The 126,249-nt window shown below is 43.4% G+C and overlaps 1 protein-coding gene and 1 pseudogene across 1 annotated transcript; one reads left to right on the top strand and one right to left on the bottom strand.

Moving 5' to 3' along the window:
* Positions 1–23,786: 23,786 nt before the first annotated feature.
* On the bottom strand, positions 23,787–115,793 carry LOC131268819 (ionotropic receptor 25a-like; annotated as a pseudogene).
* A 1,286-nt stretch (positions 115,794–117,079) lies between these two features.
* LOC131268818 (ionotropic receptor 25a-like) lies at positions 117,080–120,591 on the top strand. The gene is made up of 4 exons (XM_058271098.1): positions 117,080–117,084; positions 119,434–119,559; positions 119,639–119,694; positions 119,925–120,591. The coding sequence occupies exons 1-4, from the start codon at positions 117,080–117,082 to the stop codon at positions 120,557–120,559; spliced, it is 822 nt and encodes a 273-aa protein (XP_058127081.1). The 3' UTR covers positions 120,560–120,591.
* Positions 120,592–126,249: the final 5,658 nt, after the last annotated feature.

The following is a 126,249-nucleotide window of genomic DNA, read 5'->3' as shown; positions in this document are numbered from 1 at the left end:
CCTGCTGGAACCGGCGGGCCCGCTGTTCCCGGTCTCTCTGTGGTTGCAGATGTTTCGCCGTCTTCTCCGGACACGTCTTTTTCATCGTTTTGAAAAAAAGGGAAATACATACGGAAAACTAAATCAAACAAAACCGGGTTTGGGAAAAAGGAAAAACCGAGTGCGTGGTGTGCGCACTGCTCAGTCTACGCCTGTCTTTACGCAGCATCCGGCGCGGGGGGGAAGGGGCCAGGGAAAGGGGCAAGGTAACTGTATCGCCGTTGCTGGAGTTTATTATTGCAACATTCTGTTATTTTTTCTATTCCCGTCTCGTATGGCGCAGGGGAAACTCCGAGTCAGAGGCCGAGGGCAGCATACATGTTAGGCCCGCCCGGCCGTTGTTGTTTTGATTCATAAACTGAAAGCGCTGCTCCGTCCGGAGTCTGGTTCCGTACGCGCAGTTCCGATCGTTTGACCTGATTCGATCACTTCTTCCCCTCCCCGGCCCCGAAACGCGCTGAGAACTCGCCTCCCGAAGGAAGATCGGGCATTGGGGAAAACATCGGAGACCAAACAAAGCCAACAGCGACTACTCCACATGTACGTGCGAATTCTAAAACAGGCGCGGTTATTTATGTTCTAATTACAGTAAGTCAGCTGATGTGGACACTTTCTGTCCTCTGAACTTGTTATTCACATCCATTATTACTGCCCGCTGGCAAATGCCATTGTGTCAGTTTGACGTTTCGGATGAAGGGCAAGATTTAGGCAACCGCAATACACCGATCAATGGACTTTAATTACACCTTTGGCACCCAAGAACAGGCAACTTTAACTACTGGGGGGGGGGGTCCCCGAGCTCACAAGAGTCCTCGAACTTCCAAGGCCCAAGTGCGTAAGATGTGTACCTCAACAAATATTTTGTAGAATTCCTCAACATTCTTTACTGAATGACAGGTTGGAATGGAGTCATTCTTACAATAAAAGGTAGTTTTACTGTGTCCTATAGATTCGGATGTTCGGAGTTGTCAAACCAATACAGTCGAGGTGAAGCTTTGTTTGCAAAACACCTGAAGTAGAAAGCAATTGGATAAATGGTCTAGAAGCCGCAAGAAGCTACAGTGTTAATAGTTTCTTTCAGCTTAAATCGACACGAAATAAGTACGAAGTGATCTGGTTCTGTGAAGTGCATGAAACTTGCATAGCATACTTGCATGCAACATGAGATTGTACAACTTGTAAGCGCACTTTGCTAAATTTTATATATTATAGATAGATATAGAAGATAGAAGATAGAATAGATTAGCAACTGAGTCTCTGAAAAACTGAGTTTGCAGCTGCTTAGTTTGCTTACCCTTTGATCCGCCACCGTTCTCATCCTAATAACTGTCGTGTTCACCACGAACTTCACTAGAATCACTCAAATTGATATCGGTTGTTGTGCATGGTTACGAATGTTTAGTTTGGCGTTGTTAGATATCTATTAGCTATAGGAAAACAGTCTTCGATTTTCGCCGCAGATTTTCTCCAATTGGTTTTTGTTTTTTTTGCGACTCGGGCGGAAAAATCAACACCCCTTTGCCAGTAATCCGATAAGCACCGGTACCGCGACGAGTGTTCAGGTCAGGATGACGCTGATGATGATTATTATTATTGCAAATCGTCGCAATCCCGGAACGCGGCTTCAAAAGATGCAGACTGCGTGTGCCGCCTCCTGCCGGGGTTGGGGACGACGAGACTGCGGGAAAAACATTCCGAAGGCCTCCGTTTCCCGTGGCCCGCTGCCGCATTGATGCAGTTATTAGACGCGTTCGTTTTACTGCCGGCCAACTATCGTTATTATTATTATGGTTGCACCGAGGACTCGGACGCGCTGCGGCATCAAAGCTGCCTGCTCGGATGCTGAGTGCGTGTTTGGGTTGTTTTGTTTCAACCCCGCGAGCGGCTTTCCAGTGAGATTAATAATAATGATTAAAGTAGCAACCATTAGAAAACGTTGCGTGGTGGGCGGCAACGCACTCTCCCCTCCACCCCATTCCATCGGCCGGCCAGGAAGCGACGTGGACGTTCAAGGTGCTTGCGGCGAAAGGAAAAAACAACTCGAAGGAAACACACTCACATCCAAAACGACGGGTGGGAGTATGGGAAACATATCGCCCGATAAGCGTGTCATGGCGTTTCGAATCCCCGAAGAAGTGTTCGTGACACAACCGGTTGTGGGGGATGGTAAATGAAGGCCAGGGGGTGGGGGGGGGAGATGGGTTTGTCCGCTGGAAAAGGGGTTTTTGAGTTTCGATTCTTCTTTCTCGTCGCCTTCTTGGACTGTGCTGCTTTTCTTCCCTTGCGCATTCCGTGGTCCCGCGAGTGAAGCCATTTTGATTGCTGGCGATGACCAGCCGCGGTTTTTAGTTAGCTACACCATATACACAAAACGGTGTGTACTTGTGTTTGCGCCCAAGCAGTGCATCAGTGTTGACTGCCCGGATGATGATTAATCACAAACAAACGAAAGGGAGCAGAAAGAAAAAACCATCCAGTTGTTAATGAAACGAAACAAAACAAAAACATATACGCGGAAAACAAAATTGTTGGTGGAATATGAGATGCAACCGGATAATCGATGGATCGCTCATCCGGAAGATGTCAAAGGCAAAAACCAAGGTCCTAGAACAGCAATACCACATATTTAATATGAAATTAGAAATGAAAGTAATGAAAAGAAACATATCTTATCCTTATACTAAAGCGTATAGCATTAGAAAAGTCAAAAGAATTATTTTTCTTATGTTCTAAACTCTTGTGAAAATATGACAAACTTTTATCATTTAAATTGAATTTTCCTGCACACAGTGAAACAATCGATTACTTCATCGTGTTGCTAGTTTTATCCTGGAGGAAACAATTTTGATATTGTGAGCAGAGTTGGATTCAGAGCACCAAAAACATACACACGACATTCACGATAGTGTTTTTCATCTTACTATTTATAAAATTTCGATTAATATCAAATCACTAAACGCAATCAAATTTAAATTTATCTACAATTTACCTCAATGTTGTTTTAGTCAAATGTTTTCTTATTTGGCTTAGTTAACGAGTTATTTGTTACCTTTAGGATTCATTTTAACCTCAATTAATACTCGAGAAAGCGACGTTTTCTTCCCCATAACTAAAATATGATAGTTCAGTTGCATTATTCTCACATTTTCTTATTCTGGTTTTTACTTTAGATCTTTTAGGTTCCGTTCTTACGACCAGCAAGTCGCACTTTGTGTGTGACAGTTCGCCTTGAATCACTTAATACTACTCCTAAACGTTTTACATTAATCAGCATCCACGCTGTTTTACTTCCCGACTGTGAACAGGTTTTATTTACGTTAGTGTTACTTATTTATTTATTTAACACCTATTTAAGGGAAAGTTTAGTGATAAGCTGTTCTTCTAAAATTGGTGGCACGGTCACATGAATCGGTGGACTTGATACGCTCGCTCTAAAGCTGATAAACCACACACAGACTCGTTGCTCTTGGAATTTCCTAGTCTAGGGGGTCGGGTCAGACACTTGCACCTTGATATGATTTCCTTTTTTATAGTAACATATTTTAAATAGTGTTGGTTCATTAACTATTGTAAGACAGTATGTGTTCGTTACCTATTGTAAGTGATGTATTCCAAACACCATATTGTGTGATGTATGTCACGATGCACAGTGCCTCTGAGTTCGTGCTTTTAGTTTGACAATACGCGTCCAGGTTCGGCAAGATCATGCCACATGTCGCTTGCTGGTCGATCGTTTCCACGATAATATACATTTTAAAAAAGCCGCTCCGAAGCAAACAAACAGATCAATATAAGTAAAATAAATATAAACGTTTCCATTGCCGCACGGTGGTATGTTTATCTGCATATCTGGCGAATAACTCCATGCAGGCAAAGATGAAAATAGAGTGAAAAAGGGTAACCAAACCGGGAGTTTTCTTCTAACCGTTTGACTAGAGTGTTGTTTTTTTGGCAAAACGAGATTAAACAAAATATGCCTTCGGCGCCGGACGCCGACGCTCAACGCCGTTGAAGAGGATGAGGCAGATATGTAAACCTCTCGAATGACCCAGTGTGGCATAAATTAGGAAAACGGTATTCTAACGAAATGAAAACAAAAAAAAAAACACCGAAACCAGCAATATGTTGGGAAGCGAAGCAGGCTCGTCGGTAACGCACCTAAAGCAGCATGTGGAAGAAAATCCCTGAGCGACAAACGGGGAAAAACATTTGGCCAACAAATGTTTCGGCTCCGGGGCCCTACCGGTAGCGTCGCCTAACACGCCTTCCTTCTGCCGACTCGGAAGAAGGTGCGAAGCAGTCCGGCACGCCAAATGCGGATCGATTCCGAGGCTGAGTGCCTGCCAGGATCCACTTCCTGCACCCTGCGGCGAACGGTGCTCCGAGCAATCGTGCTCGTCTTGCTGTTGCAGGAGACCGGGCAGAGGCAAAGGCGTCACACGATTATGACTCATAAGATCTTCCCTAGAAGTGACAGAGAGAGACGTTTTGTTTTGTTGCCAATTATTAACGAATGCTGCTCCCTTTGCTTTCTTTGTCCATGGTCGCCATCGAACATAAATTAACGGGGAAGTTAAACACTCGAGCGCGCTGGAGCAAAACCTGTATGTTCATGCTAAGCTAATGTTACTACATATGGATGTAGCAAATACAACTGCAGCAATGGAGGATGTTTCTATTACATAATCAAGTACGGAAGAAATATGTTCGATTACGTTATTAATGAATCCTACATGAAATTGACCTTAAAGAAGAGAATTCAAGGAACAAACGAAATGAAACAGATATCGTCAAAATCATATGTGTTTCGCATGATAACAGCAAGAAAAGTACACTGATTTGTTGAGAATGTTATTGAACCTTGAATGACTCTTTTGCATCGAAAAACAAATCATGAAAGTTTGAATGGGAGAATCATGAATCGCAAAGATTCACGAAGAATTCTCTCTGTTTTCTTTGCTCGTTTTCGATTAAAGGCGATTTTATTTCACGTATATTTGTATTGTGTAACTTCATCTTAAAAGTTCCGTTTTTTAAAGTTATTAAAAATTCTGTGTTCAATGTTTATATGAATATCTTAATTGTTTGTGTAGTTCACTGGAAATTTCTCTGTTTTACTAATTGTTTCGTTTTGTTTTCACACAGCTGGTGGTATGGTATTTGTTACCAGATGTTTGGTTGTTGTTATATTTCTCTAACTTCCACCAGTTAATAGCAGTTATACACTTTATTGTTATGATGGTTATGACTCTTTATCATGCTACCACAGTTTGTTTTCCAAGTGCGTGTTTGGTGCCACACTTTACTGTGCTGGGTGTGAGTACCACACGACCCAACACTTGTAAGTAATTGTTAAACAATTGTTAGCAGTAATGCTAATAGTTATTAGTAATTGTTTTACAAGATCAATTTTACGGGAAGAAGTCGTCTTCCTAAACCCTAAAGACGCCGTAATGTACGAATGACGTTCCAATATCTGATGCTTTGCCTACTCTCCTCAATAAAATTACCCTATAACTCCCGTAGTACTCTTTTTGTTGTATGATGTGATCATTTTCTCAAAAATACCTTCGAAGTGTCCGAACGGGCGATAAAAACCACAACCACAGGGCACCGTCCATGGCTGAGTAGAAGAAAGCAGTTTACCAACCATTCCGACGTACGAGGAACCAGCTCTGATTCACGCTACCCGCTTATCGTTGCGCGGTGTAAGGCCGCCTCCATATGTGTATGTCAGGTCTGCGCACCTCCGCCTCCTCCACGTTGATCCACCGTAGGTCTCGCTCCGGTCACTCATGTCGCCAACGGAGGGCTGCAGATGACGAACGATTTACCAGCCCCGGTGGTCGGTCCTCGTAGGCAGTGTGTTTGCGCGGCTCCGCTATCAGCACCGGCAGAACACAACAGCGCAGCTCAAACCTTTCGCACTACATGCCCCGTTGTACACATGCACACAAACACACGGGCGTGCGCACACACACATACACACACATGCACACACAGCATCACTTCCTGAGAGCATCCACACGCAGTCGAGCCGTCACACTGGCACTCTGATAAGCGGGATCAATCCACCAAGTCGCAGAAATACCCAAGTTAAATTGAAAAAAAAGAATGTGAACGAAAAAGCGATAGAGAGAGAGAGACAGGGGTACGTAGAGTTAAGGAAGAAAAAATTAGTCCTGATAAGGCTTTCCTCTAGCATACCACATCATCAGCCCTTCTCCCTTAGGCACAACTCCTTTAGGTATTTACGTTCTTTCCGCTCCGATCTTTCGACAGCTCTTTGCACATGACCCCATCAGATTTAGCCTTACGGAGGCATCACTTCCGGTTCCCCGATTCATTCAAGTAGAAAGGGAAGCTCTGATTCGAAGGTAAAGATCACAGCTAGTTGGGCCTTCCATTACCTAAGACGACTCCCATGGCGAAACCCATGCATGCCATATCACCAAATGTCGCTTGCAGGGTGGAGTTTGGAGTTCAGATAGTATCAAACGATTGTTATCAATTTCGTTAGTTCGGAGTTCGGCGAGATCAAATTTCTGTGATTCCTTCTAGGGCATACATCATTCCTTGTCGTCGACTCAGGTGGTATCTTTGAACAAGATACAGAGTCCCAAAGTAAAAACGGCCATCAATTCCTCTAGGTCCTAGATGGACTAGGAACAGTGATGTCATTGCATCTGGCGATCAACCATTTGGGAGAAACCGATAAGAATTTTCGGCTGCAAATCTAGTTGATTAGGTTGTATGCATCAATGCCTTCATTGGGAATAACTTACACGGAATTGCCACCGTAAAGGGAAGGTTGTTTTCTTTCCTGCGCTCCTCTGCTATCTGCCTTTCGTGGTGCAGAACATGTACTGGACCACACGTGACGTAAATTTCGTAGAAAATGACGAACTGACAAATACGTCAACACAAAGAGCGAAGCGAACAACGGTTAGGATTAAGCTGCTTGTGGGAGTGCGGTAGGACGAGGCGCCACTGGGGCGTGTCCGAGACATTGGAAAAGCAGGCTAGGGTGGGGAGGGAGGAGGGGGGCTTAGCCTTTCAGAAAAGCAGCGTGAGACCGGACTTGCTATCCACGTAGGGGAGAGGTTAGCAAGATGTAATGTGGGTAAAATGCACCTTCATATTATCAGCTGAGTTAAGCCATCTAAAAAACATTAAGTAGTAAAATATATTATTGGTATGTCTTATTTATGTATCATATGTGGATTACTCTGCTCTACAATAAGAATTGTAAGATGAACCATGAAATGTATGAGGTAACATTTGAGGTCATCATGATTGTTGGAACATCAAACGTCAGGATCTCAGCTTTTGCGACGCTGTCCCGTACAAAAGGTAAACAATACTTTGAAAAAAGCAAAATGGCCGCGTTGAGAAAACTGACAGGTACCGTCGACAAATCGCGAAACCCATAATTGATTGCAACATAAAACATCTTGTTTGGAGTAGAAAAGGACATTTAACTAACTTTCTAAACATAATCTACTTTATCACGATTATAGCTCTGCGTTTTACGTCATTATTTGAGCTATTTTATACCAAATTTTCTTTTTTTTCATATGACGCTCTCAAAAATATGTGTTTTGATAACAACTTATGAGTTTTCTGGTCGTTTTACTAGTTTTTGCTAGTGGCAGAGAAGTTAAAGTGTCGGTCTCGGCATACGTTTTTCGTGCATTGTTCTTCAAATTAATCCTCCAACTATTTCACAGCTTCACGGTTTTACTGTCATACTCTTCGAGGACTCTATCAAAAAGTATACGAGAAAGTCGCCGGACGTTGACCGAGTTTTGAAAATCGATCTATAAAAGTTTTGGGTATTTTGCGTGTATGAGCTGCGAGAATGTTTCCGCTTCATGGGGCATTTTGCTTCACATATCCTTACACCAAGTGAAAAGGTTTAGTAAGCCCCCAATGGGAGTTGTATACGCTAACGGAGAAGCAGAAGAAGTGGCGGCATAATAAACCTTTTTCTCTTGCAGAATGCTGGCTGACCTCAGATTCTGCGTTTCCCGCACAAAAACAAAAAAAAACACTGACTAACTGGGTAGCTTCAGTGGCTACCAGTTGAAGCCAAACCAATGTACACCGAATATGTCACCGAGTCCCAGGATCTCGGTTTTGTTCGTGGCTATAAAGATGAACCACGTCAAGCGAGAGTGTAACGTACGCCCCTCGCGGAGATGTGTACTGGAACGTGGTCCGACACTTCCCAAACACACACACACACACAACCTCTCATATACACCACAATCCTCATCCATCCTCCCCCGCTCCCCCTCCGTCGATCGTATCGTATCGCGGTAAATTAGTTTTAATTGAATTTAATTTGCGTCAGCCACGGTACGGTTCGCCCTGGCCCTGGTGTCAGTCCTCGCCTGCTGCTGGCGGTGAATAATGCTGGTGGTGTGTGGGTCTCCTCGGTTCCTCGGTGCCTGACCACATCCAGCCGGGATACGTGTACAATGTTTCCACGTTTGCGCCAATGGTCACCGGCGACGCTGTCAATGGCCACACTGAAGGGTTTTTTGTTTTGCCCCGGCCCTTCACCATATGTGCTGTCCTGTTCGCTCTGCCCTGTTTAGGTTCCCCATCGGTCTGTCTCTCAATTAAACACCTCCATTATTTTGCGGTCCCCCGGCATCCCGGGCTAAGCCCGGGCGGAAGTGGAGGACCCTAGCGATGGGAAGCCTTCGTCGCCTTATTGGATTGGCGGTGGTATGCTCGGGGGTGCTTGTGGGGGGACCGGGGAAGCTCAACGACGTCGATGACGCAAACACGCAACTCGATATGCTTTCACGCGCGCATACATCAACACACACACACCCACAAGCGGTGGGATTTGCCCCCGATGAGGTGTGCTTATTCGTGATTCGCAAACGGAGAAACCGCAACATTGAAGTTTACTTTGCTTTCAGGCGGGATTTTTTGTCTTTGTCACCGCGAGAAAACTTGAACAGTTTTATGGGTGAAGGCAACGTGAAACAAAACATTATGCATGACCATAACAACACACGAAACCAACACAGATTTGGAGTTATAAATTCTTTTCCTTGGTGAATCTGTAGGTTGCTTGAGGTTTGGATTGTCTGTGGTTTAAGTTTTTCGCTTCGTACTGAAGCTTGATAGATGTTATACGACTTTAGCACCAACATTTAAGCAGTTTAATTTATTTTACTGAAGCTTGATAGACGTTATACAACCTTAGCACCAAAATTTAAGAAGTTTAATTTATTTTATCTAATTCATCTTTCACGCAAGATAACTGTTCCAGCACTGGTAAAAAACATTTGTAAGTTAGTGCTTGCTTTAAGTGCTGTAGTTAAAAATTAAAAATATAAATAATTCAATCAAACACAAATGTGAATGGCAAGGCGAACTCCCCCCAGTGTTAACCATTGGATAACTTTATGATTTGAAAGTCGAGACGCTATTTGGCTTCTGTTGTCAGTTTTGTAAACCTGCGAATGATTTACGTAAACAATATTGCCTCCTTTGCGCGTGTGTGTGTGGTGTTCGTGTTTTTTTTTATCATTTGTTCTTCAGCTGGAGCGATCACTGGATCAACCAACTGGTAACGCACACAGATGGCCATCCAACGTTCAGCATCGATCGCAAGGGACGCCCCCCGGAACCGGGTGGCATGTGCAGGGGGGGATGTATTGGAGGGAGCGGTTACCTTGTGTATCGCGGTGCTGACACACATTCCCCCGCGAACGGCACAATCATCGAGCTCAATTCAGGCCACGATCGGTTAGTCGAAATGGGCGCTAATCTGTGTGTGTGTGTGTGTGCGCAACTCGAGGGTCAGACGGGATTGTTCCGCTCGGTGGTGTGAGATTGTGGCGATAGTGCAACTCTTAAGTCCTGTCGCCAGCATTGTACAAAACACCGAAGAAATACAACCCAACAAACATGGAGTTAATCAGGTACAAGTCGCAGAAAGCGATCCTTGTTGAAGAAAAACAATGGAGAAGTACTATAATATTGCGATACTTATTCGGTATTCTCGTTTCCTATGTCTAGAAATGAAAGTGTTTCCTTCTGTTCTGCAGTACTAGTTATAGTAACACTCTATTAAACCAAATGTGTCGTTCTTATACTGTTTTAGAAGGAATTTGGGTTTTCAATAGAGGAACAGTAGAAAATTAAACATAAATATTGTTTGCAGATATTTTTGAATTGTTTTTCCCTTATTGGTCTTGATAGACTGGCTACAGTTTTTTTCTGTTCTTTCGTCAAGAATTCCATGGGCAATTATTGTCAAATAAGGACCATACACTATCAAATCCAATAAATTATTTCAGGTATGAGCTTAGAGAATTAGAATCAAAAACCTGAAAAACAAACAAGGAAAGATGATAAACATCGACAGGAGGTTGATGTTTGTCTATTTGTCTATTTCTTTCACTTCAGTGATAGGCATGATGATGTGCTCACCTCGAAGGTTTTTATTAAGTTTTGTTCAATTCCAAGTTCCATACACTGTGATCATTTTTTGTATCTTGTTTCATATATTTTCTTGATTTGTCAAAGTGGGCACTTTATGTTGTCACTTCTGAAGCACATATTCTTATTTTTGTCTTGCGGTTTAACTATTTTTCACAAATCGTTTAAAGAATATGTGAAATAATATATAAACATTTTTTTACTCTTTATTTACTTCGATTTGAACAAAAGTTCGAACAAAAATTATAAAAAAGAAACTAAAAGGTGGACATTTAATCATGCCGGTTATTAGTTTGCTTATTTACTCAACACGATGCTAAAATAATTCTTCAAATAAACGTAACTTACACTTTTTTGGTTTGAACTAACATCTGATGCTTGGAATTTTACGGAGTTTACTCCAGACATATTTAATTGAATCTCGTTCAAAATTTCAAATTGGCTTTTCTTTGGCTTTGGCATGACGTTACAAGCTTCTCGCATTATTACGCTTCCTTAATTGAATAGAATAATGTACTTTTTTGTTTCCTAACCGAGCGAGACGCTGCGGCCGAACATTTTTGGAACATGTGGGAAAAAGGGACTGGTTGGGATTTTCCCTTACACAGCCCCGTGACGCGCGCGCGCGCTGTACGCATTCACGAGCAAATTAAAAAGTCATCCATTTGAAAGTTAAGCCTGTCCGATCCGGCGGTCCTTTCGGCGTTTTGCACCTTCGCTTTCATCAGACCCCTTTAAACACTGTTTCCATCCTTGGTGCACCGGGCGCGTGCCAGAGCCCAGGGTGAGGGGTTACCTTTCACCCTCCGAACACACACACACACACATACACACATTCCCACCGATGACGCAATAGGGACCGTTTTCGTTGAAGGGATGCATGCAAATTGGCGAACATCGTCCCTAATCTAGTATATGGGTCCATTGCTCTATAGCCCTATAGCTGTCCACAGTGATCGTCTGTGTATGGACGTGTGTCCTTCGAGCGTGTTCGTGTGCGAAGCGACGGGACAAACGGGGCCAGATTGCACCTTTATCTACGGACACCGTGAATTCTACCCTTCGTTGACGGACAACCGATAAGGGTTGAGTCTAGTGGTGTACCTTATTAATCTTACGACGAGATTCATTCATATGAGCGGATTCGATCCAATCATAATACTCCAATGAATCATCACCAAAAATTCATGTATCTGCTTTGTGTAACTTGTGTTGCTTAAACATGCACGGTGGGAAATTGTATGTAGAATTAGGACACGTTGGAAATAGATACCCACCATGCAAGGCTCTAGAGCAAAAAAAATCGACGTTAAAGATTCATAAGTAGTTGATGATTCATGAATCGTTTGCGATCCATAAACTACTGTTGTTTTAAAAATCAACAGAGCTTCATGATTCGTAACCGGACATGAGTTTATCGTCAAATTGTAATGAATTATAATTGTTACAATTAAGATAATTTTATATTGTTCTGAACTTCAATGTTAGCGGCACATCTCTAGCTGAACCCCCTTCAAGGGGTTTTGAACGGATTTGCCAGGCGTTGTTAGGGCAGAGATAGGTTGGAAGGTAGGTAGGGAAAAAAGTGCATCTGTGCCACTAGAAGGAATAGACCGGCTGCGTGTATGTGTGTGTGTGTGTGTGTGAGATACAGGGCACGGAGAGCGCAGAGTGAGGAGCGGAACGCGTGGCGTCGGCCAAAAAACCGCGATTCACGGCCAGAATTGTAAGGTGATTTATTTGACCGGCCGCTCCCTGACACCCCTCTCGATCTACCCCTAAAATCTCATCGGAGGACGGTGACTTGCACTCACCCTGGTCGTAGAGTTGAGTAGTAAGAAGGATACGATGGCTCGAAGCTGAGAAAACAAGAAAACATATCACACGTCATATACAAACGGCATAAGTGTGACATTAGCTATATGCAAATTGATATAATTTTTCCCAAAATGTCCAGTTTCTATAAGATACTTGATTTTTACAATTTTCATTAATAATATTGGTAAATTAGTTCGCCTAAAAAGTAAAAATCTGCCTAATTTGCTATTATCAATACGGAAACTGATTGCGCAACATGGACTACCAAAAATAATACAATAAAAAGTTGAAAACGTCCCTTCAATGAATGTCCAGTTGCTATAAGACCACTTGTATAATAAGATACGATTCTATAAGATTCAATTGGATTGAAAAGGCATTATCCCAAACTAATGTGCTTAATTTTAGAGTTTGATAATTGTAAATATCCTTTTCAAACAGTTTAATCATTTGAATAGTTCGATTTTGGCATACATTGAATGGAGTGAACTAGCAAACAAGGTTCAAAGATTGTCCAACGTGTCTGAATATTTGACAAAAATTGCTGCCATGGTATAAATAAGTTGTTGGAACACAAGGTTTTCGTTTAAAATTGCTTAATTCGGTACGGAACGTGTTACACGTGAGGAATTAAATTCGGCCATCCGGTCACCGGCGTGCACCACTGTGCGCGGATCGGTGCGCGGCCTCGCATCAGGTTCGTTGTTCTTCCGGTTTGCTCTTTCGCAAAGGTTTCATCCTCTTCAAACGGCCCGGGCACGCATCATCGTCAACCGTTCGTCGGCGCGTGGCCGCGCGAGGATTTCAATCACAATCTCATCCGTTTCCGCTTTTACGGGGTGACTTTTCCATCGTTCGCATGGTTGGGGTAGCGGAAGGTGCGTCTAAGTCTTACCTCACCTACCGAGGGGTTGGGAGAACGAACATGCATACATCGACACACACACAAAACGCACGCACATACTCTCGGCCGAACAAAAGGTAACAAATTCGGCGTGCAAACGGTCGCACCGGGGCAGAAGGAGGGTTTAAATTGACGATAAATCGCACAGTTGTCACGTCGAAGGGTCGCTATATTCCCCTCCGCATACCGAGCCGTGGTGTGGAAGGTGTGTGAGAAAGCGCGATTCGAGGCCGTGCATCTCTTTGCATCTCCCGCACGGCCATAGTGCGACCGGGGGTTGTCATTGTAACCGTTTAGCGCGAGCGCCCGGGCATTTGTAGCCCGGAGTGTGAAAAACCGTCGAACGCACACTTTACGTCGTTGGCTTTCCCCGTACGAGGTTTTCCACCCTTGGAAGCGGTGCCAACGGTGGCAAGGTGAACTCGTCCTGCAGTTGGCCGGGCCACTCCAGGGCAGGATAATGATCCATTTTCTCCCTTTTGCCCACGTTCCCCCTTCACCTGGCGGCGGTGGTGGTGGTGGTGGCGGCGGCGGAGGGCTGTTGCAAGCGCGTGGCTTGGCTTTGGTCGGCTGCTGCCTATTGTTCGCTCGCCTTGATCGTATTACACGCCAGAACTCGGCACAGTACGAAAATGGCATCGGGGAGGGGTGGGAGAAAATGCGCCCGAGGCAAAGGGGTGGTCTTTCTCACGTTTGAGTGCAAGTTTTTTTGACGAACGGTTTTCCCCCGAAACAGGCGGCAGCGAAGGTTTGCTACTTTCTTTTATCGAGAAAGTGCTACATATGAGGAATCGGTTGAATTCGTTCAACAGGAGGTTGTATTCGATGTAAGCAACACGTGAAAAGAACGTTCGTCTCAACAACGAGAATGCAACGAATATGCAAACGCTTATTTTCAGCATTCGTTAAAAAACATGTCTTCTATCTATCTATCTATATAAAATTTAGCAAAGTGCGCTTACAAGTTGTACAATATCATGTTGCATGCAAGTATGCTATGCAAGTATCATGCCTTTCACAGAACCAGATCACTTCGTACTTATTTTGTGTCGATTTAAGCTGAATGAAACGTGTAACTTTTTGGGAGAAGATGCAAAGGTCAATGAGAAGCTCATATTTTAGTTTTGTTTTTTGAGTATTTTGGTTGAGGAGTGTGGAAATATACCGATTATCAAAATCGCTTGCACATTTCGAAACATATAAATAATCGTCAGTATGTTTGAAACTTCGTCTATCACTACTACTTTAGAGAAAGGGTCATTTCCGTTTAGAAACAACCGAAAAGTTATTGAAGAAGTAATATAGCAGAGAAAAAAATGAATTTGTTTTTCAATTTTGTACAATAGAATGGAAAAATATGTTTAAAAACGCTTTTTTAATACGATAAACATATATGCGAAGGTAGTATAATACACTATGACGCGACAAAAATCGTTTACAAAATAGAAAAAAAACACAAACAAGCATAAATAAAGTAAAAGAAAGCAGCGTCCTTGAAGGAAGCGCAAAAATCTTTTCGAAATTAATCGACTCGAGCGCCCAACTCCGGGAAAATAAATTAAGACGAAGAAGGCAAGAGCAACTATTCGCGTATTCGGCTTACTTTATGTGGCAGACCAAGCGTCGTTTACAGGATTTCCATTCAATTTTCCTCTCCCCCAAACTACTTCGCTTGTCTTCTTCACATCCTTTTCGTCGTTCGGCGGAAAACGCGTTCGCGTTCAACGCGGCTTTAAATGTGTTTACAATATATTGCTCGCCTAATCTCGGAACTCGGAGACCGTTTGCGGTGGCCGCCCCGTGCCCCTTCCACCACCCACTGTGTCATCCATCGGCGACACCGTCACCTGTGAAAACACCGTCCGGTTTCGTTTGGTTGTGTGTGTCGTTTCGGCCCAGTTTTAGATTACCGTTCCAGCGTTGGAAGGCTTTCCCTCTGCTCACGGTGAGGAGGTTAGTTCTCAAGCACGCACTGCTCTCAAGTGTCGGTTGAGGGAAGACACACCATACACACATGCACACCGGGAAAACGGGGCACCGATTGGGAAAATGCGAACAGATGATATTTATGGACCGAATTGGGCCCCTGCTGTCGAAGTTCATAGCTTTTCAACTCCCATCGCGCCAGCCCTAGTGCGCTTTCCTCACCATCTCTTTCACACATACACACCTTCAGCAGGGCGCAGAGGAGGTAGTGGGACGCGACTCGGCATTTTCAGCTGATCGGATTGGAAAAAAGCGAATGGAAGGGTGCTACCTTTTTTCCCGCTGTTAAATTGCGCCAAATGGCTCTCGGTTCTTCGAACCTGTCTTCCGACCCCCTCCCCCCCCTGGCAGACCTCTGCCCGTCAGGTTTTTCGTCCGAATGTCCTTAGAATTTTAAAACCCTCCGCACCCGGCCGGTTTTCCCGCTTTCCCCCACCGACTCCTATAGTAACCTCCATTACGGTCAGTGCAAAGTAATTGTTTCCGATTGTTGTTCCCTTCGTGATTCGCCCGACCCCACACCCCTCCCAGGGCGCCCCTCGTTTCGGGGTTTTCCCGACTTTCCCTTCGCTGCGTGGAAACCTTTTTCCATTCAAATTGAATCGTAAAGTTTTACGCTGCGGTGGAAATAAATTCAACTGCCTCTCTAGGTCGGTGAGGAAAAGGAGAAAGTTAACTTTGAATAATTCCTCTACGAGAGATTCTGTACCGCTGAAATATTTGTCAGCACTCGATGAACAAATTATGATGTGTCAATTTTATTTTTGTTTAAACATTTTGTTTGGGATTGATTTTCGTTCTACTCTTGATATAATACAAATTTAAAAACAAATATACCAGGTTTAAAGTTATTACAAACATCTTAAAGATACAATTCAAATTTAATTTTTTCAAAGAAATTTCAACAAACACACTTTTTAGCATCGTACGTCGATGTAAGTAAGGGATCCTTTACCAATTTATTCTTTCAATAGAACGGCAAAAGTAAAAACCGCTTCATTTTGTTATCAAAGCTACGATTGCTTGGCTGTAAAATAGTTTATGTAACAACATTTTTCACTCAATGTCAAAAAAATACTTTGACATGTGAAAGTGTCAAACTGAAGCACTATGTAGCAATATTCCAGCGAATATTGAAAAGCGACAATCAGAAAACCAATAATGTTAAATTTTCGTATAAAACATAGATTGTGATGCTTTCTTTTAAGAATGCAAAGAAATGTTAAACACAAGTTCCGTAGTTTGACTATTTTTGTTTAATGTAGTTTTTAGTAGATAAAACCCGTTTAACCCGAATAAACCGCGGAACAGCGTGATTTGGCTTCAATGTAAATTTCATAAATCTATTGCCAAAACGCATCATGATGCGGATCGTATATGAGCCATTACAGTTTCTTAAGGGCTTTCTCCAAGGTTGTCGTAAGAGGTCCTGCTTTATTGTTTCGAATGGTATTCGAAAACTGGCATGCCAAAAACGGTCTTGGAAGTCGCTTCCAATCCCTTTGAATCAACAGAAGAGAGAGGCAGGGGTAGAAACAAATGAAGTAAAAACAGTATCTGGCGTAGCGTTCGTGATAGCAAAAGGGGTGGGAAAATTGCCCCGGCGGAAAGGGGGAGGCACGATTTACGGTGGTCAATAACGGGCAGTAAATTCGTTTATCTCTGGCCACAGCGCGCAAGTGGCAGTTCATTCCCATTTCGGGAAAAGTGGGTCCTGTTTTAATTTCGATCCTGCCAAACAGCCGAAGGAATTATCCTTAAACTACCCGGCGCGCGAGTGCAGTTGGCGGAGGCGAATGGGTGGGAAACGATTTTATCGCCATTTGTGTCGCCGACAATTAAATCGTCCCGAACTCTGCCCCCAAACTTGAAATAACCCTTTAGTGGACGCTGTATCCAAACATGCATCGAGCAAATAAGAAAAATGGTCCAAAATGTCCAAAATGTAAAATTTCAATGTAATGTTGTACTTACTAAATATGTTTGAAGTGATGTACACAATTGAAAATAAAAATATATGTTGTTAAAAGTCGTTAATAACTTAAAAAAACTAATTCGAAATTTGGTAAAATTATCTGCCTTTCAAAAGTGTTTAGCAACCAAGTTGTTGGTTCGAAAAAGTGATGGAAGAAGAGTGACTTGCATGGGGTGACCTGTAGCCATCAACAATATTAGAAGAGTTTTGTCTTCTGTATTTTAAATTGATGTGAATGATTGGTATTAGACACTTATTTGTTTTGCTATTTTTAACAGTTTTCTATCTTAGTAATAGAATCCAACAAATGAGCAGTCACACTAAAACCTACCAAAATTAATTGAGACAAAATATTGGAACTATTGAAACAATTATTCTAAAGCAATTGACAAAAGCGAACAAGAAAAGATTTCAATTGCAAAGATAGACTAATAGCTTATCTATTGAAGTGAAGAAGCAACAGGTTTTGTTATGTCATATTTTTGTTTCGTTTCGTCTCATTTTGATTATAATGCACACATATTCCACTCATTTTTTTTCTTTAATAATATGTTTCATTTCGTTCGATTACAGAAATAATAAGAACTATGGAATGTTAAAAAATGTAGTTAGAAAAGTTGAATCGAAAACTATTAGATTCTAGTGCTAAGGGTTAAGAACGCATTCGACTGCCCTCTCCAGGATGAGCCAGCAATATCTGCAACAGCAACAGCACATGAAGGGGATCAGATTTTACTTCTTAGCCCCCCCCCCCCCCCCCCCCCCCTTCTCATTTCCTCGGAAAATGCCCTGCCCTCCCTGCCAGCGTCCTCTTTCCGTAAGCAAAGGGTTTTCAAAACGATAAACAAGAGCAATGTAATTGCACACTGCACGCCGCCTGGCGTTCCGTGCTTTTACGATGTGCGTGTTGTTGTGTGTGTGTGTGTCGATGTGTGTGGCACAAACCGCCCTATAACCGTCATCGCTAATGACGCCCGCTATTATGAGCACTTGATTCCGGCGCGTGCATTTCCACTTTCTTCAGACTTTGGGTGCCAGCGGACAACATAATCGTCGTTGCCAACTGGCCAGCCACGCACACACACACAGGATGGTTAGCAAAAACACATGCTAGGAAGGACAGGAAGCAAAAAGAAAACAACAAAATAGAACAAAAACCACTGGAAATGGGACAACGATTCAAATAAAACGACATTCAAACGGACTCGATTGCGGCTTCCGGGAAGACGTGGGATCTTGGGATATCTTTTGGCACACACACACACACATAGACACACATATCACCAACGGTAACGCAACATACTCGCTAATGGGCTCCAATAAATGCTCTCAAAGGGAATAAATAGTTTTTCATTACCGTTCAAAAAGGCACTCGAGTGCACCCTTTCCGCTTTCCACACGAGGGTGGGGGAGGGGGTGTTGGGTGGTTGGGATATTATCACACGGTGGGGCTGGGTTTTTCATACCACCAATTTTTTTTTTCCGTTGTGCTCTGGAAATGCAATTGATGTGCTTTTAGTTGCTCAGCAGGGGATGGTGGTGGGGTCAGCAAAGGGGGAAGGGGGGAAAAACTGAGTAGGGGAGGGTGGGAAAAATGACAACAATTCTCTGCCCAAAAGTCCCGCTTTGCTGCCGGCGAAACATACTACCGCGCCATGCATTTGAAATAGCATCGAGAAGAAAATGATTGTTTTTCTTTTCGATTAAGCCTGAGGGAGGGGGTGGGTGAGGGATGTGAGGGTTGTATTAGCTCGTAAAAGAAGTTCTAGCATCTTAAGGAGCCGCCAGCGGAGGGGGGGAGGGTACAGAGACGGAAGGGTGTCATAATTTTCGGTCCGGAGACGGATGAAGGATATAATAAAATAGATTTTTATCGCACTCCAGCTACAACCGAATCTCCAACCCCCTCCCTCACTCAGGCAGGGCGGGGGTTGGGTGGATGAAGTAGGTAATCGGGGGGAAAAAATTATTTTGACACATGGCTGGGCCGGGCATTCATTTTTGGCCGATGGCTACTTGCAGCTACATCCATACAAAGACGCGGCTTTGTTTCTTGGCCTTTGTATACGAGTTTTTCCACCGTTTTTCATGTCTTATTATCGCGCCGCCTCCGCCCCACCATCATCATCCTTCCATCGTCCAGCCTCCTCCTTCCAAAACTTCGGACAGAACGAATAACGAATCCTTTGGCGTCCGGAAATCACGCGTTCGCTTCCGCGAACCTCTCGCACCTCTCTCTATCCCGTTGCCTTTTCCCACCCCTTTCCGCCCCCACCACTTGCGAACTATGATGACGACATTGCCGGTACGGTTGGGCATCGTCGGCCTTCGGCTTTTCCTCATTCGAGTCCCGCGCTGGGACTATTAAAATAATGATTTATTTTAATACGTTTATATGGTACAGTGCGTTTTTCTTTTGCATTCGGGCCCATCTCCAAATGATGCCGGGAGGGGAAGGAGGGTGTGGGGGGGGGGGGGGTCTTTGGTATATCTGCCGTCGGGAGATTTAACGGAAAAAAGGGGCCGTCTCGATGTCGATGCCAAAAGTTTGAAACTGAGAGAAGTCCGCCGGACATGGACACCCTTCGGTTGGAGCAAAAGGCAGAAATGAACTGTTTCATTTTCCCCCACCACCACCACCACCATCATCACTGTAATTTTGAATATCTTTTCTCTTGCCCGGGCCTCCCCCGCCTTCCTTCCTACTGCACTTGGAAAATGGACAGCAGTTTTGCTTTTGCCAGCAGCATATTTCTGATTTACGAGAACGGAGTCGTTATATTTGTCGCCCGCAATTGATAGTCTCTTCTTGTTTGCACTTCACGAATCGGGTTTGACGCGATTCCGAGGCAATGTCCGACATCTTTTTCTCCCGGTATCAACACTTTGAAGCCTCCTCCTGATGAGTTCAGTTTCAGTTTGTTTTATTTGTATTTTAGTGATTTCTCGGTACTGGATACATATCCTCAACTCGACATTTTACATTTATATCGATGATCAGTGATCATATTGACAAGTTAAATTTGATGAGAAAGTTAATTAAGGGAAAAAAATGAAAAAAAAACCTGCAATCGTTTTTGGTTTATAACCCTTACCTTAACCTAATAAAAAACAAAAAAGGACATGCACAACTTACTAGTATAATAAACAAATAACGATAATAACAATGATCAACAACTAATCTACGGACTACAACACGCATTTAGCGATTGTTGAACAATGATTTCAATAAGTAATTCTGACTTGTTTGGCATTTCCTCTTATACTTGTTACTTAGTTTTTTAGTGTAACAACTTTTTTTTTTCATTGAGGTTTTCCAATATGAGTATGTTTTTGAGGCATTTATCTTGGATCTTCTGTTCTGTTCTGTCTTCTGTAACAACAGTTTGTTACATAAGTTTAAACTCGACTTCCTATTTACAAAGCAATGGAGTGATTTAATCGTTTTCTCACAAATTTTTTGGTTGGACGTGTTGTTTTGAAGGTTAACCTTTTGTCCAGGCAGATCCCAAGGTATTTGATTTCATTGTTTCAATGAATTTCGGTATCGTTAATGGTGATATTGCGATGTGATGTAGCCTCAAGAGCCTCAAGAGGGGTCTAATCGTACTTCATTCACACACCGGCGTATAGCAGAATTAAGTTTCATGCTTTTTTACAATGGCTAATCATATTTGACATTTAACTTCTTAAAGAAGCGATAGAATCTGTTGGAACCGCTGTAATGTATCGGTCCAACGAAGCTGTCAGAACGGAAACGTCGCCGCGATGGCGATGTTTTGGAAATATATAAAAAGGATCGAAGGATGCGCCTTCGTCCTCTTAGTAAAAACGTAAGCGAGAAAGCCAGACAATTTTTTGGCTATTGCGATTACAATAAAAAGGTGTTTTCACAAAGGCAAGAAAAGCTGGACATTTTATATTCTCGCTCCGCGTAGAGGCCGTTAAAGATTGTCTTTAACAGAATCATTTATTACCCTCTTTTAAAAATAAAGTAATTATTTACCCAATTTCTCGAGACCTATTAAGGTTACCCTCGAAAGAAACATAAGAAATTTTAATACTACTATGCAGATGGACTGTTTTTCCTCTACAATTAAAAGCAAATATTTGTGCTATTGTAACAACGAGACGAAGGTGTTGAGCAAAGGTCATATAATCTTTTGGTGCAGCTACAATACAAGTCAATTTTTATGGCGCCCTCAGCAACTTTTGTGCTACCTCCTGCGAGGATCCCGGAAAGGATAGCGCCAGCAGCATGCGGTCGGAAGATACCTCGGAAGTAAACCTTAAATAGTCGGCAGTGGATAGTCAAGAAGGCATCGGAAGGCAGACGAGCCTACCCGAAGGTCTCTGGGAAAATCCCCCAGAGGTAGGAAGGAGGTCGGTTCGGGATGAAACGTTGCTCACATGTGTTGGATCTATATGCAAATGAAACACGGGTCGTTGCCTGTTGCCTGTTACCTTTTTGCTTGGTCGTCTGTTGTTTTCTTTTCTGGAACAAATTCCGTTTCCAAGCGAACGTCTTTTTGCCGTAAGCAGATGGCGTTCCAAGTACCTGGCGCTTGAGAAGCGGTAATGAAACGCAAACCATTTGGTCGAAGATCATCCGGTTTTCCGGAACTGTGTGCTTCGCTCTCTCTCTCTCTGCATTTCAGTCTTCAGTGACACCATGGGGGTTTTACATGTGTTTCCATTCACAGTTTTTTTTATGTCGAAGGAGAAAAGAATGTAACAAGATAACACCAGAGTAGGTAAAGCCTGTCTAAACACGTATTTGACATTCGTACTGATCGGACATTTGCCAAAAAACGGGCGTTAATTTTGTTCAATCGTAAGAGGAAGTAACCTTGTTGAAGGCGTAGACAACCCTGCATTCTCCCACCAAGATATGAGAAGCAGCTCGCCCGAACTTTAAACCTCGATTACGCGAAGACGTGCGTATCGCTTGTACCCTTTCTTTACTTTCTCTATTCTTTCCTCATATTCCTTAGTGCTGGCCCCCCCGCCAACACACACACACACACGCCGGCGACGCCGTCAGAACGCCAACGGCTGGAAGCGCCCCGTGTACGACGAAATCTGTTTGCAAGATGTTTTGTTTTTCTTTCATTTCAGTTTCCTCATAATTAGATTTTTCACCTCCCACTTGGTGTAACCGGAAGAAAGAAAGCCCCTGAAGAAATATGACGGAACGACAATCTCTCGACCAAGCGATTGTTAGCTTCGGGTTTGGGGTTTTGCATGCAAAAGGACCAATTTGCCTTTGCCTTAACCTTTTTAAAGCCATCGGAGATGGTTCTGTTCGGAGGACTTGGCACGAAGGGAACAGAGAGATAAAAAGCGATCGCTTCCCGGAGCCTATGGCAAGCGACTTTTGGCTTGCGCACCGTGCACAGTAGGGCATGTGAGGGGGTTTCGATTGGTGATTTTGACAGTTGATCGAACGTTTATTGATGACGCATTAATTAAATGGTAAAATAACCATGGAATAAACGACAAAAATGTTTATCAAAATTATATATTTTAAATGAACGATAGGTAGCAACGTACTACGGAGCCGGAATCTTCAAAGCTTAATGAATCTTTCGAAACCTTAATGAATCTTCATGAATCTTTCATGGATCTGTCACGAATCTCCCCGATTCTTTCATAGGCGTCGACAATGGGACCAAAAAAAAGGGGTCCCTCAACCCATTTTTGACTGGTGACTTTTAATCAGTTGGTGTGTCTTTAGGATTCATGAATCTCTCAACGACAGATTCATGAATCCCTTACAAGGCAGAGATTCATTCAGATTCATGAATCTGAATCAGATTTACACAACTCTCCTCTTTTCCTTATGTATACGTGGTTGGTCAGTCCTCTCGTACAGGGGAGGAAAGGAAGGAAGTGCTTTGCGATGGAAGAGCGTTGAGGTAAAATACATAAGGGGTCCTTTAATTTTAGCTTCATTTATTAAAGATTCGATTTACGCTTATCCATCAAAATTGTCCCCATAAATCTCCAGCCCCGGGCGCACTGTGCACCCTATAAAAATCTGCGATTGGAAGTTTCTTTTGGTTGATTGCAACGTAAAGAGTTGACTAGCTGGTAAAATGGGAGAAGGGAGTGAGCTCGGCGGGGAAAAGACAAACACGGCTCGAAGAAAATTGCGCATCTCGGGTTGATTATTATTATTACTTCCGACAGTATTTTACCACGGCACTTCGCGGAAAAGAGTGTCTGATGTACTTTTTCGTAGTTTCAGGTTCGGGTGCTGAAGAAGAACGGACCGATACCTACCAGAGACATTGGTAGGGGGGGACTAAGGGGAAAGGAGAAAGTGTGTGTTAGGTGAGGATTCAAATTTTCCTACCACCTCTCCTCCTCCGAATGGAAAAAGCAGTGAGTTGCTGGCCGCGGTTAGTAAAGGGACGGTTTTGTTTGTTATTTATTTCCTCCACTCCAGCGTAGAACGCTTTCTAATCCTTTCGGCAGACCCAGACCCTCCTTAACCAGCTCATCCATCGTCTCGGGGCCGTAATGTAATTAGCTCGACAAATGTATTCACTTTTCACGTCGCGCTGATTTGGCACCCGCTTGTGCGCGCGCGCTTTACCAAACGTCACCACGTCCACCGGCCGAAGGGTCTGGAAGTAGATAAATATTGAGAAAAAAGAAATTAAACAATAACAAAAGCACGAAGAGTTGCGAAGAAAGCGAACGAAAGGATAAAAAAAAGAACGACCACCTGCGGGCCCCCCCACTCGCGCACTAGGCGGCACTCAATTAGTCATTAGTTGGTTTATAGAAATGCAAATTTCGCCCGAAACAAGATTGTATTCCAGCCACGAGCTGCTCAGTTTTGTACCCAGTGCACGATTGTGTGCCGATCATAAAGAGTTCAGGTTTTTTTTAATCATCCCTTTTGCCTTAGAAAAAATATTGCTTCATTTATAACTTTTCGTTTCATACTGCTTTCTTGGTTTTCAGTATTTTTTTTAAAATTTGTCCTCGGCTTTTGCTGCTCGGATTTATTTTTTATTTTACAATTTGTTGTGTTTTTTTTTGTTCGATTTGTTAATTATTTTGTAAACAGAAAATTTGATTTGCTTTTCAAAAAACTTTTTTAACCTTTTTTAAAGTCTCGTAATCTAGTTGTTCCAGTTTCTCTAAAATAAAATTAAACCGGTAATTATTCACGTCATTTACATTATTGGTCCATTTATGATCTTGATTCATACAACACATTGTTTATGAAGAAGCTTTTGTTTTCGTTTTTTTTTTTTGAGAAAGTAGTGAGATGGGGCCTTTTCATCATAGCCTAACTATTGATTAGACTTCAGTTCGCTACAAGTTCGTTCAACAAACCTATTGAACATTGTTCATATTTGTTAAAGCAGTGTCAGTTGATTTTCCACTTTGCGGTCTTATTGACAACTGTTGTTGTATAAAGCGATCTTGAGTTTTGTCAGGTTAGGAATCATTTAAGAATTGTTCTATATTTATCTGAAGTTTGTTTGTGCATGTTTGGGTACTACAGCTCCAATTGATACTGAAAATGGATAATACTGGAGATGGGAACATGCTTTATAGCTACAATTTGTTGTTCGGAATAAATTCGGGCTTCCTATAAATGAGTTTGTCTAACCGTTCATTGGGGTCATCACGATTTTCCGTCGGGATCTGTCAGTTTTGTAGATGCTGTCCTAAACTAAAAGGAAACAACATTAAAAAAAAAAGCTGAAAATGGCTAGCGGTGTTGTTTCGCTTCCGCGCAGAGACTAGACGCGTAAGTGGCGTCGTTTTGGATCTGCTTTTTCAGCAATCCAAGAGGACTTTGGACAGGTTACACGCATAGTTTCCATGTTTCTTGTTGTTTTGAGTGTTCTCTTTGAGAGTCGTGTTATTAAGAAGCGTAGTGTGCCATTCTTCGCCACTGAATAAGATAAATTTGAAGCAAAAATGTTGGATCTTCCGAGTAGCCTCTGACCATATGGGAATATATCCAACTGTGTTCCAGTGCTGAGTGTGACAGACCCCTTCTGGCTTAAATATGAACCCTGATCCGGTACACCTTCACTGACTCGCCCGCGTGTGTGTTTGTAAACCTCGATAATATTCACAACCCGCTTTACCACCATGATGCCTGCAGGCTGTCGTCAGAGATATTCGCCAATCGGTGGTACCTACGTGGGAAGGGTATTTCATGCTACCCTCACGCATCCGTTCCCCGTGTCCTATTACAGATATTTGCTTAGTTTTGCTTCCGTTTTTTGTACGGTGTATAGTTCAGCACCAACCGTCGCCTAACGGCGGAAACAAGGCGTCAGGTTTTGCTGTTCAGTTTATTCCTTCCTTCCTAAACCCACGGATGGCTCTCAGGTTGAAGCAGGGGGTCGCTGCGACTAGCTCGGCGCGTGCGCCCAACAACAATACCGTGCGTAATTGAACTAATCCCCGTGCTTTCCCTCCGCGTCTAGCGAACGCTTTTCCCGTGTTCCACACCTTGGCTGGAAGCGCGTTTTTGTTTTTTTTAAAGGGAAATATTTCCCGAGCGCAATCCCGACTCCGGTTCGCATCATCACCCTAAATCACCAGCATCACCACTGCCGTGTGTCACGTGCGGGCCTAGTGGATTGATAAGTTCCCACCAGCGGGGAGGAAGGAAGGAATGGAAGGTTGTTTTGTGCTTCGGTTTAAACAAACAACCATTAAATGTCCCTTCGACGAATCTATTTGACAATTCCTTTCCAAATGCATTCTTTGCATTTTCAATCATACCTGAGAAGATGATCAAACCTGTCAAAAATAATGGTTATGTTAAAAAAAATCGCTACAAAAACAAATGTCATTTTGAAACATATTCTAGCGTGCCTGAAGATAGTACACATTACTTGTTGGACGCTTACTATGTTCTGTAGAAAGAATATTTTGTACGTTCCATAAACTTTTCGTTCCGGAAACAATTCGGATTATATGTTCCAATTCATCTAATCTTGTTCATTCAATATTCCATTGGGTTTTCTTTGCGAACACCGTACCGCGAGTAAAAGTTCACCCTGATCGGTGGTCCCTTAATGTTGTGAGTGTATGCGTATGCTTTTTCCCCCGATAGCATATAAAGCCAGCGCAACGTTCTCACGTCATGCGTCACAGGACGTGTACCCGCATCGATGTGCCCTGCCAGATTAAAGGGCCCAGCATGTGACGATGTGTGCGTGTTTAGGGAAGACTCAGAGGGAGATACAAAGAAAGAGAGAGAGAGAGACGAGCTACCATTAAAAACGTAGCGATAGATCGGCAACTCTCTGGGACGGTGCATAACGTATAAATAAAGGTCCGGTGCACTTAAGCGCGTATGCTCGTTGCTGGCGTTTGCAGGCTAAACCTGGAGGGCGCTTGTTGTAGGGCAAAAAGGTAGCACACATAACTGCAGCCCACTTATGGCCAGATGTGATTGAGTAAAACAGTTATATCTGGAGGTTAAAAAAAAATAATAAGACATATTGCTCTGATGGAGGAGCACCGGGGTATACTATATGTATAAAGAACAAGTAACAAGCAAATAAGTTTATTTGACAACGAACAAATATCTTCGAGGTACGCATAGACGTATTACAAATGGTAAAGTAGCGAAAGTGCAATAAATCGGGACAATTCAGGATTATGGAGCAAACTACAAAATCAAACAGTAGATATAAATACAAATACAAACAGTAGATACGCTTTATTAGTTATAATCACATAAAAGCGTATGTGTTTCAAAGTTTCCGTTTTCATTTCGTTAATAAAAAAGGAGATGAAATTGTAGTACTTCTTACGCTCAAACATTAACTTGTATACTGTTTTGATTAGATTCGTGATGTGAAATGTTTCTCTTAGTATTGTTTAAATTTAAAAAAAACATTCACATTGTTCAGTTCTGCGCTGCTGTAGAAAATAAACTTATTGCTTAATTCAATCACAGCAAACATTTTCGTACAATTATTCAATCTAATACTGTATTTGACCAGGAGAGGTGGTATCCCTTAACAAACCAATATACCCAAGAGGTATAATACATAAAAAAACAAACAAAAACACAAACACGAACACATAAAACACATTCCAAACCAAGCAAACAGTTACGAGCGTATGAAAAAAAAGTATCAAGGCTACCAAGTCGTAAGCAGATTCGATTCGGTTAGTGATATTGCTCCCACGTCCAACACGGGAAATTGGGAAAATCCCTTTTCGCAAAAAAAAGGTATGCGAACGGGGCAAAAATGGTGAAAGAGGTAAACCGAGGGCGATTCACGGAGTAAAACCGACCACCGTTACTTTTTTTCCCGTTTATACTTGAGTGAGTGAGTGAGGGATGACGGGAGGGTGGTGGTGGCTCGATGGGAGGGGGGGGGGGGAGGATAATAGTATCAGGCAATCTTTTTCCTTCCAGCCACGCAAGGGACGATTCACCGGTGAGCCGCAGAACACGCGAGTGAATGAGATTTTAATGCGTCGAATATTAGAATCCGTTCTGCCGGATGGGAAATGCGGGTGAAAATGCGCACGAAGGAGGATGGGACGGATGGAAAAGGATCAGTGGCGGCAGGAGTAAAGCAGGAGCCGCATTTGTCAAGTGACTTTTTCACACGAGAAGCCGCAGCCGCAGGATCGTTCCCGGTTTTGCGCAGGGGTCGGAATTTTCCCCGACTTTTCCCGGGGTCTTTTCTAAGTCAGCTTTTTGGTGGACGTGTGTTATTTGTGTGCCCCAACTATTGACATTCTTCATAGAGATGAGGGTGGAGGGGGGGCGACATTCCTCCAATGGAAAATTTGACCCAAGGGAACGGAACTGGATTTGCGGATCCGCTTTTCCCGGGGAAGGAGGGGAAGCGCTTGGAATTAATGGGAAAACAATGGATTGACTAATCGACACACGGCTTTTGTGTGTTTTTTTTTCTCTCCCTTCGGTGAGGATATCGCCACAGATGAGCAGCAGCAAAATTTTCCGCCCAGCGAAAAACAGGCAGTGTGTTGCTTCGGTCGCCGTTAACGCCGTCAAAGCATAGCGCTTACCTCTCTCCACCTCCTCGCTTCGTGTGAGGGAAATTTGATTTTCATTTATTTTTGTTCGGCCGGACTAGGAGAGGGTTTTGGTTTTTCCTAGCCGTGGTAGAGAATTGCTTTTGATTTTGTTATTCCAAACTCAGTGGGGATGCTGGTGTTGTTACAATTTGCGACGGAGTGTGCCAGATATATTTATATCGGACGTCAAAGGTATTTCCCAGCTAGATAACAGAATAAATGAAAAAAAAAGCACGTATTAAAGATCAACACACAAGCAAAGTTCCATGCACGTCCAAAAGACATCGATCATTATCGATATGGGTTATTTTATACGTTTCTGTTAGTACTGATTCCCAATGGTTCAAGAAGATAAAAAGAACAAAAAAGTGATATTCAAAAAGTACTGGGTGGTACTCTGAAAGAATGTTTTAAATGGTAATTACTTTCGTAAGCAGAGAATACGAGAAAATACGTAAAAACCATCGTTAACGAAAGAGTAAAGAAAGAGACAAACCGTCTTTGATACAACTAGAGTAACAATTCTTGTTTATTTACAAAATTTTAAGAAATGGATAATACTAATAACATAATGCTAAGATTGAAGCTTTCATGTCTAAGACCTGCGATGTAAATATAAGGTCATTCATCGCTTTCTTATTAGTTTTATTGTTACATTTTAATCTTATATTTACAGTTTTGTTTTGTACACATGCATCCTAGCCATTTTATTAAGTACTTCTCATTTCTTCAGCACTTCTAGATGTTATGTTGCGTTTTCATAGCAACGTTGAACGCTCTCCATTTTCTGTTCTTCCTATTCTTTCTTCCCTTATTCTAAAAGGGCTTCTCGGTCATCAACACTCTCGTGCAAGGCATGTGTGTGCGACAATGTGACGGCGCGTTTGATGAAGTACGCGCGCTCAATTGCAATGCCAAGCGTGCTTTGGCCCCGAGGATGATGAATTGCAGGCAAAAAAGGAAGCTTGAGTAGGCGCCAGACCGTACGCTTATCCTTGGTCGCGTAGTTTTCACAATTTTGGCATATTTCTTGATCTTATTGGTCTGGGTATGACTTGTCAGGAAAAACAATCATTCGGAAAATTGTAAAATGGGCTTCGTTTTTCATTCCTCTTTAATGACCTTGTCCTTGTATTGCTTGGGTAAGGTACTCGGGCAAGTACCCACACAAACAACTATGACTATCATTTCTTTTTCTTTTCTTGGATGAGAAAGGCAGCAGATTTAGCCAGACCACACAACAGCAACGTTTATTTTGCCAAGCCATTGCGTTCCTTCATTGTTTTTCCTTCTTTTAGCCTTTCATTACTTGTTTGCACCTATTTGCACCTCACGTGAACTATGACAATGTAAAGGACGTGAGAAAATCTCCCTTCGTGGATGGTGTGCGCCCACATTGCAAAGGATCACAGCACAAGTGAGAAAAAAAGAGAACGAAGCACGCGAGATGGCAGGAAAACAGTTTTCCCGAACCACCTTCCAACCATTCGTGGTCCGCGCCCTGTTTTTTGTTAGGGATATTAGGGCGAAGGAGTCTTAATTGAATAATGATCATCGTCGTCATCACCGACAATTTCATCTTATGAAGCACTTCGGGAAGGCAGAAAGAAGCGTACCACTGAGAACAATACCGATGTTGCGGAAGGGGAAGGCTTTGAAAAAAAACCCAGAATGCTACAGTGTCGTGCAAAACAAACATGGATTTTAGTAAAAAATGGCATTAAAATAAAAAGAAGTAAACAAATAAATATTGCAAATAAAATATAACGCAACATTAACTCGTAAGATATAAAAAAACTCATTAATGAACTCATTAAAAACTCATTTAATGATGTTTTTTTTATGTATGGGTGAAAAGCATTTCATTTTTCTCATGTTTTACATCATAAACCAAGAAAAACTAATCCATACCAAAAACAAAATAATGTGAACCATTATCTCAAAAGGAAAAATCTCTGAACAGGTTAATAATTGAAGAAGTCAAGTTCAAAGAATAAGGATTTTTTTTATTCTACGTAACAAATGTCTAATATTCTGCGAAAAACAAATAACACATTGAAAATATGTTTTTTGCTGATTGATGTCCTATAGTATTTTAATATTAAATCTCAAATAGTTTAGCGCTTGATTCATTGCTGAACGACCACGGTTGCCTATCTCTCGCACAACACTGTATAGGTTCGTTGTAGCACAATAGCTTGTTGAAGGTATGTTGAATTGGGTACGGGGGTCCCCAATTAAGAACCAGGAGGAGGAAAAAATATACTCATCCGGAAAAAAGGGGATCAACCGTGCGACAGTTGTGGTCGAAAAATGCTGGTCGAGAAGCTGCTGCTCCTGGACCTGAAATCGACCCGCACCTGAAGGCTGTAGCCTCACTCACTCACCATCAATTCGTGGAGGGAGTGGACCCGGACCCGGTTGTACACTTTTCACACATCCACACCGAGGGGGAGGGCAACATTGGGAGGAAAAAAAACCTGAACCGAACGAAAGGAAACTTGGTACCTCCGGGCAGATTCGCGCGGATAATGCGGGCCAACGACAAGCTCGGTGACTTTGTGTCTGTGTGTGTGTGTGCTCTGGCGGCAAGAAAGGAGAAAAAAAGGTAAATTAAATTGGTCCAAATTAAGTGCCAGCAGCAGCAGCAGCATCTCCAAACGGTACGGTACGTGTACGGCCGAGAGTCGTCTCACTAACGAAACGAAACTAAATTGAGTACCCAGGCCCATTAAGAGCGTCCGTTTAGGAGCAGGAGGGTGAGCAGTTGGTAATGGATGGAGGTGTTAGCAATGGTCCAGGACCCGCCGTAAGCCGGAGGATCTCTGGCATGATGCGGGACGTTGTGTCGCCCGCCGCGGTTTCGGTTAGGACTCTGTGTGCTTCGGTGTGTTATGTTGGAGTCAGCAGGAGGCCCGTATAGGCTCTGGTCTCTGCCTCGGTTGCCGACGTGTGACGAGTGAGAGACACGTTGAATCATTAGAAGGAGGCACGGGCTTTCTCAAATACGCTCAATTGATTTCAATTGGATTGGAACAGGGGCGATATAAAGTTTCTTTAATATTTTATTTTCTTCTGCGTTTGCCTCAACGCTAGCTGGAACGCCACGGGAAAGCCTCCTCCGGCGCATCGGATGGGTGATGGCACTATACATTTGATAAAAGGTGCCGATGGGTGGCCGACGACGGGGAATTAAACCCAAATGATCACCCAGTTTTTTTATTCGTACGCAATTGCCTTTTGAGAACCGGCATGTGGGAATTCTGGAGGATCTGAGAGGATTCTACATCTCATCCATGCTGATGATAGTTCGTGGTCGATCATCAAGAGTGAATACATCTTTGAGTCTGTTATTATTTGCATCAACACTACTGATTAAACTGTTTCCGAAAGTTGTGGAATTAAACCGCACCTTATCCGGTTGAAGGTATCATTCGATGTTGTGTTACAATTCTTTGTCCTTTGGGCTTTTCCAGCATTCCCTTTTTAAAGAATCAAAGTCCTTAGAATAGTTCAGAATTAATGGACGTATTTATTACAAGTCGCTGTTCACTATTTTTCTGTATTTCTATTTATTCTTGTATTTCTTGTTCACTAAACTGTTCTGGTGATTCAATTCTAACAACTTTCAACCGTTTGAACGTTTTTATTCTTAACACTAGATTTAAGGAAAGGAGGGTGCTATAAACTAGTAGTATAAAATGTTCTTGCATGAGTTTTGTTTTCGAGAAATTCCATCAAGGAAGTTTAAAACAAGCCAAATTAGCAACTATTAGATCGTTTATTTAGTTAGATATCTCTTTATACAAGTGTTATAAATTTAATCTGGTTTCAATGGCCCTTAAAAATGGATTGCCGAGTTGTTAGTTCTTTATTTGACATACGTACGTTCAGTTTCGCTTTATTTACTCACTGTCTTAAAAGAGATTGTCATTACTATAGATGTTTTGTTTACTAAATCTTTTCAGTCAGTCATTTCTTTCTTGTTGGGGGGGGTGATTTTAATATCCGCTTTTCTCATCAATATTTAAAACTACACTTCGGTCTCCGTTTCAATACTGTTATTTCGCACTTCAACAATATTATGTTTTATTTGTTGATTTCATTCCTGATTGTTTAATGTTAGGGGGTGGCGGCTTTTTCGATGGCGGAAAGATGCTGGCTTCCAATTAACACTGGCAGCCGGAAGAGGTTTGATTTACTATTGCAAAACTACCCTTTTCCCCGTTCTTCCACCGCCTTGCGTCCAACCCCTTTCCCGCATCCGTATTTTCCCATTTTACTGTCGTCATTTAATTTCACGGAATCATTATTCCCATTCGTTTCGCGCTTACTTGTCCAGGACAAGTCGTCCCCCCCCCCCTCCCTCCCCACTACCATTCCTCCCGCAAGCATTTCGCGTAGCCGCGGTTTCGCTCGAGTTGGCACGAATATTTGTGTGCTTGCAAATTAAGACTCTAAATTACCTTCACAATTCATTTTAATGTACCCCAAGAACGATCCCGTTTCTCGTCCCATTTGGGACCCCCTTCCCTCGCCGCACTCATCACACATTTAAGGGTTGAAATTGGCTTTCTCCATCCAAACACTTAATCCACTCCGTAGCCCTTTCCGAAGCGCTCGGCTCGGACAAGTATGGTGCTTTCGTTTTTCCATGTTATTTTTCTCGATAGGTTGTTTCGTTTTGTTCCAGCGTATGTTTGTTTGTTTTTTTTTCGTCTCTTGTTTAGGTTTTTTACACTTGCGATGTACGATTTTTCTCTTCGTACACAGTTCCCCCCCCCCCCCCCCCCCCCCCTGCCCGGAGGCAAAAGTGGGCAAATTTGTACGCCTGAGCTTCCCGGCGGGTTGGGAAAGGAAGGAAATGTAGATGGTGGATTATGCCATAAAGATATCTTGTTTCCATACATTCTGAGTGCGAGTTTGTTTGCCCGTCCTCGGCCCACCCCCCACCTTGCCTTCCCGGTGCGAGCGGTTGCGATTAGAACTGAGTCGGGGGTAGGCCGTCGGAATGTCGTCGCGCTCGTGGATTGCTTGGCCTTCGTTCCGTTTCCGTGGGGGAGGGGGTGGGATAAAGAAAGGAAAAGTAAAGCAAAGGACGAAAACGCTTTGGGTGGATGGGTTTGACTAAGACTATTCAATTTGCTAAATGGAGCAACGGGCTCCTTTGATTACTGCACTCGATTACTGACTCTTGAGTTGTAATATTCCTCCGTTACCCTCTCCACTCCCTTTCTCCTGCTGCTCCAAGGGAGTTCACATGACTGAACGAGAAAACGTTTTTTTTACTCAGTTTCGTCTCGTGAAAAAAAAACAACACCCGAGCAAAGCAGTGAAAGTGCGCCATTACAAGCTGGGGGAGGTTACCGAGGGCAGAGCTGGGACCATCGGTGGTATATATGAATGTAAATTGTTTCCAATCACTTTCAACAACCATCAAGTTTTTATTCGGCCCGTCTTTGGCTTTGTTTTGTTTATTTTTGATTTTTCCTACAGTGTAGCACTGTTATTTGTATTCCCTCATTTCATTTCATTTGCATTTGCGCCTTGCTAGTTTGGATAGGATAGTTTTTTCCCTTTGGCGGGTAGAGAGACGGGAGCACCAATGAAATAGCACCAGACCATCCATATGCAAACGAAGGCCGGGCCCGAGGAGGCACTCGAACTACAAAACAAAGATGAAATAAAAACTATATAAAACAAAATTTTGTAAGACATGCTTTACTTGCTCCAAATGGACTGCAAAGGAAAAGATTTATTTGAACTTCACTACTGAGAACAACTGTAGTGCAAAACCAACCATAAGAATGAGAAAAAGTGCGCAAAAACTATCATCAAACTAGGGTTTATTCTAGAATCCTTTTTAATATGTCAATCAAATCGATAGTGGAATTGAAATATTATTTTTATTATGCTAACTATTGGATGTTATTAGATTTGATACACATTTTCCAGCTCACTGAAGTAATATTACATTTTACTGTAATCGCTTGACAGTTCGGTAAAACCATACAAGGCTTAATAAAAACCAAATAAAAAAATCGTGTGTCACGAAGACCTTCGGAATGGACCATTTTTCTTCCGTTGGGTGACCGTTTGTTTGGGGGTGGGAGTGAAACGAATATGTCGTAAAGGATTGCAGTGTGACCCCGTTTTCCACACCCTGCTACCCCTTTAATCCGCCTATTCCCACCCGCGTTATGGCCGTTTTATGCAAGCAACTGCGTACGCATACATTACAATTTCGTAAAGGATTTCTCCTACCGATGCCCTTTTCCGGTTGCGTCGTTCGCTTCGTCCCGATGAAACTAATACACTAAAACAATCAAGCATGAAACTAATAGTAAGTAATTTTCCTGCAGTTACAGGATTATCGTGCACACATACGCGCTCGCACACAACGTTCGCTGAGTTGCTCTCATGAATAAAAATGCCATTTCAGAGCGATTTCTATGGAAAGAGTACCGTTCAAGCTCTACCAGCGCAAAAGTAATCTTAAAAATCACAGAAGGAATAGAAAAAAAGGTAGTCTAAATAGATATCAAAACATAAATAAGGCATACCGTTTGAAGAAATGGTTGTTTTCTCAGTACGGTTCCAGATCATGGAGTTTTAGGAAAAGGGGATGAGAAGAAAATTAAAAGTAGGTCGCGTTAGTAATGAAGGAAGTTTAGTGACATGTTTATATGTGAAATGTGTCAAAAATATAGATAGCTATCGTTAGGTTTAAAGAACGTTGGATAAGTGTTTTATGTTTTCTATGTGTTTTCATTTGCCTGTTTTATTATTCTATGATATTTTATTTGTTTTTTTTTTATTATATTTGATTATTTATTTTAAAGATTGCCTTTCTGCACGAAACCAGTTTTTTTTTTAATGTAACATAATATGTTTCACCTTTCATCCAACGAAGGAGTTTCAAGTTGAATTGTGGTTCTGGTTACAATGTAACGAAATTGTAGGTGGCCTAGTTCTGAATGATTTGAGCGTTAAAGGTTAGACATTAAACAACAAATGATGCTACACACCAATTCCCCAACCCAGTATTTACGTTAAATGTACATCACACATAGCTTTCAAAGAACAATTAAGAGCTTGGATTGTCCCTTTTCGATAGTTGTCGCTCGCGAGGGCAGTTAACTTAACCCATCAATTTCGACATCCGATTCGTGAGTTCGATGTCCTACCGTCCACACTTATTCCGACCGATTGTCGCCCGTTGACAGATGAGCCTTCGCGCCGTTGGCGCGTGCTGCCTCGAAGCGGTAAATTGATTCGCCAAGCAAATCTGGGCTGGTAAAGAAAGGAAACAAAACTTACCCTGAAATGTGTAAACATGGCGTGCACCGTGCGAAAACCCGGCGACCATTGGCATTGGGGAAAAAAAATACAGGGGGAAGGAGTCCAGCACCGAGGGAGTCAAAGGTAATAACTGCTCTTATAGATTCATACAAACGCACATAAACACACGAATCGTACGAAGCGAATCGAAGAAACGAAACGAATCGGAACGCAACGCAAATCCATTCTTTCCGGCGTAGCTTCTTGCGTGTGCGGAAGTGCGTTGTGGGGGGTGGGTGGTGAGCGGTGGGAAGCTGATGAATCTTTCTTGCAAGGTTGGGGTGGGTGGGGGAAAAGGTTCAGCGATGGGCGATAGTGTGCGACTAGTGAGCTGACGCTGGGGGAAACGGTAGCAAAAAGGAAGCATGAGTCATGGATCTTCCATTTTTTTTTGCTTTGTTTTGCTTTGAGCTGTGTTTCCCGCCGTCCCACCCAACCCACGCCAAACGTTGGTTGTCGTTTTCCAGCCCCGTGCCCCGATTATGATAATAGTGAAACGACGCGAAAGCGGGGACGAAAAGACACATTTTATGGCAGTGACATAAACACTTCACAGGCGAATGAATTCATAAGACACGTTTGCTAAATTTTGGTTTGCCTTTTTTCTCGCGAGCTGCGATGCGCCACTACCAATACCGTCACCTTTCTGCCCCCCCCCCCCCCCCCTTCCACCTCTTCTACCGGTCCGTTCCGCGAGGATTACTTGGTGGCGCTCGTTGTTTCCGTTTCATCCTATGCTGCTCAATTTTCCTTCTGCACACCTTGGAAAAGTGGGGAAAAGTGGAAACTAGGATCGTCGGATGATTTTTCGGCACTTTATTGCACTTTTGCAGTGCACTTAAAATACAAACAACAAAGAACATTCACATTTTTGGACCCCGAACTGGTCGAACATTTTCCAATCGTTTCCGGTTCATATTTATGTATGAGTTTGTATGCGTGCTGCACGTATTAAGCATGCAATCATAGAGTTTAGGAATATAAAGCGTTGTTGGCGCTGGGAAGCAAGTGAAAACCGAGGGAAATCTGATTGGTTTTTCACGAACAACGTGTTTGATTTCACGATTGTTGCTAGGCTTTTGTTTTTGTTTTTCCTGCATGGTGGGTACGGTGTGATAATAATATAGGTGAAAACATTAAATATCGAAACAAACATTACAAAACATCCTTTGAAAAACATTACAAAACATCCTCATAATATTTTAGATAATTCATATTAAAATATGTGATGTAAATTGAATTGCAGCAAAAAATATGTTTATTTGCAGTTGGAAGCACATTTAGTTAAATTTCTTGACAAAGTATAGACTCTGTGATGGAAGTACGTAAATGATGCCTTGAAAAGATGGCTAGTAGTTGAGAGGATAGAGCATCGATTTGTTGAAACATTTACTTGAGTGTAAGTAATGAATGTTATGTCTTGCTTCACATTACCTTCGATATTTCTAGGCATAAAAACTATTAGAAACCATTATCTTCACTCTGACGGTTTCGATCTTGAATCAAAATTTCATCTCGCGTCGTTCAATATCTAGTTTATTCCTTTTTCTTTGAAGAATTTGGAATTTGTTTTACGTTGATTGTACGTAAAGTATTTTAAAAGCAATATTCGATTTAACGCTTTTACTTCCCATTTAACGCGTTTAATATATAAGTGGAGGAAAATTAATAAAACAGTCACGGAAAGTGTTGCCTACTCTTTAAAGGTTGAAAGTAAAGAAGAACAAGAATTCAGAAGGCAAAGGCAGGAAGGTTTTCAAAGAAGTTTTAGACGATAGGTGCCTACCTAGTCTCCTTCGGATTGTCGTAGCCTTGCTATAAGACGGTGTAGCTCGCTGCGAGACGTCGAGCATCGTTGCTGACTCCTGGCTATACCTGACACTTTGGATGACATACCGTTCCGTTCGATTTGGCCGGCGTTTGAGTTCGCCATTCGACCGAGCGGCCGAACCGGCGTGCGTGCGTGTTTGGGGGAGCGAGTAGGCGAATGCGCGGTGTGTGAGAGAGAGAGAGAGAAAGGGAAGAAACCTGCCGTAACGATGCGCGCGCGATAAGCGGTGGCGTGCGTCGGGCAGCCAATCAAACGCGGACTCGGGCGCTCCCTTTTCGGCGAGGTGAGCGCGCGGACACACCTGAACCGAATTTACACCGAACCGCGAGGTGTGTGTAAAGGGCCGCGCTTCGGCAAAGCGAGAAAGCGACGGCGAGAACAGCCCGACTAGTTCGCGTTCGCGTTTGCTCCACCCAGTTCATCGCGGATCAGGTGCATCGCGCCGCACACACGGCGCTGTTGGGTACGCGTATACCTTTACAGCGTTTCGATCCATGCAATGGAATGTTTCAATAGGTAGAGAGAACATTTTCATCGCACAGGGGATATTTTCAACCGGTTGAGAGAACTTTGCAAGCATATAAGGGAATGTGTCAGACAGCTAAGAGAATGAATACAGCTTTACAACCGCTTATATGATTGCAAAGTGATCTCAACCGGTTGACAATATTCCCTATACTTTTGAAATGTTCTCTCTACCTATTGAAACATTCCATTATATGGAACGATACCTTGTATGATGCCTGCAAGGCCCAGCGGCTCTACCGGCACCTTCGAAGCAGCTTCACCAAAGGTACACCTACAAGTGTACGCCGTGGAGCGAACTGAGCTGAGCGTGCTCGAGTGAGAAACTTGAAAGGCGAGTCAAGTAGTTGCTCCACGGTCCAGTTCTTCGACAAGGCAGATCGCCACTTGAACGATATACCAAAGGTACGGTCAGATGAGGATCGTCGGCGCTTGAACAATGTAATTTGGCAGTGGTTTCTTGCTTATGGTCGTATTTTTTTCCGATCTTCCTACCGCTAACTGACAGCTCCCACGAACCCGTCCCGTAGTAACGCCGTTACAGGCGAGACGGTTTTGCAGGCACGTTACAAGACTTGACAGCTGAATGTGTAAATAAACAGCCTCCACGTTCCATTCCATTCCGCCCGGGGTCCCGAGGAAGGATGTGTGCCGCGACTACCGATGCAGCAACAATGGTTGGTAGGTCAACCCGAGCGGATGAGTGACGGATCGGGAGCTCAATATTGGCGCCGTTCGATTTGCACACGGTGTTGGAGGCAAGAATGGCAGCTGCCCGCGTTGTTTGATTAGCACCACATATTTGTGTGCTTACAACATGCTGTTGAGGCAACTGCAAGCATCATCAGAGCTTGCTTCCAACAGTCTTGTTAGAATGTTGATAAACTAACAAAGTGGAAAGAATAAAACGCCTCATTTCTATCACGATGGAAGAAAATGCTGAAATGTTTGTAAGATGTTGTTCATTTAGGATCGCTTCACAGATAAAAGAAGGAGTCGCTACCTGTTGGACAAGGTCTCTAGCTAAACTATCAAATTATAGAATAAATATAGCCATAGGTTCCAAACGGATTTGATTGCTTTTTCAACTTCAGTTTATTACAATACAAGTAGAGTACAATTTGTATAAGTATTACATACTCTAGCTCCTCCACCTTCAAACATTGTAACAATATCAAACACGATCGACGAATGGTAGGGCCTTTTGGTAGTAATTTTTGATTTATTCGCTTTCGTACATTTCCAGCAGCACCGACTTGAAACATTGTCTTCAAGGGTACCGCTTGAGGGGGGGGTAGAAACGCCATCGACGCTGTTTTTGTCCAAAAACCCGTCCCGAGCAAATGACAGAATACAGATCGAAGCACGCAAGCCGCGGCCTACGATTATTACCCGAAAACTTTGTCAAAATTGAACGTTAAATGCGTTTTTATTGTCGGAACACTTGAAGCGTGGTTTTCAAACCGTTACAAAATAGCGGTTCCTTCTCGGTGCTGTGATCGTTCCTGAGCTGCGGGGAGGGGGGTTTTGCTTTATTTCCATAGCACATCAACATCGCCGCTTCTCTGCGTGCGTTTGGATTCCCACACGTTCGAAAGAACTCCAGCAAAAGTGGTCGAACGACGAATTAAAACTCCGGTCCAGCAAAGTGCCGATAGAACCGATCCCATATTCATCGCCGGAAGAGCAGAGCCCAGAGATCGTCGGGGTCGTTATCCGCACCCTGCATCCTCCTCCCCCCCCCCCCCCCCCCCCCTGATGGTGTGTCAAGTGCGTTTGTTCCGTGCAACACTGTAGCAACTTTGTAAGCAGCTGCCGAGAACGGCACGGAAAACAATCTGGGCGCATTATCGTTCGGGAACCTTTACCCTACGTCGCGCTCGGGGCCCATCAATAAGGTGTCACTTTCGGTCACCGCTTACCCCTTCCCCGCACCGACACAAACACACCCTTTTCCCTTGCGCCACACCACAAAACAAAGTAACCAACGCGATCGAGTGCAGCCATAAACCAAGAAACGCCAAAACGATCGCGTTCGATAGAGCAACCCATTTTTCCGGGCTCCGAAATGTTTGGCGGGTCTGTGTATGCACGTGTCGATGAACTGGAGGTTCCCTTTTCCCAACCTCCGCCACCTCCGAAAACCGAAAAGTGGGAAAGCAGTTGGAAAAACAAAGTGGCACAGGATCGGGATCGGACCCGAGCTTAGGAGCGGGTGAAAGCGGAGACCGGTGGGTGAGTGAGTAAATTAGAAAACCAGCAACCCCGGACCCCGGGGCCGCGACTACGGAGGTCCGAAAAATGGGGTTGGAGGCTGGGAAACAAATGAAAACTCAACCGTTTTTCTCCCGCGTTTTTCCTGTGCGGTTTTCGAGTGTGAGCCGCTAACGTGTCGCGCGATTACTTTCTCTTCCCTGTCGGGGCGTGAAACGGAGGCAGGAGGAAAAGGAAGCAGGAAGAGGAAAACGGAATCTTTTCTCCCCCGCATCCTTTCCCGCACGCCAACCGGGAAAGTGGAACGAATCGTGCGGTGCGTGAGAGTGTTTGACGAAACGCGGCACCGATTGTCACACTTTGCCACGGCATTTTGGGGGGTGTGCGGGGTAGGATGCAAGGGGTTATTAGTGTTGTGGCAATTGAAGTGGCATATGTTTTAATTCCGGTGGCGACAAACACTACGGCAAACCGTGGGGCAAACCGTGGGAATGAAAGTAGTTAACTTACCCACTCGGGTTTGAAGTAATAGTTATTAATAATTGGACGGGCATGCACACAGGCTCAGCGCGCTTCTCACGGCCTGAATTCACGGCCCAGCATTCTTTCCAGCTCCTCCCCTCCCCCCCACCTAGGCCTATCCAACATCACTTTGTCGCAATCGTAATGATATCCCCAGATGGAAATATGTTTATGGATATCGGCTTCGGAGACAAAGACATCAAAAAGCAGCTTCTAATCCATGTGGCGGTGTGTGTGTGTGTGTGTGTGTGTATGGTTTAATTCTTTCTTCTTTCTCTAGTCCACTAGTGTTTGCCTCTCCCAATCAACCCCCCCATTCCCCTACCAACCCCCGAAGTTTTTAACAACCTGCCACCGACGCACGTCTTTGGACGAAGGCACGAACCGCGGGGTTTATTGCACTGGAGTGGAAAAGGAGTTTGGAAGAAAAAAAAAGAAAACACCCAGCCACCCATCATCGTACGCTAGAGTCACATGTGGCACGCCAACGTCGGTGCGTGTGTGTCTGTGAGTGAGGTCAGAAGTAATGTAATCAGAATTTTAATTTCACCAACGCCAAAGCATGGGGGGCACAACACAGCGTAAGGCAACATGAGGCTGCTGGACACATTGCCTCTAGCCGCCACCCCGCCTGCCTTGGACCACCCGGAAAAGGTCCAAAAAAGGAACGAAACGGACACTTTTATATTCACAAATTCCTACGCCTGACGCCCCTCCTGTCAGGAGTCGGCTCAATTTTCCAATTTTCGCTACAGCGAGAAGCGGTGAAAGAGAGGGTTAGGAAAACCGGCCGTTTGAAGAGCGGGTTGCGGGAGGGTAGGGGGTAAATAATGAGAATTTTAATTTCCAACGCTGCTGACCAGAACGGGGTTTTCCCCGGGGGGGGCGGGGGGGGGGGGGAAGCATTGCAACAATTTAATCCAGTCGCATCCTTGCATACATAAGGTGGTGGCGGTGACCGACACGTGTAGGGGGGTGGGGGAGGGAACGGGTTGGTGTGGACATGGACGTGGTTCTAACTTTGTGAACCACATCTTAAGAAATTCGCTAAGAGTTTGGAATGGTTAATTCTTGATGAATATATTTCCTGAACACCAGCCGAAAAAAGGTTCTTTCTTGTGGCGGTATATGAGGCGTTCGGCCTGTGAAGGTCCCCTTCATATGAAGGAGCTGGTTGGAGGAAGACCGTTTGGGGAAGAAAGTGACCATTGGTATAACTAACCTTTTGGGTTTGGGTTTTATTTATTGTAACATATTGCATTTTTTATGGGCACCTTTTTTGTGATAGTCTAGAAGTTTGGGGATTCTCCGATAGTTTTAGGAGTCCTCTGATGATGGAACCTGGAAGGTTTGATGATGCGATGACTCCCATATGAATGGCGAATGCTCTGAGGGCAACAATAACATAGAGAGAATGTCATAGCGACATCAGATTTCACGGAGAGCTATCTCCATCCACATCCAACTCAAGAGACTCAAAATAGTCGAGTAATGTAAAAGCGACGATATCTCCAGAAGACGCCATCTTGTGTGATTGACTTAAGCCTTTGTTGTTTTGGGAACTGGGATGAGGTTAGGATCCTCCGAGCACCCTCAATCCTTTCACTGGAGTCCAGATTCAGGCCTATATAATGATGTTGTAAGACTAACATATATGTACCAAAGGCACAGAATGGGTTTGGGGGCGTCCAGAGGATCAATGCGACCTTTAGTTTGTCAAGGTGAGCTCCGAATAATACCAGATCTTTCAAGTTCTTTGCAAGAACTCTGGCCAAGAATTTAAAATTCGTTCCATCAGTGGTTGTTGTGTTGTCTTCAGGCGAAGTTTTGACCTCTTATGTGAAGAAGGACCATATAGGAGCCAATGTAACGACGATGGTTACAAGCTGTACGGCTGGCTCAAAGACTCTGGCTGGTGCCGATCGAATCTTCTGAGGGGTATAAACCCAGTTGTAATTGTGTGATAACATGCTGGAAAAGGGTTACGGTTCCTTGATTCACCCTCTCCTCCCCCTTGTCCCCTATTCTGTTCTGCCTGCAAACATCCTTTCCGGGTCCTTGGCGTCGCTAAACCGTGTCGAATTGGAAAAACCGAACCGTAAACCGATCCGATGACCGCTCGCCCATTCAGTGGGCAAAGCGGCAAAAGTCAAACGAAACAGACGCCCCGGTCCTTTCCTTTCCCCCCTCTCCTGCTAACCTCTTTCGTGTGGGTGGACCAACCCCAACGGCGGCTAAAGCCATCCGTAAGTGTTTGGAGATGTGCACTTGTGGGCTGTCGGTCAGTCGGATTCTGGTCAACTTTTGTCCAGCCAAAAGGCGGGGCAGGTTTTCCAACCCTACCTCCCCTACCCCCTTCTCCGCCCCACCATTTGGCTGAAAATTGATACCGGCTACGATAATAACGGATGTCGGAGTGACGAATAATATTGCCCGGGGTGACGAAGGAAATCGACATACTTGGCTAGCGCGGGGGGGCCAAACGCGGGTGGAAAGTGGTGCGGAACGAGCGCACTCGTGTCCTTTTGCGGAACGGCAACCAGCATTTTGAGGAAAAATAATTAAATTTTCCTTCGCTCGCCCTTTGGCCGAGGCGGGTGTCATAAGAGATTTTAAGATAACCGTTTCTTTTTTTTTTTTTTTGTTGCCGACCACATTCCTGAAGAAAATCGCTATCTGCATTTCCCTGCACCCTCACCTCTACCCTTTGCGAAGCCCACAAGGGGGAGTGTCCGGCGCATATGAACATCGGAGAGTTATATCGGACAATGAAATCCCTACTTTCCGCTCGCTTCCGCAAAGTGTCCAAGGCATAATCGGCTTAATGTGAAGACTTGCCTCCGATAGGTTTAAGACGAGCGTCCTTTTCGGGCATTGGCTTGAAATGCGGTACGTATGGGTGTGAGAGTTGAGAAACAATTACATTCATTTTGCTTTTCTTATACTTTTTTTCCTGCTGCCTTAAGGGCATTCCGTGCATCGGGAGGTTTAATGAATATAATTGAAGCAGATCCCGCTCTCGTGAATGTTTGGGTTACAGACTAATAAATTTGCTTATACAAAAGACAGAAACTCAATTGTTTAATGAATAAATAAATAAAAAATAAACAAATAAACGGAGAAAAGACATATCTTGTTTTTTCTTGACGGAAAAAAAGGAAAGGTTAGCGACTTCATCCATTGTTTCTGTCGAAAAAATCAAGTCTTACTAATTTCTTTTGTAAGTCTATAAGAAGTTTAAGCTTTCTCTTTTAAACAACCTTTATTTCAGTAAACTTGTCTATATAACACTACTTAGAGTTTTTAATCGAGTCTTTTCTTTCTAAAAAAAACATTTCAACCTTCAATTTTAACCAGCTGGGCGAGTTTTTATTCATCTTTGCGTGTGTAGTTTACTGAAAGTGTGCAAAATTGAACTTTCTAGGATGTATATCAGTTTGAATGTGACTCAAGAAGTCTAATATAAATATCTGTTATACACATTTCAATTGATGAAATTTAAGAATGCTACTAATAAAAGTATATTTATATTAAACTCTAGGGTCTTGGGGCAACTGGACACAGTGTTTATCTCTTCTACATGTTTCGTCGTCTACATACAACGTTATACTGATTTCCTTGGACCACTACTTTGTTTTGCTGTTCCTGTCTGTTTCGATTTTCGTTTATTTATTCTTCAACTATTATGCAGGAGAAGTCCTTCACACCCCCTCATCCGCTCCTTCAACACTCTGTTCCTTGGCATCCTTTACCAAATCCTTTCTTAATGTATCCTACACGCTGGTACACCGGGAAACGGACAGGCAAGCAAGAAGGATGAATATTTATTCGAAGTCCCTGCGGTTTTGACCCCTCGGGCTCCTCCCCAGCACACTTCGGTTACTGATGTCTAGCACTGTCCCTTCCCTGGCAAAGGCTATTGCTTTATTAAGAAATCAAAGAGGGAATACGGCGGCACGGGCCCGCAAGAAAATCCTTTCGCACGACTTCCTCATCCCTTTGAGAAGGCCGAAGGCTGGTTAAAATACACGAAAACTCTCAAGATTGGGCTTATTTTTTTCCCCTTTCGCTTCATTTCGGTGCTTGGTAGATATTTCACTTCCACACGGCAGCAAAAAGAAAATTGCAATGTTATGATGATGAGGATCGTTATTTCCACCGACCGTGGCGAGGGTGAAGGTGGCCGAGGAAATACGAACGGGGTGATGAAAAGGAGGACGAGTCCGTCTGCTCGGAAGTGGCAAAACAAATTAAATAATAAAATAATTTGAGCAACGTACAATTAAATTAGAACCTGGCCTCCTTCCGCCAGCCATCGCTTTCTCCTTTTCCGGTACAGTGTTTTTTTTCTCTTCCCAATTTCAAATAATACGACAAAAAAGCGCAAACCCCTTTCAACCAAAAGAAAGCAACTCATTATGGCGTGATGATGCTTTATCTGCTGCCAGCCAGCTCCTCCAGGAAAAGGGACAAGGGGTTTTGGAATTCAATTTCGCTACTTGCAATTTTTCATCCCTTTCTGTTTTGGGGTGGGGGGAGGTGATTGCATCAAAATAACCAGTGTTTTTTTGTGACACCGATTTTGTTTTTATTAAAGGAGTTTTCGTTTTATCTGCGGCCTTTTTTTTTAGTAAACCAAGCGGAGCAGGGATTTACTTGATGCAATCATGTTGATAATGCGTAAAGAAAAAAACAAAAAATGATACCAAACCTAATCTGTCAACGGAAATGGCGGTAACTATGGAGGGAGGGAGGCAAAAATTATCGCAAGCTAATAAGCGTCAACGAATGGGAAAAAAGGGTGGGCATTTTTCTATGAACGGCGTAGAAAAAGGAAAAAGTTAGGCATCAATCAAAAGAAGATTCAAATTAGAAGGAGTAACCTTAAATGAAAAACAGGCGAAAGATCCAAAAGTAGCAGAAGAAAGAGAAATCAATTCAATGAAACTAACCAACCGCCGAGGTGTAGCAACTGATACAAACCGTTAGGTGTAAAATAAAAAACAAAATTACCTGTAAAACAGGTAATAGCTTTTCTTAAATGGAATAGAACAAACTGCTTCAAAAAGTGAGAAAGAATGAATAAAATAATATCTAGCTTTCATATAGACTTTAGAAGGCTTTTTTTGTAAGCTCATCGACATGAAATTGGTAAATGGTAAAAACACCATAAATCCTTTGTTTCTTAAATAGAAAATCAAAGCTATAACTCAAAAATAAATTAATAATCCCCACTTCGATTAACAGACCAAAACAAGGCTCTTGAAATTATTTTAAATCTATTAAAAAAATCTATCCCTACTTGTCCGATCACGCAGATGCTCTCGAGAAAGTGCACCGAAGGCATTGAGCAGAACGTGTTGCACCAGCCTTCTCCAAACCGGCACGTTTCAAGCACCTTTCCCCCCCGTTCCCGGAAGTTAGCTGCAGTTGCGTGTTGCAAACCGGCCGTAAAGTAAACAAACGGACGTAAAAACAAAAGAACTCATTTATGCTCACGTTGGCAGATAGCGACAGTGTGGAGTACGCAGCGCTTCATCTTTCCAGAGGGAAATGAGGTCAAAGATCTGACTGCCGGGAAACTGTAGCGGCACCTGGCACGGGGTGGTAGTGTGTGTGTGTGTGCAAATGTTTCTAAGAGAGGTACCTTATACTTAGGTTAAACGATGTTTTGAAGACAAAGCATTCGGGGGGCGTCTTTTGTTGCTTCCGCGGTAATGGAGGTTATGATTCGAACGCTGCACCTTTTCTAAGGACAGCAAGAGGTAAAGAGTGAGTAACGGGGAAGAAAAAAGACACCCCCAAACATAAAACAAAACGTGCGCTCCAAGAAGAATGAAATCGAAACGTGAACAACGACGCCGTCGTCGCGACTCATCTTCGGCGGCGTCGTATGAGTCCGTGATCGTTCTCGCGATCGAAACAGCGAGTGCAATCGGGAGGGGTAGGGTGGTAAAGGGGCCCGGAAAAAAGGTGTGAAGCACTCACGTTCAGCTGGTACCGGGGCTTTCCACGTAAAGTGACCCGTCCGACAGCATGGCTCACGTTTGGTTTTCTTTTCTTCCGTGAAATAAAGCCACAACTCCATCGTGGCGTCACTAGCGGTACGTGCTAAAAAAGGACTACAAGATGCAGACAGAAATCTAAGAAACTCGGGACGAACAAAGAAGAACCGAAGCCTGCAAACTTCCAGCAAAAAGAAACGGTTTCAAACCATTGTGTGCATCTCTTTCAAAACAATGAACAGCTAAAATTGGCATGTTAAACACATGTTACAATTTGTTCTTAAAAGCGTCGCGCAATGTCAATATGGTTTTTATAGAAAGTTAAGGGAGTGCATATAGAATAACTGATCTCTTTAGCTGAAGGCACAGCGCAGATGCTTTGTATTCAAATAAACTGCACAGAGTCTTTGACATATGTAAGTTTGTTATGTTTATTTACGTTTTTCCTTATTCGTCTGTATCACTTCAAAGCGTCGCATATCATAACATTGTGCTGACTAAATGTAGCAGGAAACTTGCTTACCAATAACATCTGAACAAACGTTAAAACTTCCTTTTTTTCCCAACCCGGTTTATGCATTAATTAAACATTACGAGTGCTGTAATTGGTAACTTATTTTTAATTACTATCTAACAATCAAGAAATAGTTGTGTCGTGCCGAGGATATTTAATTAACAATTGTTATTTTTAAATACATGATTAATTTATCTCACCTTTGTTTGTTTTTTTTTTAGTTTGTCCTATTCGCTTCTTTGTTTAAGAGTTTCCCAAGTATTTACATGCATTTGAAGCTTTCCTTATGTTCGTATCATTTAAAGACACAACTAACGCTGATCAAATGTAAAAATATGACACGTCTATCGGAGTGAATGTAAATCCCTTCGAATTGGATAGCGGTCGCGTAACGGCGATCGGAAGGAGAGAAAAGGTTTAACAATGGCACGGCTTGCTGCGTGGTTTGATTCAGTAGCTCTAGTGAGCAATTGTTTACATACGAAAAAAATAAAACACTTGAATTCATGCATTTCATCAAATTGAATCAGCATCCCAATTCGGTGAGAAATACCCTGAACAAGCCTCGACAGATGCATTCAAGTTTGTTTACAGTTGATTTCAACAACCACAACTTTTACGAGCAGCAATAAAATTATGGTACAAGAAGCGAGAACCATTGCTAGACAGCTCCATATCAAACGTCGTCACAAAACACGGCAGCAAAAACAAAATCTACACAGATCGTGCATTGTTGTTGCGTAATGCTCAATCATTTTTAAAATGAAAGAGTGATTGATGTATTTTGCATTCTATACGATACGCTTTACTCGTTATTTACAAACCAATTAACTGTCGCGTTATGTAATGTTGTACAGTAGTCGTGTTTTTTGTTGTTGTGTGAGCAGTAATTTGTTAATGCCATAAATATACTTTTATGTTCCTTTCGCCGCACACTTTTTCTTTTCGCGGGTATTTTAGTGGTAAGGCTTGGTTTGAAATTCTTTTAGCTTTTATTAGCAAAATAGCGATAAAAGTTTGATGATTTCTGTTCGTGCAATAATTGCCCCGAATATGTGTTTTTGTTATTTTAACTGATTTCAAAGATCAAATAAAAAACACGATAGAAAAAGTGCTTGTTAGAAATGGAGACGATCTAGATTTAACATTGCAAAACGCACAAAGGATGGACACCTAAAGAATGAAGGTTGGAATGGATAAATGCAGCACAAAAGAAGAAATTAAAACAAAAAGTGATCAACTTGTTTTTTTTTTGCGTCTCCAACAAGCTGGAAAAAGGAATACGATCTCACACCTTCTGATCGGGTTCGCATTTCCATTATACAATTTCGTTTCGGGGACGTCAAGGGACAGCGGGGGTGATCGTAAACAAGGAGAATTACATGCTAGCAACTACCGAGCTCGGGGCACGTCCGTGATGTTTCCAAGGAAAGGGTACGTAATGGGGTGCAGTTAGGGGGAGGGTGGGTGGTACCGATTCGGGGGGGGAGAATGATCGCTTTCCACAGTTTTGTACGTGTTCTTTTGCTACGATGCTTGGCACAGTGCTCGGGTCGGGTTTTTGAGAGGTGCACTTCCTGTTTACGTACATTTCATTAACGAACCGGCTGCCTCGAATCCGACCTCCCACCCCGCCCACCACCTCCTTACCCCTTCCATTTCAACCTCCCCAGTGGGTCGTTGATCTGGACCATCCAAGCGTTGGCCCATTCATGAGTTAATTTTTCATTATGCTGCCCCGTTCTTCCCTCCCCAACAGTCGATTTTCATTCCGCCCTGCCCATCGTACCATCCCAAGAATTTCCAGTTTGGTGGATGTTTCGTCTACCTTTCTGCTGATCTCGGTGGTAGAGCAACATATGAATGAGTTTCCTCGACAATGTAAACACCGATAGGCGTTTTTCTCCGGCACGAATGGTGGGCACCAGAAGGAAGGGGGTCAGGTAGCAACGTGAAGGTGATGGTGTGTCAGGTGTGATATTTTTCATATTTGTTTTACAATACGGATATTACAATTGTTAGAGAAGAATTCCAATTTTCTTTGAGATAGGCGGAATGTATGTAATGAAATGGGTAATACATCGTAAAATTGTGAGTTTTGTTAATTGAAATTCTTAACAATTTTAAATTATCACACCTTTTGTGTTGATATTCGCTTGCTGTCAAATCGACATATAGCTAGAGAACATAGTATGAAATCCAAATTGTTCATTTGTTGATTTGACTAGAACCATGTTATTTTTACAAATTTATTTACTTTATTTGGGTTTAGCTTGCTTTTGACGATAGTTTACTTCTTACTGTTAATTTATGTTCTCAATGGTTGTTTCCTGGTATTTCATAATAGAGGTAGTATAAACGTACTTATATTAGTTCCTGTGAATGCGCTTTCTCCGGAACAAGGTTTATTTTTAATGAGCTATTACTTGAGATTCAAATTTGGTGTATAAGAATATCATAAACAATTAGATCAACAAAAATAATCATATGGTTTTTGATCGGAGGCAGTGTATTGGATCGAAAGGCTTGTTTTTCATCATGATCGGTTTACAATCTGATCTTATCTAGCGATCATAATGCATCGGGTCGTAGCAGCAGATGAGTTATTTTTAGTCAGTCGCGCCGGAAACAGACGACGACGGACAATGTGCGATGCGAATTGTCTCTTTGAGAAGTCGTAAAAAGTAATTTACGATGAATTCGTCATGCCTGTCACCACATGCAAACCGCATGAGTTGTCTATCGACATTCGGCTCGAATTTGCGTTGTGCAACCAGCTCCACCGGAAACCGCACGTGAGCCCATGTGTTTGTTCATGTTGACTATTGATTCGTTCACGGCGCGTCGAGTGATTCGTAATTCAGTTTACGTTGAAAGAAAAACGAAAACATTAAATTAGAAAAGAGCTTAGGAAGTTATTGAAAGGGAAGGGTAAACCTCAGCAAATCTGTGACGCGTGCGAAAGAACAACGATTCGTAGAACGCATCTCGGCGACGCCTAGCTCAGCCGATCACGTCTGGAAAAACGATGCCTCCAAGTGGAAGAAAAGTATGGCTCCGAAAACGCCATATGCCATTCTGCTTCTCTGGCTCGCACTATCTCTCTTCCCCTCTCTCTCTCTTAGACAACAGATCGTCATGCACTGGCGGCTCGGACGCATAAACCCACCGCTCATAAATCATACGACTTCATGTATGGATGCTGCGAGCACGATCGAATTGCATCCATAGGAAAACAAGAAACCATGCAATGGAAATACGTGGGCTTGTTTTCTGAAAGCAGAAAGGGCTGTACTTATTCTTAGCCTTACATCGACGAATCAAATGCAGTTAAGAAAACAAACGAACAAAAACACACGAAATCAAGTGCTCGGAAAAAACGATGGATTAATAATTTAAATATAAATATACAGAAGTACAGAAATAAAAATAACGAAAGTACATTGCGAAAATAAAAACACTTATGAGCAGAACAACATAGAAAAACAACTTTAGATGTTACTATTTGTAATTATTGTGTTATCATTTTGAATTCTAACTGGTTATAATTTAATTTTCCTTGTCGAAGTTGAACAAAAACATGTGCTCAACCAATTTTATCAATGGCCATAGTTTTACTTCATGTTATTGTGTTTTGTGTAAGAATTATTGTTATTAATATACGCCAATAAGATATGGTTTTTCTTGTTTTAAAGCATACAGGAAAATGAAAGGAGGATAGTTTTGGCGTTAAGATCAGATTAAGTAAAGATTAAAATTGGTTATTTTTCTATTCGTTTCCTAAGTGCACGATCTTGTTCAAAGATAAAACATCAAGATAATAATCTGTGCGATTGCTTTAAAATGAAATTCTCGTTTAAAATATCAGTCCTTAACTGTGATTGAGAGCTTGAAGAAACAATCACAGTATTGTGCTTCAATCGACGCAATAAAACTGGGAAAGCGGAAGAAATGACGTCGGTGTTTATATTTACTTTTCACGTGACCTGCCAATGTCACTAACGACATGTTTAAACGCCGATCGCGACCCGCAACCAGGACCGTGCGCTTTCATCGCAACCATCCGAGGGGGGCTGGGTTAAGCAAACTCGCGCGGGATAGTTTACGATTTTCCTCACCTGCCAGCGTCATCAGCGAGTCGGGAAAAGTAATGCAGCCCCTGCGGAAACCCGGGTCTCAATTGGGGGTCACACCGTTCACACCTTATTAATTAACGCAGGTCGTTCCTGACGAGTCACGGACGAGCGTTTATGTGTATGTGTAGGGAAAGATCCATTAGAAAAACATCCCAACCTTCCCCATTCTTATCTTATTTTTATTTGATTTTATTTTTAATTTAAAGTACGTTAATAGTTAATAACATAGTACTTTATTAAAATTGTTTAATATTATTTTGTGTCTTTGTTATTGCTAAATCATCCGATTTGTTGAGTCTTTCAACGTCTCGTTTTGATTGTCGTTTAAATATTTAGTTTTCCTTTCCGCTTATTTTCTCCATTCTTATCACTGTTATCTAATCTTATCTTATAATCGGCGTAAATAACGTAAGTTTTATTATACTTATAAAGGTACTATCTTTTCCTATCATCTTTTATACTCTTCTTTTCGTTGGAATTGTACTAACAATGTTCCGACGTTAAATAATGCATAAATATCTTTTGTGTTTTGCTAGTGCTCGTCAATTGTAATACGTTGCTCACAAAACAAATCAACAGCTCATATAGGAACTTCATGTATCTTTACGAATGCATTTTTGATTCTTGTTTGGCTAAACATTTCTGCAACACGCTTCCGTTATCCTGAAGACACGTTGCCTGCGCAACTCGATTTAGTGGCCACGTGTCCAGACGTCCATCTCAATCACAATCGGTTCCGGGGAATCGAAGCCATCCGGAAGGAAGGGAAGATTAATCGAAAACAGCTACGTCCATTGAACCTTACGGGTTTCGTTTTCTTTTCCCTCGGTCCCATCGGTGGCTAGAGCAACGTCCTTTGCCCTTCCCGCTAGGGGTTCAGGTTTCTGCGTCGCGCATTCTGTGGCGCATCTCAAGCGAAACGTGGCGGAAGCGAGGCAACAGCGGCCTATCGTTGTCCGGCTTCCGGTCGCGGAAGCGAAGAAATTAAGTAAACCCTGCCGAAGGGTCAGCGCGAGCACGTTTGTATCAATAACATTACTGCACATCGTTATCGGGTGCCCTTTTTTCATCGTCGACGGATGAGTCGATCAAACACGCTACATCTGGAAAGAAGCAGTACCGTATTCTGAAGCTGTAAGAAGTCTGTACCGTAAGAAGTATTCTAATTGTTATAGAGGTTTGAAATCTGAAACTGAAAAATAATGTAAAACCTTAGAATGCACCTTGCGTCCATTTTTAAGAGCTCTCTAGGCAGCGACAAAAGAACTCCAGGCCAAGGCGGGTAGGCACCCGTACCAAAGAAGTAGACATTCAAACACTAAACTTTAGCGTTTCATATACAACATTTTTGGCACATTGCTATATTGCTATTGTCATATACATTCGTAAATTTACTTTTTCTCTCCTAGAGCTAGAGGTTGATAAGAAAGAACGCATCTAGAATGGTTGGATTGCGTTCGAAACAACGAATGTCAGAATTGGAACTGATTAAGTATATATGCCTTACCTATACTTACCTCCACTCAGCGAATCTTCAACCCCGCTGACTTCCTGACTGGATATCCTGGATGCGTTGCTTCCTTGGCGACCGCACATATCTTGTAGGGGATCTCACACGTCGCGCCACATTGGTGGTATATCTGAACGTCTTCACGCGAGTACTTCCTTCCGGTGATCTCCTGTTTATAGCTAGCAAATGCGAAACTGTAGTTCCCTGTTCCCAGCTGCAACCTTGGGCTATTTTGGAACCTCTCCTAGTCATGATCATCGACGAATGGCGAGTGAGCTGAGAAATGAGTTGCCTGGAGTAGTTGATCACTGTTGAATTTTAGTGTCGAAATGTTTTGTTTTTCGTCGACTTGGTTCCTAGCGAACTCTTGAAGAGTTGATCTCCAAATGTTTTGCTCTCAGCTGGTGTGCTTCGAGTACGATTATTGAACGTTTTGCAAGTTTGTCCGCTGTACGTCCCTAAAACGAAAAGCAATAACGAAGCTGCCTTCCCCAACACCGAGTGTCCGCTGGCCGCGCAGAGTTCATTACGGGATGAAGTTTTCAGAGACTCCTGCTTCCGGTTGCGTCCGCTTGTTTACATCGAGTTCTTTTCTTCCCGGAAGTGCAGCTAAGAAGACGAACATTGTTATGTTAATAATACGCAGGAAGCGTGGAAGGGGGGAAAGCGAAGCGCTCACAGTGCCACCAGTCCTCCTCCTACGCCAACCTCCGCACGTCAGCAGCTGGTTGTCTTTCCGCCCCGTGCAAAAACACGGCATGCCAATGCTAATGTTTTCGGGTGACAGTTCCGGCAGGCGGGCGACGGGCGACCTCTGGCAGTGAACTTTCTGCCCCCTTTTGTTCGGCACCCTCCGCCCGGGTCGCCTGCAAGGACGGCCGATGCCCCGTCACCGGCAGCATTCATTCTGATTTCCTCTCCGATGCGCACCGTTGGCTTCGGTGTCGACCGCTCTGGCCGTAATGACAGGCCGACTTCTGCCACTGTCATCCCATTCCCCGGGCGAGGAGTCGCTTCAGCGTTCTTCCCGTCGTGTCCCCTTCCTTCCTCCGTGCCAGTCACCTGCTCCGTGGCCGAAAAGGAATATAACCTTAGCATAAATTTGGCAAAACCGGAACCGCAGCCCGCAGCCCAATGTCGACAGGAGACAATTGTCAAAAAATGACAACCCCTCATCGGCACAATCAGACTCCGGAGAGGAGATCGACTAGCGTGCAAAAGGGAAAAATCCCGGTCCCGGCGTAGGTCGCCATTGAAACAATGTGAAGCAGGGAAAGACTAACTTATAGCCACGGACACCCCCCTCCCCCCCCCCCACCCCTTCTTTTTGCCGACGGATGAAACGGATGTACCGGGAAGAAGTTCGCCCCTAGCCGCATTCGGAAAACGCGGCGTTCGATGGGCGATAATTTATGCCGCACCGGAATTTACGCACGGGAAAATAAATCAAGACACACGCACTCGTACATCGCGTCCCCGGGGCGGACAGATGTGGGACGGAGAGGGAACAACCGGCCAAGAATCGCCAATCTCCAGCGTTTCGTTAACGCCATCTTTACGTTTCAAGCGTGGACATTCGATTCGTAATTTCCAAATAAATTCCAAAATTTTTTACTAAAGAAGTGAAACAATTTCACGAAAGGTGTACAAAACCACAATTTGAATAACTATTGTTTATTGGTATTTTACACTAGAATATATTACTTGGCACTCTTGCCTGAATGCTTTTTAGGGGTCATTTTGATCCCTATTTTGAAAACTCTATAATTTCTCAAAGATAGAAAACAAAGATACTAAAAAGTAACATTTAACAGATTTGAAAAATCTTCAAAGTAGAGAAGTTACAGCGTGTTAAAAAGAGGGGTCAAAGTGACCCCTAAAAATCATTTTAGGGATAGCCAAGTTGGTTCTTCGGAACTGGACGAACAGAAAAATCTGAAATTTTTGTTTTGGATTTAGCTTTACAGTTTGAAGAGAAGCCGAAAATAGCGTTGGGGTCAAAATGACCCCTACTTGGATTCTAGTGTTAAATTGCATCATTTTTATGCGATAGCCTCTGTATTGCTGTATCGCTTTCGTGAATTCGTTTTGTCAATCGAAAGTTCGCGCTTCAATCAGCAGTTTCGGAACGTGGCTTAACAGATGTTCATCCTTCCCAATATTTGAGTTGATCCGAGCTGCCCACCAAACCTTAAGGTGAGTTCCAGTGGCGCATCAAATCCGCTCGTGCTGGGGTTTCCACAGCAGCTTGAAAAAAATACCAAATTGAACGTGGAGCATGTATTTAAATAGACTTCTATCGCCGCCTTCGTGGAGTGGGCTAAAGTGGGTCTCGATTGTTGGAAATGATTGATTTATTTATAGTCTCACTTAGCCGTAGCAGTATTTTCCACACGACGTCTGGTGGGGGGGTTTCGGGTTAACGGCTTTCTTGTTCCTCTCTTTTTCTGGTGCCTCCATGGGTTGCCAAATCTCAAATCAAAGAAGACCACTCCACCGTTGATACCGTAGACTACCTACCTTTAGCTTTTAGCTGCTTCAATTAGTTCCGTTGTAGTTTTCTACTCAAGTCGTTTCTACGTTCGATTTCTTAAAATATTTTTTGCACGATAAGTCTGGTGCTACCCTGTGTGGAACCAGCCTGTGGTTCGGGAAGGCAAACTTGAAAGAACCCGATTACCTTCTCCTGTGCACAATACGTGCCATCTGGACTGGCGTCGACAACGTCGTAAAAATCTTCCACCATCCGGATAGAAAAAGGAAAAACCCGGTCGGAAAATACGGTCCGTCGGCAGCAGCTCGCGTAATGTTGCGGTTGCTACGATTGAAAGGTGGCTTTCCTTCCACCTCATTACGGTCATCGCTCGCCCCCCCTGGTACCGTACCGCCCCCCGAAGCCACGGTCCATTGCACCGAGCTCGGGGACCTCGGAAGCAATAACTCAACCCAATTGGACACGTTAATCTGTTCCCCGCGTGTCACGTTCCTTGAAACCTGGAAAAGAGAGGTTCCAAGCGGGGTGGAGAGTGTATAAAATCAGTTTCAGATGCTATCTTCTTACCTTGTTAACGGTGGAGTTTCTGGTATCAAACTGCAAAAAAATAAAAATCACGAGGAGCAGAAACCCCGCAGGTCGTTTGTTACAAAACCGGGGTTAGGGCATTAAAAACAGTACTACTGTTTTTATTTTCCGAACAACTGAAAAACGACTCAACGGACCAATGGCGATCGTCTGTGCATAACTCGAGCCGCTTTGGTTTGAATAACGTTCAAACTGTTGATATGAAGGAATCTCGCCTCAAGATTTATAAAGTATAACACCAACCAACACGAATCTCTGACATAGGTACAATAACGTAGAATAAGGAACAAGTGTACAATAACGTACGACAAATTCTGTGACATTTGAGGGTATTATGATTGGGAGCGCGGAAACGTAAACTTCTCGACGCTGGCCCATACAAAAGGTAAACAACACTTTGAAAAAAGCGAAAAAATGGCTGGGCGTCTCGACGATCCAAAACGACGCCACCTGCGTGTCGAGACAATGCGCGGATACGAAACGACGCGCGTCGTTATCGTCGAGCAGTTTCAAGCACCTCCTGGTCGATGGATCTCTATAGACCGTATGTGTCCGAAGCATATGTGGGTTCTATGGATCTTGGTATTTACCAAGAACATGATAATTCAGGATGCACTTTTCATATCAACGTTGTGTTTAGACAAGTCACTTTGATTTATTTAGCCATTTAGCCATAGTATAAAACACACCAATAACTCGATCGTTTTGAAAATTGATTAAAAATCAAAGTGCTCGAAACTTGTTAAAAACTATATGTTTATATACCTTGAAATACTTGTATAAATACCCAGGTTGCTATTCGAGCAAATATGCGGAAACTTTCGAGCAATAACGCGGAACTGGATCATAATACCCTCAATTGATATCTAATTTCTGGCGTACATTTAGTCAGTACCTTGGTATATATAGGGAGCAACAGAGAGTTCACTTAACATTTCGCGTAGGTATGACATTGTCTACCATGTGACATTGCTAAAATTAGAACTGAACGTTTGAGGTTTATAAAAAAAAATCGAATGTTGTCAAAGAATTGATGCAAATCTACGAAAAAGTAGCTCAAGTCTAGACAATGTTTTACCCATGGAGTATGCTTCACCGTGCTTCTGAATCGTATTATTACTCATTTGATTTAGGAACCCACTGTAGGTCCACATTTTCCTTAACGTCATTTTCCAGCGCCAGCTATTCTTCCCCTCTTGAAAAGGGCATTCCACCACCCTAGCCTTTTAATGAGACAGTGAGTAAAAAGAAAGAATTATTAAATTATCAGTTGCTTATCAGATTAAACGCAAGCGAGGGGGTGACAGTAAAAATAGTGCCTCACATAAGCGCACACTAAGCAGCCTCCCGGTTTGTCCGACTCTGCCCGAACGAACTCCCGGACAGGGGCACATTGTTGGACGGATAAACGGAGGTCGTCGGAAAAACAGTGGCATGATTTAATCATCGCCCGACCAAAGTGCCGTTCGATTTAATTTCGAGCGCTCATGTGCGCTCGCTCGGTGACGTCCCGTCCCGCTGCAGCCCCCGCAGGGGGAGGTGGTGAAAATGGCCATCCGGTTCGGCTTTCCCCGGGTTGAGGGAGTGTGGAAGGAGAAAAATCTAATTACGATGCACCTGCTTTCGGTGTGCCCGGTTTCTCCCCTCGAGTCTTGCCGGCTCGTGACTCGGTTCCGTAAAGACTTTTTTTTTTCGTCGAGGGCGAAGGAAGGCCCGTGCTCAAGTGCTGCTCGGACAAAGTTTTCCATAACCGCCACCCGTTCCCTGTGTTGGGTATTCTGCAAAAATGAATAAAAAAAAGGCATGAAGTTAATGAATAAACACCGAAGTGTGTGTGCCGTACCTTCCTTGAGCTGGAGATGAAAAACACAACACCCCTGCTGGAAGTCAAGTCGCATTTCACTCGCCTTCAAACTACCACAAAAAGGACATCGGCCTATCACAGATCGGCGTAGGAGAAGGATGTTCATTGCTGCCTTTTTTTTCCTCTCACCCAGGTTACACGTGCCTGGTGCCTATCACCGTCTAGGGATAGCTATCCCGCGTCTGGTACGGACTGTGGCAAATTAATATTAATAGCCCAGGGCACATGTCGGCGGCTCCGGGGGACTTCGTCATCAACGTCATCAACGGCGTTTGCACCGAGCAAAAGGTGATAATTGAATTAATTTTCAATTTACGCTGCACTTAGCATCCCACGCCGTGTGTGTGTGTGTGCGAGTGTGTGCGCCCAAGGAAGAATGGCGCACCAGGGGGCGCTGGAGTGCCCGGTCATCGGGGACAGCTCGAGGTTCGTTTTTTTTGTGTGTGCTCCCATCATGAGTCATTAAACGCCACCGGTCGTTGGACAGCTCAGGGTTTGGTTTTTCGTTCCACGGACCAGTGTGTGCCCCCCCCCCCCCCCCCCACCCCATCCATGAGTCATTAAACACCATCGAATCGAGGCATATACGCACCGGCTACGCGCCGGGTTCGACACTTTTGCGTGGCCTTGAGTGGGATGCGGCGAAAGGAAAGTATCAACATGGGGAAAATGATTCCGGCCGGTGAAGCAGATGGCCCGTCTGGTCGCTGCCGTTGTGTATGATTTTATTATTCCCTTCTCATCGACGCTGGTTCACAACAGTCGACAGTCGATCAGCTCCTTGGAGCTGCTCCTCCAAGACTAGCCAGTGGTTTTCAACCTTCAACAAAGGGAACGAGGGAGCTTTAGGATCAACTTTCGACGAGGTAGCTTGAGATGCAGAGATCATGAGCAGGTTTGCTTTAGAACGCTTCTCCTCGAAAATCCGTTCATCGAGACTGGAGAAGCAAGTACGGTGTATGTGATGCGTAGATTATTGGCGAGCTTTATTTAGTGATGCGTAGTGTAAGCATTCGTTCAATCACGTACAAGGACAAAAGAAACAACCACATTTGGCTGGTGTAGAGTAGTGATGGGTTCTCGGAACCACATCCACCGCCCGGAACTGCTTCCGAGCATCTTTAAACCGGCTCTGATTCCGGCTTAGTAAATCCCACGATTCCGTTTGGAGCTGTCTGGAGCCGGCCGGAGCTGTCTGTCGGTCTCCGGCTCCGGGTGATTCCGGACGGTTCCGGACGGCACCGGACGGCTCCGGACGGCTCCGGTTCCGGGTGATTCCGGACGACTCCGGGTGATTCCGGACGGCTTCGGACGGCTCCGGACGGCTTCGGATGGCTCCGGACGGCTCCGGGCGGCTCCTGACGGCTAAGGCTCCGGGTGATTCCGGACGGCTCCGGATGGCTCCGATTGGCTCCGGACAGCTCCGGCTCCGGGTGATTCCGGACGCCTTCGGTTCTTCACCATACGGCAAGATATGGAGAAGATGACAGAGTTCCAGAATAACGTATACCATCTCTTCATTGGCTTAGCTTATCCAGGGTAAAGCTATATAAGCCCATGAGCTAATTTTAAAACGCAGGATGCTTAGAAAGCCTAGGCTAAGCCTACAAAGCTCCTTGTCGTTGGTTGTATTGCCAGCGTTTGCATCCCATCTTCAGAAGGTAAGAGTTGTCTTTCATAAACACAAATCTCTATGCTTCAGCGGAAAGAACCGTGTGTTGTAATTAATTATTGCCATTGGAATGCTACACTTATAGTACACTTATTTCAACCACTCTTTAAACCTAGGAATGTCATGTGAAAACTACTTTTGAAACCTTTTTGGGTATCTCTTCTTCTGTTCTGTTCCCATACTTTACATGTTAGTCGAATGTGGAAGCTATGTTTCGACATCATTTTCTTTCCGGGACGAGCCGCCATTTTTCGTTGGAAGTTTTAGTTTTTATTTCCACGCGTTAAGTAAAACTGTGCAGTTTAGTTGCGCTTTCCCGGTAATGAGCAAACCGAATGGATACTGAACATTCTCCCAAATGGATGTCACCCACTTCCGGTTCCTTTCGTTCCAGGAGGGGGGTGGGTTGCTTTTCTCCACCCTCAGAAACTCACCCTCTCCAAACACAGCCGCACATCAAGCGCGAACCCTTGCGGCGGACGGTACCGCCCGTAGGGTTTTTCATTTAATTCACTTAATAAAGTGCCCATCCCCGCGCTTGCCCCTTCGCCCAGGATATATCGCTTTGTTTATTTACTTTTTTCCCGCGTACCCGCCGCCTGATGACGTCGTTACACTCATGAGTGCGCCGCGTGGAAAAACACTTGCCAAGGGGGGGCGGGGAGAGAACGAGCTGAGCAGCGGGAAAGGAAAGTTTAAAACATCTCGGAGGCTTCGGCCGCTTTTCCTTTTTCGCTTCCCAGTTTGTGGCGGGAGTTTTTCCCCGCGCCCTTCCGTCCGCAGTCAATCGTGCGTCCCACTTTTGCGACGGAGTGCGGACCGAAAAGGGACGCATCAAACTCGCTCGGCTCGTCAGTTTAATTCAATTTACGTTGTCGATGTCGCCACAACTCCCCCGGCTGCCGGATGTTTGCCGCTGCTCAGCAGTTTCGCACTGCTCCCTTCCCCTCTAGCCACGGCCTCACGCGGGCAATCCATTTCGCCAAATTTGATCCTTTCTCTACAATTTTGCGAAAAACTTTCATCCCGCGTTCCGCCCAGCTCTAATCCTGGGCCGCTCTCCGGAACTCCGGGATTCGGTCGTTTGCAGTTGACAGATAGATTTCCCCGACCCCTATCCCGGCGCGCATCGCCACGAGGGTGGGCACTAGGGGCGGAAATTGACTATCGGAAAAATGACTATTACCGTACCGTCTCATCCCCGCAACGCCGCCTGAATATCCGCCGAACGATCATAACGACGGCGGCGACAATCATAACCTGCGGCTTTTCGAGAGCATCATCATCATCGCCCGTCCCCCGGGGAGGGTTAAAGGGAACCCCTCATCGATGCACACACACACGCGCGCGCACATATTAGTGTGAACTCAACCACGTATATAGGGGGAAATATGATTGCCTGACTGTATCGACACACGACATTTTTCTGCACGGGCCACTTCGCTGCCTTACGGAGATCACCGAAATACAGTGATGGGAAATGTTGTAACTACAACGTTGGTTTTCAGGAAGAAACACTGTGTGAGAAAATTTATTTTCTCCGTTAACAAGTTTTTTGGGACGCTAACTCTTTGCTTAGCCTACGAAAACCGTCGGATTAACAAATTTTATAAAAAAAAATATTAAAAAAGATTGTACTAAAAAAGTATGTACTAAAATTGTACTAAAACGTACTAAAACACTTGGCAGTCAACGTGTTCACACAACCATCCTTTTTCGGGCATCCGGCTCATATACCCCGCACTTTAACCCAAGTGAGCCCCAGGGGGCATCGGTTTACTAGAGATGTACTAATTAGTACATAACAGGTTTACTAATAATTAACACGTTGGCTGCCAAGCGTTTTAGCACACTTTTTTAGGACAATATTTTTCAATAAAATTATAAATAAGAGAGTACTCTTAAAATATTTCCTGTACTGTATAGAGACTGTTACCGCTTCTCCCTGTCGAAGACAATTCGATCTTCGCGAACCGGGCGGATGGACGATGCACGCCGGAAAAATCACGCTTGCCGCACGCGGCGATGATGCATGCATGTGTATAGCATAATTTGTCCGACTTTTCCGGCAGAAGAGCAGATGGGGCGTTTTTCGGGAGGGAAGCCGAGTAGAGAAGGTGATTGGTAAGATTTACGCGAATCGTGCGTGCTTCGCGCTATCGGTACTCCGGTGTGGCGATGCGGCCTTGGCTACATTGTCTACCAGAGTCGATACAGCGCTTGGAAAAACTCTTTCAACTCTGTGTATACCACTCCGTAATTATGGAATCCAGTACTTGGGTGTTGGAGAACTGGAAAATGTGATCGAAAAATGAGATATAATTTTCATATTGGATAAACATCGTCGAACAGGTTTGATATACTTCACCAAGCAAAGGAAATGTGTGATCACGGGAGGTGATAGTGGAGATTTGGCTCCGGCATTAGCTCAGAGCTGGCTCCGAACTAAGGGCTCTGAACTAACGGCTCCGGGATTGCGATCCTGCTATCAACTGACACAGTTATAATAAACATGATTGCGTTATAAAATCAACTGGTTCTGTTAGAATATCATGTGCTGCAGTTGGAATAAATACTGCTACTGTTATCATATCATCTGGAAATCCCTGTAAGAGACTTAGAGTTGAGTCATTAAATCGAATTGTTTTTTTATGTTTAGTTATTTAGTTGATTATGCTATTTTTGTGTGTCACCAAGAATAAGGATCAGTTGTTCATTTTAAGAGAAAAATGTGTCAACACGCGGTGGAAGTCTATCTAGTACAGTAGCTGTATGCACACGTCACCTTCTGTATCCTTCACTTAACTACCCTATCTCCCCCGCCCTATACCACTCTGGCAGGAGCAGAGGCGCAAGGGACAAAAATATGGAAAGTAATAAATTTATAAAGTACGTGAGCTAGAACACAGCACACACATGGATACGCACTGCAACGATATACGCTCAAGGAGGCTCGCTTCTTTTGGAGGATTTTTCCTTTATTGCGTACGTTCGTCGAGATTTCCTGAGAGAGTGAATGAAAAAAAAAATGCAGGGATTCATTAGCAAATTGACAGGTTGGATAAAGTGCGATTGCCCCACCAGCACCGTCCTTCCCTATCGGCGCACATCCGAGGATGGCTTTGGAAGGGTTCCTTCCCCTTGGAGTCGGCTTTGGTGAAAACACTTTCTCCCTTCGTTGACGTTCTATTTTATTTCATTGCTTTCACTTGATTTTTCCGTACAGCCGAACGGACGTGTCGAACTTAATCGGCAATAATTTATCCTTATCACTGCGATTTGACCAGATGTTAGGAAAAATTGTGTTTGGTACGGCTTGTGCAAGGAAGAAATAAAACTGGCGTGTATGGTTGCACTTTCTTCTATCCTACTTTTCTTCATAATTGATCCATCTATTAGCGCTCCCATGAATGCCAATTTTTCAAACATATACGATGGATAGAGCAAATAAAAATTTACAGTTGTCAGTTGAGTTGTGGGCTTCTTTACTTGGATATTTTTATTTTCTACGTTTTCCTTAAAATTACATATTTTTAATTTCAAAACGGCAAATAGAACATGACTGACAAAATGATGATGACTGATTATATATGTCCTATTTTAACTTATAAAAGGGGTGTTGAATGTTACAACTAAAATTAAAGTATATGCTCTATAGTATACTCTTCGCCTGCTTTCTCTTTTCTTTCCTCTGCTTCTTCTGCTGAGCCTCCTCCTGTTTTTGCCGGTCGAAGTCTTGCTTTCTATCTTCTTTGCTTACGAGTTTCTACCATCTCGTTTTAAACTTCCTCAGTTCTTACTTCGATTGTACAATTTAATTTTACAATTTAATTTATAATTCGCTAATTATCTAGTTATAAATGCTTTAATTTGCATTGAGCAACTCTCTTCTGAATGCCATCTTCATTTTGCATTTGGATCTTCAACCAAAAATGCATAAAAGCGCATTTACAAAAACAAAAACGTCTGTGGAAAAGCAAGATAACCCTGGTCTCGGTTCGTAGTCTGTGAAGTAAACCACTTTGGGCAGGGAAGGAAATACCCAAAGCAGGTGGAAAATGAATGGAAAACGCTCGCACAAGGGAGTTTTAAGCAACGATTTGAAATCTAGCTAGCAATTGTCTAGCCAATCCCCTCTGGTGGGACTCTTTTCTCCGACATTCTATTATGCTTGTTTCCCTATGCTCGCCGAAAAAGGCAAAACCGAGCCCCGGCATACGTCTCGGGGGCCCAGGGCAATTATTATTTGGTGTATTTTTCCTTTCGATCCCATGACTTCCTGGGAGCGTCCCGTTTCGTCACCTGACGCTAAAGGTATTTGTTCATGAGCATGCGGGCGGGAGATGTATAAGCCCGAGTATCCCTAGAGGGCACCACACCGACGAAGGTTCGCTTCATCAAAATGCCAATTTGTTCCAATCTGCAGTGACACCTCTTCTCCACGCGGCGTTGGCGGCTAATCTAGTCTGCGGCAAAGCGATCCCCTGACGGTGGTGGCTTTCGTTTCCCGGGGATTGGAAGACATAGGGCAAGAGATGCAATTTAAATCACACCACCGGCTGGCGCATTGTGCGCTTGTCTTTTGTGGATTGTTTTTATTTTGGGAATATGCCATTCTGTTAGTCGCTGGTCCCTTGTTTGTTATGTCATTTGTTTTCGTTTTTTCACCGACATTAAGGATTCCTGTGTGTACCTTTGCACTTCAACTTCGGGCTAATTAACTTTACACCTCGTTTCACCTGGGAGATTTTGAGAAATCCGATTCCCACCGTGGAAAACTCTTGAGTCGGTATCCTGGCAGCACCTGATAAGCTGCCGAACTGACGTTGTCAAAGTCAAACGCAAGCGCACTGGCCATGGAAAAGCACGATCCGTTTGCGCCGCTGCCGTCTATCCATTCTTCGTCCCCAGATGACGACGATGATGATGCTCATTTGATTCCTGTTTAATTGGTTTTCATGGGGGGGTTCGAGAAATAAACCGGGCATGTACACACCCAATTTAGTCCTCCGGTTGTCGCGACCGGCACGTACGTTCTCTTTGCCTTATTAATTACTTGACTTTGTTTTTATTTGTTTATGTTCTCCTCACTTCTGGTGTGCTTCTCGCTGGCTTCTTTATCTTTTTCCGATTGATGAGTGGAATACTTTTCATTTCCTCGTCTACGCTTGATGCTCAGACTCGTCGCAAAGCGATGGAAGTATAACTTTCTTATGATTGTTTTTGTTTCTGCTTGCAAGCTCGCAGGAGAAAGTTGCTGTGTCACTTCTATTTACTCACTCGTCACGTGCGTGACAACTGGCAGGTTCGCGATCAGGCAAGACTAATTAAACCCCTCGTGGTACTGTTGCATTACGTTCGCCGTTTTACAGTTGAATCCACGTGATACGAGAATTATCGACAAAGCTTTCACAATTTCAAGTATTTCAGGCAATATCCTCACTTGTAATGCTTGCATCCGCATACCAGTAGACGACTTACAACCTTAAAGTTCTTAAATCTTCTTCTATAACTAGCCAAGTGTGATTCAGCAGTAACATTTTCAATATCTAGTAAACTTTGGGCAAGTTTTATGAATATTTCAACATGGGTATACTTAGCAAAACAGTTTTAATAATTTAAACTTCATTTAAATCTTTGAACCTTTGATTCAGGAAGGAAAAAAGCAGATGTCTCGTACCACAAATACAACAACCCACAAAAATACTCATGACGGCACGAATCTGTACAGCAATCCTCAAAAATAAGCCATAAAATTCAACACCAAACAACATGTTTTGAAGGATTCAATTATCTTAGTTGTTTTGACAATTCATTATGCGTTATTAGTCTACACCAGTTCTTTCATCAGACTTTTAGGCCTTAAGGTGGTTTTGTGTACGTCGTTTTAAAACTGTTTGCACTTTACTCGTATGTTGATCAATCGTTCTTTAATTAATATGCAACAATCGAACTTTACGAAACCTTACAAATGCTTTTTGCATGTAGAAAAATATAGAGTTTGTTTTCTTTGCCATTCTTTGGTACGTTTACCTAATCAAGTTAACAGAATAATTAACAAAACCAATCTTTCTATTTTCAGACAAAATGTATGCCACAGCCAGGTATGTTGGAAATATTCATCTGTAGTGTTTTAGGTAATAGACATAATGGTTTACGAAGCTCCAATCGTAACAGAATAAGTATGAGCCCCCCCTGGAAACGAACAGGAATATAAATAATGGGAAGCGAATTTCAATTCCAGTTTTTTTTGTGATACCGAACGAAACGGTACTGAGACGGAAAATATGAATATCGATATGAATATCCTTGCGGTCTGGTCTTGCCAAAACCGGAGCAGTTGAGGGTCGATCGACTTGGTGCGGCTCGGGTGCTCGAAAAGCTGGAGCCAGCATTTTCCACGATAAATTATTCAAACAGCAGTGTGGCCAGGAGGGAAGCAAAATGTTGCCGAGCGCTGACCAAGTAGCGAAAACGCAAGGCAGCGTAGGCGTCCCTCTCTTTTGTTAAAAAGGATCCCCACAGCTCTCGGACACATCCTGCTCGAGGTGAAAGGACAATGAAAACGCTAATCCGGCGAGTTGGCTTGGGGGGAGGGAAAACTCGGAGTGGAGTTTAAGCGAGGCCGGCCATCTGTTCATTGATAGGTCGGCCCCGCATCGCGATTGGTCACAAGCAACCCGGGGGCACCGGGGCTCACCTTTTTCCCAGCAGCTTGACCGGTCGTTCCGTTCCGGAGACCTCTGTCAATCTGGTCGGTGGATTTTCCCGTTACGTCCGATTTTTCCCCCAATCCCCCCGGGCTGCTGGCGCTATAATCGCCGGCTTGCACACACTGTGCGACGCGATATGAGATTTCGGGTGGAAAATTGGGACAGACCGCCCCCCCCCTCCGCGTTTTCCCATCCGTCATGCCATCATCCTGATACTGCTTCACCCGGACCGGAACCGTTCGGAAGGTAATTTATGTGCTTATCGTTATCTTTATTGCCTTGTCTGAGAAGCGCAGCGTATTTGTGGCGGTTCTTTCAACCTGTGTGGTTTTCTTCTGAGCCCTATACTCCGCCACAGCACAGCTCGCGCGAACGGAATCCGGTTCCGACGTCGCCCATCGATATCTGACGCATCGAAGCGCACGTTTAGGAAACGATGTCGCTCGTTGCGACGGATAACTATAACTCATGCACAACAAAGCCTTCGTTCCCGCTGTCCTTCCATTGACCATTTGCGGGACACATACACAGACACTTGTGCACACATAAATACAAAATCATACAATATAAAGGTGCTGCTACATAGTTTGATTTGCACATGTTTATACTTATTCATCTTCAAAGTACACAATTTATTTTCAAACAGGCAACGTTCCTATAAATACTTCAAACATCATTTATGGAGTTACTTTTACGGTGAAATTGTGGACACTCAAATTTTAAATGGCAAAACTATACAGTTTGGGAAATAACTCCAAAAACCGTGGCACTTTTCATTTGTACTTTAACATAAAAGGATAATACATTACAGAAAGAAGAAAAAAGGGAAACAAGCAAAACTCAACTTAACCTCTTAACTACCACAAAAACTAAAACCTAATAAAACAATACTGTACAGTTCGGTGGTTTAATGTACATTTGTATGATTGGGCTAATGATGGTTTTATACAGCAATAGTTGATTTTTTTGTGCTCAGCTTTGAGTTTCTGTTCCAGTAACAATATAAAGCTCTCATGGTTTTTACTCCGCTAATTTGTTTCTGTTCAGTGTTGGCTCTAAACGTTATTATTTGTAATGTTACTTAATGGATGACTGCATGGTTTCAAATTTATATTTCAACACTTGTAATGTATGTAAATAATAGTGAGAAAATTTTATCTGATATTAGACTTAGTTCGTTCCATCTGTTTTCACGCTTTACAATTTATTGTAGAGCCGTAAATTTCACTGGATGTATTAGAAACGTTAATGAACTTATTCGATTTCCATATGTATTTTCAAACAGCGTAGTTTTGGTGACTTATGTTACCTCACCGAGGCACCTTGCCCTTCTTTTCTCTATCTGTGCAGTCTCTCGGCGCGTTACTAGTATCGTTTCAATTTTTCGCTTTTACCAAATTGTTTACTCTATGTGGATACAGGGTGCGCTGAGCAGGTCGTCGTTATCTTGCAATTACTGGTCATTTATTCGGTTAAAAACATGTTTTAGAAGCGTCATCATATAGGAGTGACCATGATTTCAGCTGTGATCAAGCAATAGTATAGCTCACAGTTTTGTTTTGTTTTTTCAAACGCACGCTACCTTAGGGTTAATTGGTTTGAAGGTGCGCACCCCGTGCCACACTCATTCGAGAACCGAGCTGACACGGCGGCGATAAATTTTACGCTAAAGTAGTGCATTTGCTAATGTGCCCCAGTCCGACGATCTGTACATCTCTTCTGTACCTTCCTAGCGTTTGACTGCTGGTGTAGGTGTGTGGTAATTTTTTTTCCCCCCGCTGTTGTCGCATTTATTTTGGCGCACAAGAGTTCACGATTCTTGTCACGCACGCGGGTCCGGTATGTCACTCGCGCCAAGCCGTGCCGATTAATTAGCCAAAACTTCTCGCCCGAGCGCGCGCGCCAGGAGCCGGACGGCCCATCGCCCGATGGCGCCTTCAAAAAAAGACAACCAACATTTCCCCCACACCATTTCCCAGCTTGCCCCTCGAGGTCGGGTGTTCGGGTCTTGCCTTCGAACAATTTTCTTGCAAACCGCTAGGAATGCGCGAACCTGCCCGATTACCTTACTCTAAATATTCTTCATTCTCCTGCTCGCCACTAGTGATGTGCAAACTGAATCAGACTGAGTGAGTGAGCCAATTCATCGCAGTGAATAAATTGATTCAATTCACCAAGGGGATTTATTTTGGCTCATAAGTGATTCGGCTCAGTGAGAATGAATCGACTCAGTGAGAGTGAAATAGCTCAGGAAGAGTTAATTGACTCACGAATAATGAATTGGCTCATGAACAGTGAATTGACTCAGGAAGAGTGAATTAACTCAGGAAGAGTGAAGTGGCTCAGGGATAGGGAATTGGCTCAGCGAGAGTTGAATTGGCTCAGGGAGAGTCGAATTGACTCAGGGAGAGCGAAATGACGAAATCTCACTGAATCAATACATTCTCACTGAGCTGAATCATTCTCACTGTGTCAATTCATACTGAGTGAATTAAAGAATTGACTCTCTATTCCAACTCACTCACTCTGCATTGAATCACGTTACTGAATCGTTATTCTCATCGCTACTCTCCACCCACCTTCGGACCAACTTTCCTTGCACCTCTCTCTCTGCGCTTTGCCTGCACTCGTGTCGAAGCGATTGAATTGTTCGACTGTTGATTTCACGTTCAAGGGGTTTTTTTCACGGGGTGGTGTTACCACTTCCCAGCGCCCGCCGTCGATTTCCCCCCGCGCGAAGCACTCGTCTCGCGACGAGACGAGATTTTCCCAAAAATAAAAGAAAAGCCAAAAGCGCCATCGCCACCCGACATCGCCGGCCGTGTTACCTGGGCGCCAGCACGGTTTCGGCGGGGGATCACATTTTTCTCAACCTCAACCTTCTCTAGCCCCCCTCCCCCTCCATCCCCTTTGGTAAACAGTGTATTTGTGGTTCACCGTTGCGTACACAATTTATCGTACAATGTTTTACCCCCTATTAACAGGTGAATGATAGGATTCCAATTTTAGGTTTTTTAAATCTTCCCTAAAGTATCGAAAAGAGTTTTTAAAAAAATCTACAAATGAACAATTGAGTTTTTTAACAATAGAATCCACACAGTGGTCATTTTAACCCCAACGCAATTGCCCCAAAAGGACTTTTGCGAAACGGGTTCGTTTCGAAAATGTGGGATTAACATTTAAAACACCCCGATTAGTAGGAAAACTGATGGGGGGAAGAAGGGGGGCATCCTATGCTAACTCTTGACATGGTTTAATTTCACATAGCGTTTGATGAAAATTTGTCGAACATTCAAGCGCCATTTTGAGGAAACAAAATAGTGATTTTGACTGCTGTTATACCGAATTTATCTTAAAACCAATCTGTCACAAGCGTGCTGTGCTCAACTGTGTATCGAATCAATCGTGTAACCGATACTTTTGTGGCCGGGAGGGTGTGTGTGTGTGTGTATGTGTAAAAGACGCAGGAGAGCATGCAAATGGTAATGAAATGAAGATGCAAAGGCACTCGTTTGACATGGCTTGTTGGCGCGTCATAACATTTGACCGTACCCAATTAGCTTGGGTGGACATTGGACGGGGGAGCGCAAGGCCTGTGACCATCAGGGTGAGCAGGGTAGGTGAAATCAGAACCCGGCCATTGGAACTCCAACTCCTACGAACAGCTGTCATGTCGAGGTGCTCAATAAAAATCGATGTGCCGTGCTTTTGCTGCTTGTTTTCGTGATGGCCGTTCTCCAGGGGGTGTCCGCTCCGCTTTCCAATCCACCACAGCAGCCACCATCGATGCCATCCTGCTCCCACTCGCCTTGCAGGGGCTTTCCAAGTACGATTGACAAGCGAAAAGGAAAAAACGCGTAACAATTAAAAGCAGATAAGTCATGTCGTATAATTTTCCACCACCTGTCCGCCTCTTCGAAAACCTCCCAAATATAATTTTCCACCACAGCTCAGCCCTCACCCTTACCGTTGATAAACATCATCACCCCCCCCCCGCCCTCCCTTTACACCAATAAACACAAATCGTTTCACGTTCCTAACTCACCTTCGTCCGAAGCGATCGGTCGGTTGGGAAAAAAAACGCACGACAGTGGAAAGGAAATTCGTTGGAAAACTCGTGGCGGAGCGGAAATGGCCACATGAGCACACGCACGCGAGTGGGCCGCCCGCATCGCCCAACAGTGCGGTAGCAAATTTATCATTCACCATTTATTTTGACACTTTTACCACACGCATATTGTTGCCTACGATCAATTTTGGCGCTGACGTTTTGGCAAAAGGTGACAAGGATAGTGGGGGGAGGGGTCGGGGTTTGGTTTGGTAGGTCGACGATGTCGCTATCGGGTAGGTCGGTTGAACGTTTGAATGGTGGCTCGAAAACGGAAAATGTGGGTCACAAAAGACGGAAAAAATTTCATAGTTTTCCATTTTCCATTTCCATTCGTCTCCACTACCCTGTCGGTGTATAGGTGTGCAGTGTTAGCCAACATTCAGATGCAACAGCATTTGGTGCACCAACTTACTTTTTTCGCGTTTCAAAGGACTTGATTTAAATGTTTCTCCTGATGTCCTTTCATCGGTTGCTTTCATTATAGTTTTGACAGTTCTAAAGTGACGTATTTTCGTGACGTGTACAACACCACATTTGTCATATAATGTTATTACTTAACAACATATGGGTGTTGTTGCATTTGTATAGCAGTCGTTGACACCTATCTTTACTTGTAACCCACCCCCGATTGAAATAGTTCATCAGATAATGTCTCGAATGCACCTGATTTTGTCTCTAATTCATCAGTGTTTGTCTCGTGGTCATCTGGTTTTGTCGCTATCTATAAATTTGGTTATTCGGAATGACGGTAAACAAACAAAACAAGTGACGCTTAGCAGCTTTGAAAATATGTTTATATCTCCGAAGCTATGCAAACAAGAAAACAAAAATGTACATACTAGGAAAATTGGTAAACAAATCATCATAATAGGCACAAACTAGTTTTAAAGTAAGTTGTAATTGATGTAGCTCTGTTTAGTACATCTCTGTTTATGAAATTGCTAATGCATTTGCAAGATGTTACTTCCCTCGCAATTTATTTATCGTCTACGTAGAATGTAGTTCTTTTTACTATTCCCTTTGCTTGTTATTTCAAAGCCTAATTGTTTGCAGTATGCGTGCGCGTACACTTATTTATATGCTCATTTTATATTTATTTGCAAGAAGTTCGTTGGAAACAAACTTCTTTTTATACGTTTTATAATTGATTGTTTCAAACAAGAAACTAATTATGTCGCTGTAGGTTGAGAGTGATGAAAATAAGCGTGCAGGACACATTCACACACACACACATACACCACGTTATGCCCAGGCACACGCCCGGGGCAAGCGAGGCGCCATTATGTAATTATGCGCATCATCACGTTGGCCGCCAGTGGCTGCGGTTTGATGAAAGGCAATAAATTCTGCATCCAAACATAAACGTGACACTTTCCCGTTCGGCGCGCTTGGCTAGCTTGGGTTCGCGGTGTGTGGTGACTTTTCCAGACTCGCGTGTGTCCGCCGTTGGCCTTGCTAAGGTGAGCGAGTTGAGCGGATGGTGCGGGGGGATGGGTAAGCCACAATGAAAACATTAATAAACACGGCGCACGAAACACTCAAACTAGTGTAAGCTAGCCACACACGCCAACACGCGAGCTGGCATAAGGTTTCGAGCGAAACAGGTGTCTTCGGTTGCCGCGGTTGTAAGGTGGATGAATGACTTAGAAAATGGAATGTGTTAAATCCAGACCTATCCACGTGTTTATTTCATTTGGTTTGGTTGGGGTCGCTATTTGGATTAAAATAAATCTTGGAATGATGAAGTAGTACAATTTAATGTTGAGTTAGAAACCCCGCAAGTTTTAATTTAATCCATTACATCATGCTACAGCTATGGAAGAGTGTAATTTCCTACCAATATTATAATATTTTAAACTTCCAATACAAAGTAACAACAAAACAGCTAACAGAATTTAAATTCATATATACAAATTAGACATTGAAAAACGATATTTGCTAATTTATAAATTTCGCAAAAACACGGTCAAACTTTTACACAAATCTGAATTAAATTAGCAACTATTCTATTTTCCATTGTATAAAACTGTATTTTACTTTAATAATATATTCTGTTAACAATGGGAGATATTAACAATAAGACTAATCTCTGAGTGGAAAAATAATATGAAATATGTACATTTAAGGTGTTCATTACACGTATTTTCTTCGAATCGCCAAAGTATGCTTTAACATTGAAATTTACTTTAAGGTAGGATCAAAATAATTAAGCAACCATGCAGCTTGACAAGAATTTGTGAAGTACAGTTCAGAAAAAAAACAAAACGCATTGACAATTGATAGAAATTTGTATATCATGGTTCCGACATTGGACATGCAATAGAATCGGTTGTACATTTGGAGGGAAATAGAAATATAACAGCTCAGGCAAGGAGCTTTCAAGGGGTGGACTATTGAATGCATAGAAACGTTGAGTGCGATATAACAACTAAAGCATTCGAAGCCGTTAAAAGTGCATTCTCGCTTGTTACCGGTTGATTGTAAACGGGTTTTCTGCTTTGGATTTTGTTTTTCCAATGTCGTATTGCACCGAACTGGATAAAAGACAAGCAGTGCGAAGTAAATCAGCGGCAAGAGCAAAAGGACTCGATGTGTGGGTGTGCGAGCGACATTTGAATCGTAGCCCATATTTTGCAAAAAATAAATAAAGTCAACCATAACTGCCGATATGCAATCCGACCCATGGAAACTACCCATATGTCATCGGAAAATCACGCTATGAACAGCATACGGGAGCGAAAAGTAAGGCCGGGAAAACAGAAGAAAAACACCATGATCCAAAACAACCGGAAAACGGATCAAAAATGCTAACACAATTATCACTCATCAATTTTTCCCTCGGCGGTAGCTAACCCGTTCGGTACGGCCGGAAAATCCATCGTGCTGGGGCCGCATCGCAGTGTGTTGATTCTCCTGCTCCCGCACTGGATTCACGATGGGATTTACCAACGCTCTACACGATGGCTTACGAGCGCTTAACAACTCCTGTTTCTCCCTGCTCCTCCTACACCCTCCTCCTCCTTACGGGTTTTCCATCGCCACACCAAAAAGGGCAGGTGGCTTTTTTGTGCCTGGGCTGATGCCGAAACAAAGCTTCGAACGATCAAAATGGTTTCACATTTGCAAGGATTTGCATCCATATTGCAGGATTATGGGGCAACTGGAAGAAGTAGGGGTAGGCATAGGTGAGCCAGAGGGGGTGGTTGGGGTTTTTCACACATCCTTCCCATCGGTCGCACCGGTTGCAATTGAGGTTCGTTCGTGCATCCATCCGGTAGTGAACATCGAGGCATGAAGCATTGCGTTACAGGTTAACAAAAAACCTTGCACAGTGGGCACAACACCGAACTTGTTGAACCGGAGTGAATAAGGGAAAAGATTCGGTTATTAGGATGAATTTCACTAATTTAACGCTCAAGGGAAGCCCACGGCATCAATAACGTTGCTTTCATTTTTATGTTACATGTTTTCATGTTAATATTCACTCAAAATCAATTAAGATATTTTTACGTGATTTAGATTCTTTTATTTTACACCTCAAATTGCCAAAATATTGTATTGTATTGCCAATTTTAGTCTTGAATAGCTTATGGTCCTGAAAGGGTTTAATAGATTAAAATTTTAGACTTAATGGTCGGTTTTATAGCTTTCTTTAAAAGGTATTAAAGATGATAAAATAGTTAAAACTATTTCGCATCCTAAAAAATCTCCATAAACCCTATTTGACTTAGTTCAACGATGTTAAAACATTGATAAAACATGTAAAAGTTTATTAGGTATTCGAAATGTTACTTGGGAAGGTTAAACAAGAAGATTCAAATCATAAATTTATCATCCACCATTTTACCTATAGTGAACTGGCTTTACTACGCCATATTGTAAACGTCGTTCTTATAAGCGAAAATTTGACAAACGGTTCGGTGCCGTCGACAAAAAAAGGTAGAGGAGCAAACCCGCCGGTACTTTATGCCGGTTCGAAAGCCGATCGGAAAACTGCTGACCATCGCGCGTGCCGTGCTGAAAATCACCCTTCACGGTTAAAAATCGATGGGCTGAAAATGGAAAATAGAGTAAATGGAAAGTAAGAGAAGACGCTCCAAATAAACAAACCCAGAAATAGATTCGAATATATTCCGAGGAGACGGTTCCCCTTCCAACTGGGGCGCGTCCTTTCAAGTACCGTACCGGGTTCCGGTGGGATCCGGGCCCTGGAGGAAAATACGACACCCTCCCCCCTCAACCCCTCTTTTTAGATGGAAAAATTCCCCGGGGTGGAGCAGCCATTTTACAATCCCAACCCGCCAAAACCGGACGAAAGTGCCCAGTTATCGTGATTGCATTAATTAAAACCACACTCCGAACCCCGGACCGAGGCGAGAGGTTTTTCCGAGCCCGAACAAAAATAGAAGAAAAGAAAACCCCCAGAAAAAGGGAACAACTAATTGAATGATGCAGATGATCGCTTTGATTTGAATCCCCTGATTTCACGGTGGGTTGGCAAAATCGAACCTTTTTTCCAGCGCCAACGCAAGTCAACAGGTGCCTGTGGAAACAAAAATGCGTGTTGTTGGTTTGGGAAACCGGGGATACCATGCATTTCCACCCGTTCCTCCTCATCGTCCGCGCGTCCTAGACCTCACCCGTTTGTTATGATGTAATTTAATTTCAATTCATTCAACTCCCACACGGCTCTTTCCGTGTGGAATAAAAATCCTTTATGCGCACTCGTATGTGCGAAGGTATGTGTATGTGTCGGTCGAAAGGGGTCGACAATCGAGAATGAATTGTTCGGTGGGTTTTACCTCCTAAGAGGAGGAGATTATCGATAATCGATCCAACCAACATCTCGCCAAAAGGATTTGCCAGCCATCCTCTGGTGGCATGCGTGTCTGTGTGTGTGTGTTTGATGCTAATGAGACTTTGATGGGGGGGATGGAAAAAATGGGAGGCCCTTTTGCCCAACGGTGCTAATTGCAGGGCATTTGTTAATCGATTAGCGTTGACGTTCAGCCCGACACGTCGACATTCATACCTTTTTCACACCGGTCCTGTGGCTGTGTGCCGATTGTTTTCCATCCCCGCTGGACGGGGCAAGGCTGTTACAAGACTGAGGGGGGGGGGGGGGGGGGGTGGAAAAACTCTCAATCGTTGCACTAGTACTACCGTTCGAGCCATCAATCAATCAAACGATGCTAGGCGATAAACGTTTGCAAGGATGGAACAGAAAGCCACCCCTAAAACGCTTCACATTTTCCAGTTCCAGCAGTAAGAGTATCCCCTTTTTCCATTTAGTTTTTCGCTTATTCGATTGTAACTAAATTTAAAAGTGATAGTCGACCGACTACCGTGACAGAGCCGCTGTTTTGCTTCCTTTGTGTAGATTTTTATATTTTCACGTTCTTTTTCCCTTTATTGACACTCCTCTCCTCCACCTACCTACCACCTTTTGCTGAATTGTTGCTAGAACGGGAGTGTTAGGGGGCGATTTCGCTTACGTTCGCTTATTTTCGACAGCTCGACTTTGCTCAGCAAAACTATCGCATCGCAGCTCGAGATGAACGATAGATACGGCGATGCTGGCGATGGTGTAAAGTGTCGAAGGGTAAGTGTGTGGGGGTTGGGTTGGGTGTGTGGGTGGAAACGGTGGAACTTTGCACTATCAGCCAACCGTGTGGCTATCGTTTTTCGACTTTTCGACTCGTGCAAAAATCGGGACTCGGAAAACTAATAAAAACAATTTTAAAACACACACACACAATAGCACATACGAACGCTCGTAGGGAATTGGATAATAAAAAAAATAAATGAAACACAACACAACCATTAGTGATCGAATTAGCAACAACAGCCACATTCCACACTCGCGATCTCGCGATGAGGCTGATTCAACCCTTCGATGCACAGAAGGTTCCTTGTATTCTAAAAACAAGATGGTAGCCTTATTTTACATCTTATTTCATTTATTTATTTACTTATTTATTTATTTATTTGTCTGTTTATTTATTTATTTACTATTTATTTCTTATTATTTATTCTTCTTATCTTATTTCATCGAAAAACTATAATATCTTCTTATTGTGTGTTTGAGTATTTGTTGTACAGTGAATACTTGATTTGTTTGAGTATTTATATTATCTTTTACGTTTCAACACACTTCCTAAACTCAGCGTACGTGTAAAACAGAATGGTGCTAGCAGTTTGATCTTTGTTACCAGGAAATAAATTGTCATTTATAGTGAGTAAAGACCCAATAACCAATGGATGAGACACGAAAAGTTTCCTCATCCATACTCGCGCCTACTTTTCTATTTCCTTACATTCATAGATGTACTTTTGAATATCCTTAAATCAAAGAAAATTTTGCATGTTTTTCATCTCTATCACCATCAATCTTGTTATTTGTTGGTTGTAAAAGTTTTTGTACACTTTGAAAGTGAACCTGATAATGTGGAACAGAATATATTTAAGAAATTTTCTCTACGTTATTCAAATATAGTTATATTATTTGAAACAAACTTGAAACCCATCGCAGAAGCGCACGCAGGGGTTAAACACACGTCGTTCGATACGGCGTTGGATTATCGCTCCTAAATTTGGTGCTATTTTGTATTTTGCATTTTATTTCACCGTCCCTGACAAAAAAAAAAGGGGTGGCCAACGTTTAGTTTTTCCTCCGCTCGAGGCGTTTGTCGCGTGATATCATCCTTTAACTTACGTGTATTTATTTTCGTTACCGTCCGGCCCACGGCCCATTGCCGCCCGCCCCGATTTTTCACTGGTGTCAGATTTTTCCTCTTCTTTCGTTCCGATCGTTCCGAGGCGTCTTTTCCTTCGTTCCGTACTCTGGGGTGACCGGAAGCGGGGTGTATTGAAACTGGTTTGTTCGCACTTGGCGTTCGGCATCGAGTGCATGGGGTGGAACGGGTGGAGAGAGTAGCTACGAAACACACACACACATGTACCCCCCGTCCCAGGAAGGGTTGCACGGTTCGTTCAATAAAATGAATAAAACGGGCTGAGGAGACAGCGAAATACAGGAAACGATCGAAGCGATAAAGAATTCGAGCATCCACCGATTTTTTTTCCCTCCACCGTCGAAAATGGCGGGTGTGTGGAAATAGCGGACTGTGCGTAGGTGTGTGTTTCAAAATGTAATAAAATTTTCCAGTAATAAAATCAATCCCAGGGTGCAATTCGACAGCAGTGACTGAAGTCAGCGGTATCGTCGTGTGTGTCGCGGTGTTTTATCTGACTTTCCGGTGATTTCTTTCGTTCGATTCCACTAGCAGCTCGCCTTCTCCCCCCTTCTTCTTGCCCTTCACGGATCATTTTGCAGTCCAGTATGTATGTACGGCAGGGTTCGGCTAGCTACGAATGTACACCATTACAATAACTACGTGAATCAAACTTGTCTAATATTGGCTATATGCGTATTATATTAAACATTCAATTCAAATATAATTTAAATTTTGAATTACTCAAAATTAACAATTTACTCATGAGAGCAATTTTCAATAAGATGTTTGTTGAGAACAGCATAATTTGATGGTGTTTAATTGGAGAACTAATCGTTTCATCGAAATAACAACACAATATAAATTATTTAATTACCAAATGTGAACAAAAATCGCTTTTAGACGAAATTAAACTAAACCACAATATAGTCTATCAGAAATAGATTTAGAAAAGTTGAAAAACCAATAAGGAAAAGTTAAAAAATATTCAATCATATCTTTCTTTTGTGAAATACTTGCCGTCTTAGAAATGAAAAAGAAAATGTCAGTATCAAAGAACGTCCTACGTGGAATTGTATATTACACCAGGACACATTCGAAAACTATGTGCCGACCCCTGATGTTGGGAATAAGCTAGTGTGATGAAGGAAAGGTTCTCGCTGTACCGTGAAGGCGGGATTAGAAGCGACTGATAAGACCATACGGGATTGGACCAAGGGTGTGAAAAAGTTGCCATGCCTGAGTGTGTGATTGCAGGAAAAATAATCAATACCTCAGCCTGTTTTTAAACTTTTAGTCTTTTTCTACTACTTTTACTTTTCAGTAAACTTTTCTAATTCTTTAAAATCGTTCATCCTTAGTGACGACGCCAACGTTGTACTTATCACGGATGAACTATAAACTAACACAGATAAACCGACTCTGAAAACAGTATAAATATAGATTTTATTCAAAGCTACCATAGTATACAAGCTTGTTATAAAATTTGAAATCATGTCATAAAACTAAACACAGGAAATCAAATCATGAGAAAATTGATTCGAAAATGTTATATAGATAGTGTTTGCTTGCAAAACCTTTACTTCGACAAAACGCACGTAGGTCACACGTATGCCAGTTTTATTCACTACTGATTGTGTCCACCTAAATCTGGGTGGAAAAACTGAAAAAGAACGCTTCTTTCCCTCTCTCTCTCTCTAACCCCACACATCGTTCTTTCTCATCCGGGGGGGAAAAAAACGAGCGCGCTTTTCCGACTGCAATTTTTGAGCCGAAATAGCTTTAAATTATTCACATTCCCGTTTGTGCTGGCGTGACTCTCCCTCTCGCCTGGCTGAGATTTTCCCACGGCGGCGACGATGCGATCCTGGTGTGAGTGAGTGTGTGTGTGTGTGTGCGGCGCTCGGATTCGATTACGCGCCTTTAACGATTACCATAAACATTAATTTATTGGAATTTATTTTTCTCGATAGATTAAATTCCAGCATGTCTAATAAATTTGACAAAACGCCATCGTCTCCTCTTACACTGTAAGGGATGTCATCACCTACGCGTGACTCCTCTTCGTTCCTCTTCTCTCAATCCCCGGAAAGGCCGATAGTGAAAATACTTGGAAAACTCAAGAAGATACTCTGCTCGGCCGAAAAGGAAGACGTACGACGATGTACAAGAATGCTGTTTTTGCAACATGTAACACTAGATCCACATTGATAAGCGAACATTCGAGCGAACCGAGAAACCGATGAAGCTCAGATTTGATAAAATATTTGTGGAAAAGAGGAAAAATGTGCAGTAAAAGGGAAAGAACCGGCAGTATAACTTTTGTAGTAGTTTGCATATAGTTTTGGGGACAGTAAGGTTCTTTATGTACCCTAGCTGAGTTGGGCCTTCCACGCTTTTAATAATTATTCACAGATTAAACAAGCTAATACAGGTAAAGACATAAGAATGAAGCTTGATTTGCCTAATGTTGTTTCCTCTATTAAATTTTTATTTATTTCACAATGATACATATTGAATGTATTAGACAAAACGATGAACATAATTTAACAGTTCAAATAGAATCTTATTGCTTAATTCGGTTAACACATGACGGTGTATTTAACCCTAACAGTGCATCCTGCCCTGCTTTCTCCTACACGCGAGCCCCAGCATCCAACCTTTCGGAAAGCGTCAGTACCGGTGTTCGTTGACCGAATGAATGTATGTTATTGCAATTTGGAATTGACAGGTCTGCTGATTTTTTGTTGCCTCCGGTTGGCGTTGAATCGATACCTTCACCCGTCCTGTTTTCCAGGCGACAACTTTTCCCCTTTCTTTCATTCGTTCTGTACTTCTGTTTTATCACTTGTAGGACGATTTTTCCATGTCTCGATTTATATTGCGCTGTTTTATCCAATCGATATCGTTAGTTCTGTTTGGTGTTGGATGTTTTTTTTTTGTTTTGTTTATTTTTTTACTTTAAAAGTGTATTTGCTCTCGAATACATAGCTTTGGAATCTTGTCCGTATGCGTTTTAACGTTTTTTTTTTGTTCGCTCTTCTTAACACACAGTAACATTGTCATTTTTTTAGTTTTTCAAATCGGTGAACGGCAACTTTTTAGTATATTTGTGGACTATCTTTTGTGGATTTTACATGTTTATTAATCTCCATTTATATTCGTAGGAAACGAATTTTGATTCCTAGCTTCAAACATCAATTCTGCAAGAAATCCTTCCAATTAAAAATGATGCTATTAGTAAGATTAAGCGAAGATTCGCTCAATTCATTTTTCTTTGAAAATATTACGAACCCCAATTTAATCAGTTCTCTCGTGGAAAAAGGTAAACAAATCACTTGATGTGGATTGTGTGTATTTCAAATAATAGTTCAGCGGTTAATCTGCTTCACCTTCATACGGCACAGGTCTACTTCATACTTTCAGCTCGCAAAACTCTCTTCTTCTGGCGGGGAGGCTTTAGCAAATGGCTTTTCTTTGATCTGCGCCTGTTACTCCCTCCCTACCCGGTTGAAGTCTGGTGAAAAATGAAAACTTCATCTGCCATCCAGGACTCGTGGCGGTACACCAAAAATCTTGGCCCCCTTTCCCGCCCCTTCCGTGGTGCTACAATCTTGTGGCACTCGTTTAAATTGTTCCTCTCACTACCCCTCCCCAACCCGACTGTAAGGAGTGGTTTTTCAAGAAAGTCCTTAATTTGCTACCCGGGAGGAAAACGGCCAAGGGGGAGGCGGCGCGTAATTGACGTAAGATTGTTAAACCAAAGTCGCGAGTTTTCCGCGGATGTAAAAATCAAGAGAAACGGAAAAAACAAACACCGAGCAAAACCTGCTCAATGCGGCCGACTCACGCAAGGGAAAGTTTTGCCAAGTGCCCGTGCGCCTCCAACCAATTCACCTTTAATCCAACTAAAACCCACAATTTTCACTCCCAAAACCGACAACCGATACTTGGGTGGGCGAGTGGGAGGAATGGAGTTGCGATTTAAATTTTTAATTTTAACTCCAACCAATCAGGCTCGAGTGGTTTTTCCCCGGGTGGAAAGGTAAAGATTGCGCGATGTCTTGGTACCGCAACCCCCCCCCCCCCCCCCCCCCCCCCGCTAACCCGAAGAAGTTTAGCGGCTGGAAGGCGGTCGGGTGCCTTAGAGCACCGGAGCACAGATGGGATGGTGAAAAGAACAAGCTCTCCGTCCATAAACAACTCATTACGCCCGGTCCAAAGAGAATAATTGATCAAGCGCGAAAAAACGGATGAAAAATTCGGATAAAGCCGTCAGTAGAGTGAGTAGGAAAACGAGCAAAAGGAGGAAGGATGTGTCAGAGGGGACGGGGGAACCAAAACCGAGAGAGAAAAAAAAAAGAAAGACCATGGATGGGTGAAGGAATTTCCAGCCTCGGAGAAATTCATCCGGTACAAATAAGGGAGCTCTTTGTTTGCCGGAGTTGGAAGAGGAGAGGGGAGGTAGAGGGAAAGAGAGAGAATGAAAGCCTGCACGATGAAAGCACGCGCCAGGGATAGATTTTCCCGCCAACCAACGTCGCCTAGTCTTTTTAAATTTATGTTAATCTGTTTGATTACCGTTTCCTGTACCTTTCCATTATGCTTCACGCCGAGTTTTCCCTTCCGGGGGCCGCAATTTTCCACGGGAACCACCGGGAGCCGAAGTTTGTGTGCCCTCGGGTTGTGACAGTTTGCGCCTCTTTCCACCTTTTCAAACCCCACTCCGCTAGGGCAACTCGTTTCGCGGTTGCGGTCGCGAAGATATAGAGATAATTAAGAGGTTGCGTTCATAATTGATCAGTAAGTGAAAATATTCCCTCTTTTCGGGCGAAAAACTTCCGTGACTCCTCCTCCTCTGCATTGGTTGGTATGTCCTTATGGTTTTTGACTGCCGTAAGCCATACGACCTGTGGTTCAGTTTTTCATTTTATATTCCCTTTTTTGTATCCGGCCGGTAGCCCAAAACCTTTTGATTGGCAAGAGATAAGTTTAGGGATGAACTGGGGGTCTACGCCACCTGTGGAAGAGCAGAATAGATCTCAACACCAATAGGGTTGGGTGATGTTGTTTTAATTACGCGAATGACATTTTAGCGAAACAAATTATTACAAAGAATAGCTCTCATACAACGACAAGGTGATTTAAAACAAAAATATAAAATAAAATCACTCAACAAGATTTGATGAAATGGTGCTAAAACTAAGAAATGAACAAAATAGTAAAGCTTAGAATCTGGTTAATAACCCGTTAAAGTCAAGATTTGTTAAAATGTTCAAAAATAGGAAAAAATACATCAATAATAAAATAAAATAACGGCTATCAACTCCTATAATAATCGTAGGAGTTCAACTTAAGAGATAGATATTTTATGGAATATTATTGGTCTTTTGAATTATGTTCGGTTTGATTGAATTGTAGCTCAATGTTGCGTTTTGTATTCTTTTGTAAAACTACTGAAAAAAGTATCTGTTTTCCGTTTTTTACCTTGTTCGGTTGCTAAGGATTGAAAAAGATTGGCGTTTATCTTTTGTAACAATAAATGAGTGAATTGTCTGCGTTTTAGTGCTACCTTTCCACCACCTACCAGGCGTCTCCATTTCAACACATGCATCCACGTCGTCTATAGAAAGACATATTTAGAATTCTCTTCCGTATTGAAAAGATGCAATTCATTTATAAATACCGCTCAGTTAGCGCTAGGATCGTTCAAGTTTTACCTTGAATACCATAAACATCATCTGTCAACAAACAAATCAAATATCAAATGAAAAGTAAACAAATTGCACAGAACGCGTTGCTGTTCGTGCGTAAATTCTAATAAAGATTGAAAAAGAGTGACCAAACAGGGCGGCTAGAAATGGAGGAACTAGTAGAAAAGGGGAAACTTTAGTGCACTAGAAAAGAACATTATTCCACGCACTTGATCCTTCTCTTCGATTTATGACAGCGGTTTGGTGATGTGACAAGTCAACTGCACAGTGTATCCAAACCGGGATATGGACGAAAAAATAGAACGAAATAAAAACGTTTACTCAAAGGAAAGAGTATTGCTTATCCCAACTTCTATTGCGATAGCTTTGGCATCATCCATCGAGACGTTCATGACGCTCAAAGACTGACAGCTTTTTAAAACAGTGAAGTAAAGTAACGGAAAAAAAGAATCAAAACCAACCAGGACACGCCCGAAACTCGTAAACGTCCCGCGTTTGGAGCAGTTCAATTGGAAAAGTGTCTACATCTCCTTGTTCTATGGAATCCTTCTTCGAATTTTCACACCCATTTAAACACACACACACACACACACGTACCTGCCAAATATATCTTTTTGAATTTCGGAAGTGGAAAAATCCGCCTTTTCCTTCGTATTTCTCTTAACATCCCCATATTGACCGGTGGCTGCGTCTCCGGTTACGTCCACGTATTGTGATGTACATGGGTGCGTTTGGTAGGAAATTCCTTTTCCTTTTCCTCACTCCTACCCCCACCCCGCCTATCGACGAGACACACACCGTCTTCGGTAGGTAATTTTCGGATTTAAATTCGTGGTCACGTTTCAATTTGCAGTGAATTTTTCCGAGCATCAAGCGGACCCACGGGCACTACCTACTACCAACACACATCTACCTTCGACATTGACAGCTCAACACGCAGCCATCAGCCAGCCAGCGCCGGTGGACCAAGTGGACGAGCGAATGTGCGCGCTCACGTCCGGTGGCGATTTAATATATTTGAATATTTGCTCACGCCCTCCATTTTCTTCTAAACGCACTTCGGGCGGAAAGAAATCTGCCAAGAGGACGCGTGTTGCTCCCTAACCCCGCCACCGATGGGGGGTCATAAAGGGGCACTTAATGGACATCCTCGCACTCGCGAGTATACACCCGGGCAATCCTTTAACCGTTTTCCTTTGTTTTCAAAGAGGTCAAAGAGGAAAGCTATTTGCGTTTTACTAAATTTTGCAAATAGCGTTTCGCTTGGTTCACGAATATCAGCTCTAATAATAAATAGTGAGCAATAAGGCATCGCCCTCCTCCGATACAAGAACTTTGCCTAATCCAACAAAGCTGTGTAAGAGGGAAAGATGCTCAGGAGATATAAGATATAACACGAAGGATATAACGACAAGCTGTATGAAATGTACCAACGACGTCAATGTTATGCAAGCGAATCTAGTCAGACTACGGTAAGCTGTTTATATCATGCAGAAGACACCAAATCTAGCAATGAAAGTCCTTTTAGTCGAAGGAAACGTAAGAGTACACAAATTGAGGTGCAAGATTGGTGTCAGATCAGTCAGAGTACGGAATTCAATGTAGCGCAAATTAAGTAATTAAGTAAGGGATTTACTTCTTCTTATTAGCTTCATGGCTCAGCGTCTTTCGGACGCATGCGCGCGTCTGCTGATCTCCAGTTAGTTGCCTTCGCTCCTATTTGTTCATCTTACTAAGGTTTAGTGGCTGGTGTTAGGATTTCTGAACTCTATATTAGAAATCAGACAAGAAGAGGTGAATAGTTTTTTTGTTGTTGTTATCAGGTGCTTCACACTGAAGAAAACAAACTCCAATCAGATGACAGGAAATACTAACTAAGTAGGCACCTTTGGGGTTTTCTAATTTGGAATAAAATGTACAATGAAGGAATATAAACTCGAAATTATGTTGGTCATAGTAAAATACTGTCTCACACTGTTTTACAACTTAATCAAAACAAATGGCACGGGAGATATCAAACACACACTCACAAAGTATATGGCCAAGCTATGCAAATTGAATTGACTTGAGACTTAACCGAAGATGTCTTCAAAATCCTTTCGCTCATTCGTTCACACACATACGAATGTACTTTCCAATTAAACTAGAATACAACTTCTATCGAACTACCATATCAAATCTAGGAAACAATTCCAGCTGTGGATAGAATAATGGTGAAAATAATTTGAAAGTGTTAAAGTTTGGAATGCTTTGTTTTGAGATTGTTTTTCGGCAAAGTTTGAAGAAAGTTACTTTTCCGAAACTAACTTGAGCCCAACTGACCTATATGTAGGCAATAAATTCACTCAGCAGCGAACCGCCCAAGACCAAAGCCGGACAATTAAATGCGAGCAAATGGCCGACGATTCACCTCTTCGATGGCGAAGCGACTCTGCGACTGAAAGTGAAAGTAGAAGAATTCAATTCGCCTAGAATTCGCGTGTGTGGGTTTGGAAAGAAGAGCCGAAGCAGAGGAAGAGGATCCTAGTGACATAGGGTCAGCCGGTGGAAAACTTTATTTGTCTTTCCCTATTATTTAATGACCCGTACAAATGAAGCATCTCGCTCGAGACGCCACGAAATCCAGAATAAGCCTTCCTCACCAAAGGTTGCGGTGCTGTGTATGTGTGTGCATGGGAAAATGGAAGGGATGATGGGACCAACAGCGTTGGTAGATTGAGATCCGGGGAGTTCCCGGGGAGTCTGATTGCAGAAATTGATTCAAGAAACGTTGACGACCTGAACTCCGTCGCCATTGGTGTTATATCACCCACGTCCTTCATGTGTGTATGTGTGTGTGTGTGAGTGTATTCAATCGCCCTTTCACGGATGAGACGAAAGTGCTACGTCCTCCCGCAGAGGGTAACCATAAATGCTTGGCTTCATTTTTAATTAATTTGAACGTTAATCGCAGATGACAAGTCGCAGCGAGAGAGCGAGAGGGGCGACTTCCGAAATGGTCAAGGGTTAGGATGCCGAAGGAGTTTGCTAAAAGGGGGCTTTGCCTGGCTGGCGCCATTCCGGTGCGAAAGGGTGGGCCCAACTGTCCGAGGAAACCCGGCGTTTCAAGACGGTTTGAAGCCGAGCCAGCTTGGGCAGCTTCATTGGCAAAATCGGACCCATATTACATCGAAAAGGGCGTCGGTCCGGGTTACAAAACGGTTACATGGGCAAAAGGAGATACTTTCGCTACCCGGAGCTACCCGACCTCTGATAATGAGGAAGTTTATTTTATTTTTCGAAACTGGATCAAGCGTAAATTAATGGCCGAAGCTAAGAAAGCCCCAGAATGGGAGTTTCGGGGCGTTGGAAATAGGAAATCAGGAGTCCTATCGATGGAAAACGAAGCGAAAGGGGACCGAGATCACCCGATGGGTGGAGAAAGTTTTCCAGCCTCTTAACTCCCGGTTCGACCCCTTAAAAAAAGGGGTTTTCAAACCAGGTCACCTCGACCAACGAAGGAGAACTTGGAGTACCGAAGCAGGATTAACCGTCCGTCCCAACCCCCGGGAGCGTCTTTTCCAAACCCCAAGGAAAAGTGCCCAAGACACCACACCGTATTCGCCATCCATGCGGCCGGCTGTCAAGCCTGGAAGGTTAATGTACTATTAAATTAGCTGGCTTAGTTGCACTGTGGCCACAGCACCCATTAAGTGAAATCGCCACCCAAAACTCGGCGCGCTCCGACGGAGTCGGTGTTTGGCCTCGAGCGGGCTGAGGCTGAGGTGAATTGAAATTAATTTCCTCGAGGCCTTGATTGAGCGTGACGCATTCTTCGCCAAGCCGAATCTTCCGGGCAGGAGATAGTACAATCTTCCAAGCAACCTTTCAGCATCCTAAAAGGAAGAATTTTCATACCTTTCGGAAGGCACTCGATAGGAGTCGATGGGAGCTTGAAAACATCCCGGTTTTGTTTTCTTGGAGGTTTGCTTTACTCGACAAGTAGCTAATGTATTTAGATTAAAAACCAATTTGAGCTGAACTTGAACAATACAAAAGAACCAAAGAACCTTCAGATAGAATTTCTTCAACTTCTCATCAACAACTAGTACTTCAAAACCTGATAAGCCTATCATCATAAATGAATCAATGTAGGTTAAAAAATAGCCGAACATTCTGAACTGTATTAACACAAAGATGTGTTTGTTAATTTAGTTCGGATAAAACAGGATTAACACGTTCACTGCCAAGCGTTTATTAGTTCAACTTTTTCTTTTTATTAAATTTGTTTATAACTTTTGTTAAACCGACAGTTTTCGAAGGTCAAGCAAATACTTAGCTTCCCAAAGAACTTGTTTGTAATATTATTATTGTTTTTATGTTGCATTTTCATTTATTTATGGGTCAAACACTTTTCAGATTTAATTGCTGCTGTCACCCACTTTACTTTAAAATAAAAGCCATCTCTCTAATCATTAATTTGGTACTTATTTTCAAACAATTTTGCACATTTTCGATAAACAACTGTCCGTTCGTTGTACTTTGACACAGTTTCATTTTTAATAGTTCATATTAATTATCTATCTATCTATTTACTCTCAGTAATTTCAATATATCAGCTTCAGAATATTGAGAACCATCAAAATTTCGTTAAACGTATCTTCGTTTCTTTAAAATCTTCTTGGTGGATTCAGTTTTGTAATATTATTGCATCTTTGATACGTCACAGACCTGTACGTCGCGGTAGTATTAAGTACCAGTTGGTAAGGAGAGTCTGCGTGGCATCGGGTCCCAAACCCTACAGCATAACTTTTTGTAACTTCTCAAGCAATTATCGATTAATTAAAAGGTTTTATAGGAGCACACCCACTTACTTCTCATGAGATAACGAGTGCCAGGGATTTTAGTTGTCTTTGACCAAACCGGGGATGCAATCTTATTTTAATTTATTTTCACTGATCCGTTGATTGACCCCGTACTTGCGTGCCAAATCCGTGCCCATGCCCATTTTGGCCTGCGGAAGTGCGAAATTATTACGGGGGCAAAACGGGGAGATAAAATTATAATTATTGTTATACAAAAATAAAAATTGGGATTGGTGTTTATTTTGCGCCGGTTGGTGGGACGAAATAAAATTCCAAAAAATGTTCCCCCTGGGAGCGGCCGGACAGCTCGTAGCAAAAACGCCGAAGATGGGCTTGAGGATGGGTTTATGTTTGAAACCAGCCTTTTCCCCCCAAACGTCCCCCGCTACTCGTGCCAACGAACGTCGTCGATGAGAAGGACATCATTGTCAGCAAATAAATATTATGATGAAAATAAACCACCAGGCAAACCCGTGGGATGGGGGAGGGCGAAGAATGAGGGGGCGGGGAAAAATGAAACGCTTACAAACGGGGGACACAAAAGGGAAGCGAAGAAAAAAGGAGCGATGACGACAATTAATATTTTTCAGAGATTCGCCGAAATTTATCTCGCTGGGAAGGGTTTTCTTAGAGTGTTTTTAGAAAAAAGAAAAAAAACGACTCACATTAAATAGGGCGCGAACACCCAACGTTGTCCTGTTTAATTTGCAGGGATTATAAAAATAAGACAGAAAAAGAGACGCAGAAGGAAGGAGCAAGCCAATCGCGTCCGAAACGATCCAAACTCTCCGCCCCCAAAGGACCTCTTGGCTTTGCACGTAATGACTTTATTGCCCTGAGTGTAATTGGCCCCTAGAGTAAGGTGCTCTGCTAAGGGTGGAGTGGTAGGTGGTGACGTAAAAAGAAAAAATCAACGCCACCTAGGAACCGAAACAGGAAGGAAGGAAGCGGAAAACAAATCACACCCAAAAAATGATAATTGTTCGCAGCTTGATGGGCTCGAGTTTTGATTATAATTTTTCTTCCTCTTGGCAAGGGACGGAGGGAGGGCTGGTGGAATGAACAGGAAAAATAAAATTTGTCCTCTACTCCACTAAGACGCACGGTGGATTAGATGCAAAGCTATCCTTACAGTATAGAACGAGAAACGCAGAAATTTAAGCGATTTCAAATGTATTTCTAACTCTAGCATCGGTAGGGCTTCGCGCATCTAGTGTTTTTCCCGCCGAATGTAACACTTTTCAAGCTACCCCTAGCAAATCAAAACCCCATCCTTGACTGTCGTTGCGAAGAAAGCCGCGGGGGGGAAGTGAATTCACGGTGCAACCGGATATACGCAGTGGATTTTCGATGCTTCCGATCTCTATTTTCCTCGCTTGACGGGTTTCTTTCCAATCTCGTCAAGGCAAAAAGAAACGCGAAACCGCGTACCGTATTTCGTTGCCTTCATTGCCTTTTCTCCAGTGCACGTTGGAATTTTCACGTACAATTTTACATATTAAATACATAAACTTTTGTTATTTTGTTATTGACATAATGCTTATTTAAAAATTAAATAATTAAAAAAATATATAACAATATATGTAAGGTTTTCTATACATTAGTTCTTCTTTAGATACTTCCTCTGATATAAAACCTTGTCCTTTCACTCTCTGAATTCAACTCTACTGCTGCTGCTCATCACTCCTTTTCATATTCTCCTCCATAATATTTCAATGTCTACTTGATTGTTCCCAACTCACATAGATTAAAAATGTTTAAGTTCTTAAAACTATTTATTTATTTATTTTTAATAGTTGTGTAAGTGGTCCACCGCATGCTATTTTGTTGTCTCAAACAGAGAGACTGTTTTTTATAAGAACTTAAAACTGTCCTAAGAACTGTAGTTTGTAAAGTTTAAGTTAAAGAAATAAAAGTGTTTTTATGATTTATCACAGTCGCAAAAAGATTTATCCAATGCTTGACTGTTGTTTCACAAGGATAATATTGAATTTAGTGTTTGTTATTGAGTTTTTGTGTTTGTGGATCCTATTGTTGTTGTTTTAACTTGGCTTGCAAAATTATAATATTATTTCGCATGATAATCCCACAGTGTGTTTGCCCCGCTTGAGCCCCCTCTCCTCTGCGCCATGGTCCCCGGGTGACGGATGAAGATAAATGGCATGTCGTTTGAAAGAGCGATAGGAATTATTATTGACTTATGGCTTCTCATTTCCAGCGTCAGTGAATTAATTAATTAAACAAAATTAGATTCATTAGAAGATCCTTGACGGGTCAGCTGGTGTTGGTGGAGTGTAGGTCCTTGTCTGGCGCTGATTTCCTATCCTCCGGATGAGCCCAATAAGGAAGAAAAACGACAAAAAAAAACTCCACACACACACACAATAGTTCCCACTACTAAATCAGACGGGAGGAATATGGATATCTATCTAGTCGTGGACTTATCGCGCGCGTTTATTCGCATCCAACTATGCCTTAGCATGTGCTCGTCCGTCCAGAAGGGTGAGGGTTGGGAAGGATGGTCGCGAATGGACCGTGAAAAATGCGCATAAAGCGTAAAACTTGTCACATTGGAGCTCAAGCATCAAATCAAGCGCAGCTTGTAGAGCGAGAAGAAACTCAAGCCAAATCACAAGGCAACGCGCGTCCGGAACCGAAAAATTAAACATCATCGAAGACGGTTTCCCTTTTTTCCCACCCCCCTCGAGCTGGACAGTGTGTGTGTGTGTCAAAGGAAAATAAATTAATAAGATCGAAATTGCTCGGACGGTGGAGGGCCATCTTGTTTTATTTTCTTTTACGAGTATGCGACCGAGAACGCCGATGTCCGTGATGGCCGATGATGAAGTGCCTATGATGAGGCGCCCTTTTTAGTGATCCTTCATGTCGCCATACGAGTGCCCTTTAATCGTGCCGAGGGGTCAGTTTATCACCAGGTTTATGAGGTGCAGAATAAATAACCTTCCTTTGATCGAATGATCGGAGCAGCTCGCACACCAGCGTTGATCATAAATTAGAGGTACAACAGGACTGCGACATAAATTTTCCTAGATGAAGAAACGGAGACCTTTCCATAGCTAGATGATACAATGAAGAATATGCAAAAGGATATGTTATGTATTAAGCTTAAGTTGCTGACAATAGATGAGCATGATGATGAGGTTCAAATGAAGGTGAACCTCAACCAATTTGATGAAGAAAGACACTGATGATTTGACACTTCATAGAGATCTCAAAACGATTTTCTATTTTGGATTATCGAACTACTAACAACAATCATAATGAATACTGTGCCCTGAACTGGTGACCCCAACGAAAAGAAAAAGAACATCATGAGATTTCCTTCAAATAATGCATGGTAAGAGTGCATTGAATTCATTCCCAAATAGGAGATTTTGTTTGTTTATTTAGTGAGTTAGTTATTTACTTATTTACGATTTTTTTGTTTTTTTTTTTATTTATTTGTTTATTTCATTATTATTTGATCTGGCCTGTTAGCTTTCATAACGCTTATTTCTAATATTACAAGTGAAACAGTTGTTGTTTGTTATGTTATGTAAAAATCTAAAAAAAACACTGAATTTATTACGTAAAATATATGTCATTCGTTTAATGGCCAAAATAAAAATCCAAAATGGCTCAAACGTTCTCTCGTAAATTTGATTTATAAACCTTTTGCTGAGATCGCTATGATACATTGTTTAATCAAATTTGTTTCAGCTCCTATTTTTTGGTTAAAAAAGTTAAAAAAAAAACGTCTAGGCGTAAGAGATAATTAAATGAGTCAAGGAATCATTCTTTGTGGAAAAAAGGCATACGACTTAACATGTATGTCAGAACCCCTCAACGTACGAGTGATGGACACGTTCAACATACACACGCACAAATCGAAGCACGTGGTACAATAAAAGCACCACCAAAGGGGGAGAGAAAATTTCAAGTCACCGCTAGTTTGTGTCCGGACGAGCGAGGAAAAAACAGGAGGAAAGGTATCACGTAAACGCGTCCTTCACCTTCACAACACCAATACATCCAGAAACCATCATCTGCTACAAGCGCAGCATAGAAGCGCTGGTAGGTGGAAAGGAGTGGAAAAAGGAGGAAATCTACATACAATGGCATGGCGCCCGCCTGGCGACAGCCCACCAACCTGTGTCTCTAAACAGAGAAACAAAGAAAACTCGCCTGGGAGCCGGGGCGGGAGGAGGACACCGAAAGGGAAGAAAGGCCATTCTCGGAGCAACACCGGAGAATGTTTACAACAAAGATGAAGCAAGGCGAAGAAAGGAACAGGAAAGCAAAAAAAAAAGAGCGCTACGAAACACAGAGACGCTAGGAAAAACCTTGTGCGAAAAACCGCGTCAAGAAAGGCAAGTGCGATCACATAAAGGGGTCGGCAGGAGGTGACGCAAAGGAGAACGACAAGCGACATCCTTGCAATCCGGAATGAGAGTGGAAAGGGGAAAAAAAATGCTGAAACCAACTAGCTGGAAAAGAGCATTAGAAATAGGAAAACTGCTCGAAGGGATGGAGTGCGACGCGCGCTGTCGGTTGATTGATTGCCAGGAATTAAAACCTTTAAGTCCTTCACGTTCTTTTTCCCTGAGGCTGAGGCTGGATGAGCAAGAGGTGGGGGAAGGGGAGTGGAAGTGTCTCACTTTTCCCGAGCACTGCAAGTGATCCTGGTCCGCCATCGTCCGCTCACGTGAACCTCGTTTCAACCCGCAGCCAGCTTGCCTCCACCCCCCCCCCCCCCCCCCCCTCTCTTTCTCTCTATCTATCTCTATCCCTCCCGGTGTTCTCTTACCGTTGAGGTGCGTGTGCCAGTTTGTGTATGTTTTAGTGATGAGAATAACAACTCTTTTTAGAGATCTGAATCAGAATGAATAATCATCACGATGATTCGAATCTTTAAGTCACTCTTTTGGGATTTAAAATGAGCTTTTAGTTGTCAAAGAGATTTGAATTCTTAACAGGGATTCGAAACCCGAAAGAGTGAATGAGTGGGTTAAAGAATCACTAGTGATTCGAATCACTACATGGGATTTGAATCACTAGTGATTCTTTTACCCACTCGTTCCACGACTCCCAGTTTGGGAATCACTATATGGGATTCAAATCACAACTTCGGATTCGAATCTTTATGACGACTGGCAACTCTTTTACTGACTCATTGACTCTTTCGGAATTCAAATCCCTGTCAAGGATTCAAATCAAAGGGAGAAACAAAAACTATCTGTTAGGATTTAAATCGTTCATTCAATATTAAGATGCAAATCACTCACTCATTCTCACGCAGAGCGCACATCACTAGTATGTTGGTGCGAGTAGATTATGGACCGTGGAAGCCGCCCCGAGGTTAGGTTAGGTAAACGCGCTAAACACGATCGAAGCCAGGAGTTGCGAGGGGGGAGGAAGGGAGGGGGTGGTGCTTGACAAACGCCGGAGGGGGGGCGGTGGGTGAGGATTCCAAACAGTGAACAACCGGAGGTAAGCAGTTTTCGAATCAATCTAGCTCTATTAGCATGAAGGCCATCCTTCGTTGGCAAATCCGTCGAAAAAGGCTTTCGGCTGCACTTTCCGGGGAAAAAGGATGATTAATGATCGGTGGTTTTACGCTTCCGCGACTACACGGATCCCATCCATCGTTTTGGAAGAACCCCCTCCCCTGCATCTCCCCTGCGTCTGCCAGCTGCGATCTTGGAGGTTCCGAGGCGCGTTCCCGGTGTGTTTTACCCCCGGATTGGAGCAATCCCGGTGTTGTAGGTAGTGTGCCTTAAACACTCCAGCAACAACGCGTCGCAGCCTACCACTGCCTCCTCCTTCCACAAGCTACGGAAAATTGAATTCGACCATCCATTTTACGCACTTTACACTACACCGTCGCGTCGGTCGGATCGGATCGAATTAAATTGATTTTCTGATTAAATTATTACTCGCCGTTCGGTTACGCGAATGTCTTGTCTTGGGGTTCGTTTGCTTCAAAACGCTCTTGGGATAGATTTCCTACAACTACTCGAACTAGAGTTACCTGTTCCTTGGGTTAGTGTTCCATCATATAACTTTAAGTTTTAAATGATGAAATGCTCAGCATCTTTCCGCCGTTGTTTATTACATCTCTAATATATAAAAATCGCCGTTATCTGTATATAAATATGTATATATGTATGTGTTTGCATCACGCAACATTTACCGAGCCGATTTGTACCAAACTTGGCTGGAAGATAGCTAATTTTCCAAGGTTGAATGATCTGAACTTGGTTTGTTGATATCCCCATACCTCACTACTCCTCCCGAACACCTACCCTCTAAAATTTATGAAAAAGAATTATAGCTCAACGGTTATTGAACGGATTTTCACAAAAGTTGGTATACATGCAGCTTACATAAGGACATAGCATGGGTTAAAATTTCACCGATCTATGGGAAGGGGAAATGTGGGGGATTTCAAACTACCCAATACCTCAAATAAGGCCAGTTTGTTTTAATGTATTATTGTCAAAAAATTGTTTTATTTTCTCAACTTCAACCCAACATCATGAATGTAATATGTTGCTTGGAATAAATTATTTACTTTTTATATTTAGAATTAAAGACAGTCTTGCATTTTCATGCTTGAGCAATGCAACACCTGTAAGACTCTCCAAAAAAAAAAGAGTTTCCCGTCTAGCGAACGTGATTACCACATCTTGCCAGCTTCGAAGCTTCGAGGTACAAAGCACCCAAGGATGTGTACCATACGCTTTTCCCTTACGAACAAAGATCAGTTCTTGGTGCTAGCTTTTTAAAAATAGGTTTCTTGTCCGGATTTTTATTTTCCTTTTAATCATGTCTGCCAAAATTTCTGGATGATTAATCGTCGTCCAGCCATCTGGGATGGGATGAAGAAAGAGAGAGACTTGTCGCTGTTTCTCTTCACCGGTTGGGTTTGTCACCAGTTTATCGCCAGGAACCGGTCGGTGTAGGAGTGCCGAGAGGCTGCGAAGTAACCACTGCGCGCTGAAGAAAGTCGTTAATTTTCATTAAAAAGTCCAAGCGCGCGGGAAATGACAAAACGGCGCTCGAATCGATTGCAGACGAACGCCGGAAGGTTGTTCAAGGTAAGAAAAGGGAGCAAGATGCTGCTGGACCGGGAGGAGGGAAGTGAAAGGATTACAGGTCTACAGGGAGAAAGGCAGTGTTCAGAGAATGTATTAGGTAAACTAGCCTCTCACCACCATCTTTTTCCGGTTTCCGGTTGCTTAGTATTCTTTCGTTGAAAATGGATCCCTGCCTCACCGTGAAGGAAAAGGAAATCATTAAAAAAACACTGTACTTTATAAATCTACCTCCAATTTCTCAAAATGTTCAAAACGAACGTCTTTAAGACGAGCGGTAGTGTCTCGAGCAACTAGATGGGATGGAGATGGGTAAAACGAACATTAATAAGCAAAATTCATCGGATTTCCAACGAAAGAACGGCGGAAAGTTTTCACCATCCAAAGGAAAACGGAAACGGAAGCTCAAACTGGAGGACGGTGTTGTATGCGTATTTTCCGCGGGTGACCAACTAACCGGCATAAGAGAAAATGGGTTATGGTCGTTGGCAAGTAGGCAATGAAGTAAAATGCTGCTGTGGAGTTGAAAGCTATCCAAAAATTTTAAGTTGTAAGTTTTCCCGACTCTCTACTTTTTTCCGGATTCGGGAAGGAATGTTAATCTTTCTGAACCTCATGCATTGCTTGGTGTGGAACATCGTATACAACGTTTTGCAACGGACTGGCTATTCTCGACTGCCCAATCTTAAACCCCAAGGCACCCGCGGGATAACTAAGTATTGGGAAGAATCCTACAAGGGCTGAACGTAACGAATTCTATAAATTATAATTTCTCGCAAATAGTTTCGTGTTCAACTGCTCGAAGAATCAAAGTTTTCGTGGGGAACCCGGCACACCTACTCACTACATTGCTTTCATCGAGCGTTCAACGTAGTCAACCATGTTTTACCTAGAACTGGCTTACGTTTTGGCGTCCTTTCTTAAGCCATGGGTTAAATATAAACACAAAACACAGAGGTTAAATAGCCAAACCTATACTCTAACAAACGTGTTGTATCTTACTCGGGATAGTAATACGGTATCATGTTTGAATATAGTCGACTTTAATAAACCACAACGCTTTTCCTACTTGATTCCTTTTTAATTCAATGACAGTCGAAATAGTCACGCTTTCGAAAGTAAATAGAAAAGAACATAAACAAAATAAAACATCGAAATAGACGTTCCAGACGTAGTACACCTTGTTTTAAATGTTCCAAATGTACTGAACATATATATAAGAATTCTTTAACAATTCTCAGTTACTTTGGAATGCTAATCAAATTAGCTAAAATCGTCATATTGCATACTCAGTTTAGACAAAACATTTGAGCCAAGCCTAGCACCGAAGCAGTCAATTGGATCATATGCAACATTTGATCAACAGATTGTCTAAAAGCTTTAGAAAAATCATTATTTACGTCTCGAACGGTATTTAACGTATTGGTAGTTCGCTGTAGTTATATTTAGTTTGATACCACGTTGATGTGACGCGACGGTGCGTAGTCAACGAACACCGGCTTTCACAGGGCTCAAGCTGTCAGCCGTCCGTGTGTTTGCGGTCGGTTTCGGTTACGAAGGATAGCCGGAAGAGATCACCGGAACGTTGGTTTTCTCTTCCAAAAAGGTGTAGCCTGAGAGAGTGGCTCGGGGAAGGTAAGTAAATGTTCATGTCGAAGGAAAATGTAGACGGGCGAAACCGGGTGTGTGAACGTTCGGGATATGGAGCGGCACAAAACCCCGGTTCTGTAATGATAATTTCGCAAGAAATTGAAAAGTTGCTCCTTTTGCCGAGTAGCCGAAGACAGAACAAGTGAAAAGTGGGGAAAGGGTTTCGCCAAGTTACTTTTCAAAATGCGGTTGTGTGGGTGCGGAGTAGCGATTCGGTAGATGGGAAGAAACGATAGTTTTTCGCCGTACTCTTGATCTGCTGCCAGTCTCTTGGATCGAAAGCTGCCAAATGGAACGTTTATCCGGTTGGTCTGACCGGATCGCTGGGATGGAGAAAGTTTCGAAATCCAAAGAATGCAGAATAGAGACTGAAGCACACACAACCTTTGGCGAACGCTGTTCGAACAACGTTTCGAAAAAACTTTCCTCATTCCGTGTACGCGCACTGGGAGAGGTCCTTTAGGTGACCGCAAGCTGCTTCTCAGCAGTTGGACTATTCTATATATCCCGTGGTTCCCCATCGTAGATGGTACTGTAGAATGTTTCTCATCACTTGATGATAAAGTCAGCTCTATTTACTTCACAACTACGAATATCTTTCTGGTGTCTTTAGTACCTCTCGCCGAAAGAGAGTGTTACAATCCGGTTTTCTTTAGAGGGATGCAACTAAATGTAGATTTCTCCTTTTTTCACGAATGTTTGGACGAAACGAAGCCGGGTTTGGAAAAGTTAAAAAGTGAATAGTAATGGTATACTATGTTCTGTAATTATTTTCTCTTATATCTCAAGAACACAAACGAAAGTAAAACATTGTTGACTTACTCGTAGTATGTCCAGAAAATGTCCAGTTGAAGGTTTTCAGTTGGGCCTTGGACGAGTAAATAAGATTGCCAGAAAAGAACTGGACGAAAATCCAATTCTTAAAACGCTCAGTCGAATTGTTTTTTTTTTCTTCTTTTGACGACTTTCAAGTCAATTCCGTTTTCTTATTCATTAATCCTTATATGTTGTCGAAAGTAAGCGTCAAATTTGGCCCAGTTCAACAGCATGTTCATGTTATTCCGAAAACTATACCAATCCACCATTATTCAATATGTTATTTGTTTGTCTTCTGTTTTCTTTTTAAAATACTCCAAACTATAAATAGTCATTAAAAAACACGAGAAAAACTAAAAGCTAGTAACTGGTTAAGTTGCACGAGTCTACATCCTAGTAGTTTCCCGACTCTTACGATTAGAAAATGATCTATGTTGATGCATTGGCTCATTGTGTATGCATCACCTGATAAGAGGCGTCTTAGAGAGAAAGGAAAATAAAACTAAAACATGAACAAATCAAACACAAACGCAACCAGGAATCCACCACGACGTGAGATCAATTTGCATCCCGGTTTGCTTGACATTGGGGCACGTGGGCGTAACGACGACTGAAGGGGTAAGGGCGGGTTGGGAGGATTAAAATATCCTCACCCTTTTTTTGCCTTAACCCATTTCAGTACCACATTTTATTATTTATATATGTGCCCTTCACATCGTTTAGGTTTCCCATGATAGTTATCACAACCCCGTTGGCAGAGGGGGTGGTGCGGGGGAAATGATGGGTGGTCGGTGGTCCACTTTGCCTCACCACGCGGATTCATGCACAAAGTCCCAGACAATCTTAGAAAAGTGCGCGTGATTTTCAGCAGCAGGCCACGGAAAAGTTTTCCACCCGGCGGTTGCTGATCCGAGCTCGCCGGAAGATTTAACCTCCCACCACCCCAACCCCAACTCCTCTGCCCCTCGAAATGGCTCCTTGGGGATTTGCGGTGGATGGAATCCTTAGCCGGGTCGGGTTTTGTCACCAAACGCACACCGGTTTCTCGGTGGGATTTATTTCCTGGTCGTGTGAGGTTGCTTGGTTTTGTGTACTTCTTTTTCCTCTTTTACTACTCTCTTAACTTGCCACCACACACACACACACATATATCTTCCTCTCCCCCTTCCTTTTGGGTGCGATGGCTCCGTTTCAGCTTCCGCCAAAATGGCAATACTAACTGTCATATAAATGATGAGTTATGGTTTTCGCTTTTCGCCCCGACTTTTCCCGAGTGAGGTGTCTTTCTCGACCTTACCTTTACCCGGAGGCCAATCTTCATGCGGGTCTTATTCCCCCGAAAGGATCAGTGACGGAAAAAAAACTCTAGAAATAACGGAAGGTTAAGACGCTGGAACTTCTTTAAATGTGTCACACAGCATAGAATAGGAATAACTCATTCTTGCACCAATTGATCGGTGGCGAGGGTCGCCATCCGGAACGGAGGGTTAGCGGGAAAGGAGGTGAAAACATTATAATTACATTCACGCAAGCACGCTTTCCTGAGTGTGTTAACATACGATGTTAAACTGCTGTAAATTGTATCATTCTCCATTGACCCTCATAAAAAAGCACCATGTTGATTTACGTTGCGATGATGAAGCCTAGTTAAAAGGGGAAGAATTTCGGAGAGTGGATAAAGTTTGCGGCTTTTCTGGGTCCTGGATATACTTATTCAAACCTCTACGAAGATTTGATCCTGCTGCCGTTGTTGGTTGTTGAAGTTTTGTTTTAATAATCGGAGCAGCCTTAGCCTCCGTGAGTCTTTCGATAAAAAGAACTTACTGGAAGTCATCTCCCTGATATTGCTATAAAACGGTTACATCCAGAGCGATTTAGAAAAAGATAAGCCTTAAGTTGAGTTGAGACCCGCAGTTAACGTCGCTGGTTCTAATTGAGGACTTATAAATGGTGCCACTAGTAGTTGGAACTTCTGAACCACAATGTTGATACTTATTGGAGGAAATCTGAGGATGGATGTTTTTGTTCCGAATATGGTGTATAGGTTAGGTTTTAGATTTCATCCTCGCCGATCCTTGTTAGACTAACCACATTTCAAGACTTTCGCTTATGCTACGCATTGTAGCCACTTTTATTCCTTTTGCTGCTATGACAGCGTCGTGTGCCTTTATTTGGAAACGAGGTGTGGGAACTGCGGATTTTGCTCTGAAATGTTTGTAAGACCAGGTGACCAAGGACTTACATGGATCCTGTTGATTGCCTACCACCTACCTTTATCCTTACTAAAACCAGATTAGTTGCTGTTTTGACACACATCAAAGTATTAAACGTCAAATTAAGGTGATAGAAAGTTTACCTCCCAGTAGTACAGCTTTTTTTATTCTTCATGATCTGCCGTTGTTTCCTAACACTGTATAATCTTGATGGCAAAACGATCTCGGTTATTAGTTGCACTAACGCTAAGTGAAAACCCCTGCTGGGGATTAGATCCTTGGATACGTGGTGCGATAGCCACTTCAACTTTTATTCTTCATTAAGCCTTTTTTTATTATTGACATTTACCGACAAGCTGGATTCGGTGTTTCGGTAATATTTCCATCCAATAACCCTTCAAGTTCCTTACCCTTCAGCCATGCCTTTTTCATGCTTTTTAATTTTCCACAAATAGGAGGTAATTAACCGCACCCGTGACTTCTTTAATTTGTTCCAAAGCAAGCGATCTAATGCTTCCGGAATTGGTGCGATTATTTATTTGTTTCGTTCGCTGCTCTTGGTGGTTTGCAGATGGCTCTAGGAGGTATTCGCCGGCGTGGAAACTACTCCACCGCCACCGGACCCCGTTTATTTTTTACGATTTTAATTACAATGCCTCCCGAGAAAAGGGAGGCAACAACACTCGTCCGTGGAGATTAACCTCAACCCCGAATTCGAGCATAAATCATCCTTTCATCCGGTGCCGATTACCCGGATTGGGTCAGGTCCTCGTGCCATGAGTCCCAGAGTCCATGCTGCCCCAGTCCTGGCCGGCAGATTTACCGTTTTTTCCACCGGTGGATGGCTATTAGGAGAGATTTGGTGGCGCTTGGAGCTTGTAAGGCGCGTGTAGAACAAACATTAACCGTGATTTAAGGTAACACGGGTTGAAATAAAAGATCCAAATGCGTTACGACTCTAATGGCTTAACCCTTTAGTAAAGAGGAACTTATTTATTAGTTGGGTTCAACCTTCCGTTGAAGAACACAATGTTAAAACTGATTGGCGCGATGGCACATAGGTCACAGCTTTCCCTATAAACAGTTTATTTTGACTGCTTCGAAATCAACGTTTTCAAAGTTAGGTTGTTTCTTTCGCACCATCGACTGTTTACGTTCAAGAGTTCACTTTCTTCTTCGTTGGTATCATTAACATCTTGCTCGAACTCGAACAGGTTTAATGTTCGTGTAGGCCTTACTAGACATCCCGTTATCTTATACTCTACCATCTATACATTCGTATGTTGATAATAAATACTGCATTACCTGCTTTCTACGTTACCGTTGAAGTTATTTATGAACAGGTTTAATGCTGACATTTTTGTTTTGATCATTTGAAAATTGCTTCTGTAGTTCCGATCCACAAAAATCTCCTTGAGGACTCGATTGTTCGGAAATCAACAAGTGGTTTATGGATGCGTGTTTTCGTCTAATTTTCTTGTGATATTAGAATGAAAATGAATCTCTTCCGGGCAGCTAGGAATACACCTGCCACGTTATTTGTTTAAAGTAACTGACATCCTTTGGCGTCACCACACACCCCAATGAAGTGAATTCGCAACACATATACCAGCAATTTGACATAACATATAACTAGTCCGAAAATGAATTGGACAGCAACTATGTAGAGCGATTTATTCAGCGAAGTTGTTGATGAACTTAAAAAAAGCATTTCAAGTATCAATTTGAAGACAAACTCTTCAATTAAAGTAATAGTGCGTCATCTGATGATGCCGGAGCCGATCTTCTGGTGAGGTATTGTATTTAATTATAAACAAATAAGAGAACAAGAAAGAAATACCTTTGCGATTTCTTATGCTATATGAGTGGGAGTTAGTAGTAAGGGCAAGTGAAAATTATACTTTTTTATCGGTAAATGGGGCATAGAAATTATCAATCTAGCAACCCTGCTGCGAACGGGGATGATGGAGTGACTGATGAAGAGCTGGAGATGTAGAAACACAACATCTGCGTTCTTTGTCATTCTTTCGAGTTTTTTTTTCGCAGATGAACGCGTGAAAGTAGTGACGGATGAAAAACGCGACGTGACTGGTGACTGTGACACAAATACACACCCACGTGGTCGCGCAAACTAATAGACACCGGTCAGGACATTTCGAAACGGAATGTGAAATCATCGCAAGGAAGTTACAGCTCTGCAGAAAAAGTTGATAAATAAACTAATCTAAAGAGCATAAATTATTAGAAAGGTTATTGTATTGAGGCAAAAAAAGTGTATGTGTGTGTATAGTTTATGTTTTTTCCTCCCGACCTCTACGCTAGTATTACCCGTAGCGAAGATCAAAGGGAGACAAAACAAAATTGATCCACTGCAACATAACGATGACGACGTTGAGTGACAGAAAAGCGAACGGACAAATAAAGAAAACGGAATCCCACATCCTGCTCAGTCTGGTTGAATAATGCCGGGGGATGATGCGAGAAGACAAATAATAGGATTGGGATTGTTGGGCACCGTTTATCAAGATTCGTTCGGAGTGTGCACTCAGCTGTCACTCACTCCCCTTAATTGGAGTTCATTATGCATGTCTTCCGCCGTTCGTTTCCCTTGTGGATGGGAAGAAAATGCATGATTTTTTTTAGCTATCCGTTGGAATAGTCACGAACGAAGACCGTTCTGTACTTGTGTATTTTTTTTTATTGGTTTAGTGCACGCACGCACTCACGCACTCACGCGGTTGAGGATGGCGATCACGACGCGCGAGCGGAACTCATCTGGACGGGATGCTGCGCGCTTACCATCCGTAGCTCCGCCTCCGCTTCGCTTCTTCGTGCGTGCGTGAGATACAGCGGAGGAGAAGTGAGTGCCCCCCTCCCGAGCACATGCGTTCATTCGCGTGAGTATCGCGTGAGCAGCTTTGTATCTTAGGGCTCGGAGTTAGTTGCCTGGGCGACCGCGGCTTTTACGTACTGATTTCCTTGCGAATGCTGCGTGCTATTCTTCCGTGAAACAGTGTGCATGTGTCTGTGTGCATCGGTGTGTGTGCGGGTGTGTAATCTGCGGTGTGTTTGGTACATAGCGATATATAGCACACACCACGACTACTGGTGCTCGCTATAGCTATTCGTTTACAGTACTGACGTCTGTTTTTTTTCTTTCTAAAATACAGGTGATCAGAACATGGTAACATATTTGCTTGTTTAGAAAACTATACAGCCCCATTTATGCAAACCGATACACACGGACGGAAGCCATCGACCACCTCTACGGTAGGGTGAGAAAATTGGGTCATCCCAGGTCGGTTTAAGTCAAGTGTTTGGAAAAGCAAATAAGATGTCCTAAGATCTCCTTAAGGGTGCTGTCTATATTTTTACATCTACCAATGTCTTTATCTCTCCCATTTTTGCATATTCGTTGTATGGGTACAACATTTGGACTTTCATTGGTATATTTTATTTTTCTTCTTCCAGGCAGACCAAAAGACATACACTGAAAACTGTACAGCACATCAATCAAATACAACGCCTCGCTCAAACAGGGGAAACAGGGAAAACAGGGAAGGAAAAGCTGGGGCTGGCTAGAAGATTGTGTCGCGATTTGTTCTATCGGGGAAAGGAAATCGATGCGTTGGAAAAATGCCTAAGCATTATCCCAATACGGTCGAACTCCAGCGAACGGTCCTTATCGATTTGGCTGCCGTTTCCCCGTTTCATTTCCTCCCCCCGGTTTTTCATTGGTTTGGGGATGGTTATGCCGCTGATACTACTTTCTCTCGTGCCCGGACATCATTTCAACCATTAAAAAACTTACACTAAACCACCAGCCGAGGGAAAACAAAGAAATCTTTTCCCTCAAGTGCATGTCAGTGTGTGTATATGCTAGTGAACCTCGGTAGTTGCGTGTGTGTGTCGGTATAGGGCTGAAAAGGTGCGGGTCATCGGAAGAGGACGGGGCAAGTAAACGGAGAGAAGGAAAAAAAAAAACGTAACCCATCTCCCCTTTTGGGGGGCTATATCTCTTCATGCCACTGTGTGCGTGTTTCGAATTAAAGTTGTTTTTCTCCTATGTGTTTTACAATGCCAGAATACGGAGGGATTCGCGGAATTATGAAAAAGGTGAACATAAATGCATCTTTCGAAAACCTCCGGCGAATCAGCAAAAAAACGAAAGTAAAGAATACATAGAAACAAAGACGAAAGTAAGGAACATAAGAAAACTTTGAAGGCACAGTTCACGTTTTAAGCTACAGCATATTTTTGGACACAAACTGCAACATTGCAACAATTTGACACCACCTACTTTAACGTTCGAATAATACTTTGCTTTTCCCATATGTTGTGATTCCTTTGTTGCTTCATCTTATTTGTTTCCCATTTCTTTTAGTTTCCGTTTGGTGAATTGAGCAGGGGTTGATGCTGCGGCTGCTGGGTTTGTTAAATTTTGTTTAAATATTATTATTGATGAATTCATTTTTATTCGTACATTATTTATTTGCGTTATATTTTTCTTTTGTTTTTACCAAAAACTAGTTCGTTCGAAGATATACAAACATACTTACATTGCAAGAGAACTAGTAGCTAGGGGAAATGACAATTTGTTTCCATCTTTTAATGATGGCTACTTTTTCAAAACCTCCCACGAAAACCCTTTCCTAGCGCCCTCAAACGAGTAATGTTACGGGAGTGAAGTCGGTGAGATAACCGGCAAGAGGGTCAAAATGGAAAAAAAGAAAACGAAAGATGGCCACTGTGGAAACTTTCGTACAGATAACGTTCGCCGAAATGAGACGCGGCTGGTTCGGGGATTTCGGGCTTGATTTTTTTGTTTTGTTCGTCCGTTGGATTCCATCTTTATCGGACTCCTCGGATAGGGGGTGCGGACCGTTTGCGGGAGTGGTAAATGGTTCGTATTATTTTTACGACAGTCCGAGGACGATAGCGTGGTGCCTTTTCGATGGTTTCGATAAGTTTGAGTAACATTTTCCTGAAGGGAATTCACAGCCACACCAGTAGGCATCGGAGGACAAACATCCTCGTCGGTTTGAAGACTCGGTCACACGGGACTTTGTACTTCTCCCATCTGCTTTAAATTCCGACACCGCGAATGCAAGAACACCTCGCTTTCTCTTGGGTTTTGGTGTCTTTTGGCAAAACTTCGCTCGAGAAGTGTAACATAGCACGTTTCAATTCAGTGTTAAATGGACCAATAGTTGAATACGCCACTTTTTTAGTCTTTCACTAACAGCAAACTTCAATTAAAACTTTTCAATCCGCATATTTCTACAATTGGGGCATAGTTTTCTTCAACAGCTGAATGCCAGCAATGTGTAACGTGTTCTTCTTTTACGCATCAACCCTCTTCGGTTATTTATCTTTTACCTTTGTGTGCGTGGATAGTTTCGCACAGAGGGAGACTTCGGTCTCGCTTAACATGTTTAAAGGAAATAAGTGAATTCTACACCTCTTAAAACGATATTGTGCTATGGCCTCGTGTTTGACAAAGTGCGCGACATTCAGGTTTATTAACTTTCATTAATTTTCGATTATTTTCCCATGTGAAATTGTTTTGCAGGACAAAAGTGAAGTGAATGTCAATACTCGTAAAATTGGTGATTGAAAACGGCTCTTTATAAGATGTCCTTTTCTTCATCGTACTCCCACGATTTTATGATGGGTTTTGCCTCATGCATTGTAATTTCAGTGGAAGGAGGTTCACATTGATGAATCTTTGAATCTTCATGAATCTTCGGTTTAATTCGACAAAGATTCAGACTCCCAACTATTTTCTTTATTTCATAGTTTTCATAATTACGCTCTGAAGTTCTGAACGAAAATGCCGAAATGAAGTGAAATATGTTACAAAAAAAGCATTGACCCAGAACGCTCATAACTCTAACATGAAGAACTACCAGGGAAGTACGTGAGTTACCCGCGGTGGCAACATTCCAGCAACATACGCGATGAAATTCTGGCGGCATCTTAGCGCCTACCAATAACACAACCGTCACGAGCACAACAGAACGGAATAGCGAAGAAGAAAAGCCGAGGTTAAAATAATTGGAAGACATTGTAGCACGGATCCGGACTTGACCAGCTCGGACCGTTCTCGGGATTCACATCAGTTTCGCCGGTTATCTTGGTGCGAGGCGGAAAAGGGTTAATTATGAAAAGAGAAAAAACAGGGAAAACACTTTTTCACACAAACACACGTTCGCTGGGTCCACACATACACACAGGCTCCGACAGTGACGAACACAGTGTTTCACAGTTACTCATTTATCAATTAACCACTTTGTTGGCAGAGCGACGCCAACGTTCAAGATGGGCGACAGGTTTGGCTTTCCATAACGCACGTTTGAGTTCGCGTGTATAAACGTATTCGCGTGTGTTAAACGAAGGAGTGAGTCAAAGGGAAGATTTAATCCAATAAAACATGACTAAATTCCAGTAAAAGATAGCAAATGAGAGAACCGATTCAAGACATAAATAAAGAATGAATAAAGAAAGAAAGCCACACAGCTTTACGCAAAGTGGCAATCTTTGGAAATTGAAAAATACCCAAAAATACACACGCATGCTTGAAGAAAGACGAAGCACAGAGCAAAGCAGAGAAGATGATTACCTGCCCTATGGCTGCTCTCGGCCATTAAATTAACTACTGTTTCTTCTTCGTGGTGCGTTTTTTAACGCGATTCGCTGGTTCCGATGCTGTCTGTATATGTTTTAGTTTCATTATGTTGTCACATTCTCGTTGGCAAGATGAATACAGTTTTCAAACAATCTGAAAGTAATAAATTATATGAATTTTTTTAAGCAATAGAGAAAAAAAATAAACATTTCATAACAACTCCGAATAATGGAGGAAAGAAAATGGTGACTTTTACTTTCTTCTTTCCATTATCTTGTTTCACAATGTTATTCTCTCTATACCCAGCTTCACTCGGTTTCGTTTCCTTCTTGTATTCGGTGATTGTATATTCGGCTTTCCTATTCTTTTACGTTTTCTTAGATTCCATTTTATGCTGTAAGTTCTCCGTATGGCATTGAATGGCTTCAGACGGGTTTCATTCGTCATCCGGGGCCCATACCCGTTGTTTATCTTACGGGCTCACCTCTTGCCATCTTGGGGGTACTGCATTTTTCTGTGCTTCCCTTTCATTCATGATATTTGTTTCCACTCCTACAGCACCCCCACTAACACCATGCTCCCAACGATCCCTTTTCCTTCGGTTTTCTCTTTTCCCTCTACAAACGATGGCCGCACTTCTTCGAACGCAAGTGCACGGTGGTTGTCAGTGCATAGGTCGTCTTATTTTGAGTCACAGTCACCTGCGCCCCCAGTGGATTTTTGGCAACTTTGAGATGTTATGAGCAGAATGAAAACGCAAAATGAGTGTGGTTGTGATGCCAAGGGGCGCCCCTTTTCATCAGAACATGATTTTATTGGCATGCCTGTGCGCGAGTGTATTTGTATGCTTCCACAAAAATCTCTGGAGAAATATACAGATCATAAAAGTAATAATGCTCGGGCGGTTAAAGATGGTACGATGTAGCGAAAAGCGTGGGAAAATATTCAGGAGGGGTGAAATGCTCCCGGAATGTGTTGAGCTGAATTAGGCGAGTTAACCCTTTATACTCACTGCCGCTTTTGCTTGCGCGAACCAGCAACTCGAAGCGATTTCAGTCAAATTAGGTAACTACAACAAACAATAACAAGCAAACAAAAGGATACATATGACAAAATTCGAGTAGTTTATTTGTTAATCGTTATCGAAACAGATTGTACAAAGAAAATGTGTTAAAAACGCTTTGCTTGTTAAAAACATTAAAAACTGAATGTATGAAACAAACTTTGAAAAATGTGAAATTCACATAACATTGGCTTCAGGTTACAAATCCTAGTTCTTTTCAACTAGCGACGTTTGGGTTTCGATCATCAACAATACGTTGTTAGTTTTTTTTAATTTTACAGAGTTATTTCTAGTTTACTTACTCACTTGGCCATTATTAATTTTTCATACCGAATTGTTACGGAAATGAGCAAATCGAATAATCTGTTTTATTGCTAAAAAGGAAATAGTCAAATATATGGGAATTGGACATAAAACATGAGTTAAACTATGGGTTTGGCGTTGTACACACTATTACAAATAGAAAGTAATTAAAATAAAATGGGTGACAATAGGGAAAGTGTTTATAAGCGGGATTTAAAACATGTTTCAAAGCCCAATGCAAGTAGAGATAATAGAAACAGAGAAAAAAACTGGAAAAGTCCCAGTGGAAACAGGGAAAAATGCACATTAGCTGCAAAACCCTTCGAACCTTCAAATTCTCGTGTGCCAGTGTGCGACGTGCTTCCCGATCACGATACAATCAGGCTACCGGCATGGGAAAACAAACCCTCATCCCCCCCCTTGTCGGTCCGTTGTGGTCCGGAAGTTTGAGTAAAAAGTCACCATCGTCACTGGATCAGACAACCGGGGAGCTGGCACAAACCGGGCGGAATTGGAACGGAGTTGTTGTCAACGCAAACAAGGAAGTGGGCAAGTCAGGTGCACCCAGCGCAAAGAGAGAGCGAGAGAGAAAGAGAAGAGGAGAGGTGGGGAATGTCAGGAAACAGTGGCCAAGAATGTGATGGGGAGTTATTTCAACCCGGTTTTGCAATAATTGCATTGCCAGTTGCAGTTACTGCAGCCGGTAGTGCAGCATTTCTCGTGCTATTGTTTCCATTGTTGCTCCGACTTGTCACACCGAGGACGAAGGTAGTGGAGAAGGGGGGGGGGGGGGGGGGGGGGGGAATACACGCGGATAAATCCTTCCAGAGGATCTTATGCGTCCGGTGTAACTGGCAGTGAGTATGTCTCAAAAACCAGTTCCGTTCCGTTCTTTCGCCCTCGCTGCGGGACTAGAAGAGTTTCCCGCCTTCCTATGTCGTTGAGGAGAACCAGGGTAAGGAGTGGGAAAGGGGGAGTATTAAACAACACAGAAACGAACCGACGCATGACGCGGGATGTCATTGCTGGCCTTGCAGTCAGATGCAGTCAGTTGCAGTCAGCTTGCAATTCAGTCAGTCAGTCAGTCCGGAAAATCTCCTGCCCAAACCTCCCCCACTCCCTCTCCCTCCCCACCACAGCGATACGCAACAGTGGCGTTTTTCATGTGTGTATGTGTGTGTGTGCGAGTGAACAGAATCATTATTGCCCAGAGAACCTAGAACGCAAGGAGGAACCATCCGTCGGCTCCGGAACGGTATCTCGGGCTTAGCGAGCGTTGTCCCGCATACCCCCCGCCGGGGGACAAGACCCCCCTACCACACCCGGCATGCTATTCGGCATGCCTAACGGGGATGCTTTTGGACAGGTTTTGTCGCGGATGACTTGACGCAACTTTGACGTTTTCCGAAAACGGTACGGTTCGCCGCTCGGAAAAGGGGAGGGGGGACTTTGAAAGAAAGGTTTTGAAACCATCGGTGTGTTCTAGAGGCATCCGTCGCAATGCCCCTACTTCAAACACCACCCCTCCTCCCCCCCCAGCCATACACCTCCATGGACAATCGAAGGAAATGAAACGTAACGAAATTTAAATGCAGCAACCAAAACAACAACTGGCTACGGAAGCGCGCGGCTGATCCTTGATCCTTTCGGTAAAACCAAACCTCCACAGCGCTTGCTAGTGTATTGGTGGGACTGGAGGGAAGGTGGTGTTGGAGGCTGCGTCCAGGAAATTTGATTTATGTCAGCACAACTGTTCCTGTCAGTTTGATTAGATAGGATGTACGCGATAGATCAAATTAGTATCCATGTGTCAAGGTGTATGTGTGAGCGTCCTTTTTGCGTGCGTTCGTGCGTTCGTGTGTGTACTTGTGTGGGTTAGTGTGCGCTTGGAAGTTAGTGCATGTTTCTCATTCTTTTACATCAACCAAACCATGAGGTTTACCAGCCCTTCCAGGACTTTTTTCGCTTTTACTTCCCATTCCATCTGCATCATTCGTGTCCCCCCCCCTCCCCTCCCCTTCCCGCTCTTCGTTGACTCACATGACATTCTCATTCGCGGTGTGGCTCAAGGCCTGGGAATCGTGATTGTTTGTGTTTAGATCGGCGTACCTTTGTCCTTCGAAGGAGGGGCAGGATCCCAATGATGCTCCAATGCATGCAACACCCTCCGCTTTCGTCGCTCCTTTGCTTCTGGAGGGCGCTACCACTCCACTAGTGATGGGTAAATTCGACAAAAAAAAAACCGGAACCGCTTCCGAATGATTCCACCAATATCGGAAGCGGCTCCGTAAGGTAGGTGCAATACTCCGAGCTCGGAACCATCCGGAGCCGTCCGGAAAAGTCCGGAGCCGTCCGGAGCCGCTAGTAGACAGCCGGAGCTGTCGAAGCCGTCCGGAGCAGTTGGAGCCCTCCGGAGCCGTCCGGAGCCGTCGGAGCCGCCCGGAGTCGTCCGGAGCCGTCCGGAGTTGTCCGGAACCATCCGGAGCCGTCCGGAGCTGTCCGGAGCCGTCCGGAGCCGTTCGGAGTCGTCCGTAGCCGGTCCTAGCTGCCGACTAGGGGCTCTGGACGGCTCCGGACGGAATCGTGGGTTTTACTAAGCCGGAGTGAATCGGAGCCGGTTTAAACATGCTCGGAAGCAGTTCCGAGAACCCATCACTACCCTCCAGCTTGATGCCGATGGTGGGAAGTGGAGGCTGAAATCAGTCATGACCAATGCAACGACAACAATTTCAACCACTAACACCTAACACCGTTCCCTCCGAGCACCTTGCCCTTCGACCACCGCGTCCAACCCTCCGCACTGATAGCTTTTCCCCAAGCCGCTTTGGTAAATCTGCAAGCCAAACAGAATCATCCCGGTGTCCGTTTTTCGAGCCCGAGGGGCGACACCTGCACCGGCTGTACTCATGTCCTGCCATGATAGGATATTTCATATTCCGGGAGCTGTTATGCGTGGGGGGGAGGAGGCATTGGCATTGCAACACAACAGAAGGTGTGCGTTGCTAAAAGGACAACGTCAACCCGAAACACGGTAGCACCTTATTGTCAGCAATTATGGGCTACCCGCTCACCCGCCTGTCGATGTCCTTTCCGCCAACAACAAGGGCTGTTGGTTGTGTTTCTCGTTTTGAGTGTACCGGACACCCCCTCACCTAACCCCAGCTTCTCCCGTCGCTTAACGCTTTCGATACACGATCATTCTTTCCTCATCCTTCGCAAAGGAGATTTATTGGTACGTTTGCATGGTATTAGAGACGAGGAGGGGATGTGGGGGGGGATGCAGCGAGAAGACAAAATAGGCATGTTCGTACTTCACTCACACACAACCTTAGGGAACCATAGACAACAATTTAGCAAACGTTTGCAGAAGCGGCCGTCTTTCCATCGACGGAACCGACGCGACGGCTTTCACCTTTTTGGCGGAGGATAGGGTTCGCAAAAGGACGGGTGTCAGTTCGTGTTTCGGTTTGGTACACTACCCACCCTCGAGCCGATACCCATATCCCGCCTCCCCCCTGTTTCACTCAAGCAACATTTCTCCTGACCATGGCTTTTGATTGATTGCTCTCGCTCTAATACTTCAGCATCCAGAGTTGGTATCGCCCTTCCGGGTCCCCCGTGCTTTATGTGATGTTTTATGGTTTGTTTCTAAAGGTACGTTCCTTCAAATCAATTCAGTTGTTAATCCCGCATCGGTCAGATATCTTCTTAAAATCGACGGATGCTAGTAACGTTCATCTGAGAGATGATAATAAAAATATTTTATTTTATTTTTAAATATTATTTGATTAATTGGTCTACAACTAGTTTCATTACAAAGTACACTCCTGTTTTCATTTTAGAGGATTCAGTGATTGTTTTCCTCCGTGATTCTAATGATTTTGTTTACCTGAAATTAACGAACGATCCGAAAATGATTCAATGGCTCCTCACTTTTAAACGAAAAAGGCGCTCGTATAAATATAAGCTTAACATTAATCGTCAAATAATTATGTGTTTTTTATAAAAGCCATGTAATAATATAATAATAAACATCACAAATTTTTCTTTAAACCAAGTTTATTAACTTTAAAAACAATATAAAAGTCGATATTAGTTTCATAATAATTTAACATGTTCTTCTTACTGAAAATGAATTCCTTTGTCGACTTCTTATTACATTATCCGAAAAGTATTTTTTTTTGGCGCAAAAAAAAATTCGCACAAAGTTTTACATTTCAGGTCAACAATCGGTGCAAATTTTTGCTCCTGCTACCTCCTGAAAATCCTGGCTCGACAGGGTCATTGTGTTTCTTTGTCTTCTCCTCTGAAACTGATAACGATACAAAACCCTACAAGCTACTTTTCTTACCTTTTCTCTAAACAAATATGTAGGAATAACTGATGGAAATGCGGAGCGGAAATAAAGGGGGAAAAACGAAGGAAAAATAACAACTTTAGTCGCATTTTCCTTCCCCGAGCTTCGAGCTAGTATTCAATAATTCTTACTTCTTTGAAAGTGAACTACGCGTGCGCGTTGCACAAAAGTGTTACAAGCTGGAAACGATTGAATGTTCCGGGTGATACATCCACCTCCCTTTAACAATATACACTGCTTTATCGTTTTTCGTTAGCTTTTATGTTGTTTGAAGATTTTTCGAACCGGTTAACAGCTCCTTTTTCAAACTGCTTTCCCCGCAGCGATAGTCAACATGTTTACTATCTGGCTGTCACTACCGACCTCGTGCTGGCGCGTCATTCCTTGCATCCTCGAGGATCCTTATCGGCTGGTCCCCTGGTAAGATTGCATCCTCGTTACTAACTTTTACAATTCCTTTCCTTGTAGGCTGCAGAGTTGCAGAACTGTCCCTCGAAGGCGATCGGAGGCTTCCTTCCGCAGGCGGATACTAATGTCAGCAGGATCAGTGACCGCTGGAACCATGGCCCGATGGGAATGCGTCTGCGTAGATTGAATGCTTCACCGATAACGCTGAGGAACAACTGGTTTATTAGCATCAATATAAGGATCCGTAAGATGCAGTTCTTTTCTAAGTATGTGACCGTATGTTTCCATCAAGCCATGGGATACCAATCTCAAAGCGGTTATCTGTCTCTATTGTTTCCTCTTCCAGCATTCCAGGCAGCTTCGAGTGAGTAGTGTGTTTGTGCGGCGGTAGAAGACAAGGATACACAAGGTCCATCTTAGCCTTGTCGTCTTCGTACCAATCGGTTGGTTGGCCTTTCCCTCTTAGGCCAACATTGCTTGCCCCGATGTGCAGTTGTCCGCTCCGATCAACACCTGAGGTTTAACGCCAGCGGAGGAGTCGGCTTTCGCTCCCGTAATGTGTTCGTATCGCTTGGACAGTGATACCGAGTTTCTTCAATAGTTTATATGGCGCTTACTTATCGTCAAAGGCGCCGGGAAGTGTACGTGCTAAGCGGACTGATCCGGTCTCCTTGCGTTTCTGGTTACCGGTCCAGCTAATACACAGGGGTCGCGGAACTCGACTTAACCCCAGCTCTTCGGCCAGGTCGTGTTCGATGGAGCCGTTTGCCATTTGTTTTGCGGCCCCTCAGCTCGTTTGCAAACCTTCGACGCGCTGCGACACCATTTGTGTGTGTTTATGTGAGTATTATTTTATTGTTCAAACAGATTTATTCTTTTCTTGGCCACAAGAGTTGAAGCTACAAAAGTGTTACTACTGTGTAGACATACATTCACTAACAAACTGCCAACCTCTCGAGACCAAATCCAAATAACACTGCACAAGCATCAACAAACTTTCTTTCAACCAGCGGTTATCTACCCAGTTCCAGTTACATTAAAAAGCATACACGTTATCCAAATCAATTGAAATCCATCCACGCTAGGCTAGGCAATGATCCTTAACAACTTTCCCTAAGCTTGGGGTCACAACTCCGACGAGGAAGCAAAGGGGAATCACCAAGCCATACTCCAAGTAAAGTTTTTATTTAATTACCTATATTACACAAGGATTTGCTCCGTTAGTGCCTCAAAGTGAATGTGAAATCAGCTTTTCAAACAAGCCACACAACAATATAAGATGTTAGTAGAAGGATATCCTTGAGTTTACTATACCCTAAGTTCGGGTATATTTAATGAGATGCTTTGGAGAAATATTATTGTAAAACAATCCAAAAGCTGAGATTACATTGTTAGTTTCACAGCTACTTGTAGTATCGTTCGATCCTATTTATATCTAACGAAAACACCACCAAAATGTAACAGCGATTGCAACATTGTCCGTCCTAGTGTGATAACGGTTTGATTTGAACACCTGTCACTACGCCATCTCACCTCTCACTAAGCTCTCTCACCTCTCACTACGCCATCTCACCTATCACTAAGCCTTCTCACCTGTCACTAAGCCTTCTCACCTGTCACCGCTACTCTGTCAAAGTGACTTCCTCTGAAACCATGTGCTTTTACTAACCTACAAAGCTACTAACTTCTCACGTAAGTTTTACGTTCTTTTTATGTCTATCACGGCATTTTTACTTGCCGGAAGAACGTTATTGCCCCCTACCGTGTCCTGTTCATCAAATATTAAGGTATGTTACAAAAATACCCCAAGAGACCTACATGATTGAGTACACCTAACCTTCCTCCACGTAATCCTCGCTCGATCTTCCTTTTCTTGGCATTCTTAGATGGTTCTGGCCCGCTCTTTGCTCCGATAGCACCTTTGGACATCGCCGAACAGCGTGATCATGGCCAGCGCTAGCCCGACCAGCGTCCAGATGAACACCCCACCGAGGCTCTCCGCATCGGGAAAGTCCGCATCGAGCCGCTCGTTTACTCGCCGGAAGCCGTCCGCCGCACTCGCCACCAGCTCGGCCGACTCGATGACGGTGAGAATGTTGATGTTCCGCTCCTTGATCAGATAGTCCCAGAACTGCGCCGGCTCGTTGCCGCTCGAGAGCATCAGATTGCGCCACATCTGGTACAGCACGTCCTCGTTGTTCTTCATGTTGCGTAAGTATTCATGTGTGTCCGAGTTCTGCACGACCGTGTACTTGATGCGGTTCTGGCGCGACAGTTGCTCAAGGGACTGGACCGGTGTTTGCATGCGCTCCACCAGAGTTCGCCCGGAGAGTGCCTTCGAAGCTTCATCACCACGCAGAATCTCGTACTTGATCTCGGCCGAATCGTGGATGAAGGCAAAGAGACGCTCGTGTACCCGCCGGAAGCCGTCCGCCGCACTCGATGGCGGCGAGAATGCTGATGTACTGCTCCTTGATCAGATAGTCCCAGAACTGCGCCGGATCGTTGCCGCTCGAGAGCGTCAGATTGCACCACATCTGGTAAAGCACGTCCTCGGCGTTCTTCATGTTCTGGAAGTAGTCATGTCAAGGGACTGGTCGAGGTCAACGCGAACCAGCAGCTTTCCTTCATCGTAAAGTCCGTGCATGTGGGAAAGTCAGTGGAGTAATCGGAAACGAACACAGTGGAGGAGTTACAATATCTTAGGGAACCTGATCTCTTGCCGACACTCGTACGGATAGGCGGCCTTGTTGTTTCTTGCACTGTAGGGCGAAAACTTGTCCAGCAAACCGATGCGAAAGCGAGCCCCACAACTACAACCAGTGGTCCATACAATTAGACGTACTTGCTGATGTGTTGCCGGTGATCACAGGATATCAATCTGGCCGATACCGATCGGTTTATGGCTGGCCGGAAAGTCCATGCAGATCAGCAGCTAGGATCCTTTGCAATAGGCCACAAATTTGACCGCCCAGATCTGGACCACCTTCAAGCGGAGAGCGTCGTCAAAGAGAAACAGCGGCAGCAACACGTCCTTGGTGCCCTTCACAAACGCTCCGCTGCGTGGCAAGCGAAACCGCCAGGCTCTTGACGTCGTCCGTGTGACAAAGTTCGCTGGATCCAAATAGTTACTTCAATCATCCTCGCCTCCTTCCGATCAACCTTCACTTCCTGAGTGCATGATGACAGACCGGTTGTTCTGTGACCTCTCCAATCTTCGATTTCCAGAGTGTGAACACCCCACCGAGGCTCTCCAGCGTGGTGCCCTCGCTGTCGTCCGTGTTCGGGCACTGGCCGCGCCCCGAGTTATTCCAGAACTTCGCCGTGAGTGACTCGAAGAAGTGCTCCTTCTGAAGCTCCAGTATGAAGTAGCTCTGATCTTCCTGCAGATGGCTGCCCTGCTATCCCGTACGGTTGCTCGGCAAACACCTCGCCCACCTCGGTGAAGTTGCAGTTGCGCAGAATCTCGTACTTGATTTCGGCCGAATCGTGGATGAAGGCAAAGTCCGCATCGAGACGCTCGTTCACTAGCCGGAAGCCGTCCGCCGCACTCGATGGCGGCGAGAATGTTGATGTACTGCTCCTTGATCAGATAGTCCCAGAACTGCGCCTGATCGTTGCCGCTCGAGAGCGTCAGATTGCGCCACATCTGGTAAAGCACGTCCTCGGCGTTCTTCATGTTCCGGAAGTAGTCATGTCAAGGGACTGGACGAGGTCAACGCGAACCAGCAGCTTTCCTTCAGTGCGTACTGTAGGGCGAGAACTTGTCCAGCAAACCGATGCGAAAGCGAGCCCCACAACTACAGCCAGTGGTCCATACAATTAGACGTACTTGCTGATGTGTTGCCGGTGATCACAGGATATCAATCTGGCCGATACCGATCGGTTTATGGCTGGCCGGAAAGTCCATGCAGATCAGCAGCTGGGATCCTTTGCGATGGTCCACAAATTTGACCGCTCGGATCTGGACCACCTTCAAGCGGAGAGCGTCGTCAATGAGAAACAACGGCAGCAACTCGTCCTTGGTTTGGTGCCCGTTACAAACGCTCCGCTGCGTGGCAAGCGAAACCACCAGGCTGTTAACGTCGTCCGTGTGACTAAGTTTGCTGGACTTAAATAGTTACTTCAATCATCCTCGCCTCCTTCCGATCAACCTCCACTTCCTGAGTGCATGATGACAGACCGGTTTTTCTGTGACCTCTCCAACAGAGCCCCGTTGATCCCGCGCCTCTTCTCGGTCTTCAGGAGGCCAAAGATTCCTTAGAAAACTAGCTATTTTCCTTCCGAAATGTGTGGTCGCAAACTTCCGGATTAGCTTTTGGTGCTACTCGTGTGTTAGTTCAGTGTAGACGACGTAAGATGTTGTCGGGAAGGCATACCAATGTCCTTTCCATCCCCGGTGTCCTCCAAACAGCCAAGGGTGACTTGCGAGTGCGACGTTGGTGAGGTAAAACACGTCGAAATTCGGCACGGCACGTGTGCAAACGTTTTACGTACGATTATTACCGCGCGCGGTCAAAACCAACTGTTTTAGAATAATAAAGTTACTTGTCCTTGCTTTACTCTTTGCGAAAGAAAAGAAAACAGCTATCAGCTTCGTTTGCATGTCGTTTCCTGTGAGTAAAGTGTAGTTTAAGTGTGTTGCGAGTAAATTAACGGGTTCCAATTGTATTTAGACATGTTCTATTGCGAATTTTAGTACTGTAAGAACTGCATTTTGTACGTGCGGACAAGAACATGCAGTTTTACTAGTTGTTTAAAAACAAATGTTATCAAAACCGATTATATAGGCCATAAGAAGACCAATTACAAGGTTGTAGAGGCTAACTGCAGTTGTTATTCCACATTTTTGTATGTTTACACACTCGTTTCTGATTTGAAGAATAAATAAAGTCTTAAATAAGGTTATACTAAAGAATTTTAACCCTTTTTGTCGACTTTTTATTGCGTATTATCCGAAAATAACTGGAAATGAGGTAAGTAAAACAACTTTTAATCACCTTAAAAAGAGTTATTTTAAAGTAAGTTAAATAACTTTTAATTAAACTAAAATATTACCACAAATTTCAGGCTTTTTTTCCGACAAAATCCTGAAAAAATCAGATTTTTTGGTCCAAAATTGCATTTTTTAGCGCGAAAACCGTCTCTCCGGTTCAATTGACAACTGTCAGCTGACAGCTGTCACCTGTCAACCGCTTCGGATAACCGGTCAACCGTTTCGGCCGAACCGCCAACTGTCACCTGTTTCCCGCCAACCGGTTCGGCCGAACCGGTTTAAATTTTGTGCTACCTCCTACGAAACTGGTAATCCTTCGCTCCTGTTACTTTTCGGCCAAAAAGCCGGTTTTTGACGGTTTTTGGGGCCCAAACCCGAGCGGGCCCGACAATTTTCGACCTGAAAATTTCAACTTTTGTAACAGGAGCGCAGGATTTTCAGGAGGTAGCAGGAGCAAAATTTTTATCGATTTTTCGACCTAGCCTGGTACTTTTGGGCCGGGTTTTGAGGATGAAAAATTCAACTTTTTTAACCAAAAGTGATGTGACTAACTCATTCTTTTCGGATAAAATGCAATATTTTCGGATAATTTGAAGCTTTTGTTACTTTTTTCGGATAAAATTGCTATGTTTTCGGATAATTAAAAACTTTTCAACTTACCTAAATAAATCTCCCACATCACCAGGCTAGGTCGAAAAATCGATAAAAATTTTGCTCCTGCTACCTCCTGAAAATCCTGCGCTCCTGTTACAAAAGTTGAAATTTTCAGGTCGAAAATTGTCGGGCCCGCTCGGGTTTGGGCCCCAAAAACCGTCAAAAACCGGCTTTTTGGCCGAAAAGTAACAGGAGCGAAGGATTACCAGTTTCGTAGGAGGTAGCACAAAATTTAAACCGGTTCGGCCGAACCGGTTGGCGGGAAACAGGTGACAGTTGGCGGTTCGGCCGAAACGGTTGACCGGTTATCCGAAGCGGTTGACAGGTGACAGCTGTCAGCTGACAGTTGTCAATTGAACCGGAGAGACGGTTTTCGCGCTAAAAAATGCAATTTTGGACCAAAAAATCTGATTTTTTCAGGATTTTGTCGGAAAAAAAGCCTGAAATTTGTGGTAATATTTTAGTTTAATTAAAAGTTATTTAACTTACTTCAAAATAACTCTTTTTAAGGTGATTAAAAGTTGTTTTACTTACCAAAATAACTCTTTTCGGATAATTTAAAGCTTACTTACCTCATTTCCAGATATTTTCGGATAATACGCAATAAAAAGTCGACAAAAAGGGTTAAAATTCTTTAGTATAACCTTATTTAAGACTTTATTTATTCTTCAAATCAGAAACGAGCGTGTAAACATACAAAAATGTGGAATAACAACTGCAGTTAGCCTCTACAACCTTGTAATTGGTCTTCTTATGGCCTATATAATCGGTTTTGATAACATTTGTTTTTAAACAACTAGTAAAACTGCATGTTCTTGTCCGCACGTACAAAATGCAGTTCTTACAGTACTAAAATTCGCAATAGAACATGTCTAAATACAATTAGAACCCGTTAATTTACTCGCAACACACTTAAACTACACTTTACTCACAGGAAACGACATGCAAACGAAGCTGATAGCTGTTTTCTTTTCTTTCGCAAAGAGTAAAGCAAGGACAAGTAACTTTATTATTCTAAAACAGTTGGTTTTGACCGCGCGCTGTAATAATCGTACGTAAAACGTTTGCACACGCGCAGTGCCGAATTTCGACGTGTTTTACCTCACCAACGTCGCACTCGCAAGTCACCCTTGGCTGTTTGGAGGACACCGGGGATCGAAAGGACATTGGTATCCCTTCCCGACACAATCTTACGTCGTCTACACTGAACTAACACACGCGTAGCACCACAAGCTAATCCGGAAGTTTGCGACCACACATTTCGGAAGGAAAATAGCTAGTTTTCTAAGGAATCTTTGGCCTCCTGAAGACCGAGCAGAGGCGCGGGATCAACGGGGCTCTGTTGGAGAGGTCACAGAACAACCGGTCTGTCATCATGCACTCAGGAAGTGGAGGTTGATCGGAAGGAGGCGAGGATGATTGAAGTAACTATTTAGGTCTAGCAAACTTAGTCACACGGACGACGTTAAGAGCCTGGTGGTTTCGCTTTCCACGCAGCGGAGCGTTTGTGACGGGCACCAAGGACGAGTTGCTGCCGTTGTTTCTCATTGACGACGCTCTCCGCTTGAAGGTGGTCCAGATCCGGGCGGTCACATTTGTAGCCCATCGCAAAGGATTCCAGCTGTTGATCTGCATCTACTTTCCGGCTAGCCATAAACCGATCGGTATCGGCCAGATTGATATCCTGCGATCACCGGCAACGCATCAGTAGTTGTGGGGCTCGCTTTCGCATCGGTTTGCTGGACAAGTTCTCGCCCTACAGTGCAAGAAACAACAAGGCCGCCTATCCGTACGAGTGTCGGTAAGAGATCAGGTTCCCTAAGATGTAACTCCTCCACTGTGTTCGTTTCCGATTACTCCACTGAATTTCCCACACGCAGGAACTTTACGATGAAGGAAAGCTGCTGGTTCGCGTTGACCTCATCCAGTCCCTTGACATGACTACTTCCGGAACATGAAGAACGCCGAGGACGTGCTGTACCAGATGTGGCGCAATCTGACGCTCTCGAGCGGCAACGATCCGGCGCAGTTCTGGGACTATCTGATCAAGGAGCAGTACATCAGCATTCTCGCCGCCATCGAGTGCGGCGGACGGCTTCCGGCGGGTACACGAGCGTCTCTTTGCCTTCATCCACGATTCGGCCGAGATCAAGTACGAGATTCTGCGTGGTGATGAAGCTTCGAAGGCACTCTCCGGGCGAACTCTGGTCGCTGCCTACTGGCTGTTCGTGGTGTTCCTGCTCGCGACGTTTACCGTAAACCTGGCCGCGTTCCTCACGGTGGAGCGCATGCAAACACCGGTCCAGTCCCTTGAGCAACTGTCGCGCCAGAACCGCATCAAGTACACGGTCGTGCAGAACTCGGACACACATGAATACTTACGCAACATGAAGAACGACGAGGACGTGCTGTACCAGATGTGGCGCAATCTGACGCTCTCGAGCGGCAACGAGCCGGCGCAGTTCTGGGACTATCTGATCAAGGAGCGGAACATCAACATTCTCACCGTCATCGAGTCGGCCGAGCCGGTGGCGAGTGCGGCGGACGGCTTCCGGCGAGTAAACGAGCGGCTCGATGCGGACTTTCCCGATGCGGAGAGCCTCGGTGGGGTGTTCATCTGGACGCTGGTCGGGCTGGCGCTGGCCATGATCACGCTGTTCGGCGATGTCCAAAGGTGCTATCGGCGCAAAGAGCGGGCCAGAACCATCTTAGAATGCCAAGAAAAGGAAGATCGAGCGAGGATTAGGTGTAGGAAGGTTAGGTGTACTCAATCATGTAGGTCTCTTGGGGTATTTTTGTAACATACCTTAATATTTAATGAACAGGACACGGTAGGGGGCAATAACGTTCTTCCGGCAAGTAAAAATGCCGTGATAGACATTAAAAGAAAGTAAAACTTACGTGAGAAGTTAGTAGCTTTGTAGGTTAGTAAAAGCACATGGTTTCAGAGGAAGTCACTTTGACAGAGTGGCGGTGACAAGTGAGAAGGCTTAGTGACAGGTGAGATGGCGTAGTGAAAGGTGAGATGGCGTAGTGATAGGTGAGAGGGCTTAGTGACAGGTGAGATGGCGTAGTGACAGGTGTTCAAATCAAACCGTTATCACACTAGGACGGACAATGTTGCAATCGCTGTTACATTTTGGTGGTGTTTTCGTTAGATATAAATAGGATCGAACGATACTACAAGTAGCTGTGAAAGTAACAATGTAAACTCAGCTTTTGGATTGTTTTACAATAATATTTCTCCAAAGCATCTCATTAAGTATACCCGAACTTAGGGTATAGTAAACTCAAGGATATTTTTATCCTTCTACTAACATCTTATATTGTTGTGTGGCTTGTTTGAAAAGCTGATTTCACATTCACTTTGAGGCACTAACGGAGCAAATCCTTGTGTAATATAGGTTATTAAATGAAAACTTTACTTGGAGTATGGCTTGGTGATTCCCCTTTGCTTCCTCGTCGGAGTTGTGACCCCAAGCTTAGGGAAAGTTGTTAAGGATCATTGCCTAGCCTAGCGTGGATGGATTTCAATTGATTTGGATAACGTGTATGCTTTTTAATGTAACTGGAACTGTGTAGATAACCGCTGGTTGAAAGAAAGTTTGTTGATGCTTGTGCAGTGTTATTTGGATTTGGTCTCGAGAGGTTGGCAGTTTGTTAGTGAATGTATGTCTACACAGTAGTAAAACTTTTGTAGCTTCAACTCTTGTGGCCAAGAAAAGAATAAATCTGTTTGAACAATAAAATAATACTCACATAAACACACACAAATGGTGTCGCAGCGCGTCGAAGGTTTGCAAACGAGCTGAGGGGCCGCAAAACAAATGGCAAACGGCTCCATCGAACACGACCTGGCCGAAGAGCTGGGGTTAAGTCGAGTTCCGCGACCCCTGTGTATTAGCTGGACCGGTAACCAGAAACGCAAGGAGACCGGATCAGTCCGCTTAGCACGTACACTTCCTGGCGCCTTTGACGATAAGTAAGCGCGATAAAGACTATTGAAGAAATTCGGTATCACTGTCCAAGCGATACGAACACATTACGGGAGCGAAAGCCGACTCCTCCGCTGGCGTTAAACCTCAGGTGTTGATCGGAGCGGACAACTGCACATCGGGGCAAGCAATGTTGGCCTAAGAGGGAAAGGCCAACCAACCGATTGGTACGAAGACGACAAGGCTAAGATGGACCTTGTGTATCCTTGTCTTCTACCGCCGCACAAACACACTACTCACTCGAAGCTGCCTGGAATGCTGGAAGAGGAAACAATAGAGACAGATAACCGCTTTGAGATTGGTATCCCATGGCTTGATGGAAACATACGGTCACATACTTAGAAAAGAACTGCATCTTACGGATCCTTATATTGATGCTAATAAACCAGTTGTTCCTCAGCGTTATCGGTGAAGCATTCAATCTACGCAGACGCATTCCCATCGGGCCATGGTTCCAGCGGTCACTGATCCTGCTGACATTAGTATCCGCCTGCGGAAGGAAGCCTCCGATCGCCTTCGAGGGACAGTTCTGCAACTCTGCAGCCTACAAGGAAAGGAATTGTAAAAGTTAGTAACGAGGATGCAATCTTACCAGGGGACCAGCCGATAAGGATCCTCGAGGATGCAAGGAATGACGCGCCAGCACGAGGTCGGTAGTGACAGCCAGATAGTAAACATGTTGACTATCGCTGCGGGGAAAGCAGTTTGAAAAAGGAGCTGTTAACCGGTTCGAAAAATCTTCAAACAACATAAAAGCTAACGAAAAACGATAAAGCAGTGTATATTGTTAAACGGGAGGTGGATGTATCACCCGGAACATTCAATCGTTTCCAGCTTGTAACGCTTTTTGTGCAACGCGCACGCGTAGTTCACTTTCAAAGAAGTAAGAATTATTGAATACTAGCTCGAAGCTCGGGGAGGGAAAATGCGACTAAAGTGTTTATTTTTCCTCCGTTTGTTCCCTTTATTTCCGCTCCGCATTTCCATCAGTTATTCCTACATATTTGTTTAGAGAAAAGGTAAGAAAAGTAGCTTGTAGGGTTTCGTATCGTTATCAGTTTTAGAGGAGAAGACAAAGAAACATAATATAGTAGTAGGTTGTAGAAGTTGCTAAAAACATATCCTTAGGGAGCCTCACTCTATTTGTTAACGGTTTAAACACAATTCTAAGTATTGTTTTAAGCATCAAATGTCATCAAAAACGAGTGTACTGATAAAATCAATTAGAAAATCAGTTAGAGGGATGAAAAGTCTGTTAGCCATGCCGGGATTGACTTTGAGGTCCAGCTGTTGTTAAAAATGCAGGTTTTGAAATTTACTTTAAACTCTTGATAGGGGATAAAAAGAACGAGGGGAAATAAATGCTGGCTTGCAACGGTGCACAAGTGTCTCTTTTGGGTGCTCTCTGTTTGAACCTCATTTATATCAGCTGCATCATTGCTCCTGTCACGCGGATGGGCTTTGCGAAGAAAGTGTGATTTCAAGCCGAAATGCTCAATCAAGCGGGGAACTACACGGAACGGTGCACAAAATGGCGGCTGGCGGGGGCGCAGGATATGCAGGGATGCAGGGTAGGAAGGAATGTGACAGGCAGAATTTAAAATCCATCAACCAAAAGGCTAACAAAATTGACCAACTGATCCCGCGCCGAAAGGAAAGGCGCGGCCGGGGATGGGAAAACAAATGGTGGAAACTCGGGCGGACAGGCAAATGGATGGGTGGAAAACGCGTAGCTTGGTGTTAGAAAAGGGTTTCGATGGGAGCACGCGGGTGTAGGTGGAATGATGAACAGGGGGCAATTTGTTAAAATTTGTCTAATTAAGTGGAAAGAAAATTGTGGCGTAAAACGGCGTTTCGTGTGCCGTTTTTTTTTGTTTTTATTTTGTCACTGGGGTGTGTGGTGTGTTTTTTTTTCTTCGCGCTCATTTGTCTGCCTTTTCCCAAACCGTTTACTGCCCCTCCTTTAGCTGCCAGTTTCCACCATTTGTGACGGGCGACTTTCGCCTCGCCATGGCTCCTTGACTTATGATTACCATTCTTCTTTTACGTTTTTTTTCAATTATTTTTTCCATTGCTTCTTCCGCACGCGTTCCATTGTTTTCTTGGTAAGGCGAGCCCAGTCATTTCACTCTAATCACCATTACCAACTCCACCAGGGGTTTTTCAAACGTTCGTCTCGCCTTTTCCTCGGTCTCTCTTCGCTGTCAAGAAAGAGTTGGCTGCAGCGCTAAAACGAAGAAACCCCAAAATGGGGGTATTTCAACGTTTCTACGGGGTGGGTGAGTTGGGAAACAAAATTTTGTACCATTTGTTTAGAGATTTTTTTTACACTTCTGTTTTACTAAAAAAAATACCGAAATAGCAGTGTAACGATTTATGATCGCAGGAGAGAAGGTAAGGTGAGTTAGGAAGAATATTTTACTACACGTAAACGGATTAGAATAAAGTTATGCATTGTTTGTTTTGGTCCCAAGGTTTTCCTTTTTCTTTGATTCACAGTGGATTTTTTTAAAAGATGTTCTCCTGTGCTTAACATGTCTTAGCTGCCTTTTCTACCAATAAATAAAACTAGTCATTAAGAAAACCAGTACATTTAGTGTGCTATGAATTGGCACAAATACATTTTTTTAACTAAATTAAGCCATTTAAAAAGTAAGTAATGATTCTTTGATGCAATTGAACTAAAAAAGTGCAATCGAGTGCCTCAACATGTTAGTTAATGAATACGAATGCTATGAGGAACAGCAAGTGGAATCGCATACGGAGTCGATTAATTTTAACGATGATTTAAAGAGTACGATCAACAATTTTCATGGTCGTTACTTCTAATTCATTTGAATTGACAAATGAATCGACTATTAAGACTATTTTTCTGCTGCAATTTCATGAAACTTTGATCTGAAAAATATTAGAAAAAGAAATGAAAAACAATTCCGAAAGCGTACGGTTGATTTCAAATTGAAAATGTAGTTTCCTCGCTGGTGACGAAACCTTCTCATTTGCAAGCGGCCTAAAAAAAGACTTTAAATTGAACCAAGCCACTGCAATCGATTGCATGAATCTTCACCGTCAGCAGGTGTCTTCCCTGTCTTCGGGGTGTTGTTATGTGAAGTATGTTGCGACGATGAAAAGGACCGTCCGAATGAGAAAAAAAACCCCAGACAAAAAAAAAAAACAATCGCTTGTGAAAACTGGTCACCTCAAACCTGCAAGCCAGAGAACGAAAAAAAAAACAAGAATCGTCGCACACGCTCGAAGAACACCAGGTTGTTGGGATTAAAAAGGGGTAATAACACGGCTTAGACTGCCAACAACGGCACGCTGTCGCGACCGTTGAGTTTTGAACCTGAAAATTAAATTAAGTGAAATGATTTAATGGCCCACCTTGGGCCAGGGTGTCGGGGCGCATTTATCGCACAATCTATCGAGCGGAACGCACCCCGTTGGCCCTTGGGTGTCAACTCACCGCCGCCAACCGCCACCTGGCCCCTCGCCGAGGTCGCAAAAAGGCAGCACCGGCAAGCGAACGATCGCGTCCCGTTTGACTGACGAGTGACACATAAATTGTCACCTATTTTCAGATCTCATCCCCGGCCACCCGCCCATCCCCCGGTGGTCATAAAACCTCGTCCCATCTCCCTCGAAAAAAAAAAGCCGCCGTATGCACATATGGCCCGACACCTCAGCGGCCTGAAATACCTTTCACTACAATCTAGCTAAAATTGTCTCTAATTCCGTCGCTGCTTGCCTTACCTTGCGACACGTCTCAGTGGCCGATATGAAAAGCCGGTGCAATTGTCGCGATCTACCGGTGGAAAACCCTCCCCCCCGTCGTCGTCGTCGCCAGGGAAAACACGCAGCGTCACACGAGGTGTAAAAACATAACAGATGCGGAAAAAACGAAAGCAAAATCGAAAGAAAAACCCCTCGCACCACCGCACAAGGTAGAACGGAACGGAACCGAACATTGTAGTGACACGAAAAGGGGAAAACTTCTTGTACCAAGCGGAATGTTTCCGTACAGTAATTTGCTATTTTCAGTGTGTTCAGCTCCGCAGAGGAGAGAGTTTTCTCAAAACTCCTTTGCCGCATGCATTCTTTTCCTTTTTCTTAGCCTTCGGAAAGCGTTAAGGAACGCAGTGATGCTTAACCGTGGGTACTTTTATGCTCCTGTTGCGGTTTCCGTTGCGCGAAATTGGATGGTTTATGGATTTCTTTATTTTCGTCCCTCAGCACGAGGAGTAAAACTAACATTTCGCACGTAAAAAGTTCATAACTAGGAGTTGGCTCTTCTGACCACCTTTTTGAGAGCAGTATACATACAATCTGACTAGAGTTGACCGCATATAGATCATTATAAATTAATGATGGCATACTTAACACCGGCTAAATAGCTGCCTAGAAAAGATAAATTCTTACACAAATCGTAAAAACCAGTTTGAAAATAATGAAAAACTTGCCCGCCGAACTTGGTGACGTTTGAAACGAAGTTACAA

This window comes from Anopheles coustani, chromosome X, assembly GCF_943734705.1.
Source record: "Anopheles coustani chromosome X, idAnoCousDA_361_x.2, whole genome shotgun sequence".
Classification (NCBI taxonomy): Eukaryota; Metazoa; Arthropoda; class Insecta; order Diptera; family Culicidae; genus Anopheles; species Anopheles coustani.
This window is presented reverse-complemented; position numbering and strand designations above follow the sequence as displayed.

Excerpts from the sequence above, each read along its gene's own strand:
- LOC131268818 (XM_058271098.1), top strand. Across the intron at positions 119,560-119,638 it reads GCCTATCCGTACGAGTGTCG|GAACTTTACGATGAAGGAAA; the intron begins GTAAGAGATCAG and ends TCCCACACGCAG. Across the intron at positions 119,695-119,924 it reads GACCTCATCCAGTCCCTTGA|GTGGTGATGAAGCTTCGAAG; the intron begins CATGACTACTTC and ends ACGAGATTCTGC.